At 36.8% G+C, this 144,179-nt stretch overlaps 1 protein-coding gene across 8 annotated transcripts; it reads left to right on the forward strand.

Annotated features, from left to right (window-relative positions):
• The first annotated feature begins 30,648 nt into the window (after window positions 1-30,648).
• ZNF280D (zinc finger protein 280D) lies at window positions 30,649-111,932 on the forward strand. Of its 8 annotated transcripts, none has more exons than XM_036734287.1 (22): window positions 30,649-30,781; window positions 51,747-51,802; window positions 51,914-51,961; window positions 52,808-52,966; window positions 57,177-57,242; window positions 57,336-57,469; window positions 59,322-59,439; window positions 68,036-68,194; window positions 68,386-68,486; window positions 69,635-69,861; window positions 75,530-75,687; window positions 76,125-76,225; window positions 76,890-77,036; window positions 79,753-79,884; window positions 80,815-81,101; window positions 81,645-81,785; window positions 85,608-85,670; window positions 88,219-88,337; window positions 88,448-88,484; window positions 93,190-93,235; window positions 107,819-107,874; window positions 109,982-111,932. In XM_036734287.1, exons 3-22 carry the CDS (start codon window positions 51,934-51,936, stop codon window positions 110,595-110,597), a joined length of 2,895 nt encoding a protein of 964 aa, XP_036590182.1. In that variant the 5' UTR covers window positions 30,649-30,781; window positions 51,747-51,802; window positions 51,914-51,933; the 3' UTR covers window positions 110,598-111,932. The 8 variants fall into 8 exon arrangements, 7 of the variants coding, with proteins under 7 accessions (XP_036590182.1, XP_036590181.1, XP_036590185.1 ...); XR_005008917.1 differs by lacking the exon at window positions 30,649-30,781 and adding exons at window positions 44,499-44,789; window positions 44,931-45,099 and having other exon boundaries at window positions 51,747-51,961; window positions 107,819-107,948; window positions 109,982-110,058; XM_036734286.1 differs by lacking the exon at window positions 30,649-30,781 and adding exons at window positions 44,499-44,789; window positions 44,931-45,099 and having other exon boundaries at window positions 51,747-51,961.
• Window positions 111,933-144,179: the final 32,247 nt, after the last annotated feature.

The following is a 144,179-nucleotide window of genomic DNA, read 5'->3' on the forward strand; positions in this document are numbered from 1 at the left end:
CAATTTTTATGTCACGGTAATATTTCATTACATTCATGTACAACAATTTATGTCATTCCCCAATCAATGGGTACCTACATTGTTTCCAGTTCATTGTTATCACAAATATTCTGCTATACGTATTTAACAAAACAATAATAATAATAGCTAGGATTTTATAGCACCTGTGATGTGACAGGCACTGTATTAAGTGCTTTACAAATATTTCATTTTGTCCTCACAACCCTTCCAAGCGGGTGCTATAAGCATCCTCATTTTATAGTTGAGGAAAATGAGATAGGGATTAAGGGACTCGCCCAAGGTCACACAGCTAGTAAATGTTAGGTCTTCCTGACTCCAGGCCCAGTGCTCTATTCAATGAACCACCTGGCTGCCTATATGTGACATTTATTTTTATCACTCAACGTCTTCATTTTATAGTTAAGGAAAATGAGACAGGGCTTAAGTGACTCACCTAGGGTCATACAGCTAGTGTCTGAAGCCAGATTTGGACTCGGGCCTTCTTGATGGTACCCAGCAGTGGGATCCCTGTGCTAAAGAGTATGAACATTTAGTCACTTTGTTAGAATAGTTTTAAACTGCTTTTCAGAATGGTTGGGCCACTTCACAGCGTTTCCAACACTAGTGCATTGGTGTGCTCATCTTTCCACAGCCCCTCCAACACCGAGGACTCCAATCTTTTGTCATCTTTGCGACTCTGAAATTGCTATGAGAAGGGGGTTATTTCCTTTATCTCTCACATGGCAAGAGAAACATCACAGAAACCATGGCTGCAAATTGATTGTCAAAGAAAGAAATGTGATCTTAAAGGGGAGGATTATCCTGAAGGTTAATGTCATCAACGATGGGGGAGTGTGGAGAGGGTGAAAGGGCAATCTTAAAAGGACATAAGGCTCTTGATAATCTTGTAGTAGTAGTAGTAGTAGTAGTAGTACTAGTAGTGGTGGTGGTGGTAGTGGTGGTGGCATTTAAAAAGTTTCAGAGACATGATTTCTGGGTAATTAGTCATTTTTTAATAATGCTAGCATTTTAATAAAAGGTCAGTTGCACTCTTGAATGCCAAAAATAATCATGGTTGGGGGGCTCAGGTTTATAAGCCCTTGGAAGAGGGTCTTCCTGAGGGTGGCAATCAACTCTGATTGGTTAACACTTAGTGGAAGGGAATAAATATTACAATGAAAGGCTGGACCTATTCTAATGAACTTTGATTATTTCATTTATTTCTAAATTTCCTAGCCCTAGGCAATCTATTCATCCCCACCTAAACCCGAGTAGAAGGTTAGATGGGGTCTGACCAAGAGTGAGAATTAATTCAATCTCTTCACCAGTAATGTCCTTCGAGAAAGTGAACTTTTGAAATGAGGACTTTAGAAAAAGGGTAAATTCTGGATCTCCCCAAATCATTGGTTATTAATAATCGTTTCTCTCATAGTAGTAGTAGTAGCAGCAGTCATAGTAGTAATAACTTGGGAACTATGTTTAGTATTGATAGGGTAAGGGGTGTGTGTGTGTGTGTGTATAGACTAGGATTGAATTAGTACTAATTTGTGAAATTAGGTAGATTGTGTTATTTGTCATTCATTCTCAAAAAGGACCAATGACATCACAAGAGCAATGACTTGCACATGTGAATTGGATTTGAGTGAGTGTACCTGGAGTAAACAGAAGTATATTCTGCTGATTGAGCTGTGAATTGGTTTAATCTTTTTGGAAAGTACAGCCTTTATGAGATATGGGGAATCATTATCTCAACTTCCACTCTCATTGTCCCCTGTGGACAACTAACTATATTCTCTCCCTCAGGGATATCGGAGAAGCCCTGAGGGCTTGGTGTTTTCCCTTTGACTACATAGCTGGGGAGCTCCAACCAGTATGCTTTCTGCCATCATTGTCAGCTGATTATCAAGTAATCAGCCACTCTTAGGAAGCAGTATTTATCACACTGGTATATTAAGAACAGCTGTTATGTAACATCCCCTCTGAAAGTCTGTGACACACTCTCCCACAAGTACATACAGAGTCCAGGGTCCATGAATTTGTTTTTTAAAATATTTTGATAAATACTTCACTATAATTGGTTTCCTTTGTAATCCTATATATTTTATCTTATGCCTTTAAAGACAGTATTCTGAGAAGAGGGCTATAGGTTTTATAATGGGGCTACTTCTAGGATAACAATAATAGCTAATATTTATATAGTGCTTACTATGTGCCAGGTACTGTGCTAAGCGCTTTACAATTATCATCTCATTTGATCACAATAACCCTGGGAGGTAGGTGCTATACTATTATTCTCATTTCACAAATGAGGAAACTAAGGCAAAAAGGTTAAGTGACTTACCCAAGGTCATACAGTTAGGTCTATGGCCAGATTAGAACTCAGTTCTTCCTAACTCCAGGCCTGGTGCTTGCTCTGTCCACTGTGTCACCTAGATGCCGAGTAGCTGTTGTCCAATAAGGACCTAAATTCAGTAAGAGTGATAGTTGAGATAATGATCCTTGGATCTCATAAAGGCTATGCTTTCCAAAAAGGGGCAGCTAAGTGGTGAAGTGGATAGCGTGCTGGGCTTGGAATCAGGGAGACTCATGTTCATGGGTTAGAATCCAGCCTCAGTTACTAGCTGGGTGACCTTGGGCAAGTCCCTTAACCCTGTTTGCCTCAGTTCCTCACTCATCTGTAAAACGAGCTAGAGAAGGAAGTGGCAAACCACTGTAGTATCTTTGCCAAGAAAACCCCAAATGGAGTCATAGAGACAGACATGACTGAAATGACTGATCAACAAATACTTTCCAAAAAGATTGAACTGATTCATAGCTGAACCAGTAGAATATGTTGCTGTTTACTCCATGTACACTCAATTATAATGTTTTTCTTCCATCATATCCTGTTATACTGTTTTGTTAAAACAATGTATAATCCATCTAATTTCACTAGTTAGTCTCAATGCAATCCTAGTCCACATACACATAAACACACACAGGGTTCTGTGATACAAAAAAAGTTAAAAACTCTTAAGGCCTTTCTGCCTGTACAGTTGTGGGTTGTTTATTGCTTTTTTCCTTAGGGATCTCATCATAGATTGGATTTCTCCCAACCTGCACTTGAACTGGCCCTCACCTGGCCCCACCTCTGTTAATCTTAGGGGAGGGAGTGAGTGACCGGGTGTGGGTCAACGGGGAGTCAGGTGTCCTCAAGAGTCCTGAAATCCTCCCAGATGTCCCCATGTCACATCTCAGGGCCAAGGACCTTCCCGGTTAGGAATGAGACCTTGAGCATGAGCTCTGATCTAACTTTTCTTTGCAGTATGGTTAGCCTTTTTAGCAGAGTCTGAGCTTGTTTTTCTGTTGCCTCAGCCTGTGTTTGGCACCCCTCCAAGGATTCCTGCAAAGTTAATTTATGTTCCTCTAGTTCTTCAGCTTAGCATGGCCCTGTTCCCGCTCCCTTTGGAGTTTGCCTAGAGCAGTGAGCAATAGCCAACCTGACCCACAATTCCTGGATTATTTTATTTTTTCCAGTGCTTTGGACATTTCCCATCTCTGTTCCTCTCAATCCAAGGGAACAACTTAGTGATTCTACAGAATGTCAGGGGATAAGTGGTCAAGGTGCTGCAATGCTGCAATATTGGAAAGCATGGATGGGTAACCCTTCACCCTAGGGCTTGGAGACTAGAAACTTCTACCCTGCCTAACTTCCCCTTGCCCATACCTAGTAACAATTGGTCTCAATTCATTAAATCTTATTTGAGTTTCTGATGTTGGAAGGATTGAGTGCGCTCACCTTTGAATCACCAAAGCATTTCTTAGGGACTCATACATATACTTATGTGTATGCACATACATGTTTACCTACATCCATATGCATGTATATTTATATGTGTATATACCTTGATTTCATCTATAGACCTGTTCTCATGGAACATTCTAGTAGGGGCAACAACATATATGGAAAGTTTCAGTTGCAAGTGAAGTGGAAATGTTCCATGGGTCTTATGGCGCAGCCACAGAGCAGATGGTAATGCCTCTTCTTTAGGGTCATTTTCACATCAGTTTCTAACATTGAGCCATTTGACAGTACCGAGGACTTCGGTGACAAGAACTTTCTTTTCTGGTCCTCGATAGATGTGATTGTAGCATTTGCAGGAGCAGTTGTCAGGCTACATTTCCACAGGGGTTGCTTTCTAGGATGATAGCTGTGGCCACTGGACTGGAAGCATTGCTATTCCCAAGGCTCTTGGTTTCAGGGACCTGGGCTGTCCCATCAGGATCTGAGGGGAGATGATGGTCAAGGTGGTGGTAGTGGTTTGACGTGCCTGACATGTGGGTCTCTCCCTCAAGGTGCTTTATTGCTGCTAGGTTGGCTTGCCTGCCCTTTGGGTGGCAGCTAGATGGCAGTTGGTGGGGATGACTGGCCCCTTCTCCATAGGAATTGCTTCCCTGGATGATGGCTATGCGGGCTGGCCTGGAAGGAAGACCAGTGGTATTTAGGATGCTGACATTCCCAGGGTTCTTGTGCTTATCTGCCTGTTTCATAGTAGTAAGCTGCTGGTACCAATGAGGAAAGTTAGCCCCCTCTCCACAACAATTTTCCCCTCAATGAAGGAATGGGCAGGTCTGGTAGTTTGGGGAACAATGCCATTCCCAAGGTTCTTGGGCTCAGGCTGTCTCCATCAAGGTCTGAGGAGAATGGCGGTCAAAATTAAAGATAAATGGTGGTCAAAGATATATTCATAATTCTATGATCTCCTACACATACCTAGGATAAGGGAAGTTCATACCTTACTGAAGAAACAGCATCAATGCTAAAGTCCAAAATGTGGCATCAATGGGGATATTTATGCCATCTACAAGGATACAATTCCAAAACCAGAATAAAAACCTCATCATTTAACCTTATTAACTTTGACCAGGCTTTTCCTAGTTACACCCCTTACATTTACATATACAGGTATGGAATTAGAAAGGTAACAACACAACAAGAATGGATTTACAGTAAAGAATTAAGAAAACTGCTCAGGTAGAATTGGAAGGACACCAATCTGGATTCACATAACACTAGGCCACATGTCCAGTGCCACACAAGCCAATGACTGATGGTTGAATATGCTCATTGAGCCACTATAGAGCTGAGTTCTTAGTATTTTCTTGAAAGCTATGGCAACATATAATGGGTCTTTTCAAACACTATGCTATACCAATTTGTTGACATAGTTCATGCATTGCTTGAAGAACATTCTTTTTAACACTGAGTTTATACACCATAAAAAGTCTTGGCCAATCAAGGAGGGAATTGATGGTTGTAGAAAAGGTTGAGTGGCTTTTCCCCAATGGTTAAACTGAATATTTGAATTTTACAAGCACAGTAGCAATATAATGTAGGTGAAAAGTATAACGTATTACAAACTTATTTTGTTTTTAGCCACTCAGTAAACTGAGTTAGGATGGAGATGTAGTCCCATCCGAGTTGAGGAATTTGAGGAACCAAGAGGTTTGTTGTTGTTTGTCCTTTGTTTTCAAAGAGGACCAATGACATCACAGTGTGGTGTCTTGACTCCTGAGACCATTGGATTTAAGTGAGGTAGAGTTGCACAAAGTCATTAGCCTCACTCTCTTCTAGTCACTGAAATCCAGTGGCAAGACAAAAGTCAGGACAACTGGTGATGGCCTATGATGCAGTGGATGATCTTGGTGTCTTCTATGTCTGACCAAGCTCTAAGTGCTCCACAGTGCCTGCTTCAGCCACCTTCATGGTCATTGGAACAAATTGTTTTCATCTGTCTGTTCTGCCAGGGGAAGTCTTCACATGCTTAGGGTAGACATCCCCCTAACTTACCAATGGGTTTGAGGCCTATTGGTTACCCTCAACCTGGTTTAGCTCATCTGCCAAGATGGTTTTACCTGGGTGTGGCCAATGTGCATGCTATAGTTTCTTGGAGTCATAGGTGAGAGCTGAGTGTCAGGTGGACACCAAAGGTGGATGAGTAACCCTGAAAAGGGTTCTGCAAGCCCTCACACCAGAGGGGGTAGTCCTCCCTGAACACCCATATTCTTCAAGAGGTCAGTATTGGAGTCTCAAAGGATAAGAACAAGTATTGAGTCTGAGAGGAAAGTATAAAGGTGAAAGAAAAGAGCCAGGTACGAAATGTCTTTAGAAAGGAGGGATAGTGACTTGAAAATGAGCAGGTAATAGCAATATGGATCTAGATAGAGTGGCAAAGACAGCAGACCTCAAAGGAGGAGAGGGTACTGGGAGACAGTGGCAAAGGGAGGTTCTGGATGTAGCAATGAGGAGAAAAGAGAGTGCTTACTCCTCATATCCCAGTCTATCAAACCCATGAAAGAAGGAACCTCAGCACTGGAGAGATCAAGAAAATAAAATTGTTTGAGATTAGAATTTATATTTTCATGAAACCCAGAAGATGGGGGGAAAACCTAGGATGCAAGGGGATTTTTTAATGGTAAAGCAAGAGTTCCAGAAGGCATAAAGGAGAGAGAAGCAAATGGTAATGGGGGAGAGGAAAGGGTAAGGAGACATCTCATGGGAAAGGGTTTCCACTTGGCAAAGGGAGATCAGCAGGTATTAGCTCTGGAACAGAGAATAGGAGAACAAGAACTGGGAGTGTGCTAACCTTAGGACTGGTGAAGTACAAGGACAAGGTCTAGAGTCCAGGTGGGCTAATATGAAATTGCTATATTATCAACTATAAAAGCATTTTTCTCGGAGTGATTTAAGAATAGCAAAAGCAAGCTCATTGACAGTCTGCACTCTAGAATCTATGGAGATAGAACTGAAAAACTGGAAGAGAAGTGGAGTCATTTGCTAAATGTTTTTACTTCTAGTATAACAGACAGCTGTGTAAAAAGATATCCTGGACTGTTTGGGTCAACTCTGCAAACAATTATTGTTAACTAAAAAAGAGGGGGATGATCTGTGTACGATGGGGATACTGTGATGCAATTTTCATGTTTGTATTCCTTATGCAGTACTGTCAAATATTTTGTTCTTTGTGGACTCCAATAATTACTGAAATGTCAATCATTTCCAGGATGGCCAGAAATTCTAGGAAGGACAAATAATAGATGCTGAGGTGTTGTCTGTACTTCTAACCCTGATCTATATCTCAGACTGGACTTTCCTATCCAAGATATGACCCCAGTTGGGATAATCATATAATGCCTACAGTGGCATATGATATGGCAAAAGTACATATGCTTACCTAGAGGATTCAAGAGTTCAAGCACAGCGTTCCCAAATTTAAACTAATATGAGGAGGGAAAATCTAAATTTCCTAGGCATAATCCAGGACACTAGCCTTCTTGCCAAAAAAAAAATAAATAAATTTCTTGGGCAGTGCCAGACATGGGATTACCTATGAGTCAATAACTGAATTCCAGACTTTGGACTTCTAGCCAGGGAAGGAGAATGCCCTAAGTGAGATGTCTCGACTTGCTCATGAATTGGATTTGAGTGAGGCAGAGCTGCACAAAATCATTGGCCTCACTCTCTCCTCTACAGTCATCAAAGTCTAGTGGCAAGACAAAAGTCAAGACGACTGGTGATGGCCCAGGATGCAGTGGGTGACCTTGGCCTTTCTAAATTAACGTCTTTCCCATGCCTCAGTTTGTCTGAGGCAATGCCAATTCAATGACTAAGGGCTAGGTAAGAATTGAGACAAAAGATGCCCTAATTTACCATCACAAAATATCAGTTCGGAAGGGTAAGACCCTCAAAGTTTCTGGCCAGCACAGAAAATAATTGCTATTTATTACACTTATTCTAAGCCATCAAACCCTAAACAACAAGCCACAGAAGATTGGTCTAGGGGCTATTATTGGCCATCCAATGAAAACCAGAGTGATTTGGGCTTAAAGGCATAGTCAAGTAGCTCCACTTAAAACACAATGGGTTTTTTTTAAGGCTGTTTTTTCAGAACTATATTTCAAGAAATCATAAATGAAAACTGCACAGAACAAAAAGTAAATTGTCCCAGCTTGTTTGGGGTGGGGGGAATAATAAAAATAAATAAATAAATTTGTAAAGAAATTGAAAATTAAAATGAAAAAGCCCCCAAGTCTCAAAATATGTTACAAAATAGAGTGACAAAATTTATATTCCTATGGATAGAGCACCCACATGTATGAATATGGCATTGCAAGTGGAGAGAGGGATTATATTTTGAAAGGGAAGAAGAGGAAGAGGGGGAGGAGGAGAGGGAGAAGGAAGGGGAAGGGGAGGAGGAAGAAGAAGAAGGGGAGGAGGAAGAAGAGGAAGAAGAGGAGGAAGAAGAAGAAAAAGAAGAAGAAGGAGAAAAAGAAGTAGTAGTAATAGCAGCATTCTACAACTTCTGTTCAAGTTGTCAGGTTGAGTCCCAGAGGGCAGCTACTACATCTCTTGGGGTTCTACAAATAAACTCTCAGAGATTCTGTTTCTCTCACTGTAGGTCCGGAGTGCCAAACGCATTGGTCCTTACCAATAATCATCTAATAGTCTCATTTAGATTTCAGCAAAGGTATTTATTCAGATAACATGGTAAAGACAGTTAATAAAAAACATTCTCCTAAAAACCTTGTTCATTCCTTCCCACAAATACACAAAGCATCCATGGGAGGAATAAGTTTAAACTTAGACCATAATAGTAGTGAGGCACACGTGTAAGAAATATGGGTGACAAAGGTTGAAAGGTTGTGAGTTCAACAGCTACTCTGGAAGTCCTTCTCTCTGTGTAGGGACCTCATACAGAACCCTTTGTTGTTCATTCTTCATTCACATTCATATGGAGCTGAGCTGGGGGTGGAAGAATAGGTCATGGGAAATGAGAGCTAAAAAACTGGGGGGTAAGGGTGTTTGAGGGAATATCATTAATATATATGTTGAAGTCCCCCAGTGTGAGAGCAGGATTTTGTGGGGAGAGAAAATCTGCCAACTAGATACTGAATTCACCAAATAAAGAAGGGGAGTACCCAGGAGGTTTGTAGACAACAGCTACCGGAATTTTGTTTGGGTGGTAGATACGGCCTAAGTGAACCTCAAAAGAGAAGTTACTGAGTGATGGAGAAAGAGGGAGAGCCTGGAGGTGGCAGTGGGAAGCAAGGAGTATTCCAACACCCCTACCTTGACCATTGAGTCCCGAGGAATGAGAGAAAGTGCAAACAGAGTTGTAAAGGGTAGCCAGGGAAGCTGTGTTATCAAGAAGGAACCAGCTCTCAGTGAGATCGAGATGATGAAAAGAATGTAAGAGAAAAAGATTTAAGATGAAAAAAATCTATTACTTACAGAACAAGTACTCCAGAGAACACAGTGGAAAGGGTAAAGAACTTTATAGGGCAACATCGTGGGGAGGAGTTTAAGGGAAAATAGGAAATAAGAGAAATGAGGCAGTGGGGTTGGAGAGCCAGGTTTGAATAAGGATAGCCAGGAGTTAAGGATCACTGAGACGGGAAGGGTATGACCCAATGGGAGTTTGTTAAGCATTACTGAATGACTTCAGGTGATTTTTTAACATCACTAGGGGTTCAGCCTCATGATGGAATCCTCTCAGGGTGTGAGGCAGCTCAGGTGAGATCTGTACCAGGAACTGATGGAAAGGTGTTCCTCTTCTATCCCTGCAGACAAGCCAGGCCTGGAGATAAGTGGAAGACGCAGGGAAGAATGGCATTTCTCTGTCCCTTGTGGGCAGGAAGACTCCCCTGCAAGTGGGAAGAGACCAGCCTAGAGAATTGGAGTGATAGTAAAAAAGAAAAGGTTAGGTCAGGAGACTAGCTTGTGAGTCAGGAAGACCTAGGTTCAAATCCTGTCTCTGACATAAGCCAACTATATTGTAGGCAACTCTCTAAGACTTAGTTATAAGTTATAGACAAGTGGCTGGGTGAAGGGACAAGTCCAGGGCACGCCTACCTCCCCAAAGAAATGTGTTATGATACAAATATAACAGGGCTCTAGGCAATGAGTCTCTATAAACATAGTGAGAGAGTTGCTAATGCAATTCCCTACATGGAAGAGGGCTTCCAAGAGAATCATGATGGCACATAAAAGTGCCTTGGGGAGATTCTAGAGCATGGATAGACGTCTAATAACTGGTTCTGATCTATTAAACGTGAAGAATAGGAGCACTTTGGCTGCAACTGCCTAGCTGGAAGTGAAGGTACCTTCAAAAAGCATGAGCTGAGCTGAGTGTTGGTCCTCCTCTAAGCCTACCCCTTCTTTTGGTTGACTTTTCCGAGTTACAAGTGTTCTGATGAAAGAAAAGAGAATGTGATAAGGGGACAGGTTGGGCCTTCCCCAGCCAAGGCCAACACATGTCCCATAAATACAGGCTTTGGTTTTTTACTTCAGCATTTGTTTGTTTGTTTCAGCAGAAGAAACAGGAGACAGCTGTGGCCTTGTGAGTTTCCAGAGGTCAGGAGAGCAAGCCACTGAGTAGGTCTGGGAGCAGAGTCCATGTTAGTTTTTACAGCCAGCTGGTCCAGCTGGGTCATGATTGACCTTCAGGACATAGCCCAGCAGTAGTTGAGACATTTAGTGATGGTGCAGCATTTGGGCATGAACTTGGGGGCACCAATGATATGTAGAAAATGCATGAAGTCTGAGTTCACTCTCCCGAAAGACCAAAGTGGTATGTTCTAGGTGTTGGGATGAAATGTTTATATTTCTGTTCTGGCTGTATCTTTAAAGTAAATATCCCATTGTAAAATTTAATTGATGTTAACTGGTTAAATAGACCTGGGACACTAGTCACTGGTGGTTAACAGAGAAAGGAATACACTTGGAATGGGAGCTTGAGTCAATAGCATTAGAAAAAAGACACTCTAACCTTCAGGGGTACAGCTAAAACCTTGACAGAGAAATGTGAGACCAGACACTATACACAGCAAAGGGATTATCCTCCCAGTCATCCAGAAGGTGGAAATAGACTGAATCATCTCTCAGCAACTACAGCATTTTTGTGGTAGCAAGAACACTGGTCAGGGAATCAGATGACCCAGGTTCTATACTTGGTTCCGCCGTTAATTGCTGCATGACCTTGGCTTTGTCATTTCCTCTCTCCATCCCAGTTTCTTCATATGTGAGATGTAGGTTAGAGATCTCTAAGGTTTTTTCCAGCTCAAACATATAGTTCAAAGCAAATTTAAGTTCTCTTTTCAAGTTATAGGTTCAAAGCTTCCTTGGAGAACAGTGATTTTGGCTTAAAAAAAGTCTTTGATTTTTTTTTTCAGACTCTGCTGACATGATTTTGAGCCCTAACTTTCCTTATGATTACACCTAGTGAAGTTGAGAGAGGCCCCTCAGGGTTTGCATTCCAAGCTTCGCCTGGGATAGGAGTTGATATGCTCTGGGCACATGTCTTCGGTAATTTGCCTGTGCCTGCCCAGTGCAAGTGATATGAGTTATTTCCTAGCCTCTGTGTAACTAGGGTATAGTTCTCTGAAGAAGGGATTGGACTTATAATTTCACTGATATGAGTAACTCCTCAACTAATGCAGGTGAGTACCTTTTCTGCAACTTAAGAGTCTTGGAAAGTTCTAGAGAATGAGAGATTAAGTGACTTGCCTAGGGTCACACAACCAGGATATATCAGAGCTAGAACATGAACCTAGGTCTTCCTGGTTCCTAATAAATGCATTTATTAAATATCTACTGTATGCAAGGTAATGTGTACCAAAAGATGAAAAACGACATCATGCCTGTCAACAAGGGGCTCACAATAGAACTTTATTTACAGGAAGTTGGAAGATCTTTCGATTTAGCCCTGGTCCTGCTCCTGAACTCCAGTTTTGCATCACAAATGGTCCATTGAACATTTCCAATTTAACATCTCATAAGCATCTGAAATTCAACGTGTTTAAAATAGAACTTATCTTTCCCTCTAAACCTACCCCTTTCTCTGAACTTCCCTATGAAGGGCACCAACATCCTTCCAGCCTTCTGGGTCTGAAATCTTGGGGTCACCCTAGACTCCTCTTTTTACCTCTTCCCACAAATCCATTCAGCTGTCAAGTCTTGTCATGTCAGCCTCCACAGCACTTCTTATATCTGTCCTCTCCATTCACATAACTCCCACCATAGTTCAAGTCTTTATCATTTCTTCTGATTGCATTTGTCCCTTAATTGGTCCCTCCACCTCAAGTCTCTCCCCTCTCTGATCCTTCCTCCACACAGCTGTCAAAGTAATATAAAGCATGGGCACAACCATGTCAGGAACCTGCTCAATGAACTCCAGTGGCTCCCTCTTGCCTCTAGGATCGTAGAACTTGAGCTGGAAGTTTGACCTTAGAGGCCATCATGGCCAACTTCCTCACTTTTCAGATAAGGAGACTAAGGCGCAGAAAGGTTGTGACGTGCCTAGGGTCATAAAATTAGTAAATGACTGAGGCAAGATTTGAACCCAGGTTTTTTTGACTCCCAAGTCCAATGCCCTATTCACCATACCATGATAAAATACAAACTCTTCTACTTGACAATGAAAACCCTTCACAATCTGGCTATACCCGACATTCCATTACTCTACATACTTCAGGCCTCCTACTTTGCTATTCTTCAAACACAATATAGCCTCTCCTGCATGCCTGGAAGGCACTCCTTGCTCACTTCTGGGTCTTAGAATTCCTAGCTTCCTTCAAATCTCAGCTCAGGCACCATTTCTTAAATAAGGCATTTCTGATCTGCGTAAGGTGTTAGCCCCACCTCTACCCCAAAGTTACTTGTCTTTACTTTTTAGATATTTTGTCTCTAATATATGTGTACATGTTATTTTCCCCAAAGAATGTAAGCTTTTTTGTATTTGTATCCCCAGTGTCTGGCTCATAGTAAATCCTTCATGACTTTTGATTGACCTATGGCCAACACAGCTGGAGATAATGGAGCCGAAATCAAATATTACCACTTTTAGGTTGACAATCCTTTTATTCCTCCCTAATTGATTACCTCTCTTGTTTCATGCAGAAGCTATTTTAAACCTTTCTTTCCCTCTTCAAGATTAGCATGCCTTCTTCCTTCCTTCCCCTCTGCAAATACCTTGCTTTTTACTTTACAGAAAAAACTGAAGTCATTTAATGTGAACTCCTTCTTCTCCCATTTCCTTCATCTCAAAACCCCTTGATATCATCTCCCACTCTCCTCCTATCTCTAACTCTCTGTCAAAGAGGTGGTCCTTCCACATATGTACTTGATCCCATTCCCTTCATCTTTTCCAGCACATAGTATCATCAAGCATTCCTTTTTTTTTTTAATCTTCACCCTCACCTTCTATATTGGTTTCTTTCCTACTGTCTACAAACATGCCCAAATCTTCAAGAGTCTTTAGAAACATCCAGTGATCCTACCATTTTCCTCACAATATTATATAACCAAAAATCAGACTTTGATAACGCAATAGAATTGTGATTTCTTCAATATGGTTACTCCCTCTACCAATGCAAGTCATCATCCTTCCCTGCTTTAAAGTTGAATGAATGACTAGAAAAAAATAAAAATAAATCATCACCTAATATCCTGGAATATCTTACCATCCCTGTGACCCTGGAACATTCATCTGCAAGGCTTACACCCACCATCCTCTCTCCCACTGGTGAATTCTCTAGGAGCCTCCATTTTGTAAAGGCGTATATTGGTAATTAAGGCAGGACTTTTTTTTTTTCTGTTTTAGAATGCTAAATTAATTAAGTGCCTTTGATTAAGTCTTACTAGGTACAAAGCCCCAGGCTCACATCCTTTTGCTGATTAGGTGTGAATCCTTCAAGCCCTGAACACAGTATAAAAACTCAGAAGTTAGTTAGCATTTTGTCTGGGGCTCACTCATGGAAGAGTGTTGATGTGGAGACTCTGGGCAGCTGTTGTTAAGAGCCGTGTGCACCATACCCCCTCCACCTGCACCTCGCCCTTGTCTCAGATGTTGATGCTTTCCCGGTAACTATGAATTGTGATTTCATTCAGACAAGGTCTGCCTATAATTTCTATTTGTATTTGTTCTGAAGGTCTGGCTTTTCCTCCTGAATTAAGTGAGTTATATTTGTATGTGTGATTAAAGTGAGATTGTTAACCCCTTAAAGTTACTTTCCTTAGTAAAGCAGATCAAAATAACCTATGCTGGCAGCTTTTGTTGCTGCTCTTGTTGGGTCTTACACCCCTACAGCAGCTGCTAGCAAGATTGTTGTTACAAGGGGCCAGGTCGGGTTGCCTTCATTGCCCTCCTGGCCCTTTCCTGACTTTCTAAACTTCAGAAATATGCCCTATGCTGGGTACCTTATTTTACCCTTCCCCCCACCCCAGACCACTTTTCATTTTCCTTTCCATTAAAATGTAAGCTCCTTGAGGACAGGGCCTTTTTTTTTTGTATTTGTATCTCCATTACTTAGTATAGTGCTTATAACATAGTAAGAGCTTAATAAATCCTTATATCCTTCCTTCCTTCCAAAAAACAGGATAGTTCTTGTCCTCAAGGACCTTATATACTAAACATACACACACACACACACACACACACACACACACACACATGCACACATGCACACACACACACACACAGAAGAAAGAAAAAAAATGAGCATTTATTAAGGACGTACTATGTGCCAGACACTGCAGTAAGGGCTTTACAAATCTCTCATTTGAGCCTCACCGCAACCCTATGAGGTGGGTGCTATGATTATCTTCATTTTATGAGGAAACAGGCAGGCAGAGGTTCAGTGACTTGCCCAAGGTCACATAGTAAGTATCTGAGGCCGCACTTGAACTTTCCTGATTCCAGGCTCAGTGCTTTATCTATTGTGCCACCTAGCTGCCTCTAGTAGCTCTAGAATGTTAGCCAGGGAGGGGAGTTTTGGTCTGAGAATTCACAAGTGGTGAGTGGAACAATGTGGAGATCCACTAACGTACCCTTTCCAGAAGTGCAGGTGAATTTGATCAGATTTTAGCTCCCAGAACCCTACGTAGAAAGGAACAGAATGGATGGAAGATGACTGGAGAATAGGGCAGTCGACTATGGTGAACTCTCCTCAGTCAGGACTGCACACTCACACGGTAAGAGCTGGAGGTGGAGGGACGGGTCAGAGGTGAAAGAACAAGAGGGGTCACACTGAATGAAACTTGGTGAGAACTGTGACAACCCCTGCTCCTTTATCCTAGTCATTAAGGACCCATGGTCAATTGAACATTCTGTCACAAACATCCACCAAATAATTAAGTACAGTACCGTAGCGTTACTGCTCTGATGCTCTGTGACTTAGAGGTGAGAAGTTAGATACTGTAGGAGAGGTGCTATGGTGTCACTACACAGCTGAGTAGAGTCAAGTGGAGTCAAGAAAACCTGAATTCAAATCCTGTTTCAGGGATTTGGGAGCTGTATGAACCTCGTGTGTAAATGAGGGGGTTGGATTTGATGACCACTGAGGCCCCTTCTAGCTCAAAATCTAAGATCTTGTCATCCTTGGTGGTAGAAGACCATGCCAGCAAAGTACAAGCTCTGGTCGATTCTAACAAGCTAGAAAGCATGGGAGAGGATAACCCAGTGTTTATAATAGTGCCTGGCATATAACAGGTGCTTATTAAATGTTGATTGACCGACAGTCCCAGGAACAGGATATATCTATTGTTCAAACATGAGCTTTGTTCAGTACAAAGAGGTTCAGGTTGGCAACTAAATGATGAATTTTTTATCCAAAGCAAACTATAAAACAAAATGTCCCTTGGTCTTGTGTGGCTAATTTCCACTCTTGTGTAACAAGTGGCAGAATGGCAAGAGTGTAAAGAACTATCATTTTTATATATTTTTTTATTTTTTTATCATTTTTATATTAACTCTAAATACTAATTTAAATATTGCTGTCCTAAGTGTGAGCTCCTTGACAGTACCCAATGACTTGACAAATTGCTGCTGCCACCACTACCACTAATACTAGTGTAATTGAACCATGTCAATACTGACATTTTGGCTATAAATAAAACCAGGAGAATTAATAAAGTACAGCTAAGTGGAACAATGGCTTGGCTCACAAGTTTCTCCTCAAAGAGACAAAGTTGTTTTCATTGTCTGCCCAAAGGCAACAAGCAACATTTCGGGGATTACTTAGTCATCTCCCTTTGCATTGAGCATAAACAAGTAAACTGTCATGAAGATAACTGCAGCTCATGCAAAGGATGAAGAGATAGGTACAGACATTGTACAAAAAAATTGACAAGATCTTTCAAACCACGTCAGTATATTCATTGATGATATACAGTGATTTCAATGTAAAGATGAGCATGGGAAGGGCAGTAAAAAAAATGGTACTGAATTATAAAACTAAAGGAGTTGAATGTTTGCAAACTACTCAGGAACCTCTGCCTTGTGTATTGTGATTACTTTCTTCAAGAAGACAGTTAGAAGGCAATGGACATGATGAGCACTGAACATTTAAAAAAAATGAAATTTGCTACATTTTAATGGACAGGAAATTAAAAGCTCAAAGCTATCTCAGCCCTTTCCCATACTGCAGAATTCTCTTTTCATCTGCCCCAAGTAAGTTTTGGGGAGACATAACTGGCCCCAGTTGGATTTCAGTCACCTTTCCTTCAGGCCTTGTACTCCCACAGTTCATTCTGTTCTGCAGTCCTTTGGCTGAGTGCTGCTGTAGTGAACCACAGTGCTGCCCTAGGCAGAGCACATTTCATATCTCCTGTATCACTAGCTCCTCCACAATTGGAAGGGGCCAGATTGAGGTCTGCTGCTTGTTATCACAGAATAGTAGAGTAAGAGCAAGGACAGGGTATACTGACAGAGACTGCATCAGCAGCAAGGAAATTACTGAATGGAGCCTGTGGGGTCAGGTTATACTGCCATGACAGAGCATAGAGGATAGTAGGGGAGGGAGTATTAAGTGAACACCTTAGCAATTAGAGATGTCCCTTTTCTGTTATCATGATTGCTATCTCATTACACTACTTGGTGGATTGTCCTTTTGAGACAGCTGCATGCACTTTATCTCTTGTGTATAATTCTTATGTTGGGAGTTTTTAAAGTTCATCAGAATTGGAGAAAATGTCTATTCTTCCATCTTATTGGTCACATGACTCAAAAGTCCCAAGACTCATACTTGTAAACGATGGTCACCATTTTCATGGAGAAGTCCAGCCCAGAACCCAAATGAAAGGATGATCTTCCATATGGGATGAAAATTTCCAACTGTTGAAGCTTGAGATGATGTGCCGACTGCTTCCAGCACCAGGAAACTACAGAGTCCTTTCAATGAGATCCACAAATACTCAAAAGAGTGTACACAACTAACAAACTGTACAGGAAAAAAGTGAATCAAGAATGCCTACCCCCTAGAATATGACACAAAGCTGGATGGACAGCCAAATGAGTTAATCCATCCCTACATATAATCTGGACAGCTACAGCAGAAGAACAATGAATTGGGTCACCTGATTACTGTCTGTAGGACTAGATATTCACTTAAGCTAAGTCCACAGTTGCCTCTAAATTGGCTTTGCCAAATGAATGCCCATGGAGTATTATTGTACACGCCAAAAGGAAGGGTTGAAACTAGTTGTCATTTGACAGTAAGTTGGGAAGTATCTGAGGTGTTACTGATTGATTTGTTAGGTTTGACCATTTGATTATTTGCAAGAGAAAGGTTGCTCTAAGGGCCTTTTGAAATCTATTTCCTAGGATCATAAATCTAGAGATGGAAGGGACCTCACAGACCATGTGATCCAACTCCCTTATTTTATAGATGAGAAAATTGAGGTCAAAGGAGGTTAAAGCACTTTCCCAAGATCACAAAAGTAGTAAGGGCTAGAAGTGAGATTTGAATACACATATTTTTCTCCATTAGAAAAAATATTTGAGCTGGACCTAAAGGCTAAATGGTCACATATATGTGTACCCTAGGGACCCACCAGATATGTAATATGGAAGAGTATAATGCGGAAGAGTTAAGTTTGACTCAGAAGGTAAGATCCATCTAGTAAAGTAAATTTATTTGAGATTAACCTTGGGGCCAATTCTAAGATATTGATAGTATATTGCAATACATTCATCTGCTTTGTTGATTTGGCCTCAGTTGACAAATGCGCACAAGTTGGTATTAAATACTGTGCTTGGTAAGGGTGCTGAGTATCATATTATATGGAATATTAGGTTATGACCAGTAAGTATCTGGACAAGGTACCATGCCCCTTTGAGAATGTGTTCCCATTTGTTCAACCCCAGAGGCATTACGGTATAGTGGAAAGAATAACTGCTCTGGAGTCAGAGGATCTGGGTTCAAATCCTACCTCTAGTGCTTACTACCTGAGTGACCTTAGGCAAGTCATTTACTCTTCCTGGGCCGCAGTTTCCTCATTTGTCAAACAAGAGTGCTGAACTATATGTCATATGAGATCTCTTCCAGTTCTAGATTTAAGAGACTGTCATTCACTTTGATGGCTAAAAGACGTTGGTCCTTAATATCAAAACTTTTCTGCTAGTTACTCTTAAATAGTCAAAATATTGATGTAAATGAAAGGTTTGTGGGTGTTTTGGTGATTTGGCCACTAGTGCTGAAACTAGATGGCCAAGGACCTTGACCGAAGGCCTTAATCTCAAAAAGTCCTAGTCTCCTCCCACATTGGGCAATTCACAGTTCACTAACCTAGGTCTCTACCCCAACTGACTTTTGGGTGCTCAGAACAGGCTGAATGCTATGCTCTTTCCCTGAGGCTTAGTGTAGTGCTACACATCTTCCTTCCCCTCTTCCCCTCCTCCCCCCGCCCAACACATACACAAACACACACATACATAAACAGTGTCCAGTCCTAGTAACTTGTCCCACTCCCTCTGTTCCTCAGTTCTCTGGCCTGGCACTATTTTCCCTAGCACCAGTGGTTCATAGCTTTGCAGCACTGGTGCTTCCAGGTTGCAGTCCCCAGCAAGCTTTTGCTCCTGAAGGACAATGGTTGACCTGGCAGTCAAGGCACAAGCATCTGTAGTTTGGAACTACAGTCTCCACAGCACTGGAAAGAGAGCAGGGGACCAAGGTACAGGGGTAGGTTTTGATATAAGCCTATGTCATGTGCCTGGATTGGCTAGTGTAGCCTTGCTGCCAGTAGCATGAGAAGTGGGGGAGGAGTGTTAAATGAGCTCAGAAGTGAGCATCAGTCCCTGGGTTTGAGGTTTTAGGGTTTTTTTAACCTTCTTTTGGATTCTGGGTATCCCAAACCATGGAGACAGCTGAAGTTGCTTTATTTTTTGGCACATAATTTGTTTTATAGAGGTTTGAGAGGTTGTTGGGATTGTTCACATGACCTAGAAGTGCTGAAGGCCTTAATCTCAATCAGAAAGGGCTGGAATGGGTTAGGTTGTATCATGTCTGGAGCTGAGGTCATACAGTTGCTCAAAGCAGATCTCAGCTTCCAGGATCAATTTAAAATCTGCCATCTTTTTGAGGAGTTTTGAGATGGGTGCCAAAGATCAAGAAAGGCTCCTTTAAACACTTCTATAAAAGTTTAACAACTCCAGACATCTGTGAAGTGTATTCAATAAGTGATAGCCATTATTTAGTCATTACTTATATGTATGTGTATGTGTTGAACATTGGGGGAAAGTGGAGGGAAAGAGCAAAAGGAGATCATTTGAAATGCCCTATAGTAGATGATCTAACCTACAGGGGTGGGGAACCTGGGGCCTCAAGGCCACATGTGATCCTCTAGGTCCTCAAGTGTGGCCCTTTGACCATATCTAAACTTCAAAGAACAAATCCCCTTAATAAAAGGTTTTGTTACATAAAACTTGGACTCAGTCAAAAGGCTATACCCAAGGACCTAGAAGGCCACAGTTTCCCCACCCGAACCTCCCAGTTGAATGAGCATTTCTCCAATTTGGCAAAAAGAAGATGCTCAGGAAAACACTGAAGGATTAAAATGGCATTAAAACATAGAACTACAAATGAATATAAGAAGTCCTATCTCTACATTGTCGACAAAATACTGAAATATATCTGGGGTGTTACAAGTGGCATTGCCTAATATTTGAAATGGCCATGCCATATGTAAAAAAGACATTTTCCACTTAGCCCCTATCATAACTCTTGATAGGTTGTATTGTGCCAACACACTGAGTTTCATAAATATCTGTGCAACCATCAACCATTCCAACAGTTCCAGGATAAGTTAAGAAGTATATTTTTGGTTTCTAAAAGATCAAATATGATTAAGTGCCCTATAGTTAACGGACATAAAAACCCATTCTTTTTCACTTGGTGTAAGTTTTATTGATGCCTTTTGTTTTCTGAACACAGGAATTTCTGGGTAATCTTCCATCCCCATGTCCAAACCCAGTCCAGGATTGAATCCTTCCCAGAAGACAAAATCTTTTCTGAAATTTCCTATAGATGTTACTCAATACGATTCCAATCTGGAGGTCAAGCAAGTAGATCCAGTGGAAAGGAAGTGTTCTCTCTCTCTTCTCTTACTGTTAAATTGCTTGAAAAAGTTATTTATACCTAATGCCCAAACTTGCTCATTTCTCAGTCATCACTCCCTTTCAGTCTGACTTCCACCCATACCATTTTAATTAAATAATAATGAAAGCTGGCATTTACATAGCAATTTATATAGCTATATAGCAAAATGCCAAGTATTTTACACACATTATCTCACTTGATCTTCACAACAGCTCTGTAAGGTAAATACTGCTTGTCTTTTTATTCATGTTGACTGGGTTTACTATAAATTTTTACCAAGTAACTTCATTCTCACTACATCAAAACAATCCTCCTACTCCTCCCACAATGATTTCCTATCTTACTTATCATAGGAGCTGCTCCAAATCTTTTCTTCTTTCTTCAAACTTCCCACACCATTCCTTCCTCCAACCTTCTCTGCTGAGGACCCCACCTCAAATTTCACCCTCCCCCTCAAAAAGGGATCATTTGCCAAGACTCTTCTCCCCTCCTCCTCATTCATCACAAAACTCTGGCATTGTTCTCCTAGTCCCAACTATCTATTTCTTTACTGTAGTCTCTAATGATAGTATAGCCCTTTTGCTTGCCAAGGCAAACTCCTCCACATGTACTCTTGACTCCCATCCTCTCCTATTCTCTCCAGCAGATTGCTCTCACCATCATTCCCACTGTTCTTCTAATCTCCAAACTCCCTATCTAGTATTTCTTCTCAGTTGCCTAGAAACATATCCAAGTCTCCCTTATCCTTATTTAAAAAAAAAACCCTCACTAGATCCTACCATGTCCACAGGCATCCTATATCTCCTCTATACTTCTCAGCTAAATTCCTTGAAAAGTAATTTAAAATCAGTACCACAATGTTCTTCTCCTCTCATTGTCTTTTAAACCTTCTACAATCTGGTTTCTGATGTCAAATGTAACTGTTCTCCCCAAAATTGATACTCTTTTTTAAACTTTTAAATGAATGAATATTTATTTTCTCTCCCCACCATCCTACCACCATTGAAAAGAAAAGAAAAAACAAAAAACAAAACCCTTGTAGTAAATATACCTAGTCCAAGCAAAATAAATCATCACATTGGCCAAAGCTCAAAAATATACTTCATCCTGCATCTTGAATTCTTTACTTCTCTCTCAGGAAGTGGGTAGCATGCTTCATTACCTGTTATCTGGAATTGTGTTTGGTCATTGCATTGATCTGAATTCTTAAGTCTTTCAAAATTCCTTACAATGGTGTTGTTATTATATAAACTGTTCTCTTGATTCACTCTAAATCAGTTCATACATGTCTTCTCAGGTTTCTCTGGGAACATCCATTTCATAATTTCTTATAGCATGATAGTATTCCACATGCCATAATTTGTTCAGCCATTCACCAATTGATAAGCATCCCCTTAGTTTCCAGTTCTATGCCATCACAAAAAAAGTTGAGCATTGCTATAAACATTCTACAAAAGAATTCTTTTCCTCTTTAAATTTTTTGAAGTATAGTTCCAGTGGTGGTATCACTGGTCAAAAGGTATGCACAGTCATGCCAAGGCAATATTCACAGTGGTTGCTATTGCTATGAATATGCCAGCATGTTTCTGAATCACAAAATATAGAAGCAAAACATTTATTCAGATACCAGAAAGCCAAATCCCAACACCAGAAAACCGAATCCATCATAGCAACAAAGAAGTTAATACACATTATCACGGCAGGGAGCAACTCCATCCCAAAGCCTTCCCCCTGCTTGGGTCTTCCCACAAACAAACACTCACAATCCTAGCTGCCTCCTTGCCTGTTTCCACTCTCTCCCACCACTCTAACTCCTCTGATCTCACTTCCTCTCAGTTCTGCTTTACCCTTCCTGTTCCTTTTCCCTTTTTTGGCAAGCTCCTCCCACACTGGGCTCTTCATGACCCAGGATGCACCACAGCTTTGAGCTCTGCCAGAGCTCAAAGCAGGTTCTATTCCATTAACATTACATTAAGCACTTAATGTGTGACAGAAACTTAACTCCAAAAGAAAAAACAGCAAAAAATCCCACTTTGCCATTAAAACAGTTTAGTAAATTTGGCAGCATAGTTCCAAACTGCTTTCCAGAGTAGCTGGACTAATTTGTAGCTCCAACATTGCATAAATGTTCCCATTTTCCCACAGACCTTTTAATATGTGTCAGATACTCTTTTATTATTAGTTATTTGAAGCATTTTTTTTTTTGGAAAAAAATTATGGCTATTGATAGCTTGGATTTCTTGCTTTGAAAACTGCCAGTTTGTTTTTAGAAGAAATCCAAGTTATTAATAGTTGTATGAAAAATACTCTAAGTCACTAATAATTAGAGAAATGCAAAATAAAATAACTCTAAGGTACTACCTCACATCTCTTAGATTGGTAAAAAGACAATGACAAATGCTGGAGGGGATGTGGGAAAATTGGGACACCTCAGCACTGTTGGTGGAGTTGTGAACTGATTCAATTATTCTTGAGAGCAATTTGGAACTATGCCCATAGGATTCTAAAACTGTACATATCCTTTCCCCCAATAATACCATTATTAGGTCTGTATCCCATAGAAATCGAAGAAAAAGGAAAAGTACCCATATGTACAAAATTATTTGTAACAGCTCTTTTTGTGGTAGCAAAGAATTGGAAATTGAAAGGGGCGGGGGGAATGCCCATCAACTGGGGAATAGCTGATTGTGATGGAATACTATTGTGCTATAAGAAATGACAAGCAGAATGGTTTCAGAAAAACGTGGGAATATTTATATGAATTGTTGCAACATGAAGTGAGCAGAATCAGGAGAATATTGTATTCAGCAACAACAATATTGTAACAATAATCAACTGCGAAAGACACCTACTCTGAATCAGTACAATGATCCATGACAATTCCAAGGGACTCATGGTGAAAAATGCTAGAGAACTGATGAACTCTGAGGGCAGATTGAAAAAAAGTGTTTTTTTCGTTTACAATATGAATGGATAATGTGGAAATACGTTTTACAGGACTTCACGTGTATAATGGGTATCCTATTGCTTGCCTTCTCAACAGGTAGGGGAGGGGCTTGAGGAAAGGAGATAATTTGGAACTAAAAATAAAAAAGATGAATGTTAAAAAAAATTCCCTTTTCATATCCTTTGACAATTTATCAAATGGGGAATGGCTTTTGCTCTTATAAATTTAAATAAGTTTCTCATGTGTTTTGGAGATGATACCTTAATTAAAGAAACACTGCAAAAATATTTTTAGTTAACTGTTTCCCTTCTAGTTTTGGCTATATTGGTTTTATTTGCAGAAAACTTTTTCATTTTACACAATCAAATTTGTCCATTTTTATCTTCTGTGATAAATCTTTAGCCATTGTTTGGTCATTAACTCTTCCCAAAAATATATAGATATGAAAAGTAATTTCTTCCTCATTTCTCTAATTTGTTTATGATGTTACCCTTTATATCTAAGTCATTTATCCATTTGGACTTTACATTGGTATATGTTGTGAGATGTGAATCTATACCTAGTATCTCAGTCAGAATGTTTTCCAGTTTCTCTAGCCATTTTTTTGAACAGCAAGTACTTATCCCAGTAACTGGGGTTTGGGGGTTTACCATGACAAATGATGTCTTTTCATTTCTCAACCTTCTTGACCCCTCTGCAACACCTGACACTGTGGACTATCTTGGCTACTCTCTTCTCTGTTTTCATGAGTATGCTTTCTCTTGGTTTTCCTTCTATTAGTCTGGCTATTCTTCAGTCTCTTTTGCTGGATTTCATCCATGTAACAGCAACTCACTGTGAGTGTTTCGTAAGGTTTCATCCTGGGTGTTCTCTCTATATACTATTTCACTGGTTAATGTCATCAGCTCCCAAGCGTTCAATTACCACATCTATGCAGATGATTGCCAGATCGATTTATCAGGCCCTAGTCTCTCCCAAGCTTCATTCCCATATCACCAACTGTAGACTGGATATTTCAAACTGGTTGTCCCAAAAGGAACTCAAACTCAACATGTACAAACCTGAACTCATCTTTTCCTTCAAACCATTCCTTATTCTGAACTTTCCTATTTCTCTCAGGGGTCCTATCATCGTTCCAGTCACCCAGCTTCCCAACCTCATATCATCCTTTGCTCTTCTCTCACTAACCCCACATATTAAATCTGTTGCCAAATATTGTAATTTCATTCCCTACTCTACAATATCTCTTAAACACAGATGTAGCCATGTGGCTTCCCTACTCGACCAACTCCAGTGGCTTCTTCCTATTGCTTCTAGGATAAACTATAAACTCTGCTCCTACCTTTTTCATTTTTTTTTTTACATTCTACTCTCCTTGATGCATGCCATCATCCAGCCATATCAGACTATTTGCTCTCTCCTACAAGATACTCCATTTCTTATCTCCTTGCCTTGGCACTAGCTGTTCCCTATGCCTGGAATGTTTTTCCTCTCAACCTCTGAATGAGAGTCCCTGGATTCCTTTGAGACTCAGCTCAAGACCTTTTCTGTGTCCCCATCCCCCATCCCCCATCCCCAGCTGCTAGGGTCATCCTTTTTAAAGGTTAAATTTCATATTCTGTATTTATTTTGTATGTTATGATTTATTATATTATCTCCCACCTCCTATTACCATGTAAGCTCCTTGAGGGAATCCATTATTTTTACTTTTTCTTTGTAAACCCAACTCTTAGTATAATGCCTGGCACATAGAAAGCATTTACTATAAATGCATATTCATTCAGTCCCATTTCAAATATGAGGAAACAAAGGAGTCCAGTTGGTCCACAATTCCAAGGGATTCATGATTTAAAAAAAAAAATGCTATCCACCTCCAGAGAGAGAAGAAATGAACTCTTAAGTGCTTATTGGAGTGTTCTTTTTAAACTTTACTGTTCTAGTGGGGGTTTTTTTTGTGCGTGTGTTTTCTTTTGCAACATGCCTAATATGGAAATATCTTTTGCATGACTTCACATGTATAATAGGTGTCATATTGCTTGCTTTCTCAATGGGTAGGGGAGGGGCAGGAGAGAGGGGGAGAATTTGGAACTCAAAATTTTTTAAATTTAGTATTAAAAAATAAAAAGCTTGGGGAGAAAAAAAGGCCCAGGCAAACCCTCAGGGAACATCCATAATAACAGATTAAGATTAGGAAGACTAAAAAATAAACAAAGCAGCAAAAGAAGTTAAGGAAACAGCAAAATCCAGGAAAGTATCTCTGAAGTCAAGAGAGGGGAAGGTGACAAGTTTTGTAAAAAGCTTAAGGGAGGTCAAGGAGGGATGAGGACTGAGAGAAAAAGGCAATTAACTTTGACCATAAGGAGATCATTGGTGTGGTAGAAAAGAGCTTTTGAGAGAATTATTTCAATACAATGGTCATGGTGGGGTTGAAAAGAGGAGATAGTAGAAGTGGCATCCAAAAAGATGGATTACTCTTTCCAACAAATTTAACAGTGAATGTTAAGAGAGAGATGGGAAGGCATCTGGATGGGACAGAAGTGTCAAGAACAGCCTGTTACAGGATTTCAGAGATACGGGCATATTTGTAGCCAGTGGTGGGGGTGCTACTGGAGAGACTGAATAAACTTAATAAAGGATTACAACTGAGGCCGTAGTCACAGAAATAGGATGGAAAATTTGTGACCAGGAGTAAGGAGAAAGTAGAGGACCTCATTTTCTTCATTACAATTGGGGAATGTCACAGACATCTGTAATCTTGGATTTCTGCAAGGTATTTGACAAAAGCTCTCAGGATATCCTTCAATCAATCATGCATTTATTAAGCAATTACTATGTGCCAGTCATTGTGGATACAGAGACACAAGTGAAACAATCACTTGAGGAGCTCACATTTTAATGGAGGAGATGTGTGTGTGTGTGTGTGTGTGTGTGTGTATGTATATACATATATACACATATATACATCTATACAAAAAAATTTATACACAAAATGCAAGGTAGTTTTTTTTGGGGGGGGAAAGCATAAATAGCTATGGAGACTGGGAAGGGCTTCATACACAAAATGGAGCTTGTTATAGAGGCCAAAGCAATAAGATTTAGTAACTAATTGGATATACTGAGCAGAAAAGAATGAGTATGTGAGGATGATACTAAGGTTGCAAATCCAGGTGTCTAGAAGGGTGGTAGTGGTCATGATATAGGCAAATTAGTAAGAGGGTTTTAGAGGAAAAGTAATGTTTCTGCTTTGGACATATTGAATGTAAGCTGCCTGTGAACTGAATGTTAATTCAGTTAGAAATGTCCAATAGGCTATTGATGATGTGGGCCTGGGGCTCAGGAGAAAGACAAAAATTAAATATACAGATCTGGCAATCATCTGAACAGAGATGATAATTAAATTCACAGATGCTCATAAAGTTAACAAGTAAGAGTGTAGATGGAGAACAGGCTGGCACAAAACTTTGGGATATCACCACAGTTAGGTGATATGATGTAGATGATGATCCAGCAGAGGAGATTGAGAATGAGCAGTTTGACAGATAGGAGATGAATTGAGGGAATGGTGTCATGAAGTCCCAAAGAGAAAAGAGTACCAAGTAGAAGAGGGTCATCAACAGAGTCAAAAACTGTAGAGACCCTATAAAAAACAAGGACTTTAAAAAACCATCAGAATTTACAACCAAGAAATTATTAGTAATTCTGATGAAAGCAGTTTCAGTTGAGTAATGACATTGGAAGCCAGATTGCAAGACTGAATACTAGAAATACGGGTAGTAATCATGATTTCAGATGAGGTAACAATAAAAAATGATCATTTCTGGAAACAAACATTATAACTAAAGGTGCAACAAATAAACTGTGATGTCATCAAAAATATGTGCACAAAATGGCATAGCATGAAAGATCTTTTTAAAAAAGCTAGGTAAATTGCAAAAACGCAGTGATAACACAATATTCATAGGAGACTTCAATATTCCTCTCTCAGAGTTAGATAAATCCAACAGAAAGCTGAAGTAGAAATTATACAGCTGAATAGATTGTTGGAAAAATAAATTTTAGATGTAGGCAAAGCCATAACTAAGAATGTTTACACCTGGAGCCAATAACTGTTGTTGGGCTTAAAAGTGGTCGGTGGTACAGAGGAAAGTTTGAGTGTAACTGCAGTTGCACTGGGAGGGTGCAGCTCAACTTTGAGAATCTAGCCCTTGTTCCTACAGACTAGGAGGATGAAGATAGCCCAAAGAGAGAGGCATTACAGGGACTTGGTTGTTGTTGTTTGTCCTTTGTTTTCTAAGAAGACCAATGACATCACAATGTTGGGGTTAGGTTATGGCATGTTTGGCTGTGGCTGATCAGTTTGGAAGGCACTATCACAGATCGGATACAAGTGGTCCCATTTCCAGTGAGAAGATGGCCAAATATCCTGGGCCACCTATGTGCAGGGCTATGACAATGGTTCCCAGTGTATTTACACCTGCAGCTTTGTCACTCATCAGTGCCCTTCACCATAGGACTTCAAGATAGGTAAAGCTGTGTGTCATGACATGTGATCTGGATTTAAGTGAGGTAAAGTTGTGCAGCCTCATTCTCTCTTTCAGAGTCATAAGCATGTAGTAGCAAGATTGAAGTCAAAATGACTGGCAATGGCCTGGGATGCAGTGGATGACCTTGGCATCTTCTATGTCTGACCAAGCTCTGAGTGCTCCACAGTGCCTGCTTCAGCCACCTTCATGGCCACTGCAACAAAACTGTTCTCGTTTATCCATTCTGCCAGGAAGTCTTCACCTGCTTGGGTAGGCATCCCCCTAATTCACTAACAGGCTTGAGGTCTGTTGACAATGCCCAACCTGGTTTGGCCCATCTGCCTACATAGTTCAGAGTGTGACTGCTTAGTATACTACAGCTTCTTGGAGCCATGGAGAGAGGTGGCAATTGGAGGCCAAAGGTGGGTGAGCAGCCCTGAAAAGGGCCTGGCAAGTCCTCAAACTGGAGGTACTGGTCCTCCCTGAATACTTCATACATCCCAAGGGACATTACCTCGGAGGTGATTGCCCTGTATGGCAGTGTATCCCACCAGGGAACCACAGTGCTCAGGGATAGCTGTCACTGTGATAAGAATGCTCTCTTGGAGCAAATCCCTGATTACCCCAAGACTAGTTATAGCTCTAAATGAATGTTAGATTATAATATAATTGGTGGAATTAGGGCTGGTTGAACAATCAGATCCAGCAAATGTTGGTTAACAGACTGATTAACAACTTGAAGAGATGTCTATGGTAGAGGACTACAAAGATTTGCCTTGACCATTTTAGATGCTGGCACAGATGGCATGCTCATCAAATTTTTAGATACTATAAAGCTGGGAAAGGAGGCTTACTGGCTGGATGACAAGCCTGTGAACTAGAAACATCTGAACAGTTCAGTACAATGGACTGGATCTAATAAAATGATATAATTTAATGGAGATAAATACAAAAGTTCTCCACTTGGGGTCAAAACATAAACTAATTCAAGATGGGGGAGAATAGCTAGATAACATTTCATATAAAAATATGGTTTTTGCGTTTAAGAGCCAAGTAGGATGTAGCAGCCAGAAAAATTAACAGGAATTAAGGGTTCCCTAATACAAGTATGATGTCCAGAACCAATGAGATTATAGTTCTACTCTACTCTGGTTAGACCGTATCTGGAAAGTTGTGTTCAGTTTTGGGAATTATGTTTTAGGATAATGACAGACTGAAATAGATATAGGGAAGAATGATTAGGGTAGGCAAAGAACTCAAAACTATGTCATGAGATCAGCTGAAAGGATTAGCTTAGGGCGAATATACTTGTTTTCAAATATTTGAAGGTCATGTGAAGGACTTGTTTAGATTGATTAGACTTGTTTTGCTTGGCTCTAAATGGCAGAATTAAGATCAATAAAGAGGAGTGGCAGATAAGCAGATTTTGGTTCAATCTACAATAGAGGTTAAAGTGATTTGCCCAAGGTCACATATGAATTCCATATGATTAGAAGGTATCAAGTAGACTTGTTAACTCAGATAAAATTCCTAAAGTTGCCACACAAGTACTAAGCACTAAAAATGCAAGGCCAAAAACAAAACATTCCCTGCCCTCAAAGAGCTTATCTTCTACTTGTCAGATGTATCTCTTAGACCAGAGGAGACTAATTCATGCTTCAGGTATGGATTCAGATAGAGGTCCTCTGAGATTTCTCCTACCTCTAGGGTTCTATAAAGGAAGGGTCAGATCTTTGAGCCTTAAGATGATTAGAAAAAACTTCACAGGATATGGAACAATACCTGACTTACGATGGACCTTTAATTTTGAATTAAACTGAATGGGTCTTAAAAAATCACTTAGTCCAGTCTTTTTATAGAGATACAAAAGGCCAGATGAGGTGACATATCTAAAGTCCCACAGGTAACATGCGACAGAACTGAGACTGCAAAGTAGAATCTGACTTCAAATCCAATAACATCAGTACCATCAATTGCAATAGGGAAATCTGGAAAGAGAGGCTGATTCCTTTTATTTCTGCAGGTGTTCACACCTATATTATGTAAAAACTTGCTGTTTTTCTTTTGATTTTGCTTTATATCTTTAAAAAGTATGTTCTCTGCAAATATCTGGATTCCTTTCTCCAAAGAAATTGTATTTATTTAAGGTCCACGAAAGTGGCAAAGCTTGGAAGGGCTGGTTGGACACTCCATTCTTCCTTCTTTTAAAAAAAACCACCACCATCTTTCCAGATTCAAGATAAACTCTGAATTTATCTTTTTTGTGTTCATTTTTAACTGGCCATACTGCTCTCATTTCTCCAGGATTTTGTTTTCCTTTAGGGCTAGACTTTTCCACGATGGCCTTGATCTTTCCAGTCCCCAGGCCTGTCCAGATCCATTCCTAAGGAGGATCCAGTACCCAGGTTTCTGTTTTGAGATTGCACCAGCAGTCCTCATTCTGGGTTGGATGAACCCACAACCCTGAAGGAGACACCCACCAGAGGAAGCCTCCATTTTACCTAGGAGATCTAGAACCCCACCAAGGGACAGTGCATGGCCCCCCCTGTGGCCCCAGGGGAACGGATGCCTCGAACAGGGGTGAGCAAGGCACATGCTGTGGCGCCCTTCCCCCACTCTCCCTTTCCCTCCCCTCTTCCGCCCTCCCCTAACAGGAAAGAAAGGAGCCGGGCTGGCTGGGGCTGACCTGGAATCTACCCATGAGGCAACGCGGCGGGTTCGCGAGCCCCCCGCCCCCCTCCCTTCTCTCCCTTCCTCCCTCCCCGCAGCCTAGGCGCCTGCTCCGCTATGGGAGCCGCCGTCGTCCCAGTTGCCGCGGTGTTTTCCTGCTCCTCCTTTTCCTCCTCCTCTTTCTCCTCCTCCTCAGTGCCCCAGTAAGGCCACTCCCGCACCACACACGGTAAGCGCCCCCTCTCTCCCCTTCAGCCGTGCCGCCGGCGCGGCCTCCTGCCTCGCGCCCCCGAGCCGCCTGGTTCCGCGGGGGGCGGGAGGGGGGCTGAGGGCCCGGCGGGGGCGTCCGGCGGGTGCGTGGAGCCCCCCGGGGGGGAGGGAAGGGGTGGGGAGGACGGTGGGGTGGCGCGGCGCGGCGGTGGCCGCCGGCCGCCATCTTGGGTCGGAGCGGCGCGGGGGTGGGATCGCCGCTGCGCAGCCAACTCGCTGAGGCTCGGAGAGGCCTGTGGGGCCCGCGCAGGCCTGCTGCGGAGACGGCGATGATGGAGGCGCCGCGGAGGCGCCTCCGCCTCCTCCGTCTTCACTTCGCCCGCCCGCGCGCGTGCGGGTGGGTCCGTCCCCTGGGCTACGAAGGAGGTTTTGCTCGCGCGCTCCCCTCGCTCTCTCCCTCTCCTGGGGGAGCTCCCTACGCTTTTTGTACGGATGGTGGCAGTGTAGGGAAATTCCCCTCCCCTTTTCCCTCAGTCGCCGCCGCCACCTCTGCCACCACCACCACCACCACCTGTCTGTAACGAGAAGAGAAAAGAAGACCGGAGAGGCTAGACTGCAGCAGCGGCGGCGGCGGCGCCTCGTCTGCCAGACTCCCTTCCCGGCCCTCCCCCATCCCTTCCCTCTCCCGAGTCACGAATGAAAACACGCTCCCCAGCCCCCCACGCCCGCGGAAGAGATCTCCCCTCCCCTTCTCACGGCTCTCTTGCAGTTGGATTCGTTCTCCATCCCATTATTGTCTTAAGGAAGAATACCCTGTTGAGAAACGTGGAGCTAGGCACACAGTATTGTGGCAGTGTGAGCTGCGAGAGGGACGCTACCTCCTACTTCTGAGACCGTCCTCCCAGCTCCTAGACATGGAAAGTGTCTCCCAAATTATGTCGATTAATGCTTTTAAGAAAAGGTAGGAGGGAAGGTGGTGCTGTGTACCAGTAGCCTTCCTAGCCCATGTGTAGGCAGAGCTCAAAGGTTGGTCCATTAAAAAAAAATTAGAACTTTTAAAATTAGGCTTCCAGTTTTAAGTTTGGGATGCTTTTAGTACCTTTCACCTTCCTCCCCCACCCCCATGGAAGGGTTCAAAGAAAGGGTTTTATTAGAATTACTGTTGTCAAACCAAGCTTTCTCCCAAGGAATCATCTCTTTGTTTTACTAGGCTTGAGGAGGGGGCAAATGAACAGCATTCTTTTGGGGATGCAGAGGTGGTAGACGGTAATAAGCCTGAATATTTCTCATTTAGTTGACCTTTTAAAAGTAAATAGCCTCTGGGAGGCAAACTTCAGTCTGTCATACTTTAGTATGAATTACTTAGATAAACAGATGTGTACCACCCAGCTAAGATTAGAGCTCTTCAAGCGATTGGAGTTTTGAATCATCTAGAGGAAATGGGGGAGAGGGGTGAAAAATAGAAGAAAGATCAACCATCAACCAAGACAAAAACATTTTTATTTGAAATTTTGCCAAAGACTATTAGTATTACTGATAATTACTCCCATAGGTTACTGATGTCAGAGTTTAGACCAGTTTGGAAGGGTGTTAGGCTAAGGGGCCAACCTCAGGTCTAGTCCATTTTAAATCTAGCTCCTTCCTTCCTTCCCTCCTTCCCTTTCCCCGCCCCCCAACTTTGGAATATCAGATTTCAATGCTCTAGAATTTCTATTGTAAAGGGGGGAATCCTCCCTCCCCCCATCGCAGAGAATCTATTTAGACATTGTTCAGTGAAGAGACTAGATTTGAGGGTCACAAGCTGTAAACTGAAAGTAATATGTAATCTATTTTGGAAATTTAAAAAGACTAGATATTAAAAATTTAATTTTAATTGTAAGGGAAAAAAAGCTCTTTTAGACATCAGAAATGTTATCATGAATATATTTTATGTGTGTGTTCCCTATGGTCTATTACCATTTTTTTCTGTAGCCTCTTTGGTGATTTCACAGGAAGATTTAAAGAGATTTTATATTTTTAATTGAAATCAAATATTTTTATCATTACTCAGGAAGACTATATTTTAGACAGAATGCATGTTCAAACATGTTAGATTACTTCTATTCAAAGTAACTCTGCTAAGAAGTGCTCCTGATTTTATTTGGGTAAGCAGGCCTTTTATTACAAGGTTTGTTTGCAGGCTCTTACTCAGAAATTATATTCATATATCCTGAAACAGCATCTCTTATGGCCACTTTTCATTGTTTTTTTTTCTCTTACCATTACCATCTTCACTAAATCTCCAGTCAGTAGAGGTTTTCCTAAAAAACTCTTTCTCAAGATTTTTGGAATATTCTGCTAGAAGTATTTTCTCCTTGTGTTTATCTCTATACTTAACCTTCAACAATTCTTTTGAAGGTAAAATCATTAATTGGAATGCTTTGGGAAGGCGTGTTACAGTTTTTTGGTTAATAGGTTAAGCAAAAAACTTAATATCTCAACCTTTAAGAAACCTTTAAATAAAACTGAAGTCCCATTTTTCTGCCATAGTATAATAGAATTAATCATACTTAATATTTCTTTACTAATAAAGGAATAGATTATGCTTTCCGTATCCCTCATAGAATCTTCCTTTTACAGTGAGTACTTATCTCTACAATGTTCTTTATTGGCCTCTGGACATTGCTTAGCTAATACATGACTCTCTTGGCTTACAGTGGAATCTCCTTGCTTGGGTTACATCTTGTAGCTCTTTGAGGGCAGGCTTATTTCTTTTTTTCCTTTGTATCCCCAACACCCATCATAATGCCTTAAATATAGTACTCATTTCATAAACATTAATTGAAATTAATTGAATTGGATTTGTATATGTTATCTTTTAATCTTACCATAAAACTAATAATCCTTTTGTTTTCAGTTAACAGAGAATTTTTACTTGTTTGACTAAGTATGTTTTGTATGTCACAGTTTTATAATGGAGGAAAGTTGACATAAGATTTTTAAATGAGATATTATCTTGCTAGTACTTGCTTTGTTGTTGTCTTCTGGTATGACCTGGGGTAAGTGGTTCCCTTTCTAAGATAAATTTTATTCATGTAAAATGAGAATAGTGATGCTTATTGAAGGTACTATGAAAAATAATGATTGTAAAGAACTTTGAGGAAAAGCATGAATAAGAGACTAATTTTAAAGAATGGACTTTGTCCGGGTCAGGAATAATAATTATGTTGTTTTTAATCTCATGGTCTTCTTTACCTTTCCTCCCTTAAATGCTTTGCATGTATTTTAGAATAAAGATATAGTAATATAGGTGATATCTTACTGTAATCGAATCAGTAGAAAGTAAATTATTATTTGTTCCAAGGAAATTTTATTTAAAGGGATATATCCTGAGAAATCCTGTCTCATTCTTTTAGTTCTTACAATGAAAGAATTAACATCCAGCCTCTTGATAACTGAGTAGTAATGGAAAAGAAATATTTTAAACCCAGTTAGGCAAGGATTGGTAGACAGTATCATGTATTTTATTTAAAAATTTTTTATTTTCATTGATCCCTTTCGTTTTTACATAATTCGTTTCCAAATAGATTTCTATCCTTTCTTTTGCCCAGGAAGCCAACCCTTTTGACCAAGATTTTTTTGGAAGAGGGGAAAAAAAGCAGGTTAGCAAATCAACAAACAGCAATAGAATATGACAGTGTATATAATATTTTATACCCTTAGGTGCCACTCTGCAATGAAAAGAAGATGCTTTTTTCTCAGTTCTTCTCTAGGGTCAAGCTTGGTCAGTTTCAATTGGCCATTCAGTTTCAATTTTTTGTGCTTCCAGTTTGCATTATTGTCATTCAGTCAACTTGCATGCATTTATTAAGCACCTTGTAATAAAGCTTAGCCCTGGCTACTGTGGTTACAAAGACTGAAGGGAAACTATCTCTGCCCTCAAGGAACTTACATACTCTTTTTTGGATTCTGTTCACTTCATTATGTTTTAGTTCTAATAAATTTTGGCATCCTTTGAATTCTTCACAGTGATAATGCTTTACTGATTCCACAATTGATGGTGTACCTACTTGGTTTACAGTTTTTCTTGCTACCTCAAAAAGTACTAAGAGGTGTCATATCCTTTTGCCATTCTTTCCTTTAATTCTTCCTTTTCTCTAAACTGAAATTTAGTTAGAATCAGACATTTTTTAAATGGCTGCTGAGTACCGAGCATTGTGGTGGTGTGGTACTGGAGAAATCAGTTATTGCTAAGGAGACCCCTGCCCCACAGCCTGGAAGAAAACCCCAGTTAGCATAAGAAAGAAAGGACTCCTGACCTTTTGGCATTTAGCAAATGTCCCTGGGGCTCCGTGACTCCTCCAAGGAATGTCAATAGATAAGATCATCCTGCCAAACTATAACCTGTCAGAATCTTTGATCTGTCCCTGTGCCCTAGGACCACCTTGTGACCTGATCCCTAAATTTCAAGAGATAATTAACCACTGCACCCTGTTTTTTCTGTATAAATACGACTTCACCCCAAGTCGGGGCCATTCTGATTTGGGTTGAACCCTGAATGGTCACCAGCTACTAAATTCTCCATTTAAAACTTATACTCTGTGGTGTGTCTAACTCGCTCTTGGTATGACACTAGGAAATGAACATTTTCTACGTTTTGCTAATGATAGACAAGAACTTGACAGGGCACTAGCAATATTATATCAAATCAGAGTTAAGATATTTTCTGGACTTGCCTTGGACAGAGTTAAGTTGATCCAGAAAGCCCTCATTTTTAGAAAAGGAGCCAATGAATAGAGGGGAAATAAAACCCCAAACTCATCGACTACAACTTAGCTACAACATTAAATTAGCCTAAATTTCTCTTTCTCAGCTATTAGTATTAGCAATTTTTGCTGCTTTTAAGGCTTTGTCTTTGTCACTATTTCTAAACCTAAACCAAATTTTTTGATGTTTAAGGAAGGTGCAGGAAATCAAAGCAGGTAAGGAAGTCTTGACAGTATGTTGGAGGAGTCATATGATTAGTAGGAACTCATTGCATTTCTGAACCAAACACCTAAAATCTTACAGATTTTGCAACGTTTTAAAAAATGCCAGTCTAATATATATTCCAATGAATGCTGCTTGCCTTGTAACCGTTCGGTATTATCATTTAACATATCTTTGAATCTAGGATACAAAACATGAATTGTTGACAACATTTTTCCTGTTTTATTAGCACGTCTTGCACTTTACTCTCCTTTGTACTTGTAATTGGTGATTATACATCTTCAAACACTTGATTTTATCTAGGTTATATAGTTAGGACTATCTGATTTGAATGTACTTTTTGGTTTTGTTGATAAAAGACTGCTCATCATATTAGACCTGCTCTTTTTATATTACTTCAGCCTCCTTATAATCATAGTCTCCCCACTAGACAACACTGAATCCTTGGCCACTTTCTCTAGTACTGGATGTACCCTCCTTCACTGCTGCTACCTGAACACATTGGGCCATGAGGAGGAGTAGGAATGCTTCTTGCTCCTCACTTCCTAGCTCTCCCCCATCAGTTGTCACTTAGCAACATCTCTTTTGAGCTTCATTCCTTCCAATCTTTCTGATCTGGTGGAAGTGGAATACTTAGAGCCAAAGTATTTGAATTAGGTAGTTGTTTTTACTGAGGTTTAAAAAGAAAAGGTGCACAGTAATCTTGTTTTTCCCTTTTTAATAACTGGTGAAATCTGCCCTGCATAGACAAATCTGCCTCTCTGGACAACCCTTTAGGCTCTCTGGATAGGGAAGTACTTTCCCTCCATACCACTGCCCATATGAGAGTAAGGGCTCCAGAGCATTCACCTGGGCCTGAGTGGCCTGTTGTATGGTGTTCAAATCACTTGCTGCCTGCTACAGCTTTCCCTCCCACCCCCATTCCCTGGCCTCCAGCAGGTTGGGTAGTCAGAGTCACTAGTCACAGTAATTCCTACCTCTTGGTCCCCATTCTCACCAAGGATAGGTGCTGGTCCCCCTCACCTGTTCATCCTTGAGACCTTGCAACAAAGCTTAATTTGCATTGGTGTCAGAGTTGATGCCTATAAGTGCTGTCCAAAGCCATCTGTATTGCTGCTTTTTCTGGACCGATACCTATAGCTATACTAGCTATACTGTATCTGATTGCTATACTAGATCCTGTGGGCTAAATCAATTTGTTCTGGACCGAGTTCAATCTGATCTTAAGCAAAAGGTCTGCTCGGAGGCATAGTAGTTGAATCAGAAGATTGCTTTTACTGAAGTAAGAAAGTACACAATGAGCAAGTCTTCCTGGGCCTATGCCCTAGATTATTCACCGAGGGCAAAAGGCTGTTGCCAACTGTGAGGCTTTCAAAACAGTTGCTGTTCATCATATACATTCTGTCTGTGTCCTGATAGTTACTATCTGTTGGCCGCCAGGTCACTCTTCTTTTCAGCAGTTTAGCACCTGGGACGCAGTTTGTCTTTTCTCCAACACCTACCTTTTGCTTGGGAGACTTCACTTTAGAAGTTGATGTCCCTTTAAGTACACTTGATTCCCAGTTCATTAACATCCTCAGCTATGATTATTTCTCCCTATTGGAGCTACATGCAGGTATAGTGATATTCTTGATCTCGTTATCATCCAGAAAGTGTTCAGCCTTCGTTATCCATAACTGATACTCTTCCATCTGACCATAACCTCCTGTCCTAATCACTCCTTGTGGCTAATTCCTCCTAAACCCGTTTACTTTCTTCACTGAAACTTCAAATAACTCAACTCCTCCCTACTTTCCCAAGATATCACTTGGCTTCACTTTCTATCCTTAAATCTTGACCTGACTGTTCAGCTCAGTGTCACACTGTCTTCTACCTTTCAGTTCCCTGTCTTATTGTCTTGCCTTGTCCAAACACCAGCCCTGGATTATTCTACCATCTGTCTTCTGCTGTTAAAGGAGTGCTGCTTAATGCTGATGGAAGAAGTTATTCAAGATTGTTATGTAAACTCATTTGGGCCTTTGTTATTGCATATTAGTTCTTGCCAATCCTTTTATTATTTCTTTTTGAGGATCCTAGTCTCCTCAGCATCTGTTCCCACACTTCTGTCTTCATGCCACCTAGACCACCTGTCTGGCCAGCCCTTCTGTGCAAAGGGCCTTACCAAATACTTTATCCAAAAATTAAAGTTGCCTTTTACAATTTCTTCTGCATCTCTGCATTCTAAATAATTTCTGCATAATCCTCCCTTCCTCCTCCTTTGCTCTAGTCTAAGATAAAGAGACTGTGTTTCTCTCTGCAGGTGCCTAACCCTTTCTTTACTTGTGCCCTTGATGCTATCCCCTTCAGTCTCCTTCAGGAGCTTACTCTTTACATCATCCCCTTTCTCTCTCTATTTTAAAAATAATTTAGTTGCTATCCTTTATATCGCCCTTTCCAAATATATTCTAACTCACTCCACTACCAGGAAATGATTTTTTGCAGTACAGTAAAAAAGAAAGGGGGTGGAGTACTACTGTTCAGTACAACACTCATTTGAGTCTGGCAGGATATGCTGTGTTTCATACCCATAGGCCCCACACTGATGCAGAGAAAGATTTTCTTCATAATTTTCAATCTCTCCTTATGAATTGACTCCTTCCTTACTGTTCACAAATATGTTCGGATCTTTCTTTTCCTATAAAAACTCTTCACTTGATTCCATCATCTTCTCAAAATATTGTCTTATATCTCTTCTCTTTAACAGCAGAACTCCTGGGGAAACTATTTATGTTCATTTTCTCCACCTAACCATTTATTACTCAGTTACTTGCCTTACAACTCAACCACTCAATTGAACCTGTTTTCTCCAAGGTTACCAGCGATTTATTAATTAGCAGATCTTACGGCCTTTTCTTGCACTTTATATTTCCTGAACTCTCCATCATTTGACAGTATAGTTAATTTTTTCATTCTTCACTCTATACCTCCAGATTTTTCTAACTCTTTGTCTTTACATCATTGATGGTAAAGCAGTCATTGCCGCCAAGAGTATCAGATATATTCTTCAATACTTTCTACCCATTTGTCATTACTATAAATAATGCTTTTGTACCACAGTTCTTTTTCATATGTCACGAACCCATGAAGTAGATGTTACAGAGAGGCAGATTTTTCCTCAAATAAGTAATAACTACCATTTAGAGCTATCCAGACATGGTGTGGTATCTTATTGATATGATAAAACAAAGTCTAGATTTATATATTTTGTAAGTGCTTCTATGTGTACGTGGTGTCCATAAATCCCATGAGAGCAGGGAGTATTTCATTTTTTTCTTTGTATCACCAGTACCTAGCACATGCATAACCTATGATAGCCACAAACATGTTCGATTGATGATCACCTTTCAGGGATGTTGTCAAGAGGATTCTTGGAGTAAGAGTTTGAATTAGTTATCTCTAAGGTTCTAAAAGTCTTAATCGTCATTGCTTCTTATAATCTGCTGTTGGTGAAGTTTCTAACCTTGAAGTAAGGGCATAATTGAAATGAATTCTTCATTAATAAAAGCATGACTGCAGCAAAATAAGGAAAGTTGTGAAATTAGTGAGGTCACTTATTTTGATAATTCACATTTATACTTTTGGTTTTTTGTGACAATATTACATTACTGAAATTGAATTGATTTCTTTTGTAAGTGCTAAGGGGAAGATTGAGGGATAATAGATGAGTAGGGCTTGTTGCCCACAAAATGTAAAAAGAACTGCAAGAAAGCCTTAATTCAGCACGTTGGCTGGATTCTCTTTTGATGGTTTGTGGGAGGACATTGAGGACTGATTATGAATGTATTCTTCCCTGCATCAGTGGAAGGAATATCCCTTCCAAGAATTCTTAGCAGACTGAGCCAGAGTAACCTTCCTAACTTCCTGGTTGTTGGGACTGGTCAGCTGCAACTTAGTGACCATGTTGCATATTATAATATACAAAGCTACTGGTCAGAGCTTATTCAGGAGTCCTAGGAGGACTTTGCTTATCTTTTTTGAGTAGAAAATGCCAACTTTTCGATGTACCACCAATACCAAGGATATGGAATAGTAGCCAGATATGTTGGGATGTTGGAATGAGCTGGTCCTCATCAATCAGACCTTTTAAAACATTTTTATTGATAATTGTTTTGTTTTTTACATCATTGTAATTTTTTCAGTATACTCCCCACCCTCAATACTTTAAAAAGAATTAGAATTAAGCAAGGCTAACTGACACTGACAAATTGACCATATGTACATATATGGCAGTGTATGTATGAAATTGTATGTATCTGTAGTTTTCCCTCCTCTCTACCAAAGTGAAGAATGTGTCATCAACTGTGTTTAAATGGGGTTGGCAGAACCCTATACAAGATGACTTGCCCTATTCTATGCAGAGTTTACCAATATTCCACTAGGTGTATTGTTAGTACATTGAAATAGGGACTTGGTTCAGTAGAAGGCTGAGCCTGTTCAGTCTCATTGAGTTACCCTTAGAATGGCAATCTTAGAACTCCATAGCCTTCCACCAGTTCAGTCACCAAAAGATCTTGACCCCAAGCACCTTAGAGTTGAAGAGTGTTAAAATTTATCTTGCCTAATTGAGTTTGATGTTTCATAGAGGGAGGAACTATACCTATTCAACAAGACTTCTCAGACACCTGCTCTGATAAACAGTAGGCCCCTGTGTAAAGGCTTCAAGCTTTTAATTTCTGATCTGAGATCTTCTCAAAATTTCGTTGTCTTATATAACATGAAAAGGTTAATTTTCATTAAATTTCAATTTTTTATTATAAATTAGAGGTATAATTTTTAATGTTCAAACCTTTTTTATGAATAAGATTATAAAATCTTGGTTGTAGGTCCCTATATGCAATTTTTCCATAAAGCATAATACCCCCAGTTTTTTGTTTTTGTTTTTTTAAAGAAAAGCATGACCTTTGGCCTCCTTTCTCCCTGTTTCACCTTTCTGCCCTCCCCCCACTTCCCTCTTGCTGCTTCAGCTGTAACTCTTTTGTTCTCTACTTTTAGAATCTTGATGTGACTGAATGAATTACCTTACCACATATCAGGGTACAACCAGTGTTTATTTAAAAAATATCCTAAATACTCTGCTAAACCGTCAAGGGTTCTTAACTTTTAGGTCTTGTGGATCCCTTTGGCATTTCGGTGAATCCTTTGGATGCTTTCTCAGAATAATGGGTTTTAAAAATTTTTTTATTCTTGTTCATTTTTGTTTTCTTTTTTTCCCTGAAATTCTGGGAAAGAGGACATCCTAAGCCAGAGAATTTTTTAAAAGCCAGTCTGATCCTCCGTCTTTGGAGTCACAATCTACCAGGAATGTATCTAGTTTATGTGAGTCCAGACCCACACCAAAAGTATGAATATCTTTGACCAACAACCTTCCAGCCATTATTTAAGGACTTCCACTGGATCAGCAAACCTAAGTGATAGTAGTTGGATTTGTACAACATAACCGACCTCGGATCCATTGATATTAATTTTTTTTTTAATTTTGGGTTCCGAATTCTCTCTCCTCCTGGAATGTTTTTAAATGCATAAAATACATAGGTTTCCAAAAGAAGCTAATTATATTGAAAATAGTCCTCAATAAAAAAAAAAGCGTGTCAAGAACCTGTTTTTGAGATAGAACAAATTTTTAAAATACTTTTTGAGAATTTTTTGATACCCCTTGGAATATGTCATTCACAGTCAGAATTAGATTAAATTTGAGAAAAAGAAATATAAATGTCATTTTCATCTTTTCTTGCTTTGTTGTACTTCATTCAGTAGAACTTTTTTATTTTTTGCTGCCTATACTTTATCATTCACTGGTTTTATCTGTGTATGTGCATGCCACCTGTTGGCAAAGTAATTGAACTACAGGTGTTTTTTTTTTTAATACTACATTTATATACTGTATTTATATAAGGTTCACAAAATACTTTTCACATAACATCCCTTTGAGGGTTGGTAGTGATAATATTGTTATTCATACTTTACAGATGAGAAGACAGGCTCAGAGATGGTAAAGTCACAGCATTGAGGTTTGCTATGAGGAAATTTAATGAGAGGAAAAAGGAAATAACAGTTCAAATTTCTAAACAGTTTTTAAGACACCTGAGACCTGTTATTTCAGAAAATGTTTTCATTAATTAAATGACACTATTATTACTAGTATTTTAACTTTCTAAAACTAAAATACAAAAGTTAACTTTGCAGTATGTTTTAAAAGCTTTAAGACCCAGAGGATACCATACTTAAACAATTGAAGCTTGAAGTTATTGTTTATAAGAATATGCTTTGAAGGGTAGGTAGGTGGTGCAGTAGATAGAACACTGGCCCTGAATTCAGGAGGACCTGAGTTTAAATCTGGCTTCAGACTCGTGATACTTACTAGCTGTGTGACCCTGGGCAAGTCACTTAACTCTGCCTTGCAAAAACACAAGAAAGAATATGATTTGAAGACGTGTACTGGGCTACCTATGAATCCAAACCACTGTTGAAAGCAATTAAAATGTTCTTTTCCCAATCTGTATTCTCACTCTGAAAGACAGTGTTATAAGATGTTACAACACTATGCCCATGTCTCTTTATGGCTGGATTTTTTCCCCTTATATCATGTTAGCTTGAATCTAGCCAAATTGTCTTTGCTTTTACTTTTTGATTTTATATCATATATACCAAATAAAATTCTCATGGGAACTCCTTAATTCGTAGTCTCTGTCAGGCAATGGCCCTTCTTGTAGTTAATTGCTCGTAATAAAAATAAGAACTGTTTGGCAATTTCTAAATAAAAAGCACAGTGAAGTTTACTTCTACCACCCTGGGATTCCTTGTATAGTTAACATCTAAGCCAGAGGTTGGGAACCTGCAGTCTCAAGGCCTGCATGTAGCCCTCCAGGTCCAAACTTCAGAGAACAAATCCCCTTAATTAAAGGATTTGTTCTGTAAAACTTGGACAGTCAAAAGGCCCCAACCAAGGACCTAGAAGGCCACGTGTGGCCTGGAGTCTATATTTAAATCTTCTAAATTTCCCCCTGTCTTATCTCCCTCTTTCCTCCCAGAGACCATTCCATATAATAATAGTTGACATTTATTTAGTACCTGCTATGTGCCAAACACTGTGCAGAGCGCTTTTCAATTACTATCTCATAACGTCCTACAACAGCTTTTCGAGGTAAGTGCTGTTAATTGTTTCCATTTTGCAGATGAGAGAACTGAGGCCAACAGAAAATCAGTGCTTTGCTCAGTATCACATAGCCGGCCATTTGATTTGATTTAAACTTGGGTCTTATTGACTCCAGGCCTGGTGGTGTATTCATTGTGCCATCTAGCTGTCCTAACATACAACAGTTCTTTTAAGGAACAAAGTATCAACAAAACTGATCAGTGCATTGAAAAACTTCTGATAGTATATGTCTTCCCACTCAGTTTGAATTCCTCCACTTGGCATGAACATTTCCAAATGAGTGGAGGAAACCAATAAAAATACGCACACACACACACATGACTCGGGTCTAGAAGAGATTCATTAAGTATATTCTGTATAGCTGACATACTCAATAAGGGCTGGGTATAGTAGGAGGTCAGGCGCTGTGGTCCTCCAAATCCATCTCCAGATTGAGGTAGTGTTGAGACACTCTTAAGATGGCTTCACAGCTTCCCGCCTTTGTACAGGAATCTGAAATGTATTAGCAATACAAATAACCTTTCTTTTTGGAGGGAGTTCTAGGTGGTGAATAAAGAAAAAACAAGATATTTGTTATTCTGCTTCCAGATTTTTGAGTACTGTAATTTGTTGATTAGAATAAAAATCATAAGATTTCAGTGTTCAGCTATGGAGAGGTCAGATAACAAGGGGGATGTGAAGGATAATATGCCAGGTGTTATGGGACTATTTGGGCCCACATGGACACCTTTATATATGGAGTTTTAATTGGGGAGATCTCAGCTGGTTCTGTAAGGATGAAAGTAAGGGAATGAAAAGTAATTAAAACTACATAGGTATGCAAGATAGTAGCCAATTAATACAACCACAAGTCTTCTCTAGGAGTTCTGTCAATGAATTGCCTTGCCATTACTAGGAGGATGGTCTTGGGTCTTTCTCTCAAGTGAGAATCAAAGGCCCTTGTGGTAGAGATGCTTACAGCTTTATCCTTTACATGTAATTCTACACATGAATGCTAACTCAGATTCTCTGAGGGAGGAATTAACTTGCATTGCACAATGATCCTAATGGAGGGGAAAAAAGCCTCAATTATCAACGTAGCTGTATATAAATGTGTATGGTTGTTTTTTTTTAGCAAGTAATATCAGTTCCTTTGTATTCCCCAGAGGAAAGATTGTACTTGCAGTTACAACTTCTAAAAAGCAACCTATTCTTGGGTGCATATCATAAGAAGGGTCATAGAAACCATAAAATAGTATATGGTGAAATGAATCATGTTATAGTTTTAAAGAGCCTTAATAATGAAAGTAGTAAAAGAAGTTTATAATTAAAAAACTGGAACTTTAAATACATGATCAGTGACATACTGTTAATCATTTATGCTTGACTTGATGTTGAAACTTGGCTTAGGAACACAATCCGTAATTATAATGTTCCTTTCATAAATATGACTTAATTTATGGCATAGTTTCAGTACTTTGTGGGGACAATCCTGGACTACCTATGATCAGCTAAGAAACAATTTATAATTGACATTTATATGCAGGATATATTAAAAAGGACATATTAAATTGTTAGAACAGTCCTAACTGCATATGATACTCTGTAGGAAGTTATTAAATCGGGTGGTTTTTTCCTTTGTAAGTGCAAGTTATTAACCTTAAATTCTTTTATTGATATCTTTTGTTTGTTTCCCAAAATATCCTTCCTCTAGTCCCTGGCCAGAGTTAACTCTAGTAATAAAGGGGAAGGGGAGGAGGGGAAGCAGCTCAGAAAACTAACATACCAACCAAGTCTGACAATGTATCCCTTACCTCTGCCAAGAAGGACGGAGATATGTTTTCTCACCTCATCTTTGGGGCCAAGCTTGGTCATTAAAACAATAGCAGTAAGTTGTGTTTTTATTATTATCATTCCCACTTAGGTTGTTGTAGTCATATATTATTTTCCTGTTTCTTTTTACTTTGTTTTGCATCAGTTTGTGTTTTGTTTTTTATACCTACAGTTCCTTATTTCTTTTTGCCCTTAGAAGCCACAAGCTGTGTCAAAGTGAATAAAGTGATGGGCCTGTACTCTGGAACATCTGAATTGAAATCTGCCCTCACATGCTAACTTGGCCAAGTCACTTAACTGCTGTCTGCCTCAGTTTCCTCAGTTGTAAAGTGGGGATAATAATAGCACCTGCTCCACAGGGTTTTGTGAGTATCAAATGAGCAGTATTTATAAAGTGCTTAGCACAGCACTTGGCAAATAGTAGACAAGAAATATTTTTTTCCTTCCCTTCCTCTCCTAGAGAATCATCTCATAAAATAAAGAATAAAAATGAGGGTGGGAAATTAAACAAAACTAACCAACATATTTAAAAGTCTAGTGTTATATATAGTATTCTCCTATGTAGGAGTAAGTTTGTATGGTATTTATTTTTTTATTTGGGTTGGGTTTTTTTTTTTTTTTTTGTGGTTTTGGGCTATTCTTTCCATTTCTGTTGTCATCATATATGTTATTTTCCTGGTTCTACTTCACTTTGCATCAGTTCATCTAAATCCTGCCATACTTCTAAACTATGTGCTTTTTCTATAGAATTCCACTTTTTAAAAAATGTAGCTATATTTAGTAAGGATAGTCTTTTTATTATATTTTATGGTCATCATCAGGGCTTGAAAAGTCTAGTGTTTACCTAGCTGCTGGTAATAGTTTGCTTTGGTTTGGCTTATGGGAATTCATTAGAATCAAATACTCCATGGGTTGAATCTCAGAGTTAGGGCTACTGTTTGAGAAACATTTTTCTGCCACTGCTATATCTGGGGTTATGGACCAGTTTTGAATGATATTTATAGGGAGAGAAGCTTACTTGAATTTATTTTCTTTTTTTAAAATTGTATTTATTTTATTCTGAACTTAAGAAATAAAACAAACATTTCCATAACATAGAAGAAAAAAAGAGGATTGTACATGAAACTGCAAATTTATTATTTACAACTTGCTATTCCTTTTAAATATATAACAAAGTTATGTAACTTTTTTTTCCTTTTTTCTTCCCCTTCTCCTCCCCCCGTAGCCACCGTTAGGCACAGATATGTGTATATGTATAAAACCATTCTATGCATACTTTTACTTATCAGTTCTTTCTCCGGATGCAGATAGCATCTTCCTTCATATATTCTTTGTAGTTAATTTGGGTATTTATAATATTAAGTCCAAATGACTTAGTCACTCAGAGTTGTTTTTAAAACAATATTGCTGTTACTATATAACAACATTCTCTTGGTTTTGCTCATTTTATTCTTCATTATTTTGTGCAAGTCTCTCCATGTTTATCTAAGATCATTGAGCTCATAATTTCTTATAGCATAGTATTATTCCATCACGATCATATACCGTAACTTGTTCAGCCATTCCCCAGTTGATGGGCATCCCTGCAATTTCCATTTCTTTGCCACCACAAGGAGAGCTGCTATAAATATTTTAGAACATAATGGCTCTTTTCCTTTTTCCGTAATCATCTTGGAAAACACACCTTGTAGTGGTATTGCTGGGTCAAAAGGTATGGGCAGTCATCAGTTGGGGACTGGCTGAACAAATCGTGGTGTATGAATGTAATGGAATACTATTGCGCTATAAGAAATGGGGAAGAGAGGGACTTCGTAATAACCTGGAAAGAATTACATGATATGCTGAGCGAGAGGAGCAGAACCAGGAGAACATTGTACACAACCACAGATAACATTGATTCTGTGATGACTGACTTTGATAGACTTGACTCTCCTCAGCAATACAGGGCTCAAAGACAACTCCAAAGGACTCATGATGGAAAAAGCGAGCTACATCCAGAGAAAGAACTGTGGAGTCTGAATGCAGATTGAGGCAAACTATTTGCTCTCTCTTTTTTTTCCTCTTCTTTTTTGGTTTTGTTTCTTCTTTCTTATGATTCATTCCATTGGTCATAATTCTTCTTTGCAACTTGACTATTGTGTAAATAAGTTTAATGTGAAGGTTTATACAGAATCTATATCAGACTGCATGTCATCTTGGGGTGAAGGAGGGAGGGGAGGGGAGGGAAGGGAAGGGAAGAAAATTTGAAACTAAAGAACATGTAGAACTAAGTGTTGTAAACTAAAAATAAAAAATCTAATTAAAAAAAAAAGTATGGGCAGTTTAATAAATCTTTGGGCATAATTCCAGATTGCTCTCCAAAATGGCTAGTTCACAGTTCCACCAATATTGAATTAGTGACCTAGTTTTCCCACATGCTATCCTATATTTGTTATTCTCCCCTCCATTCATTTTAGCAAATCTGATAGGTGTCAGACGATATCGTAAGGTTTTAATTTTCATTTCTCTAATCGGTAATGGTTTGGAGCATTTTTTTCATGACTATAAATTGTTTTGAGTTCTTCATTGGAAAACTGCTCATTCACATCCTTTGACCATTTGTCAATTGGAGAATGACTCATACTCTCTTATAGATTTGGCAAAATTCTTTATACATTTGATATATGAGACCTTTATCTGAGAATCTGTCTATAAAAATTTTTCCCGAATTTTTTGCTTTCCTTTTGATCTTGGTACATTTGTTTTATTTGTATAAAATCTTTTTAATTTAATGTAATCCAAATAATCCATTTTACTACTTTGCTCTTATCTCTCATTTATTCATAAATTGTTTGCCAATCCATAGGTCTGTTAGGTAATATGTTCTATGTTCACATTTTCTTGTAGTACCTCTCTTTATATCTAGGTCATGTATCTATTTGAATTGAAAGAATTGTGAGGAGTTGGACCCTTTCCCTCTCCCCATCTCCTTCCCCTCATTACAACTGTTATGAGAAAGAAAAACTAGATATAGCAATTTGATATATGGCAGTGTCATATTAAAAGTTACTTGAGATCATTTCATATTCAGAGTTAGTATTTTGTTTTGCCATTCATTTGTTTATTTTATTTCCTACACTTATTAATAATGCCTTATCTTTGGCATCTGTTCCTCTTATCCATGAAGCCTGACTCCCATTCAATAAACTACTTATTTACTATTTATAATTCCTAGTATTAGGAGAAAAAAGAAATGTTTTGTGTATACTGAACTATATAGCTCTTCTTTTCCATGTTGGAAATTGAGGAGACACTAAGTTTTCGAAATGTTAGTTGGTATACATTGAAATTTTTGAATTGGTTATTTGTTTTGTTCTTTGTCAGTTTAGCAGCACAAAACTTGACAGTGTTATTGAATTACAGCCATATGATTTACTTGGGTTATGCTTTTTTGTGGGATTTTACTTCATTAGCTTTTCAAAGTTATTCTTTCTATAGCTCTTTGTTATAAAGAATCTGAAAACATAACAAGTTAAATGGAAATGTCTCAGCAGATAGAATTTGATATCTGTTTATCACCAGAAATAACAGAACTAAAATCTTCTTATACATCTAATATTAGTTATAAAGAATTTTGAGATTTTTTTTTTAACCTGGTATTTTGTAGAAGTATATTTATAGTGGTATTTAGGTAGATGTGTAGTTTGGCTTCTGACCTTGTCATTCTTCTGAAAACTTTCTCTCTAAATCTTCCTCTGGTGTCTTAAAAAATCCTGTGGCCTTTTCTCAGTTCTCATCTTTTTTAACCTCTCTGTATAGCATTTGACCCTGGAATACCCTCTTTTCTTGGATACTCTCTCCTTTGGGTTTTTGTGATATTGTTTTCTGTGTTTTCATAATCTGTCTGTCCCCACCTCATTTTCTTTTGCTCTGTCACAGATTTATTAGGCTGTAAGGGGCTTGAAAGTTCATCTTCTATCTTTTTTTTTTCCAGTTGAGGAAACTTAAGGCCTAGGGAGTGGCTTTTCTAAGGTTATGACAGGTTGAATCCTTGGACTCTTGGAACTCCTGTATCTACCTTAGCACCCTGCCTTATTCTCAGTTTGGTACCCCCTAACTATGGATGTAGTCTAAGACTCTCTTCTGGATCCTCTTCTCTTTTCTCTTTATACTTTTCTTCATAGCAACCTCATCAGCTTTCATGGCTTAGTTACCATCTCAGTGTGAATAACTCCCAGATTTCTCTATATTCAATTTTTGTCTCTCTCTTGACCTCCAGTCCTTTATCACTTATTACTTATTAGCTCTTTAGAACTGAATGTCCAAAAGACATGCCAAATTCATGTCCAGAACAGGGCTAATTATCTTTCCTCAAACCCCTCTTGCAAAATCCCCTACCTCAAGTATTCTGTCATCCTTATAATTGCACAGGATTATAACCTTAGTTTTCCTCAACTCTTACCTCACAGAGTTCGTTGCCAAGTCTTGTTGAATTCCTCCACAGCATATCTCATATGTCTCCTCCTCGTGTGTCTACTATCTTCAGTCCCTCATTACTTCTTATCTAGGTTATTGCAATATCATTCTAATTGTTCTCCCTCCTAAAGCCCAAGTCTGAACACCATTGGCTCCTTGTTGCTCTTTAAAGCCCTTAACAGACTGATTCCAACATGACTTCCCAGGTTTATTAAACATTCCACTTCACATACTCCTAATAGGGAAGCCAAGTTAACTTGCTTGCTGTTCTTCACATTGCACATCCCACCTCTGCCATTGCCCAGGCTGTCTTCCTCATCTCCCTCTTCACCTCATACTCTTGGAATCCCCATCTTTCCTGAAAGCTCAGCTCTCACAAATTCTTTCCTCCTGCGTGAAGCCTTTCCTCATTCTTCCCTCTGTCTTCTCCCCTCACCCCCCATTTGCTGTATGTATATTTTGTATTAACTTGTGTGAATTTGTATTATTTCCCATGAGAGAATGTAAGTTCCTTGTCAGAGGTGGTTTTGTTTTTGACCCAGTATTTTCAGCACCTAGCACACAGTACCTGGCCCATAGTAGGCACTTAATTTTCATTTATTATGAATTTTGCCAACATTAGCAAACATGCAGATTTCCATAAAGAATGAAAAAGAGGATTTTTTATCTTTAATTATACAGCTTTTTAAAAAGTATATGTTAAATTTAACATGGTATTACCAGTACTATCTAGCTGATTTGTATCTCCTGAACTTCCTTGTGTTCTCTTACATGTATTTTAAGATAATTCATTGATGACTCTTTTATATGTCTTCCTTTCATTATCATCTTATCACTATTACTATTACTTTTCCCTTGCTCAAAATAAATGGCCTCATCCTTTTTTACAAATAACATAGGCATGCAGGACAAATCCACATGTCATATCTGGAGAATGTATGTCTTATCTTCTGCTCCTCTAGTTTTCTGTCCTAGTCTAGACTTCTCTGCCAAGAGGTAGAAATCATGATTCACCAGTCTTCTACAGTCATGATTAGCCTTTGCATTGATCAGAGTCTTTCACAAATATTTTCCTTTGCAATATTATAATCACCATTAAAAGAGTTCTCTTGGTCCTGCTCCCTTAATTCTTTAAATCCTTAGGTTTTCCTGAATCTTCCTCTTTCATCATTTCTTGTGAAGTAGTAATATTCATATGCCATAGTTTGTTCAGCCATGCCCTAATTGATAAGCACCCAGTTTGTTGGCATATCTTCTCTAGAATAAAAAAGTAATAATTTTATTTACAAGAATCTTTTCTCCCAAGAATTTATACAGGGACAACTAGAAAACTGAAATCATCGAAATACAGAAGCACCTAAAAATTTGGTGGGATATTAAATGTTTATGTTTTGGAGGGAGAGGACTGTCACTGGGATTTCATGAGTATGGGCATCTCTAGGTGTAAATATTGTCTCCACCATTGGGTAGCTCTCCTTTATTTCAGAGATTTACCTGATACACTGAGAGCTTAAGTGATTTAAACATGACTGACCACAAAGCTTGCATATATTAGGACTTGAATTCAGGTCTTCTTGACCTCAAATCCAAGCTTTTATCCACTGTGGCACACTGCCTTTTCCAGTAGAATGAATTTATATTAGTAAATTTATTTCCCAAATTGGTTTATATATTTAATTTACTATAAATCAATATCAAGAGGTTTCTTAATGGAACTAGATGAATAGTGAAGCATATCAAAAATAAGTGAGTCAGAATATCTTAGCAGAGTTCCCTGATAAGAACAGCTAATAAAATTGGTCTTACACTCAGACTTGCAAATGTATTATAAATCACTTATTCCCCCAAACTATCTGGTACTGGGCATAAAAAAAGAGAGAAATAGATCAGCAGAATAGATGACATACCAGTTATTCAACCAAACATGCAAAAATACAAAAAGAAAGTAAGACCCAGTGAAAGAGTTTATTGTTTAACAAATTGGGCAATAATTTGGTGGTAAATAAATTGAGACCCACTCATTGTACATTTAAGTGAGTTTCAGCTGGATGATAGACTTAAGTATAGAAAAAGAAACTATAAAAAGGATGAAATAAAATGAAATATGGTACATGTGGAAGGGGAGATGTTTTTCTTTCTCTTCAGCAGATAGAGATGTACATGACTGCCTTAAAATAAATTTCTTTACAAAAAACCTATCATAGAGAAAGGAGTCTCAGTTCTTTATTTCTCCCCTGTCATACTATATGAGTACCTGCATCCAGAATTTATTCATCTCTTGTACAGCAGGACTTAATAAATGCTTATTGACCTCCTAGCTACAACTATATGTTGGTTTAAATAGACTTGTGGCCTAGATCCTAATCTTATATATTTATATTATTTCTATGAGAAAATGTATTTGAATTCAAAATACAAAGTTTTGGAATATACTTCTGTAAGTTTACAACGTGTTCATGTAACCTATTTTGAAGAGTTTTATAAGTAAATCACAAAAGGCTATTTCAGCACGTTTGCTTCAATCAAATCCATTTTAATGGCTTTATTTCTTTTGCAGACAGGAAAACCAAGATTTACTGACTTGTCTGACATCGTACAGTGAGTTTCATGGAGGTGGGAGTTAGACCTGAGGACTTGTGAATTCCCAGTTCTATGTTTTAATTGGCATGAATCAAATGACATACCATACATACTGATGTTTGTCATTTGGGTGGCATTTCACAGAAAGTTTGCTCTGGAACTTGATGGGTGACAACCCTCTCCACCCAAAAGGTAAGTGGTATTATAGTTGCTACTACTATTCTATTGGTAATCTTTAATTAGGTTGATGGTATTATTAATTTCTAGCTATGGCATTGGCTAAGACTTTTATTTTACCTAATTATCTGAATATTCAATCAGATGAAGTATTATTGAGTATTGTATACCTAGTATTGAGCTAGGCTCCAGCCTGTGGCAGTAAGTACTAACAAAGGGAGCTTACAATCTATTTAGGGAGATGAAACTTATATAATCAAAATAATTAGCAAACAGTATACAACTTTATGTAGTTAAGTTTTGATCTGAGTAGTACTAACCATGAGTGCAATAACGGTCAGAAGGAAAGATTGTTTGTTGGCTGAAATAGTTGTAGAAGGCTTTTCATAAGTGATGTAAGACAGATAATTTGAGTAGGCAGAAGGAAAGGAGGAGACTTTTCCCTGTGAGAGAAGTAGCATGAACATGAGACATAAAAATGTACAGAAATATATAGGGTTTTAATAGTCCAACATAAATTTGAATATAAATTTGAATAAATGTGAATTTTTTTGAAGAACAATAACAATTTAGAAGAGAAAGTATATGATATTGATTAGGAGGAATTTCTTCCAATCGATGGAAGGTATAATGATAATTATATAAATAAGGTATTTGCCCAGGATACTACCATTATATTTTGACTTTTCCGTTGGATGAATTTTTTTTGCATTTTTAATTCAAAATGGCACTTTTGGTTCTTCTTTTTCCCATGTTCTCTTAAAATTGTTGTTTCTAAATGTATAATACCTTTTTATATTTACATAGTCTTTCATTTTTTGAAAAGAAATATGCTTTCAAAATCTATACCTGTTTTATTAGATAATTTTAAAATGGCTGAACTATTTATGGAGTGTGAAGAAGAAGAGCTAGAACCATGGCAGAAGAAAGTAAAAGAAGTTGAGGATGATGATGATGATGATGATGATGATGAGCCAATCTTTGTTGGGGAGATTGCAAGTTCAAAACCAGCCATTTCAAGTAAGGCACTTTCAAAAAAGTTAAATTTTGCAAAGTATTGCATATGGAAAGAAATCATAGCAGTGCCTACAGTAAGGCACTATTCGATTATAAATGTAGAAACTTAATAATTTGTGTTTGGCTCACCCATCTTTATGCTTTAAGTTAAGCCATTTCCTTATGTAATAGTATATGGTTAATTGTCACCTTGGCTAGAGAACATTAATATAGATTTCAAGACTATATCAGAGATTTGCAGTGGGTCTAGAAAAATAGTTCTTCAGTTTGACTTTTAAACAAGGAAACAGGAAAGGGAAATGGTATAACATGATAGTCTTTGAAGATCCTATTTAATAGATAAAATAATCTTTTAACAGTTCAAGGATTGTATAGCTATGATAACAGTGCACTTCCTCATATGTGAAACATTTGGCAACCTAAGCCATCCACATCAGGGGTCAACAAATAAAGCAAACTATGTCACTGCCTATTTTTGGCTGCCCTTTTATGAGCGACCTGCAAGCTAAGAAAGTTTTTAGATTTTTAAATACAATAAAACTTTATTTAAAAATATAAAAACAATTCTTAGCTTACTATCTTTCACATTGAAAATGAATGAAAAATATATTAAAGCATCTGAAATAGTTGCTATTCCAGGCACTTGACTCGATAAAACAAGTCCTCATATCTTCACTCAAATCCTGATTATTATTGTGTGTGAAGTTCTTGCAAACTTGATTATCTAATTTTATAGTACTCAGTAAGATTAGAAGCGTTATAGAAATTGGAGTTGGCACTATTAAGGAGAGTCTTGAAATCTGGTATAAACACTTTTCTTTAAAGAAAAAAAAAGTCCTTAATAGTAACTATAAAGATATGAAATACACAGTTAATATTGAAAGAAGGGTGACAGTGATTACTTTTCCTGGACCCAGTTAGGCCTATTTGGACACAAGGCTAAGAGAATTTCCAAAACCACTAGCAAGAAAAAGAATAGAACAAAATAGCCTAGCATTTACATAGTACTTAGAGGATTGCAAAGCACTTTACAAACGTCTCATTTGGTCCTCACAACAACCCTGGTGGGTAAGTGCCATTATTCTCACTTCACAGATGAGGAAACTGAGGCATACGGAGGATAAGTGAGTTGTCTAGGGTCACACAACTAGTAAGTTGACTGAGGCCAGATTTGGACTCAAGACTTCCTGACTTCAAGTCCGTTCTCCCACCAGAAGAAAGAAAGGAAACGATGTTGTTTCATTGTCCACCAAGAATAAAGAGGAGAAAGCCTAGCAACAGATTGTCTCTTTTATCTTAGCACCAGCCTGACTACTTTTGGATAGATTTGCTGGACTTGGTGAAATTGACTACGAGAAATTTTATTGACCATAATCTCATTAATATAAAATATCTCACACTAAGGTTTTGAGGAGTTAACATCTAAATCAATAGGAGTGCCCACTGATAAAGTCAAGAGACATTTTGAATTATTGATAATTGAAATTTGATTATTGACATTTATAATGATTCTGAATCTTTAAGAAAAGCTTAAAGTATGTTTGGAATACTCTTTATTTAAGATGGCAAGGTAGTGTATAATCATGCTAAAAAGATTTCTGTTGAGTTCGTTTAATTTAGAGGATTTGTTTTTGTGAACTAACTTCCAAAAATACTTGATAAATGGCATGTTGCTGTGTTAATAGGCATATCAACTTGATTACTAGTGTTGGTAATAGGATTTTTAGGGTATCCTCACTAAAATGCATGTGAGCCTGGGAAAAGAAGGAGGAAATCTATGAGTGAAGAGCAAAGTAGTTCCTCATTATTGGTCTATGGAAGATTTTGTTGTTCTTGTAACTTTAAATTACTGTGGATCTTGTAACTTGTTGATGAAACTTTCCATACAAGTTACCCAAGGTCATGTTTAAAAATATGACATTAATAGTAAAATTATCCATGTAACAATGTAAAAAAATGATATTCACAGAATTTTTTTAATAAAAAGAAGAAATAATTTTCTTAACTTTTATGTACAAGATAATTCCAGATTAGTAGAACTCAGCAAGAATATCAGACAGGGACTAATTTTACTACTGGACACCTTGGTATAATTTCATGTTGTTCTGATTTAAAACTATTGAGAAAGCATTGGTCACTATTCCACTATAGCATCTTAGATTTGTTGACAAAAACATGCTTCCTAGATTACAAAATGAGGTATTTAGTGGCCAAATGCTAGCTAATAACAGTAATTTAGGAAGAATATCCTTTATTTCAATATTTCATCATTTGTCATCTTTTAATTCTTCAGGACTGCAGTTATAAAAATTGAGATTAAAACTTCTCCCATGTGTTCCTATTAAAATCCCATTATTATAGCTTATAGTTGGTAGCAATATGAAAGATTTGTTTAATTTGGGGCAGCTAAGTGGCACAGTGAGTAGAGCACCAGCCCTGGAGTCAGGAGGACCTGAGTTCAAATCCAGCCTCAAGACACTTGACACACTTACTAGCTATCTGACCTTGGGCAAGTCACTTGACCGCAATTGCCCTGCCTTTCCCCCTCCAAAAAAAAAAGGCAGCTTTAAGATCTGTTTAATTCTACCGAAGTAGGAATCGACATATCCTCGTAGAATTGCTTTTTCTGAACTTTTCAAAATAAAAAAGATCTTTATGATTTGTATGTAAACTTTGTTTAGCAAGTATAGTACATGAAACTTGAAGACAGAAATCCTAGTTCAAATAAGCCCCAGACACTTAAAGGTTTTGTGACCCTGGGCAAGTCATTTAACCTCAGATACACCTTCCTCTGCTATAAAATAGAGCTAATAGTAATACTTACCTCATAGGGTTGTTGAGGAATTTGTTTTAACTTGGTGAACATTATAAATGAGCTTCATTTCTAGAATATTTAAGTTATGTGAGTTGCATACAAAGAGCAGTACAATATGCACCAATATTTCTGACTGAGATCCAATATTGTATAATATGTGTATGCTATAGATGAATTTATAAATCACAGTTAATCCAGTTTTTAAGGCCTGTAACTGAAATTAGAAAACAAACACGTTGCTCATTGCCCTGGAAGTTTTAAATTGATAATGAAAACTTTTGTAGGATGATGAAATCTTACCCTAGGGATCTAATTTTTAAAACTGTTATGTTTTTAGTGTATGTGGAAATCTTTTTCCATAGCAAATGATTAAGTACCATTTCAAGGTGTAGACCCATACAAGCAGGCCCTAAATTTAGCTATTGTAGGTTTTCTACCTAGATCACCCATTTCATCTCTTCTGTAACTTGTTGAAATTTACTTTTCTTCTCTTTTTCAACCCTTTACAGCCTTGATCTGCCTCTGTTCCCTGCTCCAACCACTTGCTTATTTCCACTTAGGCTCAATGTAGGGCAGAGTCTAAGGTTGCAGGAATGGTGGTAGCAAGGGAAGAGAGGAATAAAGCTATTCGTCTTCCCCCCCCCCCCCTTCTGTTCCTACCACAGTTCTCCTTAGCCCTTGGTTCATCTCTTTACTTTTACTTTTAACTCGGAACTCAGTCTGGCTGCTTGGATGAAATGCTTGCATGGCCTAAGTTTGATTTTACTTTGAAGTGTAAATGAATTTTACTGCCATCCATTGTCATGGAAAGGGAAACAATTGACTGTATACTTGAGCCAGTCTTTGAAAACTTTAGAAAAAATAGAGGGGTTAAATATCTTCAGGTTATTTTACCTTTACAGTTTCTTGTTCCTTGGTCCCATTCCTCAGCTTCCTTTCACCTTCCATCATCCACTGTAACAGTTGGGAGATTTATTCTTGGTGTTCAGAATCGGAGCTTTTAATGTATTTTCCTAACACAACATTGTCTCACAGTGGTTAAATTCTAAAGCGCAGTACTATACTTAAGGTTCATTATAAGTCAAATAGACTAATACAGGCTGGTCTGAAAATTTGAACTAAATAGAATGTCATCCGAGAAATTTTATAAAGTTGAGACTTAGAAGAATTAAGATTTGTGTAAGAAGATATTAAAGCTAATAATGTCAGATTTCTTGTTGTATACTGGATTATGAAGTTAATAAATGTTTAAGAATTAGTTGTTATCAGTTATCAGATGCAAAATATGTTCATGTTATTGAGTATCTTTTACAATTTGTCATCTTAGTTCTAAAAGCTAGTATTTTCCCAAAATAGGGGACTGTTAAACATTGGTCATAACTATTGTAATCTTAATAGATATTTTGAACAGAGTCAACCCCAGCTCATCATCAAGAGGAATACAGAATGGCGCCACCAATAGAGGTATTTTTTTGTTGTGCTATTACAATTTTTGCACAGAGCATAATACAAGTAATTCAATTATGAAAATGCTTAACTATATTATAAATTATATAGGTGCTGTTGCTTCATTCAAGCCAACCAGTCAACACTACATGACTCCAACATCAAATACTGTGGCAGCTTCACCAGTTTTTCAATCTATATCAAGATCTACAGCTAGTTCTGTTGCTCAGCCGTTATCTAAACCTGTAAGTGTTTATGGATGTCCAGTCATTTCAGAGACTTATTGTTTATCAGCACCAGCAAAGTCCTAGTAATAACCCCAACTATTTTCAAGAAATAGTACCCTCCCGTGATAGTCAAATAAGTACTCATACCAGTGGTTATAATAATTGCCAGCCTATAATAAATTAGGTAGAGTGCTTAATTTAATTGAATACTGAGATTCTAATTTTACTTAGCTATAAAGTAAAATTAGCATAATCACAGACTAAATATTTGGTAAAGCAAACAAGCCTTTGTTTTTGTATAAGTGTTTGGTTGGGCAGTTCTAATTCTTACCTTACACAACAAAAGGATTTATTTATAAACATTACTTGGGCATGAAATATTGAAAGTTCATTTTAATATAGTTCCATCTTAACCCAAGTTATTCCTTTTGAGAAATTGCAGTAAGCTTGAGAAATCATTTTTTTCAATCATTTGAGAAAAAACATTAGTATGCTAAAAATAAATACCAGTTATAAAATGAGGAATAAGTCCATTAATGTTATTTGTTTTCATAAGGATATTTTTTTCCTTTTGGAACATGTGTTCAGAGTTAGTAACACTAAAATTAGTATTTCTTGTCTTTTTGATGCCTTATTAAAAAGTAAACTATTTGTTATTTTCTTAGTTGTCATTTGGTCATTTTACAAATTTTACATTACATTACAAATCATTTTGTAAAAACTGGATGATTTTCCAAATTTGTTTGCAGCTAAATAAATTCTGCTTGTATTTATATTTCTGATGATAATTCTCATAGTTTTATATAGTACTTAAAGTTTTTAAAGTGCTTTCTCCACAACAATCCTATGACGGTAGAGTACAAATATTAGTACATACTGTTGTATAGACAAAGAAACATAAAGTGTGTAAAGATTAAATCAAGGTCAGATATCTAGAAAGTGATGCAATTAACACTAGAACCTAGGTCTTCTGACTTGTCCAATGTTCTTTCTACTACAGTAGGCTAATTTTATTAACTTACTACAAGTACCGTTTGAGAAAAAAATCCAAATAATATTTAACTTCATGTGAGCTTTAACAAATTATTAAGTTGCTTTTGTCAAAAATGATAATATCTTTTCTGTAGTAGCCTATTGGATATCCATGAAATAGTTAAATAAATTTTATGTTCCTTTTGGGAAATTTGCATTAAAAAGCATTTGATCTTCTAAAAGGCATGGCAAGATTTATTGAAAGCCTTCTCACACAAAATTGTTTAAAATTAAATCATCTAATAACTATTTCTTTGGTTCAGTATAAAAAGTATGCCAGGGCACATGCCCAATATGGCCTGATAGACCCTGCAGAGGTTTGATCCATATAAGACTATTGAAAAATATTAGTATTGTTATTGTTATGCCTTGAGCTCACTTGTGAAAATAAACATTGTTAACTCCTTTGTGCCTTCCTTCTATTTAACAGAACAAAGTTTTTCAAATTCTTTAGTACCTTCTACTGTGTTTATTTACCAATTTTGAAATAACTAACTGACTGTACCATAGCTCTCTTAAGTGCATATGGACATATCATTTTATTTTGAATGATCCTAAATGATTCTTTTAACCTGGGCAAGCTACATCATATTGTGTAAATATTTACCTTTATTTTATAGGAATAAGCCAAATCTGAATGATAGGATCATATGATTTAGAGCTTGTTTCCAATTTCAATAGATTTTTTTTTATCAGTAATTGCTTAATTTGTATATTGTCAAAATTATGTCACCCATATGTTTATGTGGTTAATATGTAATTATGCTTACCTTTAAAGATTATAAAAATAAAATGATTCAATTAAAGTAAATATTCTCCTTTTAAAATGTTTTATCAGGGTTACATAATGAGCTCACCACAAGTTGTACCTAATAATTCTTCAGGGTTACTGTTTGACTTGAGACAAAACACAGGAATACCTCAGTACCAGGGAGGAACAGCGCGCTCTTTAACAGGTTTGTTTAAGAATTGGTTAGTTAAAACTATAGAGTTAAATGGTTAAGATGCCTATGAATAGGGATTTGACTTCAAATTTTTTTGATGATAATACTATCAAGGAAAGTTTTATGTTTTGATTTCTTTTTTATTTTTAAATAGGTCACCATTTGTGCTCACATTCCTAGGCAAATTAATGTTAGAATCCTAGAATTTTAGTGCTGGAAGGGAGCTTATAGATCGTCTTTTAAACAGATGAGAAAACTAAGGTCCAGAGAGTTTAAACCCACTTATGTAGCTAATTAGTGCCATATTTGGGACTAGAATGAGTGACTTGAAGCCAGTTACTGTTACTACGGTACATTTTTATTGACTGGACTTTTAAAAAACCTGCATTAAAATATAAGTTATTTCTAATCTAAAGTATTTAATGTGTTTGGGGTAAAATTTTTGCTTGATTTCAGTGTCCCCACACAGAGAGATTTTAGTTTTTCACATTCCTACTAGCTATAAAGATGGTTTTTGTGAAAGCAGAGGCTTTCAAGCTAAGTAATCTTTTACTTTGCTAATATCAATAAAGGTAAATTGTGAATCCTTGCCAAATCTCACCTGTACAAACAGTGGAATATTCTACTTTCTCTTGCTTCATTGATTCAGAAGTATAGTGGTTTTGGGTTTTGTTTGTTTTTTTTTATTCACCGGTTGGGATAGAAAAATCAGATGGATGTGAAGAAAAAATGGCATTGTAGAATTACTTAATTTTTTTTTACAGCTCCTAAAATTTGTTTCAGTTTATTTAGATCAAGGGCTTCAATTTTGTAAATGTGACATAAAAAAGAAAAGTCTCTGTGTATGTAGTGGAAAAACTGTACTAAGAACTACTTGGACTTATGCAAAAATCAAGCCAGCCATCATGTCCACTAGTACAATTTTCAAAGACTCATAGAAATCCCTCCAGTTTTATCAGCATGTAAGTCAACCTCACTAATTCATTTGCTCAAAAGCTATAGTTCTTAGAACCATGCTTTGGCCATGTAATGTACATAGACAGCCTTGGTACCATATTAACTAATTTGTTTGTTAAATGATATTTTCAAGGGATTCTTTAGAGCTTTCCATAAATTGTCATTTGTGGATGACTGCATTTCTTGGGTCCATAATTTCATTTGGTAGTTTTCATTTACCAGTGAAACATTTTCCATTTGAAAGCAATTGTTATAACATATTTGTGATTTCTGTCATAAAAGTTTTAAAAGTAAGGTTATAAGAAACTCATACATTGGACATCGTATCATTTTTTTTAGATCTTCCAGCCAAACTGGACTACCATTGTTCAAGAACTCTTCAACCTCCATGCATTTATTTGCCTTTGATCATCTCCATACCTTCCTCCTTTCTTTTATTCTGGTCCATAATACACTCCTTCATCTCTGCCTATTAAAAGTTTTCTCTTTAAAGGCCACCTCAGGTACCACCTCTTCAAACTTTCCTTTATGTCTCCAACTGAAAGTGATTTCTCACTTTTTAAATTTTCCTAGAATATTTTGATTACATCCCTGTTTTGTCACCCTTGACAACATTTTAGAGATGATTTCTAACAGTTGCTGTTTTAGTTAGTATTTTATATTTCGTATCTATCTTTTTTTCAGATGTCTTGAAATACTACTGCACATTCAGTTTGTTATTTTTGCCTCTTCTAATGAAGGTTCTGAACTCAAAGGGCTTGTTAGAATCCATCATCTTCATTAATAGAGATCTTACTGTGAATAAATTTACTTTTATAACACCTCAGGAAATTGAAATAGAAAGATTATCACAAAATTTTTCTAGTTTGGTCATGGAAGATTTATCTCTCTTTTCTCAGTGGACTGGAACATTATTTTGGTAACTTAATCTAAGTTTTCCTGATTTTCTTTTCTAAGGATAAGTATATATGGAAATATACATTTTTCTCTCCTCAACTCTTGTCTCTTCCTCCAAACCATCCTGTATTTGGACACTGGATCAAAAGACTTTCTTTTAGGAAGTTATCTCCCTAATCAGAATCTCTTAAATGACCATGACTGCTGGAAAATTTGCATAGGCCGAAATGAGACAGAAGAGGTGAGAAGGTGGATGTGAGCATGTCCCTTTAGGATGATGAAATCTTAAATTCAAAGAGAAACCTGAAGTGGACCTCAGACCATCAATTCTTGATTCTATAGATGAGGAAACTAAAGTTTAGCTAGACAGTAGCTGAGGCAGGCCTATAACCAAATTATTTTTTACACCACATACCAAGAGTGACCTTCATCTTCTCTTCTAACAAGTTGAAATGTTTTAAATCTACTTAAGTACTTAACAAAACAAGAAATGGGACAAACGATTTGGTATTTAGTTAACTCAGTGGTGATGCTCAGGCTGTAACAATAGACCATAAAATCTTAGAGCTAGAAGGGATCTTAGAGGTTATTACATTCAACCCATAACATGAGTCCCCTCTCTTAACACTCAGCATTTGAAACCTCCCGGGACTGGGAACTTAATTACGTCCTCACAATTTGGAAAGGACAGGTGCTGCTCTTAGAGGCAGAAATAGGGATAATTGCAAGAAATGACAGCAGGAAGTTAAGAGAGGACATAGGGAAAAACACAAGACCTGAAAAATGTCTCCGTTGCTTGTGGGGATGGGGGAGGGAGAAAGATGTTTTCTCATAGCTTCTTGGGGTCTTTATTCTTTGTAATTTTGCAACATGCACTTGTGATTTTTTTGGTGGTTGCTGTTCTTTTCATTTACATTGTTATAGTCATGTATATTTTCTTGGCTCTGCTTGCCTTACTGTGCATCAGCTCATTTAAGTCTTTACATGTTTTGCTATGTTCGTGATTGAATATAGTACACTTTCTTATAGTACATTAATAGCCCATGATATTGCTGTACCACAATTTGTTTAGCCCCATAGGCTTTGTTTTGAATTCCTTGCTCCCACAAAAAATTTGGCCATAAATATTTTGGTATATCAACAAGTCAGTTCTGGAAGACAGACTACTAACTTCATATCTTTAAAGATTTTAAAATTTAGTCACTATAATCGGGAAAAGTATGACAATTCGTATTGAAGTACGGTCAAGCATATTGACTAAAGAAATGTACATTGAGGAAATAGTTTAATTTAGCTACCTTTTTGAGGGATTATGTTGAATAAAATGGGCATTCCATTTTGGAATACAAGTTTCAGCTTTAAATGTTTTCACTTAGAGCTCTTTCTAAAGGGATTCCCTATATACTATCTGAGCTTCTATGTCTTCTGGCCTTTTCTTTGCCTCAAGCCTGACTTCATTAGAGAGCCTAATAAGAATAAAACTTAAAGCACATTTGGCCACTGTTAGTAAACAAACTGTACTTATCTTTATCTGTAGGGGTGTGTGTGTGTGTGTGTGTGTGTGTGTGTGTGTGTGTGTGTGTGTGTGTGTGTGTGTGTGTAAAATGGTATAAGCAAAATAGGAACCAAGGACCAACGAATAAAATTAGGGATGTGACTTGTTACTTCAAAATGAATTTAAATCCATTCAAAATCTCTCTGAATTCTCTTTTTTATTCAGTTAGAAATGATGGTCATTATAATTCACATTGTAGTGCCTTATGGTTTGCAAAAAACTTTGTTGACAACAGCCCTCTATGATAGATATTTTTATCTCCATTTTGTAGATAAAGATGTTCAGGATTACAGAGTATGTAACTTGTCCTGGGTCACATAGCTAGTAAGCACAGTAATTCAAATCCAGGTCACCTGACTACAAGTCCTCTTTTGATAACACTTTTTAATAATTTTATTTAATTTTAAAATTCAGTAAATTTGAAATATTTTGCAGCATGCACTTAGGATTTTCTTTTGTTTGGTGATTGCTGTTCTTTTCATTTATATTGTTGTGGTTATATATATATGTATTTTTTCCCCTGGCTTTCCTTGCCACACTCTGCATCGGTTCATGTATTATGATGATGGTGATTCATTATTATACCATTCTGAGTGAAAGAAGGAAAATTTAGTAGGATTGCAGACATTATTTTGAAGCAGCAAGTCTTAGTCCTGACTTGGTATTCTTTGGTTCTTGGTTTGCTTTAATCCTCTCACTTGGGCGCCATTTTCAGGGTAGACTGAGAAGAATAGAAAAAAAATCTTCTAGTTTCTGTTCTTTCTCTTTTTTTCTTAAGTTTTCTTTTTCAGTTAAGAACCAGCATTTCCCCACCCTTTTAAAAGAAAACCCTTGTAACAAATATACATTATTAAACACAGCAAATTCCTACATTGACCATGTCCAAAAGTATTTTTCTTATTCTGCATCTTGTGTTCATCAAGGAGGTGGGTACAAAGATGATAATTAGTCCTCTTGGATCGTGTTTGATAATTACATTCCTTACCGATTTTAAGTCTTTTAAAATTGTTTTTATATTATTGTTACTATATAAATTATTCTATTTCTGCTCACTTCAGTTCATACTAGTCTTTATAGGTAGAATTTTTACCTAAAGAAATCCTAGTAATTTTTATCGTCTGCCAGTTTAATAAAGTAGGATAAGTTGAGCTAAATTTTAAAGAATAAACAACTTACTCCAAGGTAACTATTAAAACTATTTCAAGCACCTGGATAGGTAGAGAAATCACTTTATCAGGCCAAAAATGGGAAGTTCTTTAAAGGATCAAAAGTGATTTACACCAATAAAGCAGCCTACGTTTTCTCCCCGTTAAATAACGAACTGTTTTCTTATTATCCCCACTAAATTATAAACTATCTCTCCCATTTGTCACCTTCTTTGTCCTCATGGCTACCTTTCTGGTTCAGGCACTGCCCTGCTCTCACTATTCCAATAGCCTCCTAATTCATCTTCCTGCTTCCAGAATACCCCCTTCCAGCACTCCTCAATGTTTGTCAAAGCCATCTTCCTAAAGCACTTGGCTAATCGTGTTGCTCTCCTGTTCAAGAAATTTCAGTGGCTTCCTACTACCTCCAGGGTGTATTACACATTCCTCTGCTTGGTATTTAAAGTCCTCCACAGTCTTGCCCTAGCCACTTTTTCCAGACATTTCACATCACCCACCTTTAGAAATTCTCCAGAAAAACTAGCCACCTTGCTATTCCCCAAATTTGGCAATCCTCCTGTCTCATTACCTTTGCATAAGCTCTCTCACATGCTTGGAATTTTCATCTCTGCTTCTCAGAATCCTTAGCTTTCTTCAAGACTCCTGTCAGGTGGTACTTCCTCTAGGGAGGTTTACCTATTCCCCATAGGTAGCGCACTCTTCCTTTTCAAATTGTATTGTATTCATTTATGTTATATCCATTAAATATAAGTTCTTTGGGGTAGCACTATTTTTCCTTCTTGGCATTACATTGTATCCCCAGTGCCCAGTATATAGCAGATACTTAATAAATGTTTGAATTGAGCTTTTTTTTTTTTTTTAAACTACCCTCAGTGCATTGAATAGGGACTTAATAAATATTTGTTGAATAAAATGATTCCTGCAAATAGAGAGGAAAACTTGTAGGAAATCAAAAATCAAGCTATAATCTATATTGAGATTTTGATATCACTATGTATGTATCTCTTAACTCCAACCATATAGAAATTTCTTTCTTAAACCTGTGCCAGCAACCTAGGGAGAATGGAGAATGAGGAATGATAGGAGAAATTCAGTTATAGTATGTTATAGTTACAATAGTTTATTTTAAAAGATAATACCTCTCAGCTCTAAGTTGCCCAAATAGTGGACTTTTTTGGCTAAAGCAAGAGACTTGGGTCAGCTAAAAGGAAGTAGCAAAAATTAGTGAGACAGAAGGTAGTATCTGGGAGCCATGCCAAATGGTCCTACCTAAAATAAGCTATATCCCTCTTCGTAGCAAACAGCTCTAGGCTAGAAGCTATATCTATGTCAAAGGGAATGCTAGTCAGGGAGCATTCCTATATACCATAGTTAATTTCATCACAAAAAGTAGAGCTGCTAGATGGTTTCCAAGAGGCAAATTGAAGTTTGATACAAGAAAAAAAGTCCTAGTAGTTGAGACTATATAAAAAAAAATGGATTCCTCAGGAGCTAAGGAGTTGGCGCTGACAGGAAGTCTTCAAACAAAAGGTGGATGACCAATTGACAGGTATGTTGTAGAAAGGATTTTACTTAAAGTAGAACTTGGAATGACTGTCCTGAAAATAGTAAGGAATTTTACATTAGTAAGTGTGAATGATTCCAGATGCTTAAATGTTTTGTGGTATGAGTGCTTTGGCACCTGTACCTTATAACAGATTTTTGTGATACAGAGAAAGCAATGTGTACCCTGAGTCATCTGGCTGGTACCAAACCTGGACTATTCCCAAGGAAGGTGTGACACAGATAATTAAGGATTTCTGCTTTTCGTGCTTTAGGGCACTGATTGACCAAAAAGGTATAATAGTGGCCTGAAATCGTTTCCTTCTCAAAGTTATTAACTCATACTTAGGATGTCATTCACTGTTTCTTGTTATAGCCACATATTAATTTTTGAAATTCTTTTCTATTCATTGAGCACCTACTACATACAAGGCTCTGTGCTCTATGTGGAAGACACACAAAAAATAGTACCTGCATTGAAGGAAGTTATAATCTGCTGAGATAAATTGTAAATTGATAATTATTACAATTGTTAAGTAAGTTGCACACAGTAATTGTTGCAGAAGTTCACAGGAGAGAACTGCCTGGGTTGACCAGAGAAAGGTATATGGAGGAGGTTGAATTTGAGTTGTTCCCTGAAAGATGGGTAGAATTTTGATAAGTAGTGATACTGTTGTGTGGAATAGTATGTATAAAGGTAGGGCGATAGTATGTTTAAAAGTAGAGAGACAGAAAGGCTTAAAGGACTGAATTAAATTAATAGTGAATTTCAGGTATATTCCTTCGGAGGTTTTTTTTTTTCAGTGCTTTTAAAATTTCTGTATTAAGGAGATTCTACTCAGTCTGTCCAACCTGTCTAGCCAATTACACAAATACATCCCGTTGCTGTAGCTACAAGAATAGCACCCACTTGTGCTCGTAAGTTTTTTAATCAAATGTTAATATAGCGATTGCACAAAAGCCACAGCTTAAAAATGCACAGATACCTCAGCTGTCAGCCCATGTGCATATATCAGTTCCAATATCAGTCTTCATGTTTTTGAAAGAAGGAAAAAAGAAAAAAATCATCAATTGACAAACACATATTTTGACTAAAGAGAAAAGCAGCATAATGATGTTATTTTTCCTGCTGTAATTGCACATGTAACCTGTATGAAAAAGTTGACAGGCAAATCTGCTATTTTAATTTTATTCAAGAAAGCTAAGATACCGAAAAAATACTGGTTATTTATTCATGTTCGAATTATTAGAATGCATAAGGATATGCAACTAAGATTTTTAAATGGGCAGCAAGCGAGTTCATTTTTATATTAAGTATGTTATTTCATGTTAATTTGTTACAAAATATTCAAAAGGAGTACATAAAGCAATTGTAATTAGTGTAGGAGAATAGTATTTATTTTCATACACTGTATTTGGAACAGAAACAAGTTTTCCAAGGTCGTACACACTCCAGTGCCATGCTATGATTAGGTCCTAGGCATCCCCAATTCATTTCATTTTGTGACTTTTATAGATACTTCAGTCTGCTTTCAAAAACTTGGATGAAAACCATTTGCACATAGTTGGGTGGTATCTCATAATATTCCTTCCATTGAGGGCAGTGCATTTTATCAGAAAGAGCCCTGAACTGGGAGCAAGGAAATAAGTTCTTAACCAGGCTCTGCTCTCCAAACTTCCTGTCTGACCTTGGGCAAGGGATTTAATTTCTTATGCTTTGTTTTGCTCTTCTGTAAAAAATAAGGGAGTTTGGCTAGCTCAGCCCCAAGGTCCCTTCCAGCTTGGAAGTCTTGTAAACTCTTTTGAATAAATAACTTCTAAGACCCCTTCCATCTGATTTTATAATGCTTTCTATGATACTTGAGCAATGACAATTTTTTTCTTTGTGCAAAGAAATAAAATAGTTGTCTACTGTAAAAGAATTTGCCTGAAATTGCCTTATCATGTGGCTTTTTTAGGTTTATGAAGATGAGCTTTAACACATTCTAAAGGCCTTTTAAAATTTTAGGAACAAATTAAACTGATTGTGTTATATCTAAAGCAGGGCACTTAGCTTACTGAGTTTTGCAAATGCATTGGTGAAAACTTGGCCCTGAGCATGTTATATTTTTTCAGAGGTTTTGCTTATTCTCTCTGATTTGCAAATAATGTGCCCTACTTGCTCCCATCCCCAGGTGAAATCAGGTAAGAATTTTCTTGTGGAAACCCCATCATTTTGAGTATTTTTAAAAGGGTCATTCTATTAAGGGTTATTCTATTTTCCCCTAGAGTTGTGTCTCTTTGATTATTGATAATCAAAATCAGCTATTCAGATTTTAAAATTGTCTAACTTTCATTTTGGCTAGTAAATATTTTTTAAGTTATAAACATTCTAGATAAGTTTTTAGTAATGATTAGTATATTATATGTCGGTGTATGTATATGTATGTATATGTATGTTAGTATATCATACCAAAATATTTATAATTTTTTTTACATTGAATCATCATAGGTCTGAATGAAAGTTCCTTTGTAACGAAACGTCTTTCTACTTCTGAAGTAAACAGTGTTACTTCAAAGAAGCCCAAGTCCAGTGAAGGTATTGCTGGAACCCATCCCTCATCCCCATTCTCTTCAGTAAAGTCACCATCACAGAGTTCACCTTCAAAAGGTAAATGGAGTGAGCTATGATTGCTATTGAAATAGTAGGGAAAAATAGACATTTTAAACAAGTAAAAGTATGGCTCAGTTATGTATTTTTAAATTGTATGGCAACTTAAAATATTTTTCTTATTTTCATAGTAGATTTTTGAGACATAAAAATGATAAATTTGTATACTAAATATATTTAATGCATTTTAGGTACAATTACTCCTACTAAAAATGGACCACCTTTCCCAAGAGCTTGTCCAAAGTGTAACATTCATTTTAATCTGTTGGATCCTTTAAAAAATCACATGAAGGTAAATTTTTTATGGGACAGTAATTTTGAAACCATCTTCAATCTGAATTTTTTGTTATGTATATTATGTACAGTAAGAGTTGGTGTTATCCATATCAACTATAAGTAACTTAATTGACTGTTCTGATCATTTATGGTATATGATAACAGATATTTGTAATCATGATGGTGAGGCATCTGGCTCATCAAAGAAATGCAATGTCAATGTTCTAAATGGTTTTATTGTTGTATATGTTACTATATTATAATTTTCCAGAATATGAGTGGCATTTATGGAAAATCTCTGTTATTAATCAGAACATTCAGTTAAATTGAACACCCCACTCTCTGCTGGATAATTGCATTCGATTGTTTGGTGTTTTTGTGGGTGATTCCTTGGATCTGTGATTTTATTGATGTAGTATTCACTCTACTGATGCAGATGCAGATTGAAACCCTTCTTTGTCTTCTTATCTTGGATTATTCTTGTGTGTATTTTCACATTAACTCTCCCTAGACGATCCACCAAATGTAATGAAAGCTTTACTCTTATTGTTTTAATATGTTAAGGGTCCCATTACCACTGTTGGCTTTCACTCTCATTTATATGATTGGCTCACCTCTTTTCCTGCATGTCTTCGTATTATATTTATAACACTTTAATACCAAGCCATTATTGATACCATAACTCAAAAAATATTTGTATTTAATATTTATATCGTTGAGAAAGATGTGTTGAAGTGACTGTGACTAGGAATGATAAAAATGTTTTTGATATGGAAGCATTATTAGAATGCTAATGATGAAGACTGGAAACAAAAGATTTATTTAAATACAAGAGATTTTTGAAATTAGAATGCTAATAATGAAGGCTAGAAATGAAGGGTTTATTTAAACAAATGAGATATTTTTGAAATCTAATTTATATAGTAGAATATTCAAAACTGCATTCCTTTTCTAAATTATATGATGCCACGCATTTGATTGTAAATTATAAACTTCATTGTTTATCAGGGCACAGAAATACTGCTATTATCTAAAGAGTTAAAGACTCCAAACATGTTTTGTGTCATTGATTAAGGATAGTTCTAGTCTCAGTTTTAGGTGAAATAGTGTCTCTTGGTGATTAATTTTTCAAAAGTAATTAAGACTTTTGTGTTTTTCTTTTAGTATTGTTGTCCAGAAAGGGTAAATAACTTCTTTGGGGGATCAAATAAAACAGAATTTTCAAGTACAGCAAGTAAAAATAAGATTGCTGATGCTGATAAAGGAAAACTGATCATGTTAGTTAATGACTTTTATTATGGGAAACATGAAGGTGATAACCTACAAGAACAGAAGACTCACACAACTTTTAAATGCTTCAGTTGCCTGAAAATACTTAAAAATAACATTAGGTATGTAAAACACTTGTATAACTATTAGAAAAATAGCAATATTACGTGACTATAAGACATTTCTCATTGAAGTCTCTTTTGCCAGCATTATCTTGTATCATTCTAGACAAGTGGGTTTAACACTTCCTACTAGGTAATAAAAACAGCAACTCTTGCCCAAAAAACTCTTTTGTTTTCATTTTCCTGCAGTTCAGGAACTTGACAGCTGAACCAGTCCACTTCACTCTTTTTTCTTGTCAGACACATCATGAAAGGCAAAATCTGTTTTAATTTGGAGAAAACATAATTCCTTTTCCAATGTTGTCTATCAATCAGTTTATTCTAGTAACTTTCACAAAGCTTTTGTAGCTGTCTTTGGAACTGATTTTGTTTAATTTCATGTAGACCATCTCTTTGATTTCCCCATAGAAGTTTTTGATCTTCTTTTTACCCTCAGAATTTTGTAGTTCTTTTGTCATCCAGTGCAATTTCTCTTTCTGTGAGAGATTTTAAGATAAATATCATATTTAGTTCATCCTCCTTACTAGTCCATTATGAATTTGTTTGTAAAAAGAATAGGGTTTTCTTTTGCTTCATATAGAACTTTAGCCAGGTTGCTTTGTTTTTCAGACTAAACTTCACTGGGGGGAAAATCATACTACCTTTTAAATAGATGGGAGAACTTAACAAGGTTTCTTAACTTAATAGCATTATTTCTTCATCTGGACATGGATAGTCATATTAAGAGTAATGATTTATGATGCCAACTGGAAGAGTGATGAGTTATTTAGATTGTTATTATATGATAGTTCTTCAATGTCAGATATTATCATTTTTATTATTATATATTCCCAGTGCCCCCTAGCATGATATCTTGAACAAAGTAGACATTTAATAAATGTTTGTTGATAAAGTTCTAGTGTCAAAGCATAATTAGAATGGCTTTCCTAAATATTTACTTATGTTCTTATTTTAGAAATTAGTTATATTTGGGATGTTGGAATAATACTTTGATTAGTTATAAAAAACAAAATGAAAAGTATGTGTTTAGTACAGCCCAGATATGGATGAAAGAAGGACCCACTAAAGCCTTAATTTTCCTAATTAAACTTACATTTATGTTATCAAATTCATAAGTTAAAATGGAGTCAAAATTAACTGGTAGAATTTTTTTTAATCTAGAAAGAAAAGTAGGCCATATGACTTTAAATTCATCAGACTGTAGGTTCTTAAAAATAATATTTTATATTTCTGCCACACATTAGAGAGGCGGCATTGCTTAGTGGCTAGAGGGCCTGTCAGGAATACTTTGGTTTCAAGTATAGCCTCTTATACTTGCTGGCTGTGTGACCCTTTGGAGGTCACTTAAACTTTTAGTTCCCCCAAGCAACTCTCTAGGAGTATAAGTTGAAGAAGAGTTGCTTATCTGAGTTGAGAGAGGGTTTCATCCCAGGGAGCTCACTATGCCAATGAACATAAATTCCTGACTTGCACCCCCTGAATTCCACTTAACAACTTCCTAAAGCGCTTACATATCTAACGTCTCAATTTGTATTTCTCTCTAATTTCTGCAAAGTAGGCAGGGATTAATAAGGACTAGATCTGTAATTTCACCGATTTAGGGATCTCTGAGGTGAACAAACTTCCTACCAACGCAAGTTGGCGGCACCTTCTCTTCAGGAGGTTTTAGAGAGTTGCCTAGATCATGGAGAAGTTAAGCATTGGAGTTTTTGGCCAGGACGTCTTAGAGTCAGAGCTGGAAACCAGATCAATCTTCCTGGTTTCTAGGCAGACTCTAGCCACTATATACTATATTGCCTCTCTAGAAAGTGTAGTGCAAAAGTAAAATATTATTAGGACCTAGCTATTTCTATTAATGTCCCTATTTCTCACATGAGGAAACGGAGGTTCCCAGAAGTAAGCAGCTTGCTCAAGGTTGTGTGGCTAGGAGGTGGCAAAACTAGTCCTAGAGTGTGGGAGGGGGTTTTGTGTATGGTTTTTTTCCTTTTAATTCAGAAAAGTAGTATGGTTGTAGACCAGTGTAGACTACTTAGTAGTTCAAATTTTGGCTGTGAAAACCCTTATGAATTCATCGTTTTGCACGTTTATTAAGCATCTTCTTTATGCCAGGCATTGCGCTAGGCATTGAAGATAAAAATAACGAACAGTAGAGTAATCCCTCCTTCTCAAGGATCTTGCATTCTAACAATACAGGCAGTCGTTCTCTTAAAAATTTTGTCGTACTGAACTCCATATGTGATACATTTGACTTAATTTGATCATTTGGACAGACTATCTAGACATCTAAGAATATGTAATATATAATGTATTTCAGAATGTTGTTGGCTCCTTCTTTTATCTTTCCCACTCCATTCTCATTCCCATTTTAAGGAGAAAATATAAAATATTTTTTTCTCTGTATCATTTTACTCTTGATAGGCCACTATTTGTCAGATGTAGTTTTTGAAAACCATACACACAAAGTAGATTTGGAAAACTTCTAAGTCCCAGATAAGCAGAGAAAGCCCAGTTTAATATTTTGGTGTGCACAGGTGAATTTTCTGAAATTATTTTAATTTTTTTTCTATAAAAATTAAAATATTTTTCAAAAATACTGTAGAGAGTTCTTACATAAGTGTGAAGTAAATTATCTTTAGTATTCATCTAAGCTTTGGGGTATCATAGAAAATCATTTGTTATCACTGTCATTTGATATTTTGATTAGGTTTCCAATGCAATTTTTGGAGATAATTTAATGTTTAAGGATACATATATAGCACTTGATTACTAATAGTAATTAGTATTCTTCACTGCCTGAAGAATACCTCTGGGACATTAATTTTTCCTTTACCTCTTCATCTTCCTCCCCTCCATACTTTAATAAAACCTTGTTTGATATAAAAATAAATTCAGGGATAAAATTTCCCAGAGATAATGGTGCCTTATATTTTTCACAGCATTTGCACATAACATTATACCATGTGATATCCACACCTGTTAAGTGCTCTTATCAGGCTATCAGAGTCATATTTCTTTGATTGCTAATAGCCAGAGCTGGAACTATGTTTTGAGCCATAGCCCTGAAACCTTTTTATAATATGACTTAGTCCTATTTCTTCCATTTGCCCCCGCTTTTCCATTTTATTACTAAGATACCTTAGTGAAAAAGATAAAGTAAATATATCAGATCAACAGAAAAATTGTAACTAGTTTAATTTCTAATATGGGCCTGACTTGTTTTAGAAGTTAGAGATGGTCTAACCACTTGTACACTTTCCTTTTAACAACAGTTTTTTTAAAAAAAATTTTCCATCTTTGTTAATTCCCTTTAATATGGTAAGACTAGCTTATTTAGTATTTAATAGACTTCAGGAAATAAGAGCAATTCCATTTTACAAACATTCAGAAAGTTTTTTTTTTAAATATTCATTGTATTCCTTCCTTTATACCCCTCAGAATGCCATCCCTTACAAATAAAGAATTTTTTTTTAAAAGAGCAAAAAGCCCAGCAAATCCATTCACTCTATAAAAAAGGAAAAAAAAGAACAATATATGAAATGCTCCACACCCATGGATCCTCCCACCTCTTTGGAGGTGGCCAGGTAGAGGGGCAGGGAGAAGTATAATATTTATTAAGTTCCTGCTTCATGTCAGGAACTATCGATCCCAAGTATAGTAAATAAAGAACCCTACTTGCAAGGAGCTCATATCCTAGCAGGGCAGAAAACAATGTAAGTGTGCAAATAATAAACAAATAGAGAATAAATACAAACAATTCCAGAGTGTTTAAATTTAAGAGAGGAGGCACCTCCAGTTGAGGGGATCAGGAAAGCTTCACTTAGAGATTGCTGATTTAGTTGCGTTTTGAGGGAAAAGTGGCATTTTGGCTAATAAGTTTTGTTTCATAAATTTCAAAAGCAAATGCAGGCCTGTTAGCCTTAATGAAAGGTGTTCTGACTTTGAAATTAAGTGTGGGCTTAAGTTTCAACCCCTTGTTTCCTTTGTGATCTTGGACAAGTCTGTTTTCTTCATTGGACCTCATTTTCCTCATTAATCAGATAAGGGGATTTGACTCCATAATCTCCAAGGCCCCTCCAGCTGTACACAGATGATCCTGCGAACTTTTTTTTTTTAATTATTTAGAAAGTTCCTCTTCTGTTTAGTTACCTGTGTTTAGATTTCTCTCGATGGTTAATTGTGTAGGCTGGCCCGTTAAAAATTGAGTTATATTGTTTGAAAAAATGGCACTATGAGGCTTCCTTTTCTGTCCACACATGACATTTAGTGGCCACCAAAAACAGTCAGGGCTATCTTATTCAGCTTTAACTAAGAAAGCTCAGATACCCATCCCCCTCCCTGGGAGAGCAATGTCGCAGGAGCTTTGCTTTTTCCTGTCTCCTACTGGTAGGAGGAGTTAAATCCACTGATGTCAACTGTCATGACAACTTGGAGACAGCCAATAGGTAAGAAATTATTTTATATGGATACGTTTTTCTTAACATTCTTAAAAGGAAGAATTGGCAATTTATTTACTAGCTAATTTCTCTAAATAAAATTGTTATACATTATACACAAATACCTAGTTTAGAATAGCAGTTATATTTATTTGCAAAGGGCTTTAGGTATTAATTAGAAAATGTAAACTCAGATTTAATGAACACTATACTTCCAACACTCTAAAAAGGGGTTATATGACACTGAGGTACAAAAAGAGCTAAATGTTGCTACTTTCATTGTTTATCATCTAAACTGATAACATCACATAGTTTCAGACACCTCCCTTTAGGGATTCACAGGACTAATTATTGATAGTTTACATAATCCAAGAATTGTTGTTTTCATTGAATAGTCTTAGTTTCAAATGTAGGGGGTGGGGAAGCTTCAGTAAGCTGTTTTATTAGGTATTCCCCTTTGTATTTAGTTTCTCTCTGGCAGTGAAAGTCATAGTTCTTTTTCCTAAGAAGTCTTTTAGGGGAGCTGATATAGCAAAATGTAAAACTGAAAAGTGGGTGCTTACAAGGGGCACAGTCGGCAAGTTAAAATGAAGAGTCTGTGCTAACATTAAACCAGTGTCATTAGACAAAACAACAGATTCTTGTAGTTGCAGGCATTAAAATTGCTGTTACATATATTTAGAAACAAAGACACAAGTAAAAATACTAGTACTTTGTCTTTTAAGTAGCTAATATATAATGCATACTATCAGGACCTTCAGTTCTTATGGCTTTATAATTGCTAATGGTCAGTAGGGTTTCCTTCCTTTCAATATTTTATCTTTTAAATTGTAAACAGTATTTTGCTTCTACTAAAGAAGTCTTCTATTTCCCCAATTTCTTCTTCTCTTCCCCTTCAATATAATACATTAAAGATTTTTAAAAATCTTTTCTTAAAAATATTGAGTAAAACTTGTAGGTAGTATTTTAAAAACCTAATTAGCCAAATAATGAACAGATTAGTAGATTAAAAAAATTTTAATAGAGAAAAAAATAAACTGATGCTTATGAAAATGATGAAAACCATTAAATAATATGATAAAATCATTATCATTTTAATTTTTTTAAAGCATACTGAGATTTAAATAATAATGCAAGCACATTTTCAGGAAATAGCCTTACACATTAATACATTAATTTGTGAGGAGTGTTTTTTTTTAAACTACAATCTTGCACCTATTGACAATCACTTATAGGTTTATGAACCACATGAAACACCATTTGGAACTTGAGAAACAGAGCAGCGAAAGCTGGGAAAACCACACGACTTGCCAACATTGCTATCGTCAATTTCCCACACCTTTCCAGCTGCAATGTCATATTGAAAGTACACATACCCCCCATGAGTTTTCTAGTAAGTTACATTTTCATTTAAGCACTGTATGTCATTTGGTTTGATATTCTGAAATGGGGAGGCAAAATGAAGCAAGTGTCGTTTTAGAAACATTAGAATATATAAGAGAATTGAATTTGAAGGTGTAATTGACTTTTGGCCTCTTTTCATTATGAATTATCTATAAGAAAGGGAGTCCTATTTTAGTAAATTCCATTAAGAAGTTCCCTTGCCAGAGCTAGCATGTGTGTCTGTGTCTATGTTTGTGTGTGAGCCTGAACAATTAACGTTGAGGCAACTAAATAAGAAAACCCAGGTTCCACAACTTACAGATATTTTAGGTGAATTTTAAAAATAATGTCATTTGTACTTTTTTGAGAATTAATATGAATAAGTTATGTGTAGAATATTTTTAAAAATATGAGTATTATATCTTGATTGCTTTTTCTCTCTTTTAGCTATTTGTAAAATCTGTGAGTTATCATTTGAAACAGAGCAAGTTCTTTTACAGCATATGAAGGACAATCATAAACCTGGTGAAATGCCATATTTTTGTCAGGTACATGAAAATTCTGTTGTATTCTTATGTATTTCTCAGTTAACATAGTTTTAACTGCTTTAGGAAAAAATACTAACTTATCTGTTAAGGGTTGGGCTTATCTTTGTAGAGAGATAAGGTGTTGAATAGGTGATATCACTAGCATAGAGCCTTGTGCATAGTAGATTCTTAATAAAACTTGTTAATTGAGAAATAAGAAATGGTAACTGTCATAGGATATCTAATCACAATGTCAGTATCTCCTCAAAGAAATATTTTCTAGAACAAAGTGATGCTACATAGAGAGAAGTTGCTCCATTACATACCTGGAATGTAGCTTCCAAATAGAGGAATATAAATAATAATGAAATTATGTAATTCCTCACATGCATTAAGAAGACTAAAAATAGGAAAAGAACAGTTTTGATGAATTTGTGGATGATCCATATATAACAAGTACTAAAGGGCAACTAGAGTTTTGTGCTATAGTATTCCTAACCTTTTTTTTTTAAAACAATTCAAAATATCCCTTGGCATCACTCTCAAAAATAGAAAATGGGGTTTTGTTGAATAATGAGTCTCATTTTAATTATTCATTGTAAGCTGGCCTTCAATTTTTTATAATTTGATTTTAAGTATGTCAATACAAATGTGGAAGTTAATTGAGTATTATGTTTATTTCTAGGTGTGTAATTATAGATCGTCATCATTTTCTGATGTAGAAACACATTTTAGAACTTCTCATGAAAATACTAAGAACTTGCTTTGTCCATTTTGCCTCAAAGTTATTAAACTTGCAACACCATACATGCACCATTACATGAAACATCAGGTAAGCCAGTAAACATTCTTTTTATTAATCCCATCTTGACTAAAATACAAGATAATGCTCAGAATAGTGGTCAAAATTGAAGTTTTTTCTAAATAATGAGTTACAGGTAAAATTCTCAGTTGGGTAGTTAACATCCAACTACCCTGGAAGCCTACCCTCTAGTTATGATGCTATTAAATAATAAAATTTTCTAGGATTGAATGGAAGGATGAGTCTCTAGGCATGAGGAAGGAGAAGGGAACTGATAATTGACTCAAGAGGTGGAGAGACAAACATCATACAACAACATACCTGTTCTCCCCTTTCCAGTCTCTCTTCCTATCCTCCTCATCCACCCAAGAATGCTGTGTCACTACTAGCCTGGAACATTTTCTCCTGAAGTTAGTGGCCAAAGGGATACAAATGCTGCTTTCCTTTGGAGTTTGGACTAAAGCGGTCACAGCACAGTGTCATCCCCTTTCCTGCTAACTCCAACAGAATTTCTATCTAAATCTGTTTGGGAATGGTAACTCAAGACCTACCTACTTCTTTCTTCTTCTACCCTTCTCCCTCTCCTCTACCCATCCCCCAGGCTCTCAGTTTTGGGGACCTTATTTTGTTTTTTTTGTTTGTTTGTTTTTTGTTTTTTATTTTGGGGGGCGGGGGCTTATTTTGAAAGGGAAGAGTAGGTAGAAAACAGCGGTTTAAGTTTATTTAGATTAGGTCTTCCTCCCACATTGATTTATCACCATCAGATTTAGATGCTGGGATTTAGGGAGATGGGTGAACTTGAGAATACTATGTGGTATCACTAAAAAAGAATTTACACCACTAGTCTAATAGGTTTCATAGGCTATAGCTGGTCACTATGTGCTCTACCCTTGTGTGGAAAGTCTGTCCAATGGTTGGAGAGAAGGGAATCCAGTAAAGGCATCGAGATGGCTCATCAGAACAGAGGTGGTTTGTGATTCACGTACTTGGTGTCAAGGAGAAAGGACCCTTTATGCCTAGTGAACAAGAAGACTCAATGGTGGGAAAACTCTGAAATTAAACGCAGTGTGGACCAGAGGAGCGAGTACTGGATTTAGCATCAGAAGACCTAACTTCTAATCACAAAATTGGAAATGCTGGCTTAGGAAAATGTATTACTTAATTATGTTTTATTAAATCTAAACATTTGTTAACTACTTTTAATGTTTTTGAATATTTAAACCATTTTGAATTCAAAGGGTGTATAGGATTTCAACAGGTGAGTGGGTAGGTGTAGTAAGAGGGAAGGCATTCCTTGGTTAGGGAATATAGTACACAAAAACATGAGAAAACAGATCATGTTTATAATCTCTATTAAGATCAGTGGCATATTATGGTTTGAATATGACTTTTAAATCCAAGGGTTCTAAACCTAAGGTTCTTTGATCTTATTTTTATTTACTTGTTTATTTTGTTACATTTTTCATAATACTTCAACATAATTGGTTTCCTTTGTGAGCCTGTGTTTTTCATGATGTGCACTTAAAAACATTCTGAAAAGGGGTTTGTAGGCTTCAACAGAGTGCCCAAGGGTTCTATGTCTCAAAAAAGGATTAAAAACAACTGGTTTAAAGAAAGGTTGGGATTAGTGTGAAACACGACTGGAAAAAAAGGTTGGGGCAAGATTTTAAAGGTCTTTGAAGGACAGGTTAAGAAGTTTTCAGCATAAGGATGGCATAATTAACCTATGTGTAAGGAAGACTAATTTGGCAGCAATGAGAAGGATAAATGCAAATGGAGGCAAAAAGATTTGTTTAGAGGCTATTTTAGTAGCCCACTTAGGTGTAAATTAAGTACTCAGAGTGGAATAAAATGTTTATTGGCTCATGTGTATCAGATAGAAAGAAGCTTCTAGGAAATGATCTGGTACAATATTCTCATTTTAGAAATGAAAAGGCGGCACAGAGGTTGAAGTGATTTCTTTTCCAGGATTATAGAGCTAAGAAGTTGCAGTAGGAATTCAAACTTAGTTCTTGCTCTGTATCAAATGCTTTTTTCATCATAACCATGCTAGTGTGTCAGTAGGAGCTTTATAGGTCTTAACAATTAATTGAATGTGGAAATAAAGAAGCAACAGTAAAAGGTAGAAAGTCAGAAAAGAAAAGAAAACTAGTTTGATTCCAATGTATTTTAATAAGAGAATTAATGAGCGAAATTAAGAATACTGGGTAACAGCTTTCAAAAATTTGGAATTTGTATGACTATGTCACCCTCTAAAGAGTTCTATTTTGTTATGGTAGGCCTCAGAAATACATAAATTCCACTGTTAATGCGTTTTACAATTTATTTTATTGATATGTAAAATTGGTTTGGATAAAATTATGAACATAATTTAGTTTTTTACAATTAAAAATGTGGCATCCCTCCAAGTGGATGTTACATATTAAAGCACCCTTTAAACCTGTTTAGTTATAGGTAAGCATTAATTTCACTTTCATAATTTTTCCTCACCAAAATTTAATGTATACCTTTAGTATCTTTGATCCATGTGAAAGTATTTTAAATGAGTACTAAATTTAGGCTGTCAGATCTCTACAATTCATTGATACTATTTGTATGGACTTATTTAAAAAAAAGAACATTTATGAACTATAAAAGATTTTAAAATTCCATTCAGATAACTTTGAAATTAAATCATTTAGGGCATTTTCTAGTCATGAGAGTCCTGATTATAGATTTTTTTATTTCTTACCCTTTAAAAAAATAGAAAAAAGGAATATATCGTTGTACAAAGTGCCGACTACAATTTTTGACTTGTAAAGAGAAAATGGATCATAAGACTCAACATCGAACATTTAAAAAACCTAAACAATTGGAAGGATTACCTCCTGGAACAAAAGTAAGTTTTGAATAAAATATAAGCTTTTTCAATTGGATGTAAGCTCCTTGAGAGCAAGGAATTGTTTAATTTTTGTCTTTGTATCACCCATACTTTTATGATTTTTATGAAGGGAATATATCATGGAAATTAGCATGGTATAATGAGTTAAAAGCTCAGAAATTCAGGCAATCCTAGTTACACAGCCCCTTATTGACACATATACTGGCTGTATGACCCTCTGAAGGACACTTTAATCTCTTCGTGCCACAGTAAATGCTCCAAGGCTCTCAGATGCAGAGAAGATAAATGCATTTTGGTATTGGAAGAGTTTTCTCACCAAAAATTTCTTACTCGAATGAAGTCACAGATTTATTCAAATCTGCACATGCATTAGGAGTGTTTTTGATGAGAGTATTAGAGGAGAATAGGCAGGCTTTCACAAGAGACATTATATAGTAGACTACAGCTTTCCTATCATACTTTCTGGAAGATACAGAGAAATATCTCGTCGTTTGCTGACTTATTCAGCAAAGCAAAACACCATCTTAAAGGCCCTGCTCCAACAAGGTTTCTTCCATGTACTTGTCAAAAATTACACACAATTCCTTAAAAAAATATAAAAACAAAGATTATTTTATTCAAACTCCGTGATCCTTAATATAAAGATCTGTGGTTTCTTTCCATATCTTTTATATCTGTTGTGTCTGCTTCGAAACTATTAGTATCGGTTCATAGATTTTGAACACTAAGTTAAAATTAAATTGATATTGAAACAGTATGGATTTGTATAGTACAAGTGAAAGGTCTATTTTCTGTTTGTCATTTATGGGATTGATATTTTCAACATGCTGGATATTAATTTGCTTTGATGTTTTAAGAATGATTGTGTTAATATTGATAAGAGCACTTAAAAATTTCAAAACACTTCAGTAGCCTTTATTTTTCTAGGTCACTATCCGAGCTTCAGTTGGACCTCTTCAGGCAGGAGCATCGACTGCACCTTTCATTAGTGCAAGCACTTCTACCCTTCAGCTGTCTCCTCCAAGGACTAAAAATACAACCGCAAAAAGTACAGCTGCAAAAAACACCACTGCAAAAAGTACCACTGCAAAAAACAGTACAAGAACTGCTGCAACAAAATCCAAATCCAAATCGAAAACGTATCATGTGCAAAAGAAGCCAGGCCCTGGGGGCACAAAAAGAAATAAAGTCAATACAGCATTGCGGAATTTAAGGTAACATCTTTTATTAAGTCATCTCCAAAAATGTTTTGATCTTACATATTAAAATTTAATTCTGTGTTTCTTTTTCAAATTCACCTGTTTTAATAGACCTCTCTAGGACACTGCCTGACCGCTTTATTTGGCATGAAGAACAAGCAGATAATAAAAAGGTGCTCCTCTCACTGCTGTGCACTGCTGGAATTATTCTGTTTAATCTATAATTTCCATATTTTAGTACTAAACTTATCTTACCCTGCTTGATTCTCAACTGGTTAATCTTATTGCCTCCCTGCTTATTCATATAAGAAGCATTAACTGATGTTGCAAGTACAGGTGATACGGTCACTCATACTTTTCAATTTTATATCCATTAGATTTTTGTAGTTTTACTGGATCCTTATTCCAAACATATCACTAAAATAGTCTCTGGTCTCTGTGTAAAAATGTTGATTTGAGAATTTTGGCTTAAAGAATTAAAATATTCATGAGTCCCCTACTGTTTTAGTTTTTAAATGTTATTTTCATTTTTTTGTTGTTGTTTTATGTTCCCATAAGGTATCGTCGGGGAGTTCACAGGTGCATTGAGTGTTATTCGGAAATAAAAGATTTTGCAAACCATTTTCCTACATATGTCCACTGTAGTTTATGCAGATACAACACTAGCTGTAGTAAAGCCTATGTAAATCACATGATGAGGTAAGATGAGTTGATATTTCTAAATTGTTAGTTAACACTGAACTTGAATAAGTTTCTTTTCTGAAAACAATTATGTTTATTGTTCCTTATGGTAAAAATCATGTTACGTATTGATTGAGAAACTTATGAAAACCATAGTATCCCTCAATATAATCTTCAGCCTAGTGACCATTCAAATGAGAATTAACTGTTAAGAGCAGTCAGATTAGAGGAGGCTAGCATAGGGCCAAAATGTTGTTATTTTTTGTTATTCTTGGATTTGTTTGGGAAAAAATTGACTCAGGACTTCATAGTAGTGACTATAATGTGATGATGTTGATTTCTTTGTTTTAAATAAATTCAAGCATCTCCAGTTGTTTTGGAAGACAAGTCAATTATTCTAACAACGGTACCATCACTTAAAATATTTTTGGAACTCCAGATTTGGAATTGCTTTTAGATCCTTTACTTCATTCTTCTCAGCAGTGTCAGTGGGCTAAGTTTCATCCTTTGACGGTAGATTTGGCTTTGGGAAAACATCTAGATTAATTCAAGTCCATTGTTACAGTTGGGTTGTCAGTTTTGGATACTGTTTTTGACCAAAAATGAATAGTGGTAATGCATTTTCTTGTGGCTCATGACTTGCATTTATACCAGCCCCTCCCCGTTATTGTCATTACTTTTTGAAATCCATGACACTGTTTCACCTTCCTGACTGACAAGCCTCTACCTGCAGTCCTTTTTTTCTGTCTCATCTCTGCCATCACCATTAGGACTTCCAGCTTTTGCAAACTATTTGACCTCTACTTTTACTGACTTTCATCTGGACTCCACCTACCCTGCAAGGTTTTACCTTAGACTTCTTTGTCACATTCAAAAGAACTTGAACTTGGAACTTTTTCTTACCTGACCTTATTTACACTACACTGTCTTCTTTTTCCTATTTATTGTGCCCTGATGCACTTTAAGGACCTTATTTACATTATTCCAGTTCTTTTATTCTTTTTCTTGTATTAGATTAATTTTAATATGTTAATGAATATTTTCAAATCACTTGAGTTATTTCAGAAATGGAGTAATTGTTATGATTTTAGAATTGTTTTGTGGTTTTAACCTTCTTAACGTATTTGTGAGAATGTGCTAGGTACAATGTTTTTGAATGTTGAATTTGAGACCAAATAAACCTGAAAGCAGATAGATAAGTATACCAGTACAGAAACTTAAGATTACTTAAAAGTCCTCAAAATATTAAATAAATAATTAAGCCATTGACTTTTCTGTAAATGTTATGCATCTGTATTTTCTAAAAAATATATATATTTAACTAAAAGCAATGTGACATAGTATGACTGGCCTAGGTGTCGCAGAGCCTTTGTTCTGACATATACTAATTGTGTGACTATGGACAAGTCATCTATTTTGCCTCCAGGCAAGTCTCTGTGACTATAAATCCCTGGTTTCCATTTGTGTTTATATCAAAATATGTACATATAAACATATACATCACAAAGGTAATACAAGGAGATTATTTTGAGCATATGTATATGTATAGATATAGATATAGATATATAGATATTTGCACTTCAGTTTATAATCATTTAGTTGTTGCCTTAAAAGGGGAATCTCAATTCTTTACTTTAGCAGCTAGTATAGTTTGACTATGCAAAACTGTGATCTTAAGCAGATTACCTTCTCAGCTCAATACTTTTCATCTGTAAAAAAGAAAAAAATCTCCATCTTATTTCATCCATGAACTCCTATGCCTACATTTGATTTTTACTTATTTTTTCACTTAATAATGTTTTTCTGTTGCCTCCTTATCCCCCACAACTCCCCAGTTAAAGAAAGAGGGGAAAAAAAATCCGTGTCACAAATACACACATTCAAGCAAAACAAATTCTTGCCTTGGCCATGTACAAAAATAAATCTCTCTTTCTGCACTTTGAGTCTATCACTGTTCTGTCAGGAGATGGGTAGCATGCTTCATTATCAGTCCTTTGAAATCATGGTTGGTTATTGGGTTGATCAGAATTAAGTCCTTTGTAAAGTTTATATTTATAATGTTTTTATTTTATAAATTGTTCTCCTGGTTTTGCTAATTTCCCTCAGTTCTAGTTTCATGCAAGTTTTCCCATGTTTACCTGAAATTGTCATTTCTTATGACATAATAGTATTCCATTACCTTCTTATACCATAATTCGTTCAATTGTTCCCCAATTTATGGGTACCTCTTTAGTTTTTAGTTCTCTGACACTGCAAAACACCCATTTAAATATCTTTAAATGTCTTTTTTAACCTTTTTGTGTTAGAGGTCTAGTAGTAGTATTTTTGGGTCAAAGGATATGAACAGCTTAATAATATTTGGGGCACAATTTCAAATTGTTTTCCAGAATGGCTAGACCAATTCACAGCTCCACTAATAATAGCACATAGTGTATGTGTTTCCCATAACTGTTCCAACATTTGTCATTTTCTTATTTTGTCTTTTTTTCAATCTAGTAGGAATGAAATAGAGCCCCAGTGTTGCTTTTATTTGCATTTCCCTAATTATTAGTGATTTGGAGCATTTTTTTCATAATGCTTTAGGTACTTTGGATATCTTCCTTTGAAAATTATATGATCATTTCCATTAACTGTTTATTAGTAACTTGTCAATGGCTCTTGTTATAAATTTGCTTATGTACTTTGGAAATAAAACCATTATCTGGGAAACTTTGGAATGATTTTTTTTCCCTAATTGTTTCCCTTCTAATTTTAGCTTCATTGGTTTTGTTCGTGCAAAAAAATTTTTATGTAATCAAGAGTTATCTAATTTGATAGAATAAAACTATCCCTATTTGATCATGAAGTCTTTCCCTATCTGTAGATGTAAAAGGTAATTTCTTCCTTGTGCTTCCAATTTCTTTATGATTTCTACCTTTATATCTGAGTCATGTATCCATTTGGAACTATAAAATGCAGGATGTCGGCCCCTACCTAATTTCTCCCTGACTTCTCAGTAGCTGTGGTTCTTGGGCTGCTTTATTTGTTTTCTTCCATATTTCGTACCTATTTCCATTCAACTGATCATCCCCCATATTGTTTTGGTTTTGATGATTTACTCTTTGTGGTGTAGTTTGAGATGTGGCACTACTAGACCCTCTTCCTTTCCACCTATTTATTATTTCCCTTGAGATCCTTGACCTCTAGTTCTTTCAAATGACTATTAGTATTTTTTCTAATTCTAGCAAGAAATCCTTTGGTAGTTTGGTATAGCACTGAATGTGCAAATTAATTTAGGTAGCATTGTCGTTTTTATTATATTGGCTCAGCCTTCCCATGAGCAATTGTTATTTCTCTGATTATTTAGGCCTGTCTTTATTTCCATAAAGAATACTTAGTAGTTTTATTCATATTGTTAGAAGTGGTATTGCTCCTGTATGTGTCTTAATAGATAAATTCTCAAGTATTGATACCATCTGTGGTTGTTTTTAAAAGGAGTTTATCTTTCTCTTTCTTGCTGCTGGGCTTTACTGGTCATATTATGTTTTAGGGCTTTAAGCACACAGCAGTAACAATGTACATTATAAAATGCAGGACAAGTGTTTCATGCATCGTTTTTATAATGTTGAGGTACCAGGTGATCTACAAATATACTGTAATACTCCCAAGGTCGTATCTCCCAGTTTAGAATTTGGGCAGCAATGAATCATTCAAACAACAATAATAGTTGTATTACTATATCAACTTTTCATTAGAACTACAAATCTTGTAATTTACTTAGCTTTCAGAGATGTTGGTAAATAAATGTTCATTGTATAACACAACTTTATAATCTTATTTTTAAATCCTTTTTCCCCTTAGCTTTCATAGCGCCCGTGCAAGTAAAAGGTTTTGCATTTTTAAGAAGCATTCAGAAGACTTGAGGTACAGATTTAATTTTGTATAAGTGATGACATTGGAGCAATTTAAATGTTAATACTAATATTTTTCATTTTCCATTTAATGCAGTCTTATACTAAAGGTTCAAGGCCTATCGTGCCCTTATAGAATCAGGCAACCCTGTTCTTACTGAACAAAAACATTCTAACAGTTTGGGTTATATCAAAAGGCCCTTCAGGATAGTTTTGTTAATTAGCTTGCCCTTCAATTTCTGAAATCTTTTCTAAATAAGCCGTATAGTATAAAAGTTTTCAGAATTATACATTTTATTTTAAAATCATAGTTTCTTAAATAGCAGACAATATTTATTAATGCAAAAGTTACCTCTGTATGAGCAGTTCAAATGTCAGTGATTAAGATTACTTCCTCTAGGGGAAGCTGGGTGGTACAGTGAGTAGAGCAACGGCCCTGGAGTAGGGAGGACCTGAGTTCAAATTTGGCCTCAGACACTTGACATACTTACTAGCTGTGTGACCTTGGGCAAGTCACTTAACCCCAATTGCCCTGTTCTCTCTCTCTCAAAAAAAAAAAAGATTACATCCTTTAATGCCCATATCCCAAAAAAAAAAAACAAGAATGTGTGACCAGAGCTGTTAATCTTAGGCAATTGAGTTCTCCTTTCCATTTTCTGTATATAAGATTTAATGTATATTTACTTACACCAGTTAGCCAGTTATTTCGGGCTGTATGTTAAATTAACATTATTTAATAACAAATATTGAAATTGAAAAATTGTCCTTCTGTCTCCTCCTTGTAATGAGTATTTATCTTTCATTGCACGAAGTTTTAGTATGCAAAAGAATTTATTTGAAGTCATTGTGAATCTTGGAATGAGAACGAAGATATGACTTCCCTTTATCACATGTGCATTGATTCACCAGCTGTGCATTGTTTTAAATTTTGTCACCAATGCCAAGATGTACGTGATACTCTCCTTGATGGAAAGGAGCTTACCAAGACATTTTAATTAGGGGAAAATAAATTTATGTATCAGCAATTTAATTGTATCCTAAGAGTAATTCAGGCAAAAGGTGGAGGGTAATAGGGGCAAATATCACATCTGACTAGTGGTTAAGAAAAAAAGTAGAATTTGTTGTAGAATTTAAAGATTGGTAGGATTTAAATGGGCAGACGTGAGACAGACATTCTAAGGGGAAGTAGTGACTTGAAGAAAGATATGAAGGTTGGAAAGTGTAGCTTGTATGCAGGGAATGGCAAGTCATCTTGCCTGGCTACATACAGGGGTGGGGAACCTGCAGCTTTGAGGCTACATGTGGCCTTCTAGGTCCTTGGCCGTGGCCTTTTGACTGAGCCCAAGTTTTACAAAACAGATCTTTTTATTATGGGGATTTGTTCTGTGAAGTTTGGATTCAGTCAAAGGGCCACATTTGAGGACCTTGAGGTCACAGGTTCCCTACCCCTGGTGCAGTGCTTATGGGAAACTAGTGGGAGATAAAGTTGTGCTATACTGTAAAATTTTGAATGCAAGAAAATTGAATTTAGATGGTGGGTAATAAGAAGCCTTTGAAGTATTATAGGATAATTAAGTAGACAATGAAGTTCAGAATGGATTGGAGAGAGGGATAGAACCTCCGAGTATGAAGACTTATTAAATTATGACTGCTGTAGTCCATATATATGATAATCGGTAGCTAAAATAAGATGGTGGTAAAAGGAATTAAAAGATAGTTTCAAGATGCACTTTGTGGGGAAAAGTCAGTATGATTTAATGACCCTAGAGATTGATAGAGGTGGGGTAGATATAAGGAAAATGCAAAACGCAAAGTTGTCAAATGACTGTTTGGAGCTTGGCTGCTGTAGTGATAAAGTTAGTAAACATAGTCAAATTGGGAGGAGAGGCTAGATTGGTGGATAAAGTGACAGATTCTATTTGTATTTTTATATAGCCATGCTTAATAATACCAACAATATTTTCAAAGAACTTTCCTAAAAAAACCTATGACATTGTTGGTTATTTAGGAGTAGTATTAAAGATGTCGTCAGTGGGTTGGAGCTCAAGTGTGTATCTGTTCAGACTCTGTGGTAATTGGTTAGTGAGAAAGAAGTGATTGTAATGAGTATGTGTCTTTTTACTTGCTAAGTCATCTGTTCTCCAATTTTAACCCCACAATAACACTTTGAAATACATTTGGCAAATATAATATTCTTGTTTTGTGAATGGGCAATGGCACAGAAAAATTGTGACTTTCCCAGAGTTACATGATCTAGTCATTAGTTAGGCTACAAGAACCTCAGTCTCCACAAGCCTAACTTTTTAAAGACGTATATACGGAAATATTTCAAATAGCAAAAATTAGATCTTAATGAGTGGAAGCATTCATTTAAACTTGTTTGCTCCACACATACTAATTTCTTTTTCCTTAACAATTATTTGTCATAGTAGAATTTCCTAGAAAAATGTATAAATAGTCATTATGTTAGTGAGCATTATTGTTATAATGAAAATAATCATTGAAATTTTGTGTGAACTTAAGAGGTGAAACACTTCAGTATTCACTTTTTTCTCTTCTAGGGGCATTACTGTAGTGTGCCTTAATTGTGATTTCCTAACTGATGTTTCTGGTGTAGATAATATGGCCACACATTTAAGTGAAAGTGACACTCACACATGCCAAGTTATTAAGGAAAATAGTAAGTATTTATGTATTGCATTACTTTTAATAAAACATTTTAGTTAACTACAACATTGGCCCAGTTGTCATTTCCTGCTTTTAAATATAAAACTTTTCTTCTTATTTCAGTGCCTGTTTCCATCCCAAGTTCAGAACAACTTCCACAGTAAGTGATTTTTTTTTTCAGAGAACTTTACATATTGGTGGCTGTTAGCACTGCTGGATTTTTCAAATGCCATTGACAGAAGCAAAAACAATATTGAGGAGTGTAGGTGTGTATGTGTTTGTGTGTGCACGCGCTTGTCTTTTTGTTTGCATAAGGTACTTGTTGAAAGTAGTTCTACTCTGTGTGGGGCTCATGACCTGGTATAAGACAAGAAGGAATTTCCTAAATTCACAGCCCTAGATGTTTTCGTTCATTACTATTCCTTGATCAGTGGCCAACATTATTCAGTTCTCTCCAGCCCACAAATGTTATTACTTATTTTACCTGCTCTTTCTGTCAGGTTTCTAACATCTATTTTTCCTCTTGTTGGCTTTATTCTGAAATAACTTTTGCTATTACAGTCCTTTCAAACTTTGCTTAATTTATATGTCTTTTCTTTTGTGATATCTAATATGTTGACATCAGTATGTTTTACATTAAGTAACATAGGTCTTTGTCTTTTGATCTGTCCTGTCTTGTTTCTTAATTGATTTCTTATTTGTAAGTCTGAGTTTGAGGTCAGTTAACTCTCCTTTCTTTCCATTCTGTCTGTTATTTTGCTATTTTTCTTATTTTTCAGATGCAGAAGCAGCCCAGAGATTTCAAAAAATGTCCAGGGTATATCTGGACAGTGTCCCCCTCCGATGGACACAACTGGTGCCTGTTCTCCCTTACCAAGGATCGTGAATAGTCTGACTGTGGAACCTGCTCCAGGTTGTCGCCTCAAGCAATCAGATCTTGGGGAGAGTGCCTTGCTACATGGCTGGCCTCCCGTAAGTCTGATGCTGATGTGGTCTAGAAGGCTACAAGGCACACCAAGTTGAGCATAGTTCCCACTGGGGGCTGTGGCTCTTCTATTTAATCTTTGGTCCAGTTCTAGCCAGTAAGCCCGTCAGCCCATTAAACATCTTAGTCCTGATGTAGTTTGCAGTTTGAAGCTTGTTCATTTTGGCTGCAGTCCTTTAAATTACATTCTTTCATTCGTTTTCCAAATGGAAAGCTCAGACTTCCAAAACTAAGTTCAAGTTCAAGGTATAGACAAGCTGCAGTTTTCTTGCCTATGACCATCATGTCACAGCAATTGCATTCCGGACCAGCACTATTTTTACTCATTTATAATTTGCTATTCATTGTCACCCTACAATTTTTTTTAGCAGTACTAATTTTTAAACCTTCCATTCATTGAGTAGGTGAAATTTATGTTGTTTTCCTCCATGTTTGTTTGTGTTCATATTTCTTTGTTTTTCTCTCATAGCTTTTTGCTTCATTTTATAGAACTTCTTATATTTAAAATTGTCACCAAGTTTCATACAGCTGCTTGTTTCACAACTCTTAAATTTGAATATTGTCCAAACTGTTATGTGAGGCCGTGAAGCATTTTGAAATCCTCTGTGCATCTCAGCTTACCCAGATAAATTGTCATTAGTAATGATTAGCATTATTTCTCAGTGGTCAGAATGAAGACCTAGGTACTTATAAAAAATAATTAACTTTAAAAACCTTTTAACAGTTTAAAAGTATGTGGAATAAAATTTTTAAATTAAATTTAGAAGCTACTTAGAACAAAAATTTTGAATTAAATTTCTGTACATAAAACTTGCTTTCTAAAGAAAATAGTTCCCTTTAAAAAAAAAACTTCCTGAATTCCAGGTGTGTAATGTCTACTTATTCAGTAATATAAATTCTTTAGGAAGAGCTGTGAAATTCAAAGGTTATGTAATATTACATATTTAATGGATCTCTGATATTCTATACATCCATTATTCTCAGTTATAGAATGTTTTGGGTTTTGTTGGGGGGACAAGATTAAGAGTTAGTCTAGTTTGTTTATTTTTACTAATATTTAACCCAGATATAATATATAGATAATTACTAATTTTCTTTTACTTAGGAATAGTATGTTTAAGTTTCTAAAAGAGTGTTCACTACATAAGCATTTTTTAAAAATCAAAACCCACAAAACTGTGCAGTCTGTGACAGTATATATCAGAGGTCTTAAAACCAGATTTCCTTACTCTGCCACACTACCCTAAAATTGTTTTTATATCTTAAATAATGAATGATATCAACTATATATTCTGTGATTTATCTATATCTCCCAATGAAAACTCTTATAATTACTATGGCCTTTTTAAATCATTATCATCATCATTATTAAATACTTTATTAACTTTGAAAGAGAGACCGGAAATGCGCCTGGCTTCAAAGTCTCTGTCATGCAGCTTATAAAGTTACCTAGTACAAGCCTTTCACTTAATATCTCAATTTCTTGACTAGTAAAATCACCACACTTTTTAAAGTTTTAAATGTTTGTTTTCTCATTTAAGTCTCATAACCCTTCAAGGTAGATAGTACCAGTATTCTCACCATTTTATAGATGAGAAAACTGAGCTTACACAAGCAGTAAAAACCCTTGGTGACTGTATAATTTTGAAGTATTTAAGAAGAATAAAGTTTTTAATTCTTTGTACAACTTTTAAAAAATACAACTTTGTGGTCCATTTGTTTCATAATATTCCAACTTGTTAGTATACAAATTATTGATTTTTTTTAAAAAGATCACATAATTGCATATCTAATTACTTCCCTAGAAATATAAGCTACAATGTTTAATTGAAGTAAAGCTCTTTGTTATGGGTGAAGTTTGGCCTTTTAGAATTTTTATTAGACTCAAACCTATGGCCAAAGTGGAAAATACACCTAAGTGGTTCATTGGATAGAGCATTTGGACCTAGAGTTCAAATTTAGCCTTAAACCCTTAATAGTTGTATGACCCTGGGCAAGTCACTTTAACTCAGTCCAACTGAGTTTGCTCATCCATAAAATGAGGATAATAATAGCACCTACTTCCCAGAGCTATTGTGAAAATAAGATAGTATTTGTAAAGTGTGTGCTGTTTAAATGCTAGTTATGGTTAGCTTAAAGTAGATAATGCTTGGCACAAAAAAGTTGTAGTTTGAAGTCCATTTTTGTACAGTTATGGTAAAAAAAAAGATTTATTTTTTTCGAAGTGCAAAGTAAATTGCTTCTGTGAAAGGAGCTACATTTCATTGACTATATTAGCTATGTAATCAAAAGTACTTACTAAGCTTTCACTATATGATCAAAGATAACATAATTTTTGTTTCATAAGGTTGTTTAAAATATATTTCCTTAACCATACCATTACTATTTTAAATAATACAAAATATTTAAAACCCTGTTTGGTCATAATCCTCCATTTTAAATGATAAGGCTGTAGGTTCTGCTTGAGACGTTACTTTGTGTTTTACTGATAAAACAATTGTGAGAGTTACAAATTCCTGACTTCCCAGAATTGGTTAAGAGCCATTTGTTGTATTCACTGTTGGAATTTGTTTTATTCTAGTTAATGTTTTCTCACAGTTAATTGTGAGTTGTAATACAATATATACTGATACTTCAAAAGAAAAATTGTTTACATAGTTTCTTCAGTATATTTACTATATTTGTAACATAAATTCAGGGTAAAATAATTAAAATAAATGCAAATGGTTTATAAAGCACTAACAAAATTGTTATTAATATCCAGTAAAAATAGCCCTTAGTAAATGTAATTTTTAAATTGTATCCATAGAAAGCACATAATGATTATTGAAGAAGTCTTTCTTTGTCAACATCACTTTTCATTAACTAGTCAGTTACTATTTAGCAGTTAAGATGGATAGTATTTCAGTTTCAGATGGATAGTATTTCAGACATTAGTGGTTTTCCCTGTAAAATTGAAGTGTAAAATTGAAAATATAATTATGGCTTATTTTAAAAATATATTTCCACATAGGCATAGCTATTAAGTTTCTTGAGGTTATAAATCACTTAATTCTTGATTATTTACTCAGATCAGATATGCTAAATATAGCTCCCACCTTAAACAAATTGAAATTAAACTTTATGCAAAAAGTAACACCTGAGATTTCTAAAATGGACCTTTGAAAAGTTAAATTTTGTGTGCAAACTGATGACTTACAAGATTTCATAGGAAACAGGCTTTCCACCATCTCTACATAAGCATTTTCTTATATAATCACAGTAAATGAATAATGGTAATAGAATCAGATTTAGTCCTCCTGTGATTTTACAGCATTCCCGAATGCCTGTTTATAATAATCTGACCTAGCATTATTTTGGATGGTTTAAAAAATTTTTACTGGTAATTACATTTTAACCTTTTAGCTCATTAAAGTATTTATGCCTTCTTTGAAAAAAATAAACTTGCTTTTAAACATAAGTGAAAATAATTTTTTAAAAGTCTAGCTACAGAAAATTTAAATGTTAATAGCTCCTTCAGCAAGCAATTTGATTTATCATTTGGATAGCATTTGACTGTTGTGAAATAACAGATTTATTATCTAACATGCTTACTGACTACTTAAAACAAAATTTCTAAGTGCTTATATGACTCTAAATTTCTGGGTAAAGTTTCTTATCATTTGGAGAATATTAAGGGAGCATGGTTTATATATAAAGCTTCATGTAATTGAGTATGTTCTATATCTTTAAAATATTTACTGAAAATATATACAACACATTGTGCATGAATCTGTATATTTATAGTATTATTTTCTTTTAAGCATGAAAAAATAGGATTTAGATATTTTATTTCTTAAAAGACAAGTAAAATCCTGAATGCTTATTTTACTTCCGTTAGGTTAAAGAATGAAATAATCACTATGGAAAAAGAAGCTACACCTGAGGTAATATTTTATTTTTCACCTTAGAGGTTATTAAAATATGCGTTGTGTTTGGAGTGTAAGAATGTTTTCATTTTAGCAGTTAGTAAAATTTACCATAAAAATGTTAACTTTTTTTCTTTTAATAGAACTTTGTTTTACTTTAAAACATGAAAGTAAGGTTCTGTTTACATGTCAGTAAGGTTTAGCAATGTATAATTTTTACAAAGTCTTCATGTATTATTTCACATTGCCACTATTTAGTTAACTGAGTGAATAGTGGTGGTAAATTTTGTATACTTGAAAATCTATAGACCAGGAAGAAGCCTTTTCGAATGAATTTATTTTCTGCCCAACTTTAACTTGCTAAGTACCTTAACATTTTAACTGTTTTAATATAAATCTTTCTAGGAAATAAAATCTTGTCTTGAGAGGCAGCATGGCATAGCGGGCAGTATGCTGGACTTGGAGTCAGGGATATCTGAGTCCAAATCCTGTTACTAGCTGTGTGACCCTGGGCAAGTCACTTAACCTCTCCAAGCCTCAGTTTCCTCATCTGTAAAATGGGGATAATTCTAACACTATATAGCTTAAGTAAAAACATATACAAACTGCTTTGTAAATGACTTGAAGAAGCACTATGTAAGTGCAAACTGTTATCATCTTTCTGAACAGCAGCTGAATATAGCTTAAACTTTTCTTCTCAACCAGAGCCCTCATTATGAATAACTCTCATTTGCACATGTAGCTATAGCTCTAACTGCAAGTGCAGGTGGCATGGACTGTGGAGTAGAAGGAACCTTGATTACTACTCCGCTGTGGAACTGGCCTTTTTGAATAGTACATCAGAATAACTTGCTTTTAAGTCATTTGCCTCTTATAAAGTAGCAGGAAGAATGTGTAGGTCAGTATAGGAAAGCTGCTTTTTTTTTTTTTTTTTTTTTGACAAACAACTGAATCAAAGGCTGAAGTAGATTTGTTTTTAAGTTCTTTACTTTAGAAAATCATCACTATCTTCATTATTAGGATCAGTGTCCTTTGACTTGTCCAGGAGCATCTAAAACATCTGTTATTTCTACATTACTAACACAGATGACCCACAGGTATTGTCAGCTTTTGCCTGTGCTTTTTCTGCCTCATTTGTTGAGTTATGAATCAGGAGTATTCCATAGTATTTCAAGAATTCAATGTTGGGGATAGTGACTTGTTCACACTTGTAAGTCAGTAGACAGTAAGACTTCTGTAAATAGTACATATTAGTTTGCAGTTTTCTCCATAGCGAAAATTCCCAGGGTGTACCATCTGTACCATCTTTAATATCATAACAAGATTGGATATTTGGTGTGATGTCTGCATGATGGATCAATTTTCTTGTGAAATCTTCTGAAGTTACATTTCCTGTTCTGTAACACATCACTTGGATCATTGAGTAGTTAACATTAGCAGGCAGAAGATGGTAAAATATTCCCAGACAATAATCCTGGAGCCTCAGGACAGACTATAATTGTCTTAAAATAAGGAAGCCTTTGCTACACTCTAGTAAGGTAATATTCTTAAATGAACCTTTACTGAAGGTTTGTGGGTTTGTTTGTTTTTTTAAAGGATGCTACAACCAATGAAGATATTTCTTTGTCTATTAGCACTACAATAATGAAATTTTCTGGTTAATAAAGGTGTTATATTTTTTTTGACAGCCTGCAACATTCACTTGTATAAGAACAGTTACTGTCCTTCATGAAGTCTTAAGACCTTAGGGCAATTAAGTTACTAATACTTGCCAGGGTATATAGACTCTGGCGTGGTTAGATGGATTTGTAATCTTACTGGTTTAGATTTAGTTCTCTGTAGTGATGCAGATTATAATTCTTCTATGCTTGTCCATCCTGCACCATTCTTGTTCATTTTATCCTAAAAATCAAGCATGCAGAAACAAAAATAAACTTTTTTAGTATTATAAAGCTGGTTTAACAACAGTGTTACTTGCAGCTGCTGTGGAGGTGTGAGGTATAAGGCCAGTAACACCAGCACACAAGAAGGCTGCTAGGAGAGATTCTTTGATCTACTTTTCTAAAGGAAAGCAACTTTAAGGGGTTAACAGTCTTACTTTAATTAAACGTACATATGTCATTCACTTAGTTCAGGGGAAAAAGTCAGCACCCTGAACTTCAGAGCAAATACAAACAGAGAAAATAACACAAATCAACAGACAGGCTTCTAACTGTCTTGGCCATAGCAATATATACATAGTTCCCAGAGAGAGAGAGAGAAGCACCAACTTACAGGTTTTCGAAGCCGGGGGCTCCTTAACGTCTACCCGGAGTCTAGTCTGGTCAAATCACACAAACACTTCCAGTGAGTGAGCCCCGAAAGCAAAATGCAAACCTCAGAGTATATGTACTGTTTCCATTCAAGGACTCTTGATTCAATCGAAGACTCTTAATTCAAACAAAGGCAAGACTCAGTCAAAGGCACTTGATTGCCTTAGTGCTGAGAAGCACTTCAAAAGAAAAAACAACAAAAAGTCCCACTTTGCTTGCCATTACAGCTGGCCACAGGGCTACATAGTTCTCAAAAAATAATTTTCTAGAAAGAGCTGCAACATTCTCTTGAGATTTGTAAGTGTTGACTTTTTCAACAGCTAAATCAAAATTTTAAATCATGTTGTTTAAAATACCAAAGCCACAATTTCATATTGCTTATTCAATAGAGAAAGATTTCACCTTTTTAAATTAGTATTTGACCAAATATGTGGCATTAATTTTGTCACTGAATCACTACAAAATGTAGTTTGAGTACTCAAAGTTAGTGGTTTTCATGGTACTACATGACTCAACAGCTTAAGTTGATTCTTAGTATTGATGACATGCCACATAGGTTTAAAAAAATGCTGCTAGAACATTTTTGTGTGCTTGCCATTTTCAATTAATGTGAAAATCTCTATTTTTTCTCTCTTAAACTTAGCATAACTTTTTTATGCTTCCTCCTTGGCTGCTTTGCCTTAACAAAGAGCTCAGGATCTGTATTATAGAATGGCTTCTACAATTCAGTTAGATCTTAAAATAGATTTGCTTATTCGTGTACTGCATTTTATGACTTTGTTAGTGTAGCAAGCCATCTGGGGAAGCCTTCATGGAATTGTTAAACTGACATGTATTAATTCATCAGGGAATTCCAGTACTTTCCAGGAACTACTGGGTTCAAGGTGGCTTTTTCTATTTCTCCAGCTCCTCTTAGAATGCAGAGGATTGCTGGAAAAAGATAAAAAAGCAAACTATAGTCTATACTATTTGGAGGTATACAGCCTCATCTGGGTCTTTTAACATTTGTCAACATTAATGACTTTTAGTGGATGTTCTGCTATCACTGCTTGTTCTAGACATTTATGGCTTCCTTCAAGTCCCCAGTTCTTCCCTGCTGTCCTCACTCTGAATTTATATTCATTCAGCTCTTGTTTAACTCAGAATATTGAGATCTTCAATTGTAATTGTGACCCCCTTTTAACTTCTTTTCTTCCTAATTTAATATTTCTCCATGTATTTATCAAATCTATCTACCTTCCTTCCTATCTCAGAGGAAAAAATATCCTGGCTCCTTTTTGAGGATAATCCTTTTATTTTTCTGTTAAGATTTTTGTTCCCTCCCAATTCTTCTGGAACTCTGATCAATAAATTATCACTTCTCTTGCATTTATATTTCTTCTTCCCCACTGGTTCCCTTCCCTTTGCCTAGAAACATACCCAGGTCATTCCCCTGTCTAAAAAAACAGCCTTCCCTTTCACTATGTTGACCTGTCAAGCTCTTTCTGTCATTTCCACTTAATTTTTAAATTAATAGATCAGTCTACACTCAAAGCATATACTTAGGAAGAATCCAAACTAGAGGTGTAGGAAGCATTGTAGAAAGAGCTGAAAGTTTGTCCAAGGCTGGAATTCTTCATTTCTTTATTACTGCCTTAGTACAAAAGTTATACAAATAGGATCCTGAGATCCTATTTGGCCTTCCAGTTTACTTGAGATTTATGTAGGCAGTAGCTACTTCTTTTTTCTCAGTCCTCAAATCTACCATCATACACAGTGTGTTATTTTAAGTTGCTATTCTTGCCAAAGGTCTATTGTCCACATTGGTTCACTTTGCCAGTCCCATCTCTGGGTCCTATGCCATCCTTGCTTTGGTTACATTCTATCTCAGCACCTCCATTTAGATTGTCTTTCAGGACCAGTTAATTTCCTTTATAATGCTTCTATCAAACTCCTTATCATAATGTTCCTGGAAAATTAGGACAATTTTTGTATTTCCTCGCTCATAATCCAACTATAACAGTATCCTAAGTAAATCTTAAATTACAGCAACTCAGTAATATTAACCCAGTTCATAACACAAAGAGCACTTGTTGTCCATGGTTCTTGAGTTGAATTCTGGTTTTGCATATGGTACCTCTTTCTTGGTTAATTATTTGGTGGGATGAAGTATTATTCCACACCTTGTGGAAAGCATAGTCAAGTTCAAAAAAAACTTTAATATATTTAAAGTATTTTCATAACAATATGAATAAACATAACAATTTGCCCCTGTAATTTCATTATGTAATAAGAATATATAAAGAATGTAAACAGTATTTTCCCCACTGACTATTAAGTGTCTATACCACCACTTTTCCATTTTCATGTTCAAATCAAATAATAAGTCAAGTAGTAAGGGCACTTATAAAGTTTTCCCATTAAATATTGATGCAGATGCTCATACTTTAAACACCAATTTCCTTTAATATCATAACATTTTTCAGTGAAAACAACTGAAGCTTTTGGCTTATGATCTATAACCCTGCAGTATCTTAATTAGCTGGAGAGAGGAGACAGGAGGAAAAAGAAAATCACACCCCAATTTCACCTTTTGTTCAATTTCACCTTTTGTTAAAATATATTTCCAGCATAGCATTCCTAATAAATGTTAAAATTAATTTCTAGTTAGTGGCAGTATATAATTATTTAATCAATTGCAGCAATAATTTTTTAAAAATTACCTATCCTTAAACAATTATCAGTATCATTCTTGATATAAATTTCCAAATTTTGCTTCATGCCAATGTCCTCCAGTTTGATGATCTATAATAATTCTATTTAGAAATCACCACAAAAAATAATATCAAATTTAATGTGCGCCACCCCCACCCCACCTCTACATTTGTATAAGCCCATTTCCCCATCATTAAGTAGGACCAGTATGTTCATGGTTATCAATTTTCGTGCCCTAAGGATTAAATAATCCCAAAGAGATTAATATTAAAACCCATTTTATCCTATTATTTATAATCCACTAAGTCCATATTTAGCCAAATTATACCCAAGAGAAATCTTAATAAATCAAACCAAAATGCAAAAATAAAGACAAGTTTGCCTTGTCTTAACATCTTTGCTTCTGAAAGCAAGTATTGGAACCTAGGTGTCATCCTTAATTCTTCACTCAAGTCCAGTTATTTCTTCCTGTATAACGTCTCTTGTGTGTGTCCCCTTCTTCTTCCTTGTATTGGTACCACCTTGGTGCAAGCCCACAAACTTCACACCTGAACTATAGAAATAACCTTCTGATTCCTCTTTCTGTCTCAAGTTCCTCCCCACTTTGGTCCATCATATATTCTGTCAAATTGATTTCCTAAATCATAAGTCTGGCCAAGTCTCTCCATTCCTTGCACACAGCGCCCCCCCCCCCCCCCCAATTCCATTGGCTTTCCCTCTGCCTCTGGAATCAAATATATAACCCTCCATAAATTGTTCCCTTCCTACCTTTCCCTTTTTTGTCCACCTTAATACTCTACCACGTATTTTCAGATCCAGTGACACTAGTCTTCAAGCTGTTCTCACACAAGATACTTCCATCTCCTAACTCTAAGTGGTTTCACTTATTGTCCCCCATGCTTGCATCTCCTCTTTCTCTTCATTTCTACCCCCTAACTTCTCTAGTGAGAGAAATGTTTATTTTCCTCTTATATTAATAATCAATTATTGAATTAAGACCAAGATTTTTTCAGAAGCCTGTAGGTTGTTCAGTCTCTGAAGGACATTGTTGATGGATGGGATTGCCCAAATCCCTGGACATGCCTTTCAGTCCTGAGCGTGAGACCTCACCCAGCTAGAGAACCTTACAAAAAATTTAATATGGGTGCAATCTGACCCATTGTGTTCTAGTCAGACAGTTTTGAGTGTTCAAAGTCACATCCCTCAGCCGCTCATTAGAATAGGTCCACCTTATATTATAATATTCATTCTCTCATTACTTGTTAACAAATCATAGTTGTTTGCCACCCTTGGGAAAACCCACTCTTTCAAGGGTATAGAAATGTTGAGTAGGTTCTACGATGGGGCTCTGGCATTCGAGAGTATTACTGACTCCTTTTATTAACTGTTATTAACATGATTGATAAAATGATTAATTACCCAGAAACTATGTCTCTCAAATTTTTTATACATCACATTGGTTTCCTTCCAGTGTCAGCTAAAGTCCCACCTTCTTTAAGAAACCTTTCCCATATTCCCTTACAATATTGCTTTTGTTATTTCCAGTTTAACCCATATGTATCTTATTTCAAGAAGGTTGTTTGCATGTTGTCTTCTCTATTAGACTGTTAAGTTTCTTGCGGCCAGGGACTATTTTCTGCCTCACTTTGTATCCTTGGGGCTTAAGATTGTGCTTGGCAGATAGTAGTAGGTGCTTGATAAATATTAATCCATTGACTCATAAAACTTTATTTTCTCCATTTGCAGAAAAATAATTGACCAAATTCATGTAACCTTCCACAAATATTGTTTTATAAATTTCTAGAGTTGTAAGGGACCTTAGAGACCATTTGTTCTAACCTTTTCCTTTTGCAAATGAGCAATCTGAGACCAGGAAAAATGACTTTGCCTAAGGTTAGATGGCAAATTATTGAAGTATTTAGGTGTGACACTGGCTCTCAATACTTAGAAGCTGAAATTTACTGTCCTTACTGGCCAGTCATATGAAAGTAAATCAGATTAAATCTATATAACATGAAATCAATTTTTAAATTACCAAATCCAGAGAACCTGTGAATTCCAAAATCAGTAGATATTCATTTCTTTTTCTACTCCAGCTTTGTTGGAATTTCATGGAGGGTCCATCCTTTCCTGATCACCAAAACTGATAGCATTTAGATATGATACCATACCCAAACAAGTGTCCCTAATAAACTTTATTTAAATAACTAGTTCATGTAGTATCATAAATTTAAACCTGGAAGGGACCTTAGAAGTCACTGGGTTAAACCTTTTCGTTGTAGAGATGGAGAAATAGAAGCCCAGAGAGGTAGAGTACTTTGCCAAAGGCCTCTCAAGTAGCGTAGCCAAAAATCTTAAAGACCAAATAAGTACCCTAGCCAAAAATCTTAATAAAGACCAAATAAAATGAGCACTTCTGTATTCACAGTAATGTGGAAAGTGGGTTGTATAAGTTACTGTGATTCTCTATTATGTATAGTTTGCTCTCTTTTTATGTAAATTCAACATGTTACTTTTAAAACTCCTGTTTATCTGTGATTCCTTCTGTTCTCTTCTGTGCATTTAAAAAACCCAGTTCAATGACACTTTTCTTCAGGAAGGAGCAGCCGTCTTCTTCATTCCCCACATCTTCTTCCTCCCACTACCCTACCCCCTCGCTGAGAATTCCCACGTTGGCTGGGTCAGAAAATGTAGATTGTCTCTTGCTGTGACCCAAGTCCATTTCTTTCAGGAGGTAGGTAGCCTGCTTCATCATCAGTCCTCTGCAACTGTGATTGGTTATTGAATTGAAGAGAGTTCTTAAGTCTTTTAAAGTTGCCTTTAAAAAGAGGGTATTGTATACATTGTTCTCTTCTTCTACTACATCAGTTTATACCAGTCTTCCAAGGTTTCTCAAAAAACAATTCTTTTGCTATTTTAAAAATACTAAATCTTAAAAGCATTCTGAGTAATTACCTTTCTAGTAAAATATCAAGTCCCTCAGGGAAAATATTGAATGTATTTGCCACCCTGACACTGTAGATTTATTTTTTAAGTCTGATTCCTTTTGTTTTTTATACAGCAGTCATTTTCTCAAGCATTCCTCACTATTTATTAACCCCCAATTATAACCACATGTAATTAATTGCATTTTTAATTTCATGTAAATTGATTACACAATTTAGGAAAGCACCTGACATCACTGGTTGCCACATTCTACACCTCACTTAAAATCAAAGGCAGGATTCAGGACGTTGAAGGTATAAAGAATTGTTCAGTTATAAATTGGATTAGGTGGCTGGCCAGTCTCTCCTTGGAGCTGCAGTTCCATATTACCAGTTGTCCACTGGACATTTTAAACTGAATGATAGCCTAGAAGCATCACAAACCCAGCATGTCGAAAACTAAGTTCCTGTCTTTCTTATCAAACCCTGCCTTCTTCTGCAGTTCCCTATTTCTGTCAAAGAGATCAACATTCTTCTCGTGTCCCAAGTGTACAACATTGGTGTTACACTAGAATCCTTATACTGCCTAATCCCCATTTATCCAATCAGCCCTTCATTTCTCCCTTCACAAGATCTCACACATTTGATACTTTCTCTTCACTAAGATATCTGCCATCTTAGTTCATGTCCTCATTACTTCTTTTCTAGATCATTGCAACAGCCTCCTAATTGGGCTTCCTGCCTCAGTTCTATCCCCAATTCCAGTCTTAGCTTCTACAGTGCTTGCCAAAGTGATTTTCCTTAAGTATATATCTGACCATTTCACTCTCCGTGTGAATTAATTTTAGTCTTAAATACAAATCCCCTGTAATTAGCTCTCAAAATCCTTCACAGCCTGGCCCAAACCTATCTTTCCAGCCTCTTTGGACATTATCCCCTACATCTGGCATTGCCTGTGTTCCCCACATACAAGATGCCATACCTTTGTATGTCCCCTGTAGTCCCCTAATCTCTGAAATGTATTTTCTTCTGACCTCTGTCGCATAGAATTCCTCTCTTGCTTCAAGGTGAAGCTCAAGTGCCATTTTCTACATGCAATCTTTTCCTGACCCTTCTAACTCCTTTTAGATCCCACAGTATCTTGTGTATAACTTTTTATTTATATGTATTCTCATATTTCTTCTGTATATACTTATTTATGTACTTAGGAATTGTTTCTCTTTTTATCACTTGTGTCACAAGTAGGCATTTAATAAATGTTTCTTAATTGGTTGATGTTGCAGTCCCAGCCAATAGAGGCTTTTCAGATTTTTTCCCTAGATATTAAGCTTGTAGGATTTTCTTCTGAACAGTCTAGGGTAATCTTAGTTTTAAGATCTTGGATTTTTTTTTATTATCTTAATAGCTAACAGATTTCTTTCATGGGGGAAATCACAAATTACATTGCCTAGAGCTTTCTGCTTGATCCAGGGCATAGAGTTTCTGGCTACTTTTACAAACCTTGGGAACATGGATAATCAGTCTCCACATTTCCTTTCCCTCTTTGCCTTCTTTCTTTTATGTCCGAGTAATTAAAAGTTTTTGTTCTGGTAGGTTCTGTGATAGATTGCTTGCCTTACAGCTTTCTTAAACTTACTCGTTGATGTTGGCTACTATGTTAGATGTTTAGGGTCACCTCTTAGAAAATATGAGGAGGCTTGTCTGTTCTGTTTGGAAGAAGGAAAGTCATTTATCTGTTGGGCCTAGTAGTTACCTGCTTATAGCATTGCGCTGGCAGTGTGTTCACTTATGAAAGTGGAACATGAATCTCCTCAAGGTATTGGTCTAGTAGATAGAGGATTAGACTTAAAATCAGAAAATCTTAAGTTCAGATTTGGCCCAGACCTTATTAGCTGCAAATCTCAATTTCCTCTTCTGTAAAATAGCACCTACCTTCTGGAATGGTTGTGAGAATAAAATGAGATAATATTGGTAAAGTGTATATAAATGCTAGCTATTATTAAGGTCTCAGGAGGGGTGAGAGGTGACATAGTGCTGTTTTGTTATCTCTAGGTTCATAAAGGATAATAATCGGAACTTCATATTTTTGTTATATATTCCTTCTCCCAGTCCAGACTCCAGTCCCTCTGTGCCCTAGTAGAAAGGTTTTTTGAGTTGCTGTGACCACAAAATTGATTACTCTAATCATGTTGGCTAACCCAGTGATAAATGTTTTTGGACTTAGCTGGCTTGATCTATCTATCTGTCTCTACATCTGTGTGCACACGTCTTTTAGCACTAAGCCCATACTTAGTCTTTCTAGCTTAAAAAAGTTTGCCAGAACATGTGCACCACTGGCTGCCTTCAGAGCTCTGAAATCTCTACACAGTCATGAGGCATTTAGGTACTGCTTTAGTAATCGCTCAATTTATTTAACTTCTAGTGTTTTATAAGCTGTTTTATTCATGATATAATCCAGTGCGCATTTAAATATGGAATATGTAAAGCATCTTGCTAGGCATTTGGAATTCAAAACTTTAAAAAAATCCTCTTCCCACCTGGAGCTGATACTTTACTTGGGATAAAACATGTAAAAAGGTGCATTACATACATAATTTATGGAGGGAGAGAGAAAGGCTTCCCATTGGATGTAATACAAACGAGGTGATATTCAGATGAAGTTAAAATTTCTAAAAAGTGAGGGGGATAGTACATTTCAGGTGGGGTGTCTACAAAGGCACAGGTGAGAGCAAATGGTAGGGCCGGAGAAGAGCAGATTTCACTGGAATGTAGAGTGCAGCATATAAAATAGTGTGTAGTAAGCCTGAAAGAGTCACATGGAAAAACCCAAAGAATTTGTGTTTTATCTTATAGACATTTAGGGAACCATTAATGTTCCTTGTTCAGGGGAGTGACCCAATCAGATTTATGTTTTAGGAAGGTTATTTGATCAGCTATGTGGGGGCTGGTTTGATGAAGAGGGAGACTATAAGCTGGAAGTGCAGTTTCCCCTTGAATTAGATACACTTTGTCACTTCAATGAATCTATGATTTCTTTTGCCATTGTAGTCATTCTTTTACAGTTCTATAGATCAAAGTCCATTTACTCTTTCATATAGAATCAAAATTGTGCTCCCTTCCCATCCCCTCTGTATATATTTGATCAAGGTCAGTTGGTCTTTTAACCTTTTTTTTTCCTTTAGTGCCATTTCTACTTTATACAGTGTATAAGGGACTGTGTTAGAATCTAAATGTGAAAGTTGCACTGTCATTGATGGAGAAATAATTGTCAAAATCTTGACAAATCTTGTGCGATTTTCAGCTGTTTTCCCTTCTAATTTCTTATATTAATGTCCCTAAAATGATTTGGCTCCATCACATTGCTTTAACCACATTGTCTATAAAGTTTTTTTCCCTTTGTTGCTTTTTTGCTACTTTATGTCATGCTGTAAAAATTTCTCCACTATCCTCTTATAATTTTTGACAGATGACCATATTCTAAACCATTGTTGCCCACTCTTCCTTTATGGGTATATGTTATTGCTTGGCAGGTAGATGAAATGCTTGCTGTGTGAGACACTTCTAGAGCCAGACTCTTTGACCTGTTTAGTGTGATGGTGAATCAGTGACACTTCCTTAGGAAATGGTGATAGCCTGAGTCTGTGTCTGCCCATTTATTCAGTTCCCATTCTTCAGCATCAGCAGCTGATTTAATTAGGGCAAGTTGGAATTGCCTTGATTGAGCACTGGCTCTTTATATTTTTATTCTTCTCATTTGGGATTCATCTTTATCTCAGCTCTTAACAGGAAACAGACTAAAAATGGAAATATCATTTTTTTGTGTGTGATGTTATTTTGGTACTAACCATGCCCTGTGTTTCCTGATTCTCTTCTGGCTAAGCAGTGTGGAATCATCCCATTATTACCCAAAAGCCCTAGTTATCAAGGTTTCCTGGCTGTTACCCTTAATTCTCTACCCCAGTCATTTCTAAATAACCCAATGGGAAACAAGGCCTGCTTTCTTTGCCTTCAGAAATTATTTTTTCCTCTGAGAGGCTTTTTCTTGGGAGCTCTCAATATTATTTTTTCTACCCAAGTATTGTGGGGCTGCTTTTCTCTTTCAGGGGAGTCACTAATCAGAACATGCCTCAGGGTAGAAAGGTGACGTGAGAGATGAAAAAATATAGAAAATGAATTAAGCCAGGAGAATATAAATTACACTAAACTGATAACATCTTTATGCTGATTGTTTTGCAACTTCATAACATGGACACTGCAATATGAGATAACCACATATTCCAAAAAATTATATTTCACCAGCTTTTTCATTTGCTGCCTGAAGTTGAGCCTCTGAGACATCCTTCTATTTAATTGCAATTTCCTTTTGTCTTCTAGTTTCTTTTGATTCAAATTTTCTACTAGTATGCCCAGTCAGTTACCAAAGGTTCTACATTTTAGAACAGTCAGCTAAATGAATATTCACAGGTTGCCTCAAAACTGTGATATCGCCTTCCTTGCCCCATTTTTGGCACTCTGCCATCATTATTTTGTTGGATTGCTGTGATCAAAGATTCAGCACTCACTGGCCAACCTACTGTTGACGAGTCATTCTATACTTAGCTAAATTGGTCATCAGAAAGCATAGTTTCTTTCTAGAGTTCTGCTTGAAACCATTGATAGTTGACATTATCCGCATTCTTAAGACCCACACTCCAGATATGGAAAAGGGCCTTCACTACCCAGTTCCATTATTGAACCCAGTACCTCATATTAGTTTGACTTTCTCCTAGAAAGCCCCTCTTTTCCATTATACCACAGTAGATTACATTCGTAAACAGGACTTCACAGCAACTAGACCAACAATTCTCTGCTGAATATAGCAGCCAGCCTTTATATGATATATTATAACCCTCAGAAGTGAAGACTTCTGTGACTTACAGCGTAGTGTCCGGGCAGAAACGTTTAGTGGGAGAGAGGGACTGTAACGACAATAAGAGACCATCTCCAAAGCAGGATGGGGAATAATAAGCAAGAAATGCAACCAGAGATGTTTTCCAGAACCTCAGGTATGATCCTCTTCTTTCTATGACAAGAGAAATGGATGCTCATGTGAGAAGTTGACCTCTGGACCCAGCTCGTCACATTGTTACATCACCTTCTTGCTACATCTTCTGAGTTCAATGAGTGAGGACACCTCGGTCCCTTAGCCTCCCCATGCGTCAGGGCATAATCAGCCAACAGTAAACGTAGTAAGCAACTGCTGTGTACTAGGCACCATGCAGGGAGGTTGAAGGGTTTAATAGAGACTGGTTCTTGCTCAGTAAGGCTTGGAAATGGGAAATTTCTAACACAAGAGTGCAGGCAATAGAAAATAATTTCTTAAAGAGGAGGTTGGAATCATGAAGGATAAAAGGCAAGAGAAAAGGAGACTGATCTAGAGGAATAACTTGTAGTAACCTTGGTAATTTCTGTACCAAGACATGCTAGGCCCCCCCAAACCATTAATCACTCTCTTACTCATCACCCTGATTTCCACTTTACTTTTTAACTTTTTTTTTTTCCTTTATTAGGCTGTAAGCTCCATAAAGGCAGTTATCTTAATAAACATTTTTTTTGAGCATAGTAGATGCTTATTTAATTGAATTAAATCTGTTTCCTTCTGCTATCTCTAGTAACTTCTTACAGATTTTCAGCTCTCACATAAAAAGGTTGGAATTGTACAAACATTGATACACACTAGTGTCCTTTTACTTCTTTTTGGTGAGCTTTGTTGATTTCCCAATCCCAATATTTTTGTGTGATCTTTGGGTCTTTTTCCCCCTAACAATTTTTATTGTTATTACTTGCGGAGAATTGCTTTTTTGTTGCAAGTATCTGTTTTATGTGGGAGAGGGTTCCTATTTCAGAAGGCTCTTAAAGACTTTTCTCTGGATAATAGAGGGATTTGATTTTTTTAAAGAATTATTTTTATATTCTTTTTCACAGAGATGACATTGATTTATTCCAAGATTATGTGTATTTTCATTGGAGGGAATTAAATTCAATAAACATTTAGTACTTAACTTATAAGATCTATTTAAGATATATGCTGGAAACTGGAGATAAAAGGCAAAAGTGAAACATAGCTTGCTCTTTTCCAGGAAGGGGGTGCACACCATGTACACACATGGGTAAATAATACAAGGTAATTTGAGGAGCAAGAGAGATCATTAACTGAGTGGCTTATGAATGTTGAATTTTGAATTATTTCTGAAATGTTTTGTTTAAGTAACTTTTGCTATATCTTTCTTGAGTAATTCGACAAGCATTCATATCCAGTTTTCATTGTTAGTCTACAATTTGGTTAATTGTCATATCAGTCCATGTTTCTTGGATAGTTTGAGAAAGAGCAGGCAGTGTGAGGTAACTTGAATACATATTTGCACCCTGCCTTTTACCAGAAACTTTTTAACCCCTAAAAGTTATGATAGCTGTTTGTTTGACCACATTAAAAATTCATACTTTTAATCTATAGAACTTTCCAGTGCCTGATATATAATTCTCTATTGTCAGTCAACTTATTAGTGTCTTAAGCTACACACTGAGTTCCTGGTATCTAGTTTGGCATAATAAAAATAGATTGTATTCTGAGTTACATTATTAATTACTAGTTTAGTCATGAACATAAGGAAAAATATCATTAATCATTACAGAAAAATTCAAGACCTAATATGTCTGAAGGAAAAACAGAAACATCAACTTCTGAAAGGTAAATATAAGGAACAGCTGCATCTCTTGAAATTCAAGTACATAAAATAACACTTGGGCTGTGTTATTTCACAGGTAATTGGCCAGGGAATATTTACAAATTATTTGTGTACTGATGCTTTTTATTGTAGAATATAATATTAAAATAATGTTTATTCAGCAAGAAATGAAATAAAATCTTGAGCTTCAAATTGTTTTGTTTTGCACATTTATTACACATTTTATAATTAAATTTCAAAATTAGACAAAGACTGCTAATGCATTCTGCCAAATCTTTTTAAAATCTTTTTTGTTCTTCTTAATTAGTAGTTAACCTCAGTATTTTTTTAGTTCCCCCAGATGAAGGAAAAGATCAAGTTTAACATTGTTTGATACACCATCATTGAAACAGTATTGCATTTTGGATATTTCCTAGAACTCGTTCCTTTGTTTATAAAGCCATAGGTATATATTTGAAATTTGATAATAATCTGCAATACTCTAATATTCAATAACTGTTTTTAAAAATATATACAAATGCAAAATAGAAGAGTATATAAATTATCAAATATGTGAAATATTTCTGAAACCCTGTTGTCAAATTAGAATCATCGTAATATTCCTAATAGAACTCAATACCAAAGATGAATCTTTTTTACCTTTTTAAAAGAAAGTGTTTCTATTTCTCCTTTACCTTTATACTATATGTTATAGAGGTTCCTTGAACATTATTTTGTTTTTTAAAAAATGAATTCTGTAATAATACACTTTACATTTTTCAAACAAACTTCACTGGTAAAATGTCCTTAGTTCTGTCTCTGCTGCTGATTGTTAATATAGACAAAAATTTTCATTTCTATTTTTAAATTCATGTTAATTAAATCTTTTTAATACATTTGACAGTAGGAGGAGAATAAAGCAAGGCGGCCTAAATTTAGACAGAAAGATCTTAAAGGTTAAATTGCATTATTATTAACTTCAAGGGACAGTTTATTATTTTTCTTTGGACATATTCTTTGAAATAGTCCCTAACAGGGAATTGGAAAACATTTCTGTACTTAAAGAGATTTTTGCTATAGTGGCAGTTAATGTAATGGGATCTTATATATATTCCTATTAAAGTGAAAAATTAAGTTCTCAGTATACTGATAGAGAAATTGTAATAGGATGAATGTCCAATATAGTATGGTATCAGTCTTGAATATCAACATATACTCAAATATGGGCAGTGCCTCTGAATTTTGCTATTTCTTTGCAAGGGGAAAAAAAACCCCATGGACATGCACAGAGAAGTGACACTGGACATAGGCCTTACTAGGCTTTTATTTCTAGCTTAGTTGGAATAAGCCAGCACAGAATATGGCCTGTGTTCAGACAAAGGGTGCATTTAAGTTAGGAAATACAAAGCAAAAGTTTATTTCCTCTCATGTTTGGACACAGTAGCAAATGGCATTAAAAGCATTGCTAGCAATATTTTTGTTTTTGTAGAACATAAAAGTTTCACTCTAATTGAAAAGCCACTCACAGAGTCATGGCTTTAAGCAGAATTATCTTAGTTATAACCGGCATAGAGTTGATGTAGTGGTTTATTTATTCAACAAGTCTAAGAATGGAATGTTTTACTTCTGGTTACAAACAGTATAGATTGCAGAAGGTTCCCAAATAACTGTAGACATCTCTAAGGGGTTTTAGATGAACCAATTTCCTCATTTTACACATGAGGAAACTGAGGCAACTGGGCTTAAGCAACTTGTCCAAGGTCACAGGACTAGTTCATAACACAGAAGAACCAGGCTTAGAGCATGTGTTCCCAGTCTCCTGGACCAATGCTCTTTCACCTCATTTACAGTGTGATTAGTTATATTAAATGTAGTTTATGTTACTTATATTTATATACTTTTATTATATGACTCTGGTTCATCTGATTTTATTGCCTGAAATGTCCTCATTCTAAGCTATAAACCTAATGTGCCAAGATGTCAAATATCTTAATTTTATTTGTGTAACTTAGCATATGCTTTGATGCAAGCGTTCCTTGATCCTTCTAATTAGTACATTTTTCTCTTTTTAGCATTTTTCCCCAATAAACTTTGCTGGAGAGAAAAATAATAAATGGCTTTGTTTTACAGCAAACAAGAAAATGCTTCTTCAGAGGAAGCCAAAAAAGAATGTGATGTAAATCCATGTAAAGGCTCATCAGCAATAAAGAATGAAGAAAGTACAACAATTTTAAATATGAAAAATGACCCCAACCTAGTAGCCCAGGATAGGGGCTCAAAGAATTTCTTCAGTTCTGTTTCAGATCATAGTGATGTTGAAGAGGTGATGGAAGAACAACAAAAAAACACTGATAGCAAAGCTGAATTGAAGGTGTGCCAAAGTTCAGAGAATGTAATTTTAAATGATCAGACTAACAGCTCCAATGAATCTAAGCCTTCACGGAATACTAAAAATTTGAAATTAACATCAGATGATGTTAGCTTTGAGCAGTTTTTGAGAAAAAGAGATGAACCTGAATCTATTAGTTCTGATGTTAGTGAGCAAGGCAGTATTCATTTGGAACCTTTGACGCCATCTGAGGTGCTTGAGCACGAAGCCACCGAGATTCTTCAGAAAGGTAGCATTGAACCTCCAGCCAAGGAAGCTGGAGTAGTTTCTGAGCAAACAGATGACATTTCTAGAGGAAACAGTCCTAGTACAACAGAAACAACTGTAAACCTGACAGATGAAAAGGAAGCAAGTTGAAATCAGCCATTCATTCTAAGTTTTAGTTAAAAAATTAATAACGGTGATAATGGTAAAGAACATCTTTGGACCATTCCTACTGGGTGTGCTCAGTGACACTTTTGGAAATAGAAAAATGTAAGGATAGGTTATACATGCATTGTATATGTGTGTTAAACCTAAGTAGTCAATTTGCCAATCATAGCACAATTAAACTTGGTATCTAAAAGGATATGCGTGTTCTGATGAAGGTTAAATTTGAGGTAGAAAAGTTTCATTTCATCAGTGTTTTGGGGTTTGGGTTTTTTGTTGGTTTTTGGTTTTTTGGGGGGTTGGGTTTTTTTTTTTCCAGAAAAGGGGCAACTTGTAAAGTTAGGTAATCATAAGAAAGGAAACATAAGGATATTAATTATTATTAAAATGTTTTAATTCCCTAAAATGAAAATCTGTCACATTCTTTTCTACCATTCTTAAAAAAGTTTTGAAAAGTCCTTTATGAAGGTAATTGGTTTAAAATGATGGTTGATTGGTGAGTCAGAGAAGGTTTTAACTTGGAGTGTAATGCTAATGTGGAGCATGCTTACAGTGATGTATTAATCTAATGACAGTTTGGATAAATGTAAAACTCCTTTGGATTTAATGTCACATTCCTGTCTGTCAGAAGCATGTAAACAGAATTATATGAATCTATGCACCTCCATACAGGTGTTAGCATCCCAGGCTGTAAGCTTACCTTAATTAAACTTTCAGTGAAAGTGAAATTCTTAAAATATATATATTTGTGTTTTTGTCAGTGTGCAAGCTGTGCATAAATCCCTGACGTATTAGTTGTATAAAGTAGGACTCATTACTGGAAATACTGTAGCTATTACTGCCTTTACTGTTGTTTTAATGATTTTTGTTAGGAGTAAGTAGACCCATAAATGGTCTGTAAGTCAAGCCAAAGTACGGTTTAATGTAGAAACTGTAAAAAGCAGTGAACTGGAAACATGTTCTGCCATGTATTCAGCCATTTTAAAACTACTTCTTTACGTTAAATAAAGACTTAAAGGGGACCTAAAGCAGAAATGTATAAATCAATTTCAGGAATTTAGCCTAATGTCCATAAGATGGCTGCTAAAATGATTTTTGTTTGTTTTTTACTGTCTTAGGAACTCATAGGTGTAGGAATGCATAATATGATTAACAGTAGTTTGCTTTGAAATACTGACAAACTTCATTAAAAATGCTGCAATTTTACTCCTTTAGAATGTGTTTCGAACCCTTAAATTTTGTTTCAATGAATGTTGAATGTTTTAAACAACTATTAAACACTGCTGTATATATTAGTTTTTGAGTAAATATTTGCAACAAAAACTTGTCTGTGGATAATTTTATTTTTCAGGTCATTGCTTAATCTTGAACAGTTTTTAATATTGGAATATTTAGGAATAGAATTGTTTGGTGGCTCTTATATCCTTTGTTTTATTAGACGTTATAGAGTGATGAGAATTTTATATTAAACCACGGTGTAGTATGTAAGACATTACCTCTTATTACTTCACAGGAGAAATACTTACTGTCTTACCTCATCATGAAATATCATATCTCACTTAAAGAGAGAACTATATTATGGCATTTGGTTTGCTCAGCAACTTTCAGAAGTTGAATAAGTAAATACATTAATGTTCTGTAAAACTTGTTCTCTATCTTGCCATTTCCGATGTGTTCCTGAAATTTAGGGGTTAATTTTATCTTTCCTGCCATATAGAGCAAAGATAAAGTTAATATAAACATTGGCATCTCTCCTAGAATCTTGTGTGGCATGGTGGAAAGAGTGTTGGACTCGGGGTCAGAGGCACATGGGTCCAGGTAATGGCTTGGACACTTCACACTTAGGTGAACATAGACAAATCATTTAACCTTTCTGAGCCTTGATTTTCTCATCTGTAAAATGTATGATAGTATTTCTAATACTTGTTTTGCACGGTTGTGAGAGAAGCATTTTGCAAACCATACAAGCACAATTAGTAGTAGTAGTAGCAATCTGAGACCTGAAAATTCTGCCCTTTTAGGCCCTGTTTTTAGCGCAGATTTGTAGAGGGGTCCTCATCTTTGTAATTTTAGGTAATTAAAAGTGCTTAATAAGACCCCAAAGTATAATTTTCACACCTACAAACCCCAAATGTTACTTTAGACTTAAGCCTGAAAAGACTGCCACTCCCAGTAACTTGTATAGTCCCTTTATTTGTTTTCAACATTGGGGGTGTCCTCATCCAGGTTTAATACTTTGGGGGGTAAACATGGATTTTGCTTAGGTTTTTATTAGAGTTGTAAGAGCCAAGGTCTCAATCTACAGAGAGTTATGGGGACCGAAGGCAGTGGGAATAATCTCTAGCATTCTTTCAAACTCCCCCATAGACTAGGGATTTAGAACTGCTGGTTGGTTGTGTGCCTAGAGAGAATATGTGTTGTGTGCCTGTGTGTGTGTAATGATGACTGAGTAGCAGCAAATTCATGCCCAGCAGTATGACATTCATGACCTAGGTTTTATGTTTTTAAAAACTACTGTATTTATGTTTTGTGTGTTTCTCTTCCTTGTTTATACTCTCTAAATTTTAGTAAAGAATTTTTTTTTCCTTCAGTAACAAAAGAATTGGTAAAAGCAACTGACGAGGCATGATGAAAATATTGACTAAGAAAAAGAATCAATGTTTCATTTTTCAAATATAATATCTAATACATTGATGAATCACCATGAATTTTTTAGACTCCTGCTGAGAATAGTCCTACTTCCTGAGGGCAGGAGTTTACTTTCCACTGGGGGAGAGGGGTATCCACAGATAGATAAAATAAATCCAGTGATTCGACAGGGAGGATGATCACTAACAGCTGAGGGAGTAGGCAAGCCCGCTGAAGGCAATGGTACATGAACTTACCTTTGAGGGGGAGCCAAGGGGCAGATGAGAGGAAAAAGCATTTATAGCAAGGAGGCCAGAATATGCAGAGGCACAGAGGAAGGTGACACAAGATTACCTACAAGAAACAGCTACTGTGTCAGTTGGGCTGGAGTATAGAATGTGTGAAGGAGGAGGGAATAACTATTAAGCACCTACGGTGTGCCAGGCACTGTGATTTACAAGCATTACCTTATTTGAGATAACCATGAAAGGCAGAGACTATTATCCCCATTTTACAGCCAGGGATTATGAAGGGGCTTCTCGTGTGGTATAGTGAGTGACATGGTTAGACTTCTGCTTTAAGAGAGTTAATTTTGCTGCTATCTGTTCATTTGAGATAAGGGCCTGAACTAGGATGCTTGTGTTGTGAGTGGAGAGAAGGGGGAAGGAGGAGGTAAAAATGATGAGACTTGGTGATTGATTATAATATGGGAGGTGATACTGAAGCAGTCAAATCAACAAGCATTAAGTGTCTACTATTTTCCAGCCACTGTGTTAAATACAAAGAAAGACAGAAATAAACCAAGTCCTTCTTGAGGAACTCAGTTTAAGGACAACATTCTTTTTTTTTTTTTTAATTTTGTTTTTAGTTTACAACACTCAGTTCCACAAGTTTTTGAGTTCCAAATTTTCTCCCCCTCCCTCTCCCCCCACCCCAGGAGGTAGAGATCAGGAAAAGAGTTCCAGGTGTCAAGGACAGCCAATGAAAATGTCAGAAGTTAGAAGATGAGTGTCTTGTGAAAGGAACAAGGGCACCAGCATCACTGAATCGTGAAGTTTTTGCAGGGCAGTGAGGTGTAAGAAGACTGGAAAGGTAAGGAGGAACTGGATATTTCATATTTGAGGTAATAGTGAGCCACTGAAGTTTATTGAACAATGGCATGATACGGTCAGATTTGCACTTTAAGAAGCTCAATTTGATAAAATAGAGGATAGACTGGAGTGGAGGGACATTTAAGGCGAGGAGACCAACCAGAAAGCTCTTGCAGTAGTCTAGGTGGGAAGTGATGAGGGCCTGGACTAAGGTGGTTGCAATGCCAGAGGAGAGAGGGACACATGAGAAATATGAACGTAGCATAGACAGTACTGGGAAACTGATTGGATTGGAGGAAAGTGGGAGGAGGCAAGAGTGAGGATGATGCCTGAGTAGGGAGTCTGGATGGCTAGAAGGATGAAGGTGCTTTTGGCGGTATTAGGAAGCTAAGAAAGGAGGATATGGGTGGGAAAGGTCGTTGGTTCAGTCTCGGACACAACGAGTATAAGGTGCTTATGGGACATCCAATTCACGGTGTCCAATAGGCGGAGATGTGATACCAGAGGTTAGGAGAGAAATTAGGGTTTCGTGGATGATCTGAAAATTATCAACATAGAGATTTTGACTGAATCCATGGGAGCTAGATCACTCTAGGTTATAAACCTGATGGACTGGAAAATATTCCTTTTCCAGAAATAAAGAAGCTTGGACGAGGGATTATATTTAAAGGAGAACAAAATGGATTCCAGTTTGGACGTGTTGAGCATCAGAGGTGCTTTTAGGACATGCAGATTGAACAGGCAATCGGTCAAGTTGGGCTGCATCTCAATGGAGATGTCAAGACTAGATTTAGACTAGGGTGTGATCAGACAGGAAGAGAACTGTGAGAGAGGGATGCATTGTCCTGAGAACCTGGAGAGTAGAAAGTATCCTGGAGCTAAGTGGATCACTGGCAAAGGCTACTGTTTCCTCAGCTCCCTCACTTCTTAATCCTTTGTGATGTTTTATGCCTCCATTACAGTGCGATGGCTGTTCCAAGTTACCAATGAACTCTTAACTGCTAAACCCAATGGCCTTTTTTTTAACCCTCATATTTGACCTATTTTACACCACAGGCTACTACCTTCATTTGTCTTTGGGACTCTGAAACTGGTTCTCCCTTCTGTTCTCCTCTCCCTTAGAAGAATGTGAACAACTAAATTACTTCCCTCCCCTCACCTCTTTTGGTTTCTGAACCATCCAGTTCTGTACGTCAGATAATAATCTTCAAGTCTTTAGCTCACTTCAGCTGTTTTTCCTTGCTGGCATTCAGAGATGGCTTCCCTTTCAGAATTCTGTATCTTCATTTTTAACATTTTTAGCTTAGGTGTCATTATGCTTAAGGTTGGCAGTTATGAGGACTACTTTGGTGCTACTTTGTGCCAATTTTTGCTTTTCCAAACAATTCTAACCATTAATATAAAGTCCATTTAGAAGAATATAAGGTTTTACTTAGCTCAGAGATTCCCATATTTTTTGGTCTCAAGACCCCTTCACACTTAAAAATTATTGAGAACTCCAAAGAGCTTTTGTTTATGTAGGTTATATCGATGTTTACCGTATTAGAAATTAAAACAAAAATTACTGTATACATTCATTTTAAAATAATAAATATATGCTAACATAACATTGTTTGAAAAACAGCTTTTCCAAAACAAAAAAAATAGGGGGAAAAGGGCATTGTTTTACATATTTTTGCAAATCTCTTTAATGTCTGGCGCTGGATTCTCATATCTCCTTTTGTTTTCAATGTGTTGTGATATGTTGTTTTGATTGAAATGTGTAAAGAAAATACATCCTCACAGAGATATGTAATTGAAAAAGGGAAGAATATTGTAATAGGAAAATAATGTCTCAGTATCCATATGAAAATTATTTTGACCATTTGGACTCCTTGAAAGGCTCTTGGGGTACCCTCAAGCATTTGCATGCCACAATTAGAGAACTACTGGTTTAGCTTATTTTTCTTTTGTTGTTTATCATTACCATTTTTAAAAAATTGTCTTATTGATGCCTTTTGGTGCTTTGCATTAGTGTTATTTTCAATTTCTCCCTCCCCTCCCCCACAGTACGCCTTCCCTATGACAAAGACAGTTAAGCAGACCACCCAACATAGCAATAGCATCTGACAGTGTATATAACATTCCACACTCATAATCTCCCATCTCTCTAACAAAAGGAGATTTTTTTCATCTCTTCTTGAGCACAAATTGGTCATTTTAATTGTGTTGTTTAGATTCTTTTGTTGTGGATTCTTTCATCTCTTTTACTATAGTCATGTGAAAGTTTTTTCTTGTTCTACCTGTATCACTGCATCATATCACACCAGTCTTCCCATGTGTTCCTGAAAGGTCTTCACATCTGTCATTTTTACAGGTCAGTTATATTTAATTATATTTCTATGCTGTGGTTTGTCCAGCCATTCTCCACGTTGCTTCCAGTTCTTTGTCACCAAAAATTTTTGTTTATTTACAGCTTTGAGTTCTAAGCTAATTTTTTGTGCCTTATTATTTTGATGAAAAATAGGATAATGTAGTTGTATTCAAAACTGGCTTTGCTATTGAAATACCGTATTTCACTGAGGAATGATTTGGTAGAGCCAGAGACAGTATCTAGTGACACGTGATCTCGTTCATTGTTTGTCCTTCACTCTCAAAGAGGACCATGATATCAGGAAGGTAATGTCACGACTTGCAAGGTAATTGGATTTAAGTGAGGGAGGGCTGTGCGAAGTCACCAGCCTCACTCTCTCCTCCAGAGCCATTTGGGTCCAGGGGCAAGATATAGATCAGGACAACTGCAGATGGCCCTGGATGCAGTGGGAAACCTTGGTCTTTTAAGCTAAGGTCTCTCCCAGATCTCAGTTTGACTGAAGCCATGCCCCTTCAGTGATGAAGGCTAGATAAGAAATGAAGCAAAGAATGGCTTCTTTTACCTAGTCAAAAAAAAAAATCTGGGAGGGGAAGACTCTGAGGTTTTTGGCCAAAATAGAAACAGCTGTTATTTATACTCACTCTGAGCCAATCAGAGCCCAAACGATGACCAAGTGGGGCATGGGCTGGGACCTCTTCTTGGCCAATCAGTGAGAGCCAGGTGATTTGGGTTTAAAGCATGGCCCTTAAAGAAATCTAGCCCATAAACCCCAAGATGCCTCACGAGGTTTCAGTAACCAAAATTTATATTCCTTTGGGCAAAGCACCTGCAGTTAAGTCTTTGATTCTCTATATGGACAGAGGGAGAGGAAGGAAGCAGCTGTGTTGCCCAACTGGAACTGTCCAGTTGGGTCTCCAGTGGGGCACGTACTACTACTCAGATCATTGTACTACGTTCTCAAAGAGGACCAAGACATCATCCGGTTAGAGAAAGAAGCAGAGAGTGGAGGTGGTGGTGATTGTCTTCTAGGGTAGACTGAGGCAGCTATTTTCTTCTTGGAGTAAGAATCCAGGACATACTGGAGAACCTCCTAAAAGTTATCAAATGACTCACAGAGGTACAAGTGATAGTGTCAAAAGGAACTTTAGAGGCAATCAGTGGATTCTTTCAATTGGCACTATATTTTGGGGGTTCTGAAGTTCTGGACTCTTCTTGTACTTCTTGCATGATGGTGCTCAAATTTTTTTGGTTTGTGATTTTCTAGAAGACTTGTAATGCTTAAGTTGTTTCTATAAATCTTGTCTCCAAGATCTGTTTTGCTTCTAATAGAGATCATATTTTAACATTAATTGCTTTTTGCTTCTCTTCTTCCTGATTGTCCTTCACTTTTATGTATTTGCACTGCCAATCATTTCTCTCTTTTGTTCTTTGTTAAAGTTTGTCAACTTATTTCTGCTGGACAAGATACAGATTCTTTTTTTTTTTTAATAATTCTTATTTCTCAAACTGCTTGGGAACATAATACTGTAGTTCCACACTCTCTTGGGCATTCACAAGGTTCTCTGCCTCATCAGGTATTGATTCTTTTTCCTTTGTCTTATAGTATTTATTAATAGATGTCTGGACTCTTTTAGCTGATTTGGAGGCTATATTCCCTTCTGCTATTAATATTTAACCTGTTGGTTTAGCTGCTTTATACTCAAGGTCTCTTTCTGACTTGTCATCCCCTTTTGTTAGCAGTTTCCCAGTGGGTTTGGACTTCAGAGCAGTTTCAGCCTCCTCCCATGCTGGGTAATTACTCTGTACTGTTCTCAGACTCTGCCACAGCTGAACGCCTGTCCCCTTTCCTTTGGAACTGGTGATGTACCAGTCTTAGGCAGAGCAAGCTTCTGACTTTTCATTTTCCACAGTTCAGGGAGGAGAAGGAAACAAAGTCGAGTTCTGTTGCAAACTAGTGGGGGGGATTGTACAACCCTGCCAGAGCATAGTAGCTGGTAAGAGAGGGACTGCTGAGCAAATACATGAGGGACTGTTAGTTCTTTGGGTTGTTACCTCATTAGGGTTCTCAGTGTTTTAGACCATGGAGACAGCTGAAATTGCTTCATCTCCTGTGCATAATTCCTGTTTTGGAGAGGTTTGAGAGGTCATGAGGATTGGAAAAAGTGTCTAGTCCTCCATTTTGTTGGTAATGTCCAGAAGGAACTTTAAAAGTATTGCCAAGGATTATGAAGTCTTTGGCAAGGAACTGAGGACCATTAGGGACACAGCTTTTCATTACTACTGTTCATTGAAGTCAAGGTACAAAAAAAGAGAAAAAATGATTTGGGAAGTAAATATCTGGCTCAGAGGGTACTATCTAAGCATAAGATATGGACTAACATGCAACAACTTAACTTAAAATAGGGAAGGCAAGGCCTTCTGGGCTGGGATGGAGTGTACTAATGTAAATAAGGCTAGTAAAAATATTTGCTATATGGGTAACAAATTAAATGATAATGACTTTAGACTAAAAAAAGATGAGGTAAGGAGAAAACTGCCTTGATATATCCACACGCCAGATGCCACAGACTGGCTGCAATCAAGAAATAACACTGATGATTAAGATACACAGGAGTTTGAAGGCAGCAAAGTCCGAGAGAGGAGCCATTAGTCAAGATCCCTCACCTCAGATGTCTATACCCAAATGCCCAAAGTTTACATGTCAAGCAAGAAGAACTAAAGGTAAGGAGACAGATGACCTCATGGGTGTCGCTGACTGCCCAGAAGATGAAACCTTTATCTGAAATTATTTTGCTTTTGTTTTTTCTACCAAGGAGAATAACCCTTTGCCCCAGAAGTGAACGAAAATGTGCTAATGGGGGGTTGGTTTTCAGGGTAAGTGAGGAATTAATAATAGAGCAGCTGTTTACTCTTCATGAATTCAAGTCACCTGGTCCAGGCCTTGAGCACTAAAATAACTGGCACATGTGATTATTTTGCCACTTTCAGTGATATTTGAAAGATTATGGAAAAGAGCAGAAATGCATCAGGATGGAGGCAGACAAATGGTGACCTAGTTTTCAAAAAAAGGAAGAGAATTATCTGCAAGCCAGTAGTCCAGGAACTTGATTTGGATTCCTGGGGAAAGCATACCTATAATACCAGAGTTATACTCTGGCATCTTTGTGCAACAAAATTGGTTAAATGGAATGAGGTACATAGGTTTCTTTCTTTGATTAACTGCTCAAGGTCCATTAACAAGGGAATGTAAACCTCTAGGATCCCAAGTGTCATTAGGCCTTTCAAGCTAATTGAATATACCTGTGAAGTCATAATTTTTGGAAATGGAGAAGACCTTGGATAATTTAAGGGTTCAAGGCCAAAACAAGCAAGTATTAGGAGAATTTGGTCCAACAGGCAGTGAATGGGGACCATTCCAGCCAAACTTTCTAAGGAGTCATTGAGGGGAGAAGAGCACTTCAGTCTCACTTCGGTCTCTTCACTCCTCCCCCAAACTCCTCCTTTGGCCAGAGGCACTTCTGAGCTTTAAAAGGTCAAAAGAACTTTGGACTTCCTATCTTCTCATCTGTGTCCTTCCCACACCCCCAGATCTGCTGATGGTAGTGAACATAAATAAAAGATTGAACATAGAGTCACAGCTCCACGAGGAACCTGATAGAGAAATTACAGCATGCTTCAAGGGAACTTCTTGAGTATCCCATGGATGAAAAAAAGACCTTTCAGAAACTAGGAGCTCTGCATCATACCTTTGCTACATGTGCTTTCTAAGCTTGAGCTGATTTTTCAATGGACTATACGTGTCTTGTGGGAGAATATGTCACAGCTTTTTGGAGGGGACATGTTGGTTTTGAACCAATTTGATGTTTTGAACCAATTGTTCTTACTGTACTGCTTTGTAAATACCCCTTTCTAAAAACTACTTAATCATGGGATAACCAAATGATTCTCAACTGAAAATCTTGGAGAACTGGTTTGGTGGAAGAGGAGAAGTGATGGTGGGAGGTTGAAAGGGAGAGGAATCACACCAGTGGGGACTTAAACCAATGGTCATTAGAGAATCAATCCAATTTCTTAGGAGTATTATTTACCTTGAGGGGGTATTATAGCTTTGTTTCTGAGACTTGTCTGTGAGAGTTGGAGTTGGGATAAGGATCCTCAGTCAATATGTATTATAATTTGTTCAGCCATTCCCCAATCAGTGGGTATCTACTTTTTTCCAGTTCCTTGCTAACACAAAAAGTGCTACGATAAATGTATTTGGAGCCTTCTTTTTGGATCAATGACTTCTTTGAGGTACATGCCAATGTCTGGGTCAAAGAGTATGGACTCTTTGGATCCTTCTCTCTTGCATAATTCCATAGTGTTCCAGAATAGTTGTACTAATTTGCAGCTATTTTTTCATAACCCTTCCAACATTGACTAGTCTCATCTTTTGTCTTTTTTGTCAGTTTGCTGAATATGAGATGAAATGTCAGGATGGGTTTTGATTTGCATTTCTCTCTAATGTGATTTGGAGCATTCTTCGTATAATAGTTTTTAGTTGGTCTTTTGAGAACTCTGTTCATATCCAACACTTAGCACAGTTCCTAGAATATAGTTAGGTGCTTACTAAATGTTTATTGACTGACATATCCTTTAACCACTTATCTATTGAGGAATGGCTTAAGGCCTTAATTTCTCAATTATTAAATCCAGCCTGGCAATCATGTATAATCTTTGGAATTTGTTGTTGCAGCCTCTTTGCTAATGTTTTATTCACAGGGTAATATGATCATAGTATCTTAGTTCTAGAGCTGGAAATGACATTAGGATCTAGCTAGTCCCAGTACATTCATTTCCCAGATGAGGTAACTGAGGTTCAGGAAGCCAAGTAACTTGCCCCACACAGGTAGTAAGGGACAAAGACAGGATATGGACCGTAGCTAGCAATCGCACTACCTCTGCAATTCAGTAGTTTTACACTGATATTCATTAAAATACTGGTCCACAGTTTTATTTCTCCACTTAATCTCTCTCTGGTTTAGGTTTAAAGACTGTATTTGTCCAAGAAGAGTTTGGCAGAATCCCTTCTTATGGAGTTAGATTTGCAATCATGTTTGATATTCTATGGTGTTTTCTTTGATTTAATCATCTTTCCAGCTTTAGTTACTGAATTGGGACTTTGTGCCAGTGTTAGCCTCTACCCCCTGCTCAGTGGTTAGCTCTGCTTGTCTTCCTCTGGGTTCCTGTGCCAACCTCTACTGCTTGAAGTTAGGTCCCTCTGGATCTTTGACATTCGGGAGTACTTATTGTATCTTCAGTTCCCTCTGTAGCATCTTGGGACAGTGTTAGCAACCTCAAATCGCTGGTACTTAGCTGCAACATCACTTTGGTGGCTGATGTTCCCCATAGCTCCCACCATAGGTTTATAAACACCTTGGGGGTTTCTTGGGGAGCTCTCCTCTCTTGCTGTCTTTGTAAAACTCTGGAGGCTATACATTTCTCTTGTCCTTCTGAGGTCATGCCAGTACACTACGGGCTTCTTTGATAAAGCTGAAGTTGGCCTTGCTAGCTAACTCCATTCCTATTTCTGGTGGGCTGCTAGCTGATTTTTTGCATATTTTTAGTTTGGAGAAGTAAGTAATTTCTCATTAGTGCAAATTTCAGGGTATTTGCTGTGGTAGTTGTGGGGGAGCTTAACAACCTGTCCAGTAGCCATCTTGGTGGGAAATTTGATTCTATTTGGTGGGAAATTTGATTCTATTTTAACTTTGGCCTCTGGTTCTAATAGATCTAAGCAGTGTGTGTGTGTGTGTGTGTGTGTGTGTGTGTGTGTGTGTGTGTGTGGAGAGAGAGTCTCCAGGGGATTTCTTTGCTCCTGATTTTCTGTGAGTTTATTGATTCTTAAGATATTTCTTATCTGTTTCCCAAGTTATTAGTTTTCAATAATAGATAGTTTACATTTTCTTCATTTTTTTACTTTGTTCTGTTGTTTCATTGTCTCATGAAGTCACTGAGTTCTGGTTGCTATATTCTATTTTTCAGGCAGTTCATCACTTAGGTAAAGTTTTCTGCCTTCTGTTCTAAGCTATTTATTCTCCTTCCAATAACTCCTTAAAAATTAGAATTTATCAAGTAGAACCTAATGATTCCGTGAGACATCAAGAAACAATAAAACAAAGTCAAAGAAAAGGAGAAAAAATAATAATGAAATTTCTCATAAGAAAAATAAGTGGAAGAAGAAAAAAATAATGAAATTTCTCATAGGAAAAACAACTGACTTGGAAAATAGATTGAAGAGAGGAAATTTAAGAATCATTAGACTACCTGAAAGCCATGATCAAAAAAAAAAAAGCCTAGACATCACTATCAAGATGTTACAAAGGAAAGCTGCCTAGATATCTTAGAACCAGAGCGCAAAACAGAAATTGGAAGACTTTACCAATCATCTCCTGAAAGATAATCCAAAAATGAAAACTTCCAGGAATATTATAACCAAATTTCAGAGCTCCCAGGTCAAGGAGAAAATAATGAAAGCTGTCAAAAAGAAACCATTCATATGCTGTGGAGCCACAGTCAGGATCACACAAGATTTAGTAGCGAACACTGAAGAAGCAGATGGCTTGGAATATGATAGTCAGGAAGGCAAAGGAGTTGGGATTACAACCAAGAAGAACCTACAAAACTGAATATAATCCTACCGGGGGTGGGGGGGGGGAGAATACTTCTAACATCCCTAATTAAAAGACCAGAACTAAATAGAAAATTTGACATTCAACACAAGATTCAAGAGAAGCACAGAAAGGTAAACGTGAGGGAGAAATCATAAGGAATTCAATATGGTTAAGCTGTTTACATTCCTAAATGGGAAGATGATACATATGTGTGTGTGTATGTATGTATATACGTGTGTGTGTGTGTGTGTATATGTATACACACACACACAAGAACTTTATCATCATTAGGGCAGTTAGAAGTAGTCTACTTAGAAGGAGGACATGGGTGTGAGTCTGTTATGTTAGGATGATCACGAAAGAAAAATGGAAGGATGAGAAAGGGATGTACTGGGAGAAGGGAGGAAAGAGGAAGAATGGGGAAAATTATCTCATAAATGAGGCACACAAGGAACAGTTTTTACAATGGGGGTGGGGGAGTGGGTAACTCTTGGACCTCTCTGTACTGGTTCAAAGAGTCAAGAATATATATACACACACAACTGGGTATAGAAATTAATCTTACCCAACATGGAAGTAGGAGATAGGCTAAGAAAAAGGGAGTGAGATTGCAGGAAGATAAGAGAAAGGAAAGACTAAAGGAAGCAATAATAAGAAGCAAAACAGATTTTTGAGGAGGAAATAGGATAAAAAAAAGGATAAGTAGAAGAGAAAAGGATGGAGGGAAATACACAGTTACCAGTCATAATTGGGAATGGCACGAATTCACCCATAAAACAAGTGCATAGTACAATGGATTAGAACACAGAATCCAACAATATGTTGTGTATGAAAGACATACCTGAAACAGAACACAAATATTTATCATGCTTCAGCTAATTTTTTAAAAAAGGCAGGGAAAGCAATCATGATCTAAGAAAAAGCAAAAACAAAAATAGACCTAATAAAAAGAGATCAGCAGGAAAACTACATTTTACTCAAAGGTGCCAGAGACAATGAATTAATCTGTATATTAAACATATACATACCAAATGGTGTAGCATCCACATTCTTGAAGGAAAAAAATGAGTTCCAGAAGGAAATAGACAGTAAAACTATATTAGTGGAGGACCTCTTTTTACAACCCCCCCCCCAGACTTAGATAAACATAATAAATAAGAAAGAAGATGAATAGAATTTTAGGAAAGTTAGAAATAAACCTCTGGAAAAAATGAATAAGAATAGAAAGGAATGTTCCTTTTTCTCAGCTGTACATGGCAATCTCACAAAAATTAACCATGTATTAGGCTGGGTGTAAAAAAACCTTACAGATAAATTCAGAAAAGCAAAAATATTAAATGCATCTTTTTCATATCACAATGCAATGAAATTGCATTCTGTAAAAGGTCTTTGAAGCATAGATTAAAAATAAAGTAGTCCTAAAGAATGAGTGGGTCAAAAAATAAATGATAGAAACAATTTCATTCACGAAAATGACAACAATGAGAAAACACAAAATTAGTAGGATGTAGCCAAAGCAGTGGTTAGGGGAAATTTTATATGTCTAAGCACTCACATCAATAAAAGAGATCAATGTTTTGGGCATGGAATTTAAAAAAAATTAAAAGTTCCAAATTAAACACCAAAACAGAAATCCTTTAAAAAAGTGGGGGGGGATTAATGAAATTGAAAATAAATCAGCCATTGAACTAATAAAACTAGGAGCTGTTTTTATGGGCGGGACAACAATAAATAGATAAGCCTTTGATTCTTAAAAAGAAAGCCAGATTGCCGATATTGAAAATGAGAAGAGTAAATGCACAACCAACAAAGATGAAATTAAAGCAATTATTAGGAACTATTTTGCCCAATTATATGCCAACGAAACTGACAATCTAAGTGACATCGATGAATGTAAAAATATAAATAGATTAATAATTAATAGAAGAGGAAACAATATTTGAATAACCTTTGTCTTAGAACAAGAAACTGAAGAAGGTATAAATGAGCTCTAAAAAAAAAAATTCCCAGGACCAGATGGATTTACAAGCAAATTCCACCAAACAACTTAATGAATACGTCTAATATTATATAAACTACTAAAAAATAGGTTGTGAGTCTCACCAAATTCCTTCTATGATGCAGATATGGTTTTGATACTTGAGCCAGGGAAAGCAAAAAGAGAATGAGAACTATAGGCCAATTTCCTAATGAATATTGATGTAAAATGTGAAATTAAATACTAGCAAGAAGGCTACAGCAATATATCATACATGCAAAGATCATACACTATGACCAGGCTGAAATTATACAAGAAATGCAGGACTAGTTCAATATTAAAAAATTAAAAGCATAATTGACCATTTCAATAACAAGAACAACCCAAAAAATCAAATTATTACATCAACAGATGCAGAAAAGGCTTTTGACAAAATACAACACTCATTCCTATTAAATACACTAGAAAGCATAGGAATAAATGAAGCTTTCCTTAAAATGATTAGCAAGATTTACCTAAAACCAAGAGCAAGTGTTATCTTAATGGGGATAAACTAGAAGCCTTTCCAATAATATCAGGGATGAAGCAAGGATTCCCATTATCACCATTATTATTCATTATTTTGCTAGAAATGCTAGCAGTAGCAAGAAGATAAGGAAAAAGTTGAAGGAATAAGAAAAAGCAACAAGGAGACAAAACTATCACTTTTTGCAGATGATGTGATGGTATAGTAGAGAACCTGGGAGAATCAACTAAAAAGCTAGTTGAAACAATTAACAACTTTAGCAAAGTTGCAGGATATAAAATAAACCTACATAAATCATCCACATTTCTATATACTACCAACAAAATCCGGCAGGAAGAGATAGAAATAGTAACTCCAATTAAAATAACTGCAGAACACATAAAATATTTGCAATTCTGCCTGCCAAGATACACTTAGGAACTATGTGAATATCATTACAAAACACTTTTCACACAAATAAAGACAGATCTAAATAATTTGAAAGATTAATTATTCATGAATAGGCCAAGCCAATATGATAAAAATTAAAATACTCCGCAAACTAATTTACTTATTCAGTGCTAAGCCAATGAAACTACAAAAGAATCATTTTATAGAGCTAGAAGAAAGTATAACAAAATTCATCTGGAAGAACAAAAGGTCAAAAACATCAAGGGGGTCAATGGCAAAAAAAGTGAAAAAAGGAAGTCCAGCAGTACTAGACCTCAAATTATACTACAGAGCAGTAATCATCAAAACAATATGGTACTGGATAGAATGGTCAATCGATAGAATAGATTAGGTACACAATATACGGAAGTAAATGACCACAGTAACCTCATGTTTGATAAACTCAAAGATCCAAGCTATTAGAGTAAGAACTCACTACCTGACAGAAACTGCTGGGAAAACTGTAAAGCACTGTAGCAGAAACTAGACACAGACCAACAACTCACACAGTATACCAAGATAAGGTCAAAATGGGTGCATGATTTAGACATAAAAAGTGATAGCATAATAAAATTAGAGGAGCATGAAAAAAAAACTAAGCTCAATAAGAGAGGAGTTCATAATAAAACAAGAAACAGAGAAGCATGGGAGGTAAAATCAAAAAGGTTTTTTTATATTGAATTTGAACGTTTTTAATGCAGCCAAAATTACAAGGAAAGTAGGAAACTGGGGGGTGGAGGGAGTAGAGGCATTTACAGCAAGTTTCTCTGCTAAATGTCTCATTTCTCAAATATGTAGAGAACTGAGACAAATTTATAAAAATAAGACCCAGTTTTCAACTGATAAATGGTTAAAGGATATGAATAGGCTGAGGAAGAAATCAAAGTCATTAATAGTCATATGAAAAAATGCTTTAAGGGCAGAGCCAATATGGAGAGAAGCCAAGAAGCTGCTGCAGCTCACCTCAGTTTCCCTTAGAAACAACATTAAATCAAAATCACAAGCAGATTCTGGAGTGACAGAACCTGCAAAAAGGTGGAGTAAAACAATTTTCCAGCTTAAAAAACTTAGAAGGACTTCAATTAGGTCTGTCTCACTTGGGTAAAAGGGGACTGCATTGCCTGGACAAGGCAGGGGGAGGCTTTTAGCTACAGCACAGATCAGCAACCAAGGCCCTTGGTCCTGGTTCAGCAGCCAGAGGCACAGCAGACCAGCTGTGAGGCCATCCCCAGAACAGAAGGCAAACTGCCAGCCCCAGAATCCAGGCAACAATAGGCATGACTAGGCCAGGTCACCCCAGCACAGTAAGCAAGCTGCCAGCACCTGAGGCCCCAATGCATAAAGCCAGTGACCCTGGCCCCTAGCATAAGAAACTTGGGACAGTGCCCGCTGTGCCCCAGGAGCAGAACTCAACTTTAAAAGCCACAAAATAGGCCAAAAAAATGAGCAAGAAACAAAAAAGAGCTTTGACCATAGAAACCTACTATGGTGACAGGGAAGATCAAAAGTCAAACTCTAAAGAGGACGTTGTCAAAATGCCTAAATGTGAAGCCTCAAAGGAAAATATGAATGGGTCTCAAGCCCAAAAGTTCTTTTTGGAAGAGCTCAAAAGGATTTTAAAACCCAATGAGGAAGAAGAAAAACTGGGAAAAGAAATGAAAGGTCTACAAAGAAAAAGTCAACAGCTTGGTAAAGGAAGGACACAAATTGAAGAAAACAATTCCTTAAAAAATACAATTGACTAAATGGAAAAAAAATCCACTCAAGAAAACAACTCCTTAAAAAGTGGAATTGGCCAAATGGAAAAGGAGGTACAAAAACTAACTGAAGAAAATGATTCCTTAAAAATTAGAATTGAGCAAGTGGAAGCTAATGACTCTATGAGACATCAAGAATCAGTCAAATAAAATCAAAAGAATGAAAAAAATGGAAGAAAATGTAAAATGTCTCATTGGTAAAACAACTGAGCTGGAAAATAGATCCAGGAGAGATAATTTAAGAATTATTGGACTACCTGACAGCCATGATCAAAAAAAGAGCCTGGACAGCATCTTTCAAGAAATTATAAAGGAAAACTGCCATGATATCCTAGAACCAGAGTACAAAATAGTCATTGAAAGAATACATTGATCACCTCCTGAAAGAGATCCCCAAATGAAAACTCCAAGGAATATTGTAACCAAATTCCAGAATTATCAGGTCTAGGAGAAAATACTGCAAGCTGCCAGAAAGAAACAATTTGAGTACTGTGGAAACCCAATCAGAGCAACCCAAGATCTGGCAGCCTCTACATTAAGAGATCGAAGGGCTTGGAATACGATATTCCAGAGGTCAATGGAGCTAGGATTAAAACCTAGAATCACCTACCCAGCAAAACTGAGTATCATGCTCCAAGGCAAAATATGGACTTTCAATAAAATAGAGGACTTTCAAGCTTTCTCAGTGAAAAGACCAGAACTGAATAGAAAATTTGACTTTCAAACACAAGAATCGAGAAGCATGAAAAGGTAATCAAGAAAAAGAACAAGAAAAAGAAATTGCAAGGGACTTACTAAAGGTGAACTGTTTTGTTGACATTCCTACATGGAAAGATGATGTGTATGATTCATGAGACCTCAGTATTAGGGTAGCTGAAGGGAATATGCATACAAACAAGTGATACATTATGAAATGCAAAATGGATAATTTTGATTACATTAAATTAAAAAGGTTTTGCACAAACAAAACCAATGCAACCAAGATTTGAAGGAAAGCAGAAAGCTGGGAAACAATCTTTATAACAAATGTCTCTGATAAAGGCCTTATTTCTCAGATATATAGAGAACTGAATCAGATTTATAAGGATATAAGTCATTCCCCAACTGATAAATGGTGAAAAGATAAAAACAGGTCATTTTCAGAGGAAGAAACTAAAGCTATCTATAGTCATATGAAAAAAAATGCTCTAAATCACTACCGATTATATAAATGCAAATTAAAGCAACTTTGAGGTACCACCTCACACCTATCAGATTGGCTTATGTGGCAGAAAAGAAAAATGATAATGTTGGAGAGGATGTTGGAAAATTGGAACACTAATGCATGGAGTTGTGAACTCATCCAACCATCCTGGAGAGCAATTTGGAACTATGCCCAAAGGGCTATAAAACTGTGCATACCTTTGACTCAGCAATACCACTACTAGGTCTGTATCCCAAAGAGATCATAAAAAGGGGAAAAGGACCCACATATACAAAAATATTCATAGCTGCTCTTTTTGTGGTTGCAAAGAATTGGAAATTGAGGGGATGCCCATCAGTTGGGGAATAGCTGAACAAATTGTGGTATATGAATGGAATGGAACTATTGTTCTATAAGAAATGATGAGCAGGAGGATTTCAGAAAGAACTTGGAAGATTTATATGAACTGATCCTGACTGAAGTGAGCAGAACCAGGAGAACATTGTGCACAGTAACAGCAACATTGTACAATGTAATGATAGACTTAGCTCTTCTCAGCAATACGATAATCCAAGACAATTCCAAAAGACTCATGATGGAAAAGGCTATCTACATCCAGAGAAAGAACTATGGAGTCTGAATGCAGATCAAAGCATACTATTTTCCCTTTTTTTCTTTCTCATGGTTTTTCCCTTTTGTCCTGATTCTTCTTTCACAACATGACTAATGTCAAAATATGTTTAACATGATTGTACATGTATAACCTATATCAGATTACTTGTTGCCTTAGGGGAGGGATGGGAGGGAAAGAGAGAAGGAGAAAAATTTAGAACTCCAAATCTTATAAAAATGAATGTTGGAAACTATCTTTACATGTTATTGGAAAAAAATAAAATACTATTAAGTGAAAAAAAGAAACAAAGAATTGGACATTTGGTGGGGATACCCATCAGTTGGGGAATAGCTGAACAAGTTGTGGTATATGACTGTAATGGAATACTGTTGTGGTATAAGAAACAATGAAGGGGATGGTTTCAGAAAAACTTGGGGGAAAATTATATGAACTGATGCAAAGTAAAGTGAGCAGAACCAGGAGAATACTGTAGACAATAAGAGCGATATTGTAATGATGATCAATTGTAATGATGAAAGACTTAGCTACTTTGTTCAATACAATGATCCATGACTATTCCAAGACTTATGATAAAAAAAAATTCTTTTGACCTCCAAAGAGAGAACTGATGCACTCCGAGTACAGATTGAAACAGTTTCCCTTTTCTTTGTTTTCCCTGGATGTGTGTTTTGCAATATTTCTAATGAAAGATTTTGTTTTGCATGATTTCATATGTATAATGGGTATCATGTTTCTTGCCTTCTCAATGTGTGGGAGAGAGGTATAGGAAGGAAGAGAATTTGGAAATGAAAATCAACATTTTTAAAAAGAAAAAATACAAAAAAGGCAGCAAAAGTTCGGGTGGAGACAGACAAAAGGATCAATTTTGTTACTACTATCATGTTAAATTTAGTTTATGCTTTTTAAAACAAATTATATATGAGAAGTTCACTGTTTCATATGAAATTCTTATTTTTCATATATTGAATTGCTGTTGTTTGTAGATTCTAAATTGATACTTTTAAAAAATCTATCTTTAAAAAAAATCTAAGTCCTGAAACAAAAAAAAAAGAAAGAAAGAAAAGAAAAGGAAAGCTCGGTTAAAGACTCCAACTCTTCCTAAGGGCATGTGATGATGAAACTGGAAGAAGACAACAGGCAAAAAAAGGAAATGATATGCAAAGAATGTTAATAACAGTCTTCCCCATTAAAGTCAATGAACTACAGTTATGCACTAATATCACAGTCTTGAATGTGTTTATAAAAGAATAGGAAATGGACCTGAGGAAAACAATGATGGGAAAAGCCATGAAATTAGAACAACTATGTACAGACGAGAAGGTAGCCAGGTGGCTCATTGGATAGAGTGCCAGGCCTGAAGTGAGGAAGACTGATCTTCCTGAGTTCAAATGTGGCTTCAGATACTTACTAGCCATGTGACCTTGGGCAAGTCACTTACCCTCATTTGTCTCAGTTTCCTCATCTGTAAAATGAGTTGCAGGAGGAAATGGCAAACCATTCCAGTATCTCTGCCAAGAAAACCCCAAATGGGGTCACAAAGAGTAGGACATGACTGAACAACACTGCTTAGGGCAGCTAGGTGGCACAGTGGATAGAGCGCTGCTCCTGGAGTCAGGAAGATTCATCTTCCCGAGTTCAAATCTGGCCCCAGATAAGTATCTGAGCTGGAGAAGGAAATGGCAAACCACTCCAGTATCTTTGTGAACAAAACCCCAAATGGGGTCATGAAGAGTTGGACAACAATGGCAAAGGTGCAGTGGAGGTCCTCAACAATTTTGAGGACTCTGAGAAATTAATCCCCAAGTTATTTGAAGGAAGATACTAAAGATTGGGGGGGGGCGGAATTGGACCTTATGATTGTTCAAAATAGCAAGAAAATATCAATATCTATTGACCCTTATGTCCATATTCCCATTTCTATAAAGTATTTGATAACGTACGTACACAGTGAGGGCCTCCTTGATGTGAGTACTAGAAGGGGATAAGTCACTAGTCAAGTCAAGTCGAGCTTCTGAAGGCTCCTTCCTTAAGTTCCTGCTATGTGCTAGGCAGTATATTAAGTCCTGGGAATACAAAGAATAGGAAAACACAATCTCTGTTCCCAAGGAGCTCACAGTCTAATTGGGGGAGGGGGTGTAAGTGCAAGTGTTTTTCCAAGATCCACGGCCATAACAATCTCTTGTTCCCAAGTGTTAGATATGAGTTCAAAACATCTCCACCACCACCCGTGTAGATTGTAAGGGCCAAGTGTCACCTGTTTAGATTGTAAAGGTCAGGACCCTGGAGGGGTGGAGCGTAGGTATAAAGCAGGTGGGCACCAGTCAGTGAGTGGGGAACGTTTAGGGTTAAAATGCACAAGCTAGGATGCAGTGTGTGCCTTGATCAGCCCCCATCAAGACCTGGGGGGAATCTGTGTTTGCCTCAACTGGCCCCCATGGAGGCTTGAGGGGATTCAGGGGAATGTACAAGTTGTGCCTGTCTCCACTGGCCCCATGGAGAGTAGGGAGAGTTGTTCCCTCCTTTTCCCCAGCCACTGTGAGGGTGATTAGGGAATGCTGTAGGAGTTGGTGCTCAGCAACCCTTGCGAGAAGGTTAGATAGAATAAAGTCTGCATTGTTTAATTGTTAACAACTGGACTTTCCCAAGGTCACATAACTATTAAGTTGAAGAATAAGAATTTGAATCCACATTCTCTGACATACAAATCCAGCTGTTTCTGTTTCTTTCTAAAAAAGGGACCTAAAAGAAAAGTGTAAATACACTGGGAATTGATCGTAAGATGAAACAGATTTAGTTCTTATGTAACATGTAGAAATGTATAAAAAAATGACTAAGGAGGTCAGCTCACTTCTATATGGGAATAAAGACTAGACCAGTGATTGATTGTTATAGGAAATCGTGTGGGTGAAGAAACTCCGTTTATCAATGCAGGTTATCAGCACCTTCCCTGTAATTTATAATCTTAGGGAGCTGCCTAGAGATTGGGAGGGTGAGTGACTTACCCAGGGTCACATAGCTAGTATGTGACAAAGGTAAGATAAGAACCTAGGTCTTCCTGGTTTTGAGGTTGGCTTTCCATTTATTACCCCTTATTACTTCTGTGTTACCTTTATATAGCATGTGTGTTTAGAAATCACTTCATTTTCATAGATAGGATAACCCTCATTTTACAGATAAAGAAACTGAGGCTGAAAGACACCAGGACTTGCCCACAGTCACACAGGTAGTAAGTTTCAAGGAAAAAAACTGGAACATAGGCCTCTGTTCACTAAAGCATGCCATACTGGATTTGTTACATCCATTTTTTTAATGAATAAAACCATACTGTATTATTACACCATTAAGATCCCTGACTTTGACTTTAAAAAATAGAAACCATAGGATTAGCACATGGCAGTGGCACTAAATTTTGTTGGATTCCATCATGGAGTCTAAAACGCTAACTTTTAAATTCTGTATTCATAGTTTTTATTGACCTTAACTGGCCACATTAAGCTGCTAATGGTTTTCCTACACACCAGATGAAACAAAGAGTGGGAGACATTTAACTGTGAAATGTGTCATCCTCCAGGAGTTCCATCCAATTGTTTGTGCCCACCAGCTACAATAAAGTGAATGCATCCACACACATAAAATAGTGCACTGGTTTTGTGGAGGTTTATTTACTATTCTAATGGTTATTTCAGAGAAGCCAAGGCTTTAAATGACAACCACATGGATAATTACAGTGTAATGTGTTTGCTTTTCAATTTCATCAGGTTTAATTCCACATCCACTAAGAAAACTAGCATTCACTCCACAAATGCTATCGTTGTACCACATGATTGAAAAGGAAATGAATTCTTTTTTGCTAAAACTTTAATGTCTGAACATGTCGTGCCTGACACCCACCCACTCGTCTCTCAAGCTTTCCTTTAATGGTATTGCTAGATTTTGAAAACCATTTGCTTTCTACTGATAAATTAACTTTTCTGTATGGACAGAAACCTGTAATTTTTTGTGCCAAAGAAAAATGAGGTTGTTTTATCTGATTAGGACCCAAGTATATAGTTCTTGAGCATTCTGAATTTCTAATGACTTTAAAGAGAATTTGACACTTTTTGTTGTTCACTCGTTTCAGTCATGTGGGAGAGCAGGTTCAGGTGTGAAAGAATTCACTTGGACTTTCTCTTTTAGCCAATGGGAGCTTTTTATTTTACGTGAAAAAGCATCACGGACCTTCTTAGCAAGAAAGCTAAATGAGACCCTGATACTTGGGGGAGTTATGCTTATATAGAGATGTTCAGGATGATGATGTAATTTTTAGGGTTTCTTATGGGGATTGGAGATTTAGGGACAGGATAAATGCAAATGAGATGAGTAAGATGGTCACTTGCAAGATAAGGAAAAATTGTCATGACAAGAGTGAGGAAGATGAACGACAGGATAGACAACACAGCATAAGGGGGAACAAAAGCAATTCTTTTGGTACAAGTTGTACAGTATTTCAAGATAAGGAGAAAAGGGCATTAAGACACCCTTCAAGTTACAGGATCTCAAGTTATAGGATTGGCTACAGAATGAACCTCAAACCCCCTCAGGGAGCCTGGGAAAGTAACCGTTACTATTAACCCTTAGGGCACTATTTGTATCCACATCAACCCCATTTGGGGTTTTCTTGGCAAAGATACTGGGGTGGCTTGCCATTTCCTTCTGGGACTGATAACCTGAATTCTCACTTTGTGTAGAATTGCCTATTTGGCTCCAAAGTACTGAATAGCATCTATGTGGTATTTATTTAGGCAAAACGTTTTAAAATCATAATGACTCTTTGTATGCAAATCAGAATACTCTAACCAAACACAATTCAGTGAACTTGTCGCATACCCTACCTCCAAAATGGCATATACTCCACAAATTGTTAATGTTTAAGTTTGGAATTTTTTTTTATACTTACATTTTAGTCATCCAGTCAGTCAACAAGCTTTTATCAAACTCTTCTGTGCCAACCGTTGTAGTAAGTGTTAGGGATACAGAGAAAGGCACAAACAGTCCCTGCCTTCACAGGGTGCACATTTGAATGGGGTAGCCAACATGTAAAAAATCAGGTGTGCTGAAGTGTGTTGAAGACTGTGTGTGTGTACACGCGCGTGTGTTGAAGATAGCAGACAGAAGGCAATCTCAGAAGGAAGGCCCAAGCCACTAGGACTAGGAAAAGACTCAAATGACCCCATTTGGGGTTCTCTTGGCAAAGATACAGGAGTGGTTCACCATTTCCTTCTCCAGCTCAGATACTTATCTGAGGCCAGATATGAACTCAGGAAGATGAGCCTTCCTGACTCCAGGAACAGTACTCTATCCACTGTGCCACCTAACTGCCCTAAGCAGTGGTGTTGTTCAGTCATGTCCTACTCTTTGTGACCCCATTTGGGGTTTACTTGGCAGAGACACTGGAGTGGTTTGCCATTTCCATCTGATGATCTCCCTACCTCAAATCTCTTGCCACTCCAACCCATCCTGATCTTCCTAAAGCACAGGTTTGACCATATCATCCTCTCTCCCTTCCTCCCATTCAATAAACTCCAATAGCTCCTCAGTACCTCTAGGATCAAATGTAAAATCCTGTTTGGCTTTTAAAGTCCTTCATCACCTGGCCCCCTCCCACCTTTCCAGTCTTACACTTTCCTCCTGTCTACATATTCTGAAAGCCGGTGATCACTGGCCTCCTGGCTCCTTCTCTCACAAATCACTCTATTGCCAATCCTGACTCTTCCCCTCCTCATCTCTGTTTCCTTCAAGCCTCTACTAAAATCTTACTTTCTTTAAGAAGCCTTTCCCAGTGTCCCTTAATGTTAGAGCTTCCCCTGTGAGATTATCTCCAATTTATCCTGTTTATATCTTGTTTGTACATAGTTACTTGCATATTATCTTCTCCATTAGGAAGCCAAGTCCCTTTAGATCAGGGACTAACTTCCTGTTTGTATTTGCATTCCCAAGTGCTTTCCTGGCACAGAATCCGGGTTAATAAATGCTTGTTGACTTGATTTAACCTTTACTCTGTCCACCCAAAAAGGGGGGAAAATGCAAACGTTAAAGATTGTGTCAGTAACAAAGTCTGATGTCATATGCTTACAACGGATGATTGAGCAAGACCCAGCCATGTCATCTCAGGGCTCCAGGAAAATGTGAGGTAAGCTATATCAACTGTTCCCATTGAAAACCATCCTGAAATAAAAGTCTACATTTAGATGATATGATCCAAAGCAGTCTTAGCCTGAGCCTGATCCCACTGATTGTATTTCATCACAAACCAGGGCCTGGCTGGAGGCTGTGGAGGACAGTCAGGGACAAGTCTCCAGATCTTTAGATTGGAGTCCAGGATTCCCCACCCCCCCACCCCTAGCCTGCCTCCTTTCACCTCAGTTCCCCTGCTTGCTTCCCAAAGCTAGTCTTCTGGATGCCATTCACAGCAATATTTTGCCCCAGAGGGAGACTGTTTACACTGAGATTGCATGTGACAATAGCATGAAGAAATTTAGTGCCCAAGCTCATGGGCATCACAGGTTCATTTTATTGCCAGTAACAATGATCTGTTAGTGACAAATAACGAGCTGCTCATTTCGGAATATTTTTTTTCCATTTTGTTTATCCCCCATTAAAAACGGCTATTGTGCTTACTGCAGACTGCTTCCTTCTTATGCCTCTGGGGCCATAAAAAACTAGGGAATCCTTCTGCCACTCTGAAATAAAGAAAGGCAGATTTCCTTCTCAGACTTGCTACCAGACTCTGTGATTCAAGGTGGGGGGAACCTGTCTTATCCCCAGTTCTAAATTAACTAAGGCACATGGAGTAGGACAGAGGAGAGCTAGCTGGGAGAGCCTTGAGTCATTATGAAAAGCCTTTACTAATCGGTAGTGGCACCAAGTGAAGACAGTCTAAGCCAACAGAGAGAGGGCCATATTTCCATAAACCAACCCTTTAGTCTGGCCCTATAATACAAAGCCCTCCCAAGCTTAACCCTCAGCACCCACTCCCTGACAAGCTTCTGGAAGTGTATCCAAACACTGTGACCTAAAGGTACATTTTTGTAGCCATTCCCTCTTTGTCAAGAAGGCATAGATTGGTACTCTTTTTGTGTTATTGGGCAGACAGACAAGAGGGTCTGAATATCTAATAGCACTTTAAAAGATTCCGTACACTCCAAGAGCTAACACCAGTAGGAAGGAGTCTGTTGTGCCATATCATAAATAAGATGCCAGCAAGGAATCACAGACTCTCAGAGTCGAAAGAGATCTCAGAGGTCATCTAGCCCATCCTGTGATCAAAAACAAATGCCCTCTATAGAAGTGATTCCCATTCAGTGGTTCAAGAACCCCACTGCACAATAATAGCCCAAGAGGTTCATGCTAAAAATTCTTAAATATCACTTGAAGCAATAAATAATTACCCCATCGTGTTATAAATCTGCAGGGTATCCCAAAAGTCAGTGCGGTAGACTTCTGGGACACACTGTATTTTCCCTCCGTGACAATAAGCTTTTATATGTTTGAAGCATTAGAGGTCTGTAGTTACTGTAAGCACTCATTGAATAAATCTAAAAGCATATTGTGACTAGTATATTAAATAATCCTGGAGATTCACAACACCTTTTTTGTTGTTGAAAAGAGTTCAAGGAGCAAAAAAAAGTCAGGAATCACTGGTCTACAACATCCTCAACATCTGATCATTCAAACTCCAACCTGAGCCTTGATTCCTTTTTTTTCTTGACTTATTTACTTATTTCTCTCCCATTCATTCATTTAATCCATTCATTCATTTATTCATCCATTTAGTCAGTTTTATTCATTCCTCAATAAACCACCTCTTTCCTTCCACAGTAGAACCATCCCTTGGAACAAAATAAAATCAACCAACATGGGGCAGATATCTGACAGTACAGGCAAAATTGCACATCCATAGTCTTTTACCTGTTTATCAAGAGGAAGAAAGTGTGTTTCATCATCTATCCTTGAGGACTGAGAAGGCTCACGTTACATTTAATGGGAGGTCAGTGGGCTTTTAGAGTTTTGTTTTTTTCATTCACATTATGGTAGTCATTGTGTATAATGTTCTCCTGGTTCACTGAGGCACTTCGTTCTTCAAAGATATTTCTTGTTCAGCTCTTTGTGGCACCTTCACCAGGAAAGTGGGCAATTCTACATAATCAGTGCTTTCATTTTTAGACAGGGAATTATAAGCATTTAGGTAAAGAGGACTATATCTAAATCAGTTAATTACTGAGTCAATTAGGAATACTGAAATCCTTTAGTTTTGCTTTCTGGGAACTGTATTCATTGGTTCTATTTAGTGTTATGTTAAAGAGCTGATTGGAGAGGTCAGAATGATTATTGCTCTTCCATTTCTAACACTCTAATCTGTGGTTCTATCTATCACAAATACAGCCTAAAAGCATTACTATTAATAAATATATGCTATTTAATATCATTGTGGTTATTATTAATAATGACGATGCTGCACAAAACAAAAACTAATAATACCAATCCTGCTTGAGGTTTAATAATAACAGCTCACATTTACATAGCAATTAGATTTACAAAAGCAGTTCCATCACAAGAACCCTGTGAGGTACGTATGAGATAAGCTTTCTCACCCACATTTTACAGATGAAAACCAAGGCTCAAGGAAGATGCCACCTATTCATAGTCAAGTGCAAAATACAGAACCAGTAATGGAATTTAAGTCTTTCAAAAAGGCCCAAACATCATATTCTGAACTTGAATATTCTGAAGTCTGCATATAGCATGTTGTAGCAGCAATTCTGTCCTAACATAGCAGACTGAAATTTTAGAGAACATCACTAAAAATGTTAATGAGCACATCTGGGGGGTAATTGACAATTTCCCCCAAGAATATGTTATTGTTATTTCTGAAGCTATTTTAAATAATAAAGTTTATGCTGCCACTAAAATATTGCAAATGCTTTCTTGGTGGTTATTTTTCATAGATCCATCAATTTATGATTTGGCTATATTCCCAATGGGACTCCAGGGTTTGGAGAGTAGACTGCCTTCTTTTCAACTAATCAAAAGCAGAGCTGGGACTCTTTGTCAAAAGGGATAGAGGATGGTTGACTGACTCAAATAGAAAAAAAGATAGACATTTATATTGAAATAACTTTCTAGATGGAAGCTACCTTCTAAAGTGTCTTCCTACCACATTATAATTTTTTTAAAATTTAAATGCTGAACTATAATAATGAAAGAAATACAGAAAAGAGAGAATGGCTTGATTCAATGGATTCTGATGATGCTAATGAAAGCTATAATTTTCCAGGTCTAGAAGTCAAATTTTCTAATTATATCCAGTGACCCAATTACACGTTCATTGACTTTTGATCAGCCAAAAGGTGATCAAGGCTAGAAATCACACATGCAAATGGACAGAGAGAGATGATTTCATGGCTTGGTATTTTTCTAGAATTCCCTGATTGGTTCGTTTCAGTTATGAGCTTAGATGATTTGGAGTGGTCAAAAATGTTAAAAGATTAATTTTTTAAAAGGTAAATTTTTCAAAAAGTACCTGTAGAGGGTAAGAAGTGTCATGCTGGAAGTAGTTGGATGGGCCTTAATAGGAAAGACAGTATTGTATAATTAAAAGAGCCCCAAATTGAGTTGGGTTGGGCAATTCATTTCTTCTATCTGGACTATTTATTCTTCTATTCTGGACCTCAGTTTCCTCATGAGTAAAACTAGGGCACTGGATTAGCATTGGATTAGCTTCAATGCCCTTTCCATCTTCCTCCTTCTTGCCTTCCATATTCCAAATTCTATGAACCTATGAAGTGGGAGTCCAGTTAGACACGAGAGGAAGGGAGGCAGAAAAGATACTACATATCAAGGTCAGCAAAGGTAAGGTAGAGAAGACTAAGCAAGTGTCCTAGATCTAGGCAGGCAAGGAAGGTCTAGAATCTAGAGGTTAGAGATTCAGCAGGAATAGGCATTTGAGTTTAACAGAAGAAAGATATGTGTTCCAGTAGACCGCAAAATGAGTACAAAACACAATTGCACTGCTGATATTAAAGAAATGGTTGCTAAGGAAAACTCAAAGTTTGTAGCAAAAAACAATCTTAGAATTGTAAGGAAAAGACTAAAAGCATTCAACCAGCACCCAAAAAAGTACAGCAAGCTTTTCCCTGGTAGATGTTGCTACCTAAAACAATTGGAATTTTAGAACCGGCAGGGACCTTAGCAATCATCAGGTCCCTCATTTACATCTGAGACCTCCTAGAAACTTGCTGAAGAGCATATAACTAGCTGGTGGTACTCATTAACTTTTTTCAGTGTCTGTGGAGAGAAAGGGTTGGGAGATAAATGCATTTCTAAGTACTTTAGATTACAGGTGGAATCACTTTAGGCAGTAAATGCGATCCTTAGAATGCTATGTAAAAATCAGATTGATATAAATCAAACTGTTTCCCCACCGACTGACACCATAATTACAGAAATGGTTTATTTCTGACTGGTCTCCAATTATCAAGGTCTCTTTACTCTTCAGTTTTAAGTTTCTCGGTGCCGTAGCTTCTCTATTATCATAATAATAACTATCAGTTTTATAGCACTTTGAGGTCCGCACAGTGTTTATACACGTCATTTCATTTGACCCGTATAACAACCTTCTCAGGTACATGCTATTTTGTTGTTGTTGTTATTCAGTCGTTTCAGTCAGGACTGACTCTTTGTGACCCCATTTGGGGTTTTTTTGGTGAAGATACTGGAGTGGTTTGTCGTTTCCTTCTCCAGTTCATTTTGTAGATGAGGAAACCCAGATAAACAGGGTCAAGGGACCTGCCCAGGGTCACATAGCTAGTAAGTGTCTGAGGCTGGATTTGAACTCATGAAGATGAGTCTTCGTGGCTCCAGACCCAGCACTCTATCCATTGTGCCACCTATCTGCCCAGATGCTATTATTATCATCCCTATTTTACAGTTGAAGAAACTGAGGCATAGAAACATTAAATAAGTTGCCCAGCATTAGGGTTAGTAAGTTTCTGAGGCAAGATTTAAACTCAGAGTCTTCCTATCTCCAAATCCAACACTCTAACCACTACATCTAGCCACCTATCTGATTATTATTTCAACACTTTAGTGCAAGAGAAGTAGTGGGATTGGACTTTGATCCTAGGCTAAAGGCTGTCTGTGTTTTTCACAGTACAATATAAATTCCTTGAGGATGCCACATAGTAGGTACTTTCTGTTGAATTCCTGTTTTAACCATGTCTTCAAGTAGCAGCCCTGGACCTGAGCCCATCCAATGTCTGATCACATTTTCAGTATGCTAGCTAAACCTAAGGGTCTTCAGTCTGCCACTCCCTCTGTCTATTCATTTTAATAAAATAAAATTAGGGCCCGAATGTACTTAGTGTAACTATATACATCCTATCTAGAATCCATCACTGGTCACAGGCACAACCCAATTCATACATGCTTGGGATTCAGCAATTTCATTAGAATCACTTGTTATACTTAGCAAATCAATCATCCCAAAGAAATAATTGGCTCTCCACCACCTTCCTCCTTATATCACTTTTTATTTCCCTAACAACAAGCGCATACCTAAGAAGGGCTGAACAAGCTGTATTTTATTTGGACTGATGGACAAAGCCTGCAGGTTGAACGTGGCCTATGGTAACCTAGAAATGGTGACAAGGCTCATTCATTGCTTCTGCCCTGAATATTCTAATTCTAAATATCCAAGCTCATATCAACTCTATCCTAATGAGCTAGCGCTGCGATGCAATCATAAAATCACTGTTTGGTGCACTTCAACCTAATTAGCAGTTCTTCCTGGAAAGAGACCATGAGACTACAAAAAAGATTTTGCTTATGTTACAAGTCTGAAAGTGAGAAACAATCCATAGTACTGTAAGTTAATTAAATGTTTTGTAACGTTCATTCAGGAGACATCGTAGAAAGATTACTGGATTTGGAATCAGAGGACTTGGGTTCAAATTCCAGCATCAACGACACGTGGATGTGTGGCCTTGGACAAGTAATTATCCCTCTCTTGATGCAGTTTCTTCATTCATAAAATAAGGAAATGGAATTAGATGACCCCTCTAGGTCTCAATCCAGTGGGAAGGATTTGCCAAGCACACCTGTGCAAAGAGATGTCCTGCCACATTGGCTTTTAAAAGAGATTGTTAGGGGAGAAACAATGGTGACCTAATTTGTTGTTCAGTTGTTTGCTCATCAGGCTCACCCTACACCATTCATCCTTGAAAGGTTGTTGATAATAGGCAGCAGCTACCTCTCTATGAAAAAACCCAACAGATTTTGTCCCTGTTCTAAAGGGACAGAACTAGGGAGAGATCAGTGGGAAGTAAGGTAGTTGAGATCTACACAAGCAGCTTGAGGGCTCGACATATAATCTTCTGTGTCCTCTATGCCTTTGTATCTGCAACCAAAAGAATAAGCTCAAGTGTCCTATCGTACTCTAAACTGGCCATGAATTATATGCAGGGATCAAGCACGAATAAATACTGATCCCTACTATTCTCATGATCCAGGGTTCAATGAGCTGGTGGTGGGCGGGGCCAGACACATGGACTTCAGCTCAGAATAGAACAGATGATAATCATTCTTGTTTCTATCTTCTGTACCTGTCTTTTGTAAATCTAAGTTAGTTTCTAAATTCCCCACACATCAATGTTGGTCTCTTTAACAAACTCCTATTTTTTTTTCCTTTTCATCAGAATTATTTCTCTTTATGTCTTCAGAATTTTATTCTTGAGAGCTCCCCAATGCTGTGGACTTCCCCTGTGCAAATTTAGTACTTGGGATCTTACCTGTCTTTTTAAGGAACCTTCTGAAGCCTGCTCTCCAGACTTTTGCATTTGAGAAGGGCTGAGTCCAGGGACCAATTGGCGTGCATGCTCTATGTCTGTTACCTATGAGTATGCTTCTGCTTTTATTACCTTTAATTTGATTAAATGCTTTGTTAATTAATGACCTTGGGAGAGGTGAGTCAATTGGGCACACAGCCAGGGTAATGAATGAGAATGCTACTCTCCTAGGTGCAGAAGAGAAAAGGGTGTGTGGGGCGGGGAGGATAATTTTGTGTGTGTTCCACCTTACTTTCCAAAAGGTTCCAAGTATCTTATTATATATAGTATCTCATAAATCCTAATATCCTTGTGAGGTAGGCAAGTGGAAAATATTACTGTCCTCATCTTACAGGCAGAGGAGTATGAAGCATGCAAAAGTTAAATGACTTCTCCAAGGTCTCACAGAATATCACTGCTAAAGCTTATGAAAAAGCATATTCCAATTTAACATCTAGCACAGTGCTTTGCACACAGTAGAAATAAAGAAGAGATAGTCACAGATTTAGAAGAAAAAAAAGTTTTAAATCCACCTAATTTTACTACCATCTATGCAACATCTCTCTATCTTGTTCATAAGAATCACAAAAGATTTTGTCAAATGCTTTGTTAAAATCTAGATAAACTATATCCATAGTGTTCCTCTCGTTTACTAGTCTGATAACCCTGTCAAAAAGGAAACCAAAGTTAGTCTCATATGACCAGTTTTTTGATGAAGCCATTGTTGGCTTGGAGTGGTCACCATTCTCTTTTCTATATGTTTGCTAACTGTCCTTTTGATGGTACGGTCTGTATGTTGTAGAATTTTGTCTTTAATGATAGCTAGTAATAGTAATAGCTTATGTATATATATATATATATGTGTGTGTGTGTGTGTGTGTGTGTGTGTGTGTGTGTGTGTATGTATATATATACCTCCCCTCTTCACTCTCTTTCCACTAAGGTCCTTGCCCCTTACCTCACTGAGAAGACTGAAGCCACTTGATCTTCATCTCAAAGCCCCTTGATATCTTCTCCCACTCTTTCCTCCTTTCTCCAGTCTCTGACAAAGAGGTGGCTCTTCTCTTTGCCAAATCCAGCCCTTCTACACTTGCACTTGAGCCTATCCCTTCCTTTCTTCTCAAACAGATTGTCTCCTCAATCATCCCTATTCTCTCTTGAATCTTCAATCTCCCTGTTTCAACAATCTGGCTAGCAGCTGCTGTGGGGTGTGTAAAACCAACAACAACCAGCTCACAGAAAGCTGCAAGCCCAGTTCTTTTGATCTTCTTTACTAAGGAAAGCAACGTTAAGGGGTTAACAATCTTACTTTAATCCAGCATACAAACATCATTCACTTAGTTCAGGGGAAAAAGCCAGCACCCTGAACTTCAGAGCAAATACAAACAAATTACAAACATCAACAGACAGACCTTGTCTGATTCAAATCCCAATTCATATAAACCAGAGTTTAACCAAGTCCAAACATCCAGGCAAGC

The sequence above is a fragment of the Trichosurus vulpecula genome, chromosome 8 (genome assembly GCF_011100635.1).
Source record: "Trichosurus vulpecula isolate mTriVul1 chromosome 8, mTriVul1.pri, whole genome shotgun sequence".
Taxonomy (NCBI): Eukaryota; Metazoa; Chordata; class Mammalia; order Diprotodontia; family Phalangeridae; genus Trichosurus; species Trichosurus vulpecula.

What these genes read in the sequence shown, in the direction of transcription:
- ZNF280D (XM_036734287.1), top strand. Translation starts at nt 51,934, where the DNA reads ATGGGTGACAACCCTCTCCACCCAAAAG. An exon ending in CAACCCTCTCCACCCAAAAG is followed by an intron (nt 51,962 to 52,807) that starts GTAAGTGGTATT and finishes CTGTTTTATTAG; the next exon opens with ATAATTTTAAAATGGCTGAA. An exon ending in TACCCCCCATGAGTTTTCTA is followed by an intron (nt 75,688 to 76,124) that starts GTAAGTTACATT and finishes TCTCTCTTTTAG; the next exon opens with CTATTTGTAAAATCTGTGAG.